At 38.3% G+C, this 144,179-nt stretch overlaps 1 protein-coding gene and 1 pseudogene across 2 annotated transcripts; both read right to left on the bottom strand.

Moving 5' to 3' along the window:
- Positions 1-50,750: 50,750 nt before the first annotated feature.
- LOC149184813 (CDPK-related kinase 3 pseudogene) lies at positions 50,751-51,697 on the bottom strand (annotated as a pseudogene).
- A 15,032-nt stretch (positions 51,698-66,729) lies between these two features.
- On the bottom strand, positions 66,730-116,299 carry LOC149184814 (EID1-like F-box protein 2). Of its 2 annotated transcripts, none has more exons than XM_089417724.1 (2): positions 116,180-116,299; positions 66,730-68,345 (listed from the first exon to the last, which is right to left on the bottom strand). In XM_089417724.1, the coding sequence occupies exon 2, from the start codon at positions 67,980-67,982 to the stop codon at positions 67,230-67,232; it is 753 nt and encodes a 250-aa protein (XP_089273850.1). In that variant the 5' UTR covers positions 67,983-68,345; positions 116,180-116,299; the 3' UTR covers positions 66,730-67,229. The 2 variants fall into 2 exon arrangements, with proteins under 2 accessions (XP_089273850.1, XP_089273849.1); XM_089417723.1 differs by lacking the exon at positions 116,180-116,299 and adding an exon at positions 101,363-101,698.
- Between the last annotated feature and the right edge of the window lie 27,880 nt (positions 116,300-144,179).

Raw genomic sequence — 144,179 nt, forward strand, 5'->3', positions numbered from 1 at the left:
AACACCGCAGTAATAGAAAAAAGTAGCTAAAACATATTTCAAGAAAAAGTTTCCAACTTCACCAATAGAAACCTACGTACGTCCACAATATTCACTTCTTTAACTTGCGGGTGTCCGCAGCTCCGATATGTCGAACCTACGGGTATCCGTACCTACCCTGTGTCAAACCTGTGGGTATCCGCACCTGCGCTGTGTCGAGCCTGTCGGTATCCGCGCCTTCGTTGTGTCAAGCCTGTGGGTATCCGCGCCCACGCTGTGTCAAACCTGCGGGTATCCGCGCCCGCGCTATGTCAAACCTGCGGGTATAGATAATTTATCATACTTTAATTATGCCCTAGATTATCAGATTTACAGATCTGATCATGCGCCAAAGAGATCTCGACCCATCAATAGATCCGTCTTGTAATGCTCAGGTTTCTCCTTAATTCAGGTCCAGCTATATCTCACCAACCAATCACCAGAATTTCAGATCTTGCTCTTCTCAAGATATTCAACACATCAGTCACTCCAAGCCAAATGATCTCTTTTCCTTTTTATAGTCTAGGCCTTACTCAAACCATGGTCCAAAACCATAGAGATCCAATACTAGGGACCCAAAACCTGGGTTCAATACTTTAGATGCAAAACCACGGACCAAAACCATAGGATCAAAAAAAGTTAGACTAAATACCATGGACCAACCATAAGATTTCCCACGTGCGCGCGTTTTTCTCTGCATGAAAGTGTGTGTACTTTACGTACGCACTTTTTGTTCAGAGCACCTGCGTATATGTCCGCACCTTTTGTTCAGCGCACCTGCGTATGTCCGTGGCTTTGTGAATAGGAACCTGCGGGTATCTCATTTTCTACTATTTTGAGAGCCTGAACTTGTGATCTGCTATTTGAGTGAGTTGCCATCAAGGACAACACTTATGTCATCGAGCCAAACCTGTGCCATAATGCCAAAAATCTCCCCCTTTGGACTTGATGGCAACCCAAAGTCACTCAAAGTCTTTTCTCCCCCTTTGACATCAAGGGCAAAGGGTTATGCTCCCCCTGAGTACATGCTGAAATCTCTGCTCTGCTGTGCTGTCCAAGCTCCCCCTAACATATAGGCAAGATCTGCAAGAAGATGTTCTACAAAAGAAATATGACTTTATACATCATAACTGACCTTCCTATCACCAAAGACTCATACATACGACTCCCAACCAAGTGGGGATACATGATATAATAAGCATATTACATTATCCATCCCAGGCATAGTGGGGAAACCAAGATAGGCCGTTACATGACCTTGACAAAAGAAATATAGAGACAAAATATCAGCAGCATCTGTCAATCATTATTCAGATTAGTATCCATGTTCTCCTTCTGCACTTGCTCCTCCTGAAATCAAAACAACTGAAGAATTGAACCAAGATCTTCTATGATAATGCCAACAATGCATTATTAGAAGAATATATGCTCCCCCTGAACCTGTGCCAGATGGTCTCTGACAGACCCATATCGGACTCTTCTCATCCTTGCTTTTCTTCAAGTCGACTGCACCCACATAAACCAGCGTATGTACGCATATACCCCATATGAAACTCGCGTACAGCCAACAATATCTTAAATAGACAAGATTCAACAGCAGGATGATGCATCAACTACCCCCAGCTTTTGTCTGAGGTATTCAAAGGTCTCCCTGGGCAGTGGTTTGGTGAGAATATCAGCAACTTGTTCCTTAGAGGGAACATACTCCAATTTGACCTTTTGTTCAAGCACTTGTTCTCGGAGAAAATGACACTTGATCGGTATGTGCTTAGTCTTTAAATGCATGATAGGATTTTTGAAATATTGATTGCACTTGTATTATCACAGAAAATGCAAATAGGTGGAGTACAAGTGAATTGAAGATCTTGCAATGTTTGCATCATCCAAAGGAGTTGTGTGCAGCAAGATGCAGCAGCTACATATTCTGCCTCAGCTGTAGATAATGCAATAGAGCTTTGTTTCTTGCTGAACCAAGATACTAATCTAGGACCCATGAAGAATGCACCACCACTAGTGCTTTTCCTGTCATCCACGCTTCCTGCCCAATCTGCATCAGTGTATGCATGAAGTGTGAGATCTGTACCTCTAGGATACCATAAGCCATAGTTTTGAGTTCCTTGAAGATACTTGAAGATTCTCTTAACTGCCTGTAGATGAGTTTCCTTTGGATTTGCCTGAAACCTTCCAACTATTCCCACTGCATGCATAATGTCTGGTCGGGTACCTATTAGAGAGAGCAGACTACCAATCATGGATCTATAGGTTTGTTGATGTACAACTGCCGATTTATCATTTGCGCTGAGGCTGCATCCTGTCACCAAAAGGGTTACATACTGGTTTCGAATCCTCCATCCCATATTTCTTCCAGATCTGCTTGAGATATTTGGTTTGTGATAGAAAAATGCCATCTTTGTTTTGTTGGACTTGTAAACCAAGAAAATATGTGAGCTCACCAAGCATGGACATTTCAAACTCTTTCTGCATCACCAAGGCAAAATTTTGACTCATGTATTCTTCGTTGCTACCAAAGATGATATCATCAACATACACAACCAATATCAGCAACTTATCATTGTCAGTTTTTATATATAGATTGCTATCAGTTGATCCTTTTATAAAACCTTGTTGATGGAGGTACTTATCCAGCCGATAATACCATGCCCTTGGGGCCTGTTTAAGGCCATAGAGAGCCTTTTTGAGTCTGCATACAAGTTTTGGATCATTTCCAAGAATAAACCCATCTGGTTGTTCAATATATACTTCTTCATTTAAGTCTCCATTCAAAAAGTTGGATTTTACATCCATCTGAAATACTTTGAACTTCTGAAAGCTAGAGAGAGCAAGGAACATTCTTATGGCCTCAAATCTGGCAACTGGAGTAAAAGTTTCTTCAAATTCTATTCCTTCTTGTTGCACATATCCTTTACAAATAGGTCTTGCCTTGTTTCTAACCACATCCCCATTTTCATTCAGCTTATTTTTGAAAATTAATTTTGTCCCTATGACATTCTTATCTTTTGGTCTAGGAACCAACTCCCAAGTGTTATTCTTTTCAATCTGCTCGAGTTCTTCTTCCATGGCCTTGACCCAGCATTCATCTTTGCAAGCCTCTCTTACATTTTGCAGTTCAGTGGAGGAGAGCAATGCTAGATAGCTTGAAGCTTCTGAAATGGTTCTTCTTGTTTGTACACCTGCCTCTTTCTGCCCCAAAATTTTAGATTCAGGATGATTCTTCTGAATGTATCTGGATGGGGTCTTTTCTTCTATCCTTATCTACTCTTCTGGTGCCTCATGGGTTTCTTCTTCGTCATGAATCTGATTTGATTTTGACGGGTAGTCTTCACCATCTTCGAGATCTTTAGATTTTACCTGCGTAAGAGTGTTTCCTTCTTCATCAACCACTACATCAATACTTTCAACAATTTTACCAAGTCTTTTATTGTAACATTTGTAAGCTTTGTTGTGGGGAGAGTAGCCAAGTAAAATGCCTTCATCTGCTCTAGGTTCAAACTTGCCAAGATTTTCATCAGTGCTTTTAATGTAGCATTTGCTTCCAAATATTTTGAAGTATTTTACCATGGGAGTCTTACCATACCAAAGTTCATGAGGATTCTGAGTGTTGTTTATATTCCCATGTGACCAACACAATTGAGAATAAGAGCCAGACGTAATGGAAGGCCTTACTCTCATATTGTGCTTCTCTACAGTTTGCAAGGAATTCCCCATAGAGGTAATGCACCTAATTAAATTGTACGCCCTCCATGCACGGGGCCGTTAATGACACAACAGGTGTAGACACTTCATCTGTGAAACACTTCCTCATGATTTTCCCAGCCAAAATTTGGGTGGAGACCTTAACCGCGAGGTCGGTTATGCTGGAAATTGAGTACTTGTGCAGTTTCTTGGTGAGCTTGAATTTGTCCTTCATTCTTACGATAAGGTCGAACTCACCCGTCTTTCTGCCAAATGCCATTGCCGGATTCAACCCTGAATGTGGTAACGACATGACCCTATGGATCAAAATATATGTGATGGGTATTGGTTCTCCTAACCACAGACACCCATTGTGCACTAATCATAGCAACTGCTTGATCACCATCAGGGTTATGGTTGTGCGATGGTAATGTGTCACCCATAGCAGGTTTAACAGTCCAGCCTTGTCCACCCCCTTTATCCAATGTTGCAGCTCCAACGTAGTGACACCATAATCCTTATAAAACACATGGGTCATAAAGGTTTCAGTTGCCATGTGGGGGAATCGCTCTATGTCTGCCATGTCCCAATCCTCCAACTTAAGACCGAGAATGCGTGCCAACCACGGCCCTTCAAACGTGATCTAGTCAGGCAGCAACGAGGTATTTAGCAAAAATTTCCCCGCATCCGAGTCCTTTAGGACCTTCACCTTAACCTAGCAGGGAGGGATGTACTCAGGCAGCTTTAAGATAGGGTCTACACCCTCTATTTCAATGTCTTCTGTGCCCATATCCACATCTTCGACACCCTCCTCAGATTCTAAATCTACCACCTTGCCTTTCTCCTCTGCGGTGAGTTTTTCCTTCTTCTGTTGTTTCCTTGGTGACTCACACACTAGCTGTGTTGCTTTATTCTTATCCTTCTTTGTCTTGGTACCCTCTTTGGGCGGCATAGGCCTCAGTCTAGGAAACCTCTATGATTTTGGCACTTCCGTAGGCATTTCTGCACTCACCCCGGGTAGCTCCCTCAGATGCCATTAATCCTCCAACACTTGTGGTTTCTGTTAGCTACCTATATCAATAGGTTTCATATTTCATGATTTGCAAAGAAAGGCCCAAATATGCTCTGCTTTGGTGATGCAAAGATCCCATATTTCCTAGAAAAAACAATGTATGTACATAAGTTCTTTGTTGACTCAATTTTGATGGGTGATCCAAAAGCCTAATCTGGATCATGCCATGTTTCAATTTTTTGTTGTAGAATAGAGGAATAAGTCTGTCCAAACTGTTTAATCTTGGCAGACCAGTAGCTTAGGTAGAGAATTAAGGTTCCCAACTGCTTAATCTGGGACCTTGGAAGCTATAAGGGCAGCATTAGATAGAGAATCAAAAAGAAAAAGCCAAGGAAAAGAAAAAGGCATATAAGGGTCTGCAAGTCTAAGTGCACCCTCCATGAAGAAATAAAAATGTTAGGCAAATAGATGGGTAGGTAGTTGGGGTTGCAGAAGTGTCAGTCCTTTCTAATTGAGTGTTTGATAACCTGTTTACAAAGGAAAATCAGTGGATTGAGAAGGTCCTCTTCTCCATTATGTTGCAGCAAAGCAAAGGAGCATGTCTAATTTCCCATTTTCCCCTTTCCCATTCATTACTAACATCCCTTCATCAGTTGAGATTCATGGAAGAATTTGTGGTTTTATGGTGGTTCTTACTTCTTTAAAAGCCACATTTCTTGTCTAAAATTCTTTTCATTTTGATCTACTCCCTAAACTAAGTGATTTTCAAACAAACTTAGTGATATCATTCCTCATTCACCCTTTCTTCCATACTAACCCCTAACTTCTATTATATAAATCCCCTGTGTTACCCTTTCCCTACTATTATAACACTATGGTGTATAAACCCCAAGCATTGTATAAATATCCCTCCCCTTGGCATTATAGCCATATGTTCACTATCAGGGATTAAAATTGACATCTGGTCAGCTTAAGAGCCCTAACCCTTGCCCCTCTTTCCCCTTCTGAAGTGATTTAACCCATTTAACCCTTCATTTGCTGAGAAATCTTGTAAAAACCCATTTCCACCCCTAACCCGCTTCGTTTGTAAAAAACATATAAAAACCCACTTTTTCCCGTTTTCCCAAAGTTTGGCGCAAAAGCGCATCTGCATAAAAAAACATTGGAAAAACCACATAATCCACAAAATTTCCAAAGGTCCCGCCGGGCGCAAATCTCAAAAGAAACATTATTTTATTCCTGCCCTCCGTCCGTATCGTTCGGCCACCTCAACGATCCGTCGACTGTCGGATCGGGCCCTTTTGATCCGACGGCCCTCGTGCATATCGGACCGGCCCCGACGTCCGAGAGTTACCTTCCAATATCTGTCAGAGGGTGATGTCAGGCCTCTGCCACGCGTCACCCCCACAGCGTATCAGAGGTACATCTGACATTCCTACTTCCGTATCAAAAGCGGTGCGATATGAAACCGCTAACCACTTCCGGTTTCGGTTGATCCGCCCTGCCAGCGTCACCGCCATGTCAGCGCCCCGTCCTCCAGTTGCCCCACCTGTCTACCACTTCACCATCCCCGTGGACCTCTAGTATGCCGCCACATCACCCGATGACATCATGCTGACGTCATCCGACTTTGACCCCACCTGATGACGTCATGCTGACATCATCCAAAAAGGCGCCAAAGCCCTGAAAAAACCATATTTTGGCCGAAATGTCGCGTTTTTTGCACTTTTTGCAAAAAACGTTGTTGTATCCTCTGCATGAATTTCACGTCCGAGCCTTCGCCAACCTGCTGAATTCAACCGGGAGACTGCTGGCACGCCATTTCACCTGCATTCTTGACCATTGTTGACTGTATATCAGGTACTTATCCATACAAATCCTTTATGCGCCCGGTTTTATCTGTAAATTGCCAAATTAACTTAAAGCAGTGAAAAAATATATAATTCACCGGCAAATCCCCTGTGCCTGGTCCCCATTTGCACCTAGAATGTCGAAATTCACCAGCTAAGCCTCGTTTACCTGAAATTTTATGAAAACTGCATTTTGTTCGCGCAATCGCGAACTGGTTACCCACACTGTACCAATTTGCTGTAAAAGAGAGAGCGAGGCCAGACATTTGCCTTATTCGTGTTCTAAGTAGTATTTCAATTGTTGCAACTCACCTTTTGTCCTCCGTTCCTGAGTAATTCACCTTCCTGTTCATAGAAAACTCTTTGGTGTTGTTCTGCACAGTAACACTAGTCCATAAACAACAGAATCCTAAAGGAAATCATGGATCCACCAGTAGCTCCTGTAGCATTGAACATTGCTCCACTGAATGCCCCTCAGAGAGAATTGGAATGGCAACCTCTAGCAGACATGGACTATCAAATCTCAGAGGAAATGCTAATGAGAACCAAGTTCCACATCCACCTGCTAAATGAATTAAAGGCTAAACATGAGAGTGGAACAGATGTGTTGGGCATATGGGACTCTTTTCTCCCTATCTTCAAGCTCCCTCAGGTCAACCAGTTCCCTGATTTGATCCACCTATGTGCTGAAAACTATGACCCTACTCAGAGGGTTGTGCTCGACCCTTCAGGCTCAGTTGTTTTCTACATCACCCCTGAAGCTATCAAAGAGATGCTCTGCTTCAAAACTGAGAAGAAATTGGTCCCTCTATCACTCAAAGACTTGATAAATCAAGGAGCCAGATTGACAGATGCTCAGGTCACCAAATTAAATCAGTTGTACATTGACTCTGACACTGTGAAATACCCTCCTTTGAACCAAGTATACCTCAACCAGTTGGGCAGAGATCTTGTGGACATGATTAGTCCCATTCTGGGCTATAATTCAATTGAATTTGTTGATGAAACTGTGCTGGTGATGATGCTCATGTTCACTCCTGGCAAGTCTCCAATCTGCTATGACTATGCCACCTACATCTCTGATAAAATACATGAGCAGTTGATGAACTTGGCCCGAGAAAAGGTGTTCAGATACACCTCCTACATTTATCATTTGATCTTATATTATCAACATGAGAAGTTTTCTTTTGCTATCAAAAGAGTGGATGCCCAAGGCAATCCAAGGTCAGTGGTCTATTGGTCCTCTGCCTTCCACTGCAGATCTCAATCTCCATACACTTACTGTGAGTTCATAGATCTCTTCATCCACCCAGCCATGTCTATGCTGATGAGCTCACCTCCTCCAAGGCTCACTGATGAGATGCAAAGGATCCTTCAGTTATCCAAAACATACAGCATTGGGGACTGGTACTTCTACCAGAACCACACGGTCATCAGGATATATGGGTGTGAATTGCCTCCCTACAGATTGCCCAGATATGTACCCATGAGATTGTTTGCCCTGGAATATTTCAGGCAGTTTGGGAATGCCGATGTGCTTCACTTTTCAGGCAGAGGTAAAAAAGCACAGCTGAAGGTCAGGAACCAACTTGGCCACTTTATCTACAACAAAAGGGAGGAAGGTTGGAAAGAGGCGGATAGCATGTTAGAATCCCTTGGCTTGCAAACTAGTTTCCTGTGGAAACCATATGACCCCAATCACTTCATAACTTTAAGAAGGGTCAAGTATAGGCTGTCAGGTTATGACCATGTAAGGATTCCTCACATAGAAAAATATGCAAATCAAGTAAAATGGAGGAGAGGAACCCTAGAGGAGCCTGTTACACAAGAAGAGTTGAATCAAAGAGCAGTGAGAAATCTGAAAAAGATGGCTGACCTTGAACTTTGTTCACAGGTACTCACTCTTCCAAGCACACAAGTGGGAGCAGTTGCCTCATCCTCAACTGCAAATCAGCAAGCAGCCAAAGCTAGTGAGCAAACCTCTAGCAAAGGCAAGGAAAAAGAGATGGAAACAGAACAGCCACCTCATGAGGAGGTGCAGCAGCAACAACAGCAGGAACAACAACAAGAAGAGGGGCAGCATGACAAAGAGCAGCCATTACAGCAAGAAAGGGCAGCTGAGGCCCCAATTTTCACTGAGCAGCAGGCTCAGAACACTGTGCCTCCTAGGCAAGAGACTACTACTGAAGCCTCGATCCTCCAAACTCCACAAAAGGAGGATATAAGTAGGAAAAGGGACAGAGAGACTCCCCTCACCTCATCCATAAATCAGGGAGAGAAAAGGCATAGAATGAATCCCCTCTCTGAGGAGGAAATGCCAATAGGGCAGTCTCTGGGCATGGGCCCACCTAGTAGAGAAGCATCCGCCAGTTCCTTCCAGCAGGGACAAGACAGAACAATGGGAGGAGAAGTCAGCTCCTCAAGCCACCAAAGAGAAGCTAAAGGAGGAATCAAACAGCAGTTTATTGATATTAAAAGGAAAAATGAGCCACTTAAAATACAGCTCTATAATCATCTGCTGAAAATGGCTCCTACCAACCAGCAAAGACTGATGTCTGCCTATGATGTTCATGAGGGCAAGATGATAATGAGTCATTTTATGCCAGCTGTAGTACAGCCACAATCCCCTGCAGATTATATAAGGACCAATCTTGAGGTCCTTGCCAAGGACATCCACCCAATGGATCAAATCGAATTGCACAAACAAACGGGCGAGATGGTGTATGCCTCCTTGGCAGATAAGACACTAGTGAATTAGAGGCTAGAAAATAGCCTAAATAACACAACTGCCTAGCTTGAGTTGGAAAGGGCATCCTCTCAAGCAAAGGATAACAAAATTAAAGCCTTGGAGGAAATAATTATAGAACTTGGGCATGATCCCAAGGATATTAAGGCTGTGCAGGCATTGTTGAAATTGAGGGATGCAGACATGGCAGCCCTTAGAAAGATGGTCAAAGTCCCAGCAACAATTCACCCACAAACTAAAGAAGTTGCTCAGCTGAGACATGATCAAGATGCCACAGCTTTGCTGGTATCCCTATACAAACAGCTAATCCAGACCCAAGAGAAGTTGGGAGAGTCAGAGGCTGCCCAGGCAGCATTGCAGCAAAAGGAAGGAGGTCAAACCTCTCAGCCTCCTCCTGAAATAATTAACCTTGAGGAAGCTCCTCAAACCACTGCTCCCCCTACTCAACAAACAGAACAGGCAGCACCATCCACCTCAGCACCAGCGCCAACAACAGACCAGGCTTCAAGCCTGGACATGCAGAAACTAAGGAATGAAATCCAAGCCCTGGAAGCCTAAATGTCAAAGTTAAAAGAGGCCAGGGAAAATTTGGTCAAGTTGAATGAAAGATATGACAAATCCAAGCAGACTGTAGCAGAAAAGGGCAGGGAAATAAAGGCCCTTAAAGACAGGATAAAGGAGCTGGAGAAGGAGCTCACATTGGATAAAGTGACAGCTGAGCTCAAGACAGTGCTATGGGCCAACATTGGCCAATCCATCACTGACCAATGGCAATATATTGAGACAATCCATGAGCAGTTGGAGCTCATTGCAAAAGCACAGAGGGAAATCCAGAGATCAAGGGCATCTCTAGGCAATATGCCTGAGGTTGCCAATAGAATGATCAATGTGCTTAACAACAGAACAAGTGCTCAGTTAGCTACTATGGGAATCTCCAACAGAACTGAAACCATCTAGCTAATAAAGAGGGTCCTAACACTGAGAAGCCTAGTGCAGACACTAGAGAGAAGGACCCAGGATATGCAGACCGAGGTCAATAGATTCATGGAAAAATTTGTGGCATTACAAAACAGAGGTCTTCCAAGCTTACTGAATAGCGCAGGAAGACTACTTTCCCATGAAAACTATGCCAAGAGGGTGAACACCTTTGCCACAAATCAGATCACAGAGAAGGCCAGCACCTCAGAGGAAACAGGGCCAGCAACAGGACAAAGTCTCTACAACAGAGTAGAGAACTTATTTTTTATCATGGATGAGATCAAACATCTGTTTGAAGTGCCTCCCAATTTCTATAAATATACAGAGGCAGATGAGACATTAGAGGCAATTCTGAGGCACCAATTGCCCACGCAGGAATACTGGACCAAAATGATACAGCTGATATTGTAAGCCAGAGCCTGTAAATCAAGTTTTGTTATTTATTATTCAAAATTACAAGTGATCATGCACAGGAAAACTTGAAAAGATCAGCATGCATGAAAAGGGAAGGGCTGAGCCAACTCAGCAGAACTATTCGGCCAACAAAGCACAATTGACAGCTAACAGGTAGCAGGGCCGAAAGTTACAGCACGACAACCATAAAGACGCATTTTCCAGCATTAAAGCAGAACGTTCAGACCGACTCAGTGGCCTCCAAAGGTCAAAATATCTCCTGACAGACATAAAGAGCATTTATGTTGTATTAAAAGCAGTAATAACTTCTTATCTGTTGTTCTGTACAAGTTGGTGAAAACATTTATTTCTCAGATGACTCAACGCCTTAGATATTTTGTATGACCGTTTGTATATATTTCCCCCTCGCATAAGCTTGCAGGGGTTGTTGTTGATTTCTCTTCAAGAGTTCTTTGCTGTAAATTTTCAGAGTTTAATACAAAGGCCGATGGAATTTCCAAAGTCTGTGTTGTCTGAGGGATTGTAATGCGATTGCTGAGTGCTACAGGATTCCTGCGTGTTGTCATGGCTCAATAAGTTTCCTTTAAACTTTCGTTATGTTTTTTCTGTTATTTTCTCATAACTCATCCATGTTCTAGATTTCACAATTAATGGCAGAGAAAAAGACTAATTCCAGGATTTATTCATAGAATACCCTGAATTCAATCTATGCTATTACAAATGTTTTCTTCAGTTATGGTTATAAAGGTGTGATTCTTAATTGCTGCACCTCTACACTGTATCTTTCACAGGAATTATTGTTTAGGAATTCAAGTCTGCTCCTTTACAATACATCTCTTTCTCACAACCGAGCTTAGTGGAAAATTCTTAATTGCTTTTCACTGGTTACACACATTTCATCATTATAATATCAAGTTTGTTTCATGAGATATTCAAAAGGCCCTGCAGTTTCAACAATCCTAATCTACCTCTCAAACAACCAGTAACCAAAGACTCCATTGCCCAATGGACTAGAATTATCTGAAGGTTTCCACCTTGGATACAGAAGACATCCCTCAACCAAAACATAAAACCAAACCCTGAACATCATAGCTAGCCTAAAATACTACCAAAACAGAAACAAATCATAAAGAGAGAGCCCTCTCTGATTACAGTTTGGCTAGAAGCTGTAATCCAAAGATTGGTTAGTGGTTACCCCGGCCGTATTCCCTTGGGAGTCATAGGGAACAACCTGGGTGTTAACAGTTTCTACGGGTGCAGACATGAATCTAGTAATAATCTCATGGGCTGCTTTAGGCAACTTGTCAAATACTAAACTAGCCACCAAAGCCTCGAAATAGTTAGGGTTCATGCGCGCCTGATATCTCAACACCTCAATTCTCAGAATGCAAAGTGTTTTTCGTTGGGCGACCATCTGTAATTTATAGGCAAATTCGAATTTGAATCCGACCGTTCCCCCCAAAATCTGCTCATAAATTCTAGATTGGTGGTATATTTTCACAGATCTCGCTCTTAAATTCTGACTTAAATGCTGCCCCCCCGCTCCATTTAGCCATTTTCCCACTGTCAACTCATGAACAGTGACCATAACAGTCACTTTCTAGCTGCCATGCATGGTCTCTCCTCCTTTAGCGTAGCTCCCTTCACACTTTTGTTGATACTGTGATATTCCTCCCTTCCGCGCAATTTCCCAGTCACACAACTCTACAACCTAGGCAGTGTCGTTTATAGTGTCGTGCCTCCTTTTAGCTACCTGGAGCACTAAGACTATGCTTCCACCATATAGTCATCTGGCCGGATCCCCAGTGTATGGCTTCAATCGGCTGCCATTCACTTTCCCTGGAAATGGCTATCCATTCAACTTCACCAAATGAACTGCTCCACCATCGGTAATCTCCTTGATGACATAAGGCAGGTCCCTTTGCGCTTATGTCGATACTGTGATATTCCTCCCCTCCACACAGTTCCCTAGTCACATAACTCTACAACCCAGGCAGTGTAGTTTATAGTCCCACACCTCCTTTCAGCCGCCTGGAGCACTAAGATTGTGCTTCCACCATATAGTCATCTAGACGGATCCCCAGTGTATGGCTTCAATCGACTGCCATTCACCTTCCTTAGAAATGGCTCTCAATTCAACTTCAACAACTAAATTACTCTACCATCGATAATCTCCTTGATGACATGGGGCCCCACCCAATGCATCCAAAATTTTCCTGGAAATTTATCAAACTTGTTTTCATATAATAACACGAAATCATTTACCTTGAAGGTGTGCAGTTTGATGTGCCGATCATGCCATGCCTTTTTGCGCTCGTTTTTAACTTGCTCATGGAATCCAACCAAAAACCTATCTTTTTCCATATCTATCAACCACATGAGCCTTTCTTCCAGGGCTTCGCGATCCGCCTGTGAATGTCGCTATGCGCAGACTAGGTACAATCTACTCCATTGGCATCACAATTTCCATGCCATAAACTAGCCTGAAATGCATTTGTCCAGTCAGCGTTTTGCAAGTCGGCTTGTAATCCCATAGCACCGCGGGTACGTGCACATCCCAGTCATTCCTTTGTGCATTGCAGACCTTCATCAGTGCATTCTCCAATATCTTATTAAACACTTCCACTGCCCCATTAGCCTATGGATGATATGGCATACTCTTTTGATGATAAACGTGGAACTCCTCCATCAATGCGTTGATTCTTTCATTAAGAAAATGCATACCACGATCGCTCATTAAAATCTTCAAGAAACCAAATCTAGTCAGTACATACTCAAAGATGAAATTTGTTGTTGTTTCCCCTGTACTGTCCTTTACAGGTTGCGCCTCCACCCATCTAGTCAAATACTCAGTCACGGTGATGATGTACCGTGCACCCATCTTCTTTCCTGGAGGTTGAATTGGTCCTACAAAGTCAATCGCCCACTTTTCGAATGGCTGTAATGACATATGTGGATTCAGAGGCAGCTCATCCCTTTGTGATGGCCTACCCATCCTCTGACATGCATCACATACCTTACAATAAGCCTTTGAATCCTTATGAAGCATCAGCCACCATAGCCCAGCGCATAAAATATTATGCGTTGTAGCTTTTCCTGCATAATTTCCTCCTACAACTCCTCCATGAGCTTCAGCAAGGATGTTGTTCTGTTCAAAGTCAGGCACATAACGTTGCAATTTCATCTGAGCCCATTTTATATAAATGCCTTGCAATGACAGAAAAGTCTGCCGCATGCACCACTAGCTCCTTCTTTTGTTGACTAGTATACCCTTCTGGATCCACCCCCCTCATCAGAAAGTGTATGATATCTGCAAAGTGATTTTCCACGACACACACAGCAAAGAGATGTGCGTTAGGCAATCCTTCCTCCAAATTAGTGGGATCCTCTCATGTTTCAATGCGTGATAGATGATCTAATCTGGCATTCAATCGTCCTGGCTTCAATATAACTTCAAAAACATATTCCTGAAACAGCAGCATCCATCTACATATCTTCCCCCACAACACGGGCTTGTTCACCAAGTACTTCAATGCAAAATGGTCTGTATACATCTTAAAGTGTCCACCTAGCAAGTAGTGTCTAAACTTCTAGAGCGCGTACACCATGGCCAACCCTTCGCACTTTGTTGTTGAATAATTCTTCTCGGATTTAGACAACTTCTGATCCAGGCGGATCCAGGGACACACATAGGACAAAGAGGGCTTATGGAAGCTCAAAAATCAAAGTGATCAGAATTCTTTCAAACCAGGACTAGAGCGTAGATCTCGTCGTCCTAATCATGGTGGTGTGAATGGTTCGTCAAACTGAGGTCATACGTGAAAGTTAGAGGCAGTCAAAGTTCAAGGTTGACTTGGGTGACTGAGCAGGTTTAAGGAGGGAACAATTTCTTCGAAACCTGGCCACCAGATTCTGGCCAACATGGGCCAGATTTTGGGCAAATTTGTGGCCTAGTTAATTTGTCTCCTTCAGCCATTTTTTGAATTTTTAAAAAATGACTATTAACATTTAAATCAAAAAAAAAAATATATATATATATATATATATATATAAATTAGTGGCAAGCCATGACCCCCACCACTGTTGTCGCACCCCAAACTAAAACATAACAAAAAATTTATTTAAATGGATCAGCGGCCATTACCCTGCCAAGACCTCCACCCTCCAACCAAACCGTTAACAACATTTAAATGGGGTGGACGTGGGCCACCTCCGTGGACCCGGCCCACACCCCCAATACTAACTATGCCATGTCGTATTAAAGTGGTGCCGGCAGAGATCGAACTCTCCCCGGCCCACGTGGGTCAGCCCCCACTGTGCGGCCCCATATATGGAGCATACCAACACCCTAAATAAAGCACTCCACCTAAACTTCATGCAACCAACACCGTGCCACTTAAAACATTTTAATGCGCCACTTTAATAAAACAGCATTGAATACTAATGCACCATTTCAAAAAGGAATACGGAGATTATGGGGGGTAGATTAGCCAATGCGGACCTGACCACCTCCCAACAATAATGCTTGCGGTTTAAAAAAAAAAAACATAATATAATAAAATGGGAGGGGCGGGGTTTGACCACCCGACCCCTCCTCAACAAATTTCCTTAATTACCAATGTGCCACAACCAACTCATTGGTTAATCCACCATAGAATTGATATAAACCTCATTTGCATAATGCGCCCAGGAAGCATGGAGGAACCAGGAGCAGGCATGGAAATCGAGACATAATATTTTTTTATGAGAGATTCTTCAGCGTAAATCACATAGAATATCATTTGTCGACGTGTTTCGAACCAACTAGTGTGGTTCATCGTCAGGACAAGTTGAAGAAACAGATCCAGCTTAGCATGTTAAATAGTCTGAGCAGAGTCTCCAACGGCTAATTTGACCAATTAGTCGTTGGTCGAATTAGCCGTTGGAGACTCTGCTCAGACTATTTAACATGCTAAGCTGGATCTGTTTCTTCAACTTGTCTTGACGATGAACCACACTAGTTGGTTCGAAACGCGTCGACAAATGATATTCTATGTGATTTACGCTGAAGAATCTCTCATAAATTGATATGGATCACAGAAGCCTCAATTCGACAATATTTTTTTAATTAATTTATTGTAGGTGGAACCATGATTGGGCAAAATTCTCATGATGGATGAAATTTTTGCAGTGTCCAAATTAGACAAACTTTATGTCGATCTTACACCTCTCGGCAACACGAACCCGATGGTGTAGTTAGTTTCTTGATCTGATCAGCAGATTTCTAGGGGACCCGCAGGAGGTAATCTTTTAGGAATCTAAGGGGAATCTAAAAGATTCCTTGAGCCCCAGATTCTCACTTTCTCATAATTCAGAAAATTGACAGTCGATTTTGCACTATTCGATGCCACAAATCTGATGGTGCGTTCAAATTTTCCATTTGCTCATTCTATTTTTTGGCCATTTTTCTAAGTGGAGTGCAGGTGTTAGCATTCATGTGCGAGCAGTCATTTCCATGTGATTCAATGCCGTGAGATCGATGGTCCAAACAGCTTCAGCAGTTTTACGTTATCCTCTTCAGATGGCCCCAGGATGTGAGGTATATTCAATGTGTTCATGTGCTTCTTTTTGTGATGCATTGTGCTCCCGGTTTGATGTTTGATGTGGGATCTTGTCTCTTACTTGCTTTCATGATTCCTGCTTGATGTGATGCGAAATCATTTGTGTGATGTACTTGTTGTCATGATTCGTCATGTTGTGTTTTGAGATCCCTTTATTGTATGTTGATGGGATACTCATGTGTCACCATGTATGTTTGCATTGAGATCCCTTTTATGCCATGTTGGCGAGATGTTCACTATCATCATGCATGAGTTTGTTTCATATTGATAGCATTCGTTTTGACTGAGAGTTCCTGTAGCGGAACATCTCTTGGAGCCACTCCTGTGTGAGGGCATTTCCCTTGTATGATAGTGACATCTCCTCTTATGTACATCATCACTATTGACAGCACTTAATGCAGCGGCCTACACCATCTTGACACTAGGGCCCGGAGACGTGTAGTCCCTCTTGGACAAACTCCGTTATCAACGGCTTGTGTTTTCATGTGTTGATGAATGTCATGTTCCTCTTCTTTACAACATGCAGATGTATTCATTTATGTTCTTTTAAAAAGGCAATCTAACACATCACGAAAGTAAAAGGTCTTGGAAGGGTCTTTTGTCACACCCGTACCTGGATCAAGTGGTACCAAAACGGTCTTTGCGTTGATGAGAATTGCAAGTGTGAACAATGGAATGTGCAATGAAGGAGGATGAAAAAGCGATGTACGAGACCATGCTCAAAATTTCAAAAGGGGTGGAAATAATGGATGAAACTCTACAGAAAGAGATAGAGGAAAAGGAGTGATTGTAGCTTCAGTTGCAAGCCATGGAAGAGGCCCTGGAAGAACTAAAGCACAAGAACCAGAATATTAAAACAGAGAACGATGAATTGAAGATGCTTCTACATGAAGAGAAAGAGGAGAAAAATAGTTTGATACGACAGCTACAAGCAAAGGACAAGGCCTTGGAAAATTTGCAGTGTGACCCATGTGAGGTAAAAAGTAATCCTCTAAATTCATGTATGTCTCCTGATGATGATTTCATTGTTTTTGAAAATCATACCACGGGAATTGGCTCCAAACTATTGAAGAGAATGGGGTATGAAGGAAGCGGCTTGGGCATTAATGGCCAAGGCATTTTCAACCCATCAAAGTAGAAGAATTGCCCCGTCAGGCAGGACTTGGGTATGTCAGAAAGGAAGTTGGGGAATGCGTCGAGATAGCTAGCGAACCATCAACAATAGACGATGAGAAGCCCTCATCAGTTCTTTCCACATCGACAGAGGAGGTAAAAGATGTTGATTTCCTTTCGGTTTCATCTTCACATAGTATGATTTCTGATGGAGAAGTGGAGATCCCAATTACAGGGACAAACATGAGGCTCCTTACCAGGAGGAGGCACGAGGAGGAAAAAGAACTTGTTGTTAATAACCAAGGCATAACTCAACCATTGGAAGTTATGCAAAGACCTCAATTTGCAGGCTTGAGATACACCAAGGGAGGATGCCCGAAGGTGTCGGATTCTTCCGAGACATCATCAAAATCATTGAGGAAAGAGAATGATGGGAACACGTCCCATCATCCCATGGAATTTTCCATTGTAGGGAAAGAGATGAGGCAAGCTCTCATCACCATACTTACATCAGAGACGGAAAGGAAAGGTATAACCACTTTCGACATTCGAATGTTCATTTCTATTATAATCATGTTTTTAATGATGAACGTAAAACATGGCATCGAAAAACATGTACCTTTTTTGGATTACATAACCATACATTTTCCAAGTGTTGGAAAATAATGGCCACACACAAAAGGATGAGGCATGAAAGACCCTCCCAACAATAGGTAAAGAAACATGTTAAGCAGATCTAGAGGAAGAATACCTATTGCAGTCACTGCGACAGAAGTGACCATCAAAGAGCCACTTGTTGGAGGCTCCATCCAGAGCAGTGCCTTAAAGACAAAGTGTCGATACATGAACCAGATGAATGATTGTTCAACAAGAAAAGCCACCACAGGGAGGCGACCCATTCACCTTGATAAGTGAAAAATGGTTTCTAGATATGTTAGCATCACATGGTCATGCTTTTGTAAATCGTTTGTTGCATTTTAAAATGTAAAAATGACGATGTGTTTTTCATCACTTGTTCAGCAACAATGATGTCTAGTATTATTTTGAGTAGCATGATAAACTATGAAAGTGATGTCGTGTTTCCATCACTTGTCAAAGCAGAATATTGTTTGGCCTTATTGTTGTAAATCATGTGTTCCAGTGATGATGCGTTTTCCATCACTTTTTGAAGCAACAATGATATGTTGGCCTTGCTTTCATAACTGGGGTATTGCGTTCATCTTGATGTAAACTTGACCATCGAGTATGTGTTATGAACTCGTGGCAAGTAAGGGATGCTTGGGTCATTAGTTGGTCATGAAAGTCAAGAATGTAATTTGCAAAACAATGTACTACAGGTTACAGAGGTTGCAGGTGTCATCTCATTGCTTAAGGCTCTGAAGAACAAAGGTGAGGAAGATGGAAGCGAGACCTTTCAAAACGCTTGTGATGCAGACAGGGTACAGAGAAGTTGCAGATTATTTTTTCATGATTTTGGGGGACCAAAAGCTCCTCAGTGGGTAGGATTGATCCAGGTGGCTCTAGAGACACACATAGGAAAAAGAGGGTTTATGGAAGCTCAAAAATCAAAGTGATCATAATGCTTTTGAACTAGGAACAAAGAGTAGATCTCGTCGTCCTGATCACGGTGGTGTGAACGGTTCATCAAACAGAGCTCGTATGTGAAAGTTAGAGGCAGTCAAAGTTTAGGCTTGACTTGGGTGACTAAGCAGGCTTAAGGAGGGAACAACTTCGCCAAAAGCCGACCACCGGATTCCAGCCAACCTGGGCCGAATTTCGGGAAAATTTGTGGCCTGGTTAATTTGTCTCCTTCTGTCATTTTTCGAATTTTTAAAAAATGACTATTAACTTTTAAATCGAAAAAAAATATATACATATAAAAATTGGTGGCGAGCCATCACCCCCGCCACTGTTGTCACACCCCAAACTAAAACATAACAAAAGATTTATTTAAATGCCTCAGCGGCCATTACCTCGCCCAGCCCTCCACCCTCCAACCAAACCGTTAACAACATTTAAATGGGGTGGGCGCGGGCCACCTTTGGTGGACCCAGCCCACACCCCCAAATATTAACTATTCCATGTTGTATTAAAGCGAGGCCAGTGAGGATCGAACCCACCCGGCCCATGTGGGCCAGCCCCCATTGGGCGACCCCATATATGGAGTGTACCAACACCTTGAATACGGCGCTCCACCTAAACTTCATGTAGACAACATCGCGCCACTTTAATAAAACAGCACTGAATACCAATGCGCCATTTCAAAAAGGAATACGTAGGTTATGGGGGTAGGCCACCCAATGCGGACCCGACCCCCCAACAATAATTTTTACGGTTTAAAAAAAAAAAAAAACATAATATATTAAAATGGGATGGGTGGGGTTTGACCACTGGACCCCTCCTCAACAAATTGCCTTACTTACCAATGTACCACAACCAACTCATTGGTTAATCCACCACAAAACTGATATAAACCTCATTTTCACAGTGTGCCCAGGAAGCATGGAGGAACCAAAAGTGGGCATGGAAATCGAGATGTAATATCTTTTTAATTAATTTATTGCAGGTGGAACCATGATTGGGCGAAATTCTCAGGAGGGTGAAATTTTTGCAGTGTCCAAATTGGACAAAATTTATGTCGCTATTACACCTCTCGGCGACATGAACCCGATGGCACAGTCAGTTTCCTAATCTGAGCAGCAGATTTTCAAAGGACCCAGAGGAGGGAACCTTTGAGGAATCTAGGGAGAATCTGAAAGATTCATTGAGCCCCAGATTCTCACTTTCTCAGAATTCAGAAAATTGACAGTCGATTTTGCACTATTCGACGCCACAAATCTGATGGTGTGTTCATATTTTCCATCTTCTCATTCTTTTTTTTGGCCACTTTTCTAAGTGGAGTGCAAGTGTTAGCATTCATGCGCGAATAGTCATTTCCGTGCGATTCGATGTCGTGAGATCAATGGTCCGAATAGCTTCAGCAGTTTGACATCCTATTCTTCAGTTGGCCCCAGGATGTGAGGTATATGCAGTGTGTTCATGTGCTTCTTTTTTCGATGCATTGTGCTACACAAATCCCTGTTTGATGTTTGATGTGGTATCTTGCCTCTTACTTGTTTTCATGATTCCTGCTTGATGTGATGCGGAATCATTTGTGTGATGTACTTGTTGTCATGATTCGTCATGTTGTGTCTTGAAATCCCTTTGTTGTATGTTGATGAGATACTCATGTGTCGCCATGTATGTTTGCATTGAGATCCCTTTTATGTCATGTTGGCAGGATGCTCATTATCATCATGCATGAGGTTGTGTCATACTGATTGGAGTCCTTTTCACTGAGAGTTCCTGTAGCGGAACATCTCTTGGAGCCACTCCTACGTGAGGGAATTTTCCCTGTATGATAGCGACATCGCCTCTTATGTACATCATCACTATTGATAGCACTTAATGCAGCGGCCTACACCATCTTGACACTGGGATACCGAGACATAGTCCCTCCTTGACAAACTCCATAATCAACGGCTTATGTTTTCATGTGTTGATGAATTTCATGTTCCTCTTCTTTACAACATGCAGATGTATTCATTTATGTTGTTTTAAAAATGCAATCTAACACATCACAAAAGTAAAAGGTCTTGGAAGGGTCCTTTTTCACACCCAGACCTGGATCAAATTCCTACTTGTGAACGGTATAGGATGATCCAATTCTCCTTCACCGACCTGTGTCAGTACTACCCCGAGCGCAATACATGGTGCGTCCACGTGCACGTGAAATTCCTTCTTCCAACCCGGGAAGACTAAGATCGGCGCGGTGACCATCTTTTCCTTCAACACATCTAAGCTTTGTTGACATTCTTCATTCCAACAGAACGTGGCATCCTTCTTTAGCAGCTTCTCCATCGGTGCAGTAATATGGGCATAGCTTTTGACGAACTTCCTATAGTACCATGTATGCCCCAACGTTGTGCGAAGTTGTTTCACACTTCATGGTGCCTCCAAATTGATTATAGCCATGATCTTAGCAAGGTCTACCATCAAACCTTCTCTGCATACCAGATGACTCAGCAAGATCCCGAAACGGACACAGAACACGCATTTCTTCAAATTGAGCGCGATCTGGTACTTTCGACATGTATCCAACATCAAGCGTAGACTAGCTACGTGGCACTTTACCAACCCAAACACCATCCAAATATCGAAGTATACCTCCCAAAACTTGTGAATGAAGTCCTTGAATGTCGTGATGACCACGCATGAAAAGATCGATGGTGTGTTCTTCAACCCAAAAGACATTACTATATATTGAAATCACCTCCACTCCGTGGTGAAGGTCATCTTACTTCTATCCTTCGGAATAATCTTGACCTAATGGTACCCCAAGAATCAATCTATGAATGAATATGCCTCCTGTCCTCCTACATTATCCAGCACCTCATCAGTGAACAAAGTTGGAAAGGGATCATGTACGCAGGTGTCATTCAACTTCCTAAGATCTACGCATATCCTTATTTCATCCTTCTTTTTCTTGTCTTGAACTACCAATGGGCTTACCAAATCAGACTCTTTTATTGTTTCAATGATGCCCACTGCAAGCATTTTATCCAACTCTAAGCGGACCCTTTCTTTATACTTCAGATTGAGGCGGTAAGGCCTCTACTTCATTGGCTTTGCATCTGGTTTCAGCATAATTTTCATCACCCCCAGGTCTCCTATTATCCCCTTTAGGTCTGAGAACTTCGTAGGGAACAAGTCCTGGTATTCACAGAGCAATTCAACAAACTTATATACTGTTGCGTCATCCCAGTAGTCCCCAATATTTGCAAACTTCATCTTTGCGGTCCTTCAACTTTGTGGTGACCTTCAGTCTTTGGGATTGTTACAATTCTATTTGGGCACATCATTCCCGACGATTAGATCAGTACAATTAGGGCTCATCAAATCCTAATTCAGTTGCTACATGCCCTACACAAGTCATCAAATTGAATGCTTTCATCCATGAAAGTTTCCTAGCTTGAAACCCTACTGAAATGCCTCCTTGGGACACCAGCATAGCCTTGGTCAGGGGCAACTGCGTTGTAGAGCAAGTAGGCCCATTCAGACCTACACTGCAATGATCTTAGGCCCACTTATACCTGTGTTGGGCGAGAATGAGCAAAATTGGCATAGGATTCTAGGAATATTCCTTGATTCTAGATCATTCTAGAAGGATGCCTAGCTCTTATCTCATCCTATGAGCTTGACTTTGGATAGGCTATGGATAAATTATCCCTCTATCCTATAATCCCTTTATCCATGGAAACTAACTCCAATTTTGGAAAACCATTCAATGCCCAATTTATGACAAAACCACTTGCATTTCCCTATAAATTGACCACTCATCATAGTGATCAGGGGCTGGAATTTGAAGATTGTAGAGAAATATTGTTGGTTTGAGACTTGAGATCATTGTCAAGTAATGTTATGCTACTGGATTGATGTGCTATTGGTGTGATGAGGGTTTGGACTAAGCTGGATGAGTGACATGGGATCAAACCACATTGGGTGTAACTCCTCCTATCAATCAATAAAGTTGTTTGTTCCTTTTCCCATATTCTTGTTTATATCTATGATGAATATATGTTCAAATGTTGTCGATTCCATTTGTTTATAGTAGATAGATCATATGCTTTGATTGTTGTCATCTTTTGTTTCTGTTGACAGGTACCAATTGAGCAAATTCAGTTCGAGCGGGAGCGACGAGAGAAATTCAAAGGAGATCAAAGGAAGTGAAAGATCACAAGTAGGTTCCTTCATCTCATCTATCTATTGTAGGAAAAGGTTAAACCACTTTCCTTCTATTGTTCTAAGTGTAACTACCCACTTAGGGAAGATGTACTTATCCGTAGGTATAAATTCCATATAAAAAATTGGCGACTCCACTGGGGAACGACCATCATTCCTGGTAGTTTACCCTTATCATATTACATCCTAGTAGACTTTACTTGACTTCATTGATCTCTTTTCAGTCATATTGAAGTGTTTTTTGGTCAAAAAGTGTGCTTAAATGTCTCTTGATTGGGCTCTCTAGCACCAGCGCAGTGTTGGTCTTGACACAATTCATTATAGAGCAGCCTTAGCTTAGAGACAGATCTTTGCAGCACACTATCTACCACTCAGGGCTGCGTTGATCCCTGTCAAGCCAAAAAAAACCCATATTTTGCTTGATTTTTTCCAAATTTGCTTCTGATGTTGTTTGTTGAAGATCAATGTTTTCTATGGCTCTGAAATGAATTTGCATTTCTTCTCCTAGCCGTACTCTAACTTTGATTGTTTAGTGTTTCTTAATAGATTTCTTTATCATTATCAATTCATTGTCAAATTTAGCTTACATGGATTAGTCTTTTCTAAAAATGAATTGTCGTAAAGCCTTCATTTCTTTGAAAAAGAAATTGTCATAAAGTCTTCGTTTCTTGTGAAAAGCATTGATTGATCGATTGTGCATTTAGTTTCCTTATGTTCATCTAAAAATTAAAGGAATGAAAAGAAAAACATGCATAATGCATTTAGAAGTTTTTGTGTCCTTGTAGGAATGGTATAGGGAAAGTTGCATTAGATGTGCTCTATGCTTTTTGTTTAAATATTTTGATTCCTCTATCCCTTTTAGTTACGGTTTTCATTGTTTAGATCAAATGAAAAGAATGTTTCTCATCATATTTGCATTCTAGGAGTTTCAGAAACATCACACAGTGAACCTAAAAGGAAAACTTTTAAACAATATCAACTAAAATTTATCTCAATTAACCTAATGGAGCATTGTAACTTAACACATAACATTTATAGGTCTAGGCTAGAGATGTGTTCTGGCGTTGTTAAACATAGCAGCTATCGCTAATCGTCTACGATACATTCCAAGTGTGATACCTCATTCCATGTACGTAAGTATATCATAGCTCGTCCACGTACTTTCAGGTATATAGGGCAGTGTTATAGTACGAAAAGTATAAGGGAATGATCTCATTGTGTGGCTTCGCATTAGACAACGCTAACACGGATTGGGCCTCCATGTACTTCTCGGTATATTGGGAGGACTACGTTAGGTTTCTATCCATCCATAGGTAACCGAGTCAGCCACCTTGTATACTGTGATACATTGAAAACAACATTCGGGGAGATTATTTGCACATATGTTAAGTCCTTAGCTTCTCTGAGGCAGTATATTGCAGTTCACAATTACTTGGTAATCATTTTTCCTAGATTATCGCTCTCTTTTTTTGTTATGTTATTTTGATCACAGATAACATCCTCCACATCACTCCTTAGTTGATCTTAGGTTGAGACATATGGCAACAACTCCAGAGCCCACCGATCAAGGAATTCCTTTTGATGGGAATCCTAATCCTTTTCCTCCTTTCGGAAATATTAGTGCTCCTTATATGGCTACATTGTCCCTTTCGGGACTTGCCATTGGCTTTCCAGTATGGTTGTTCTCAACCTCCTTTGCCCACAACTAGAAAAAATCAACCTCCAGTTGATCCTAAAGTTGACCCTTTACCTTCTTCGTCGGTTGTTTCTTCCTCCCCTTCTTCCTCTTCACCTGGTGAAAGTATTGACACTAGTAACCAGGTGGATAAGAAGAAGAAGATGAAAACGAAAATTCAAAAAGGGGGCAACCAAGCAACCATTGCTTCGAATGCAACTTCTGATGAGAAATCATCTAATAAGCCTCACAAACTTTGATATCTTTACAAACTTTGTACGGGAAACCATCTTCTTCGAAATTGTTCTCGTATTCCTCAAATCTTAGAAGAAAGGTCTTCTCATTCACATCATCCTATGCCATCAACTTCTGGAGATCAAGCTAGTGACACGCCATCAACTAATGGTAGTAACGTTCATGGAAAGAAGGTAAAGTTAAGTTTCCTTGTAGGTTATGTGAAGGGAATCACCCCATTCACCTTTGTCCCTATCCGGATGAAGCCCAAAAAGTGTTGGATAACCATCCTACTTCTCCGCAGTGACTTCCATCTAGTTACAGGAGACTCTCCCTTAATCCTTCACTAGTTGATGAAGTGACTGACCCAAATCAACCGTCGGTCAAACCCACTCTCTCTAAATATGAATCCCACGAGTCTATCCCTAACCAATCACAGGTCGAGGAAACAGTTGACCTGATTTCACCTTCAGTTAATCATACCTTTCCCGTAGAGAGTAAGTATGATACCACTCAAGTTCTTTTCGTTTCTTCAGATTCCAATGAGCTTGGAGGCAACCCTCCTATTCCATCAAGACAGGAGGAAAATCCTCCCATTCTCATAACTCAAGGGGGTAATTCTCCCATTCTTACGGTACCCCCTCCAAGTAGTCTGGTCACTTCCTTTGATTGGAATCGACTGACATGATGTCATCTTCCTTCTTATGTGTCTTTCCAAATCATAGTACAAGTTTATAATATGATTGTATATGGCACTATTATATATGAAGGTGCATCTATGAGTATCCTTTCCTCCACTGCTTGGCAGGCTCTCGGTTTGCCGCCACTTGTGCCTGTTACCCAGAATCTGTTAGCTTTTAATAGAGGAACCAGTCAACCATTAGGGATCCTTCCTCAGTTCCCTATTACTTTGGGAGGAAAAATTGTTTATCTCAATGTGATGGTAGTCCCGGGCCCTTTAGATTACAATTTACTTCTAGGGAGCGACTATGTTTATGACATGGGAGCTACTATTTCAACACTCTTTCAAGTGATGTGTTTCTCACATGAAGGCATAATTGTCACTGTTGACCAGCTTTCATTTGGGAATCCAAATATGGCTTCCATTCAACCATCTTCCCTAAATAGTCCTTTTTTCCCAATGGTATCTTCCCTGCCACGGATCAATTATGTGGCAACTTGTTCCACGCTTACATCAATTGACTATCAATTCCATGATGTTGTGCATTATGTATTGGGGGCATTGGAACCAGATCTCTCTAATGGATTCCTTGCTACATCTCCCTTCGAGAGCATTGTTCTCCCATTTGATGAGCACCTCTTGGAAGTCATGACCTCTTATGGTTCGTGATCAAGGAATCATGAGAATAGTTCCTGGTCTTGTGTCAACCTCGTTAGAAAATGAAACAAAGGGTATGAGCATAGTTCCTTGTCTTGTGTCAAGCTCGTTAAAAAATGAGACAAGGAATATGAGCATAGTTCCTTGTCTTGTGTCAAGCTCGTTAAAAAATGAAACAAGGAATATGACCATAGTTCCTTGTCTTGTGTCAAGCTCGTTAAAAAATGAGAATATGAGGATAGTTCTTTTACTGTGTCAACCTCATTAAAAAAATGAAACAAGTCCCAGAGCATAGTTCCTTGTCTTGTGTCAAGCTCGTTAAAAAATGAAACAAGGAATCTGGGCAAAATTCCTTGTCTTGTGTCAAGCTCATTAAAAAATGAAACAAGGTCCCCTCGAGCAAAGTTCCAATTTGAGTCTTTGATTATATCTCGTAAAATCTCAATCCATTATTTCACTTGATCTCGTAAATGAAACTTCATTCCATCCACCTGATAGCCATGAGTAGTCTACTTAGGTGAATGTAATGAAGCTTGGGGGGCATGCACCTAGAATCAAGTCATCATACTGGGGGCATGTAAACCAATCTCAAGCATAGTTTTTTCTTGTTTCAAGCTTGTGTAAAAATGAAACTGAATCCAAGCATATTTTTTCGTTTCAAGCTTGTGTAAAAATGAAACTGAATCCAAGCATAGTTTTTCATTTCAAACTTGTGTAAACATGAAACTAAATCCAAGCATAGCTTGTCATTTCCAGCTTGTGTAAAAATGAAACTGAATCCAAGCATAGCTTTTCGTTTCAAGATTGTGTAAACATGAAACTAAATCCAAGCATAGTTCCATATGGTTCAAGCTTGTGTAAAAATGAACCCATCTCCATTTTAACCCTCGTGATTTCCATTCTATCAGCATCTTCCGTCAGATGAGCCTTGGTTTTTCTCCTTCCATCGTCACTATTTGCTGGCCAATCATATGCTTTCACTTGGTTTTTTTACCCTTTTTGAATAACAGTTGCAATGAGTGGTCTTATTAGCCAGCCTCTTCACATAAATCAACATGTTTTGAGAAGTTCCAACATCTCCGAAACCAGTTTCTATCCTAGACACCACTCGTTCCTCTAAGTGGAGTCCTCTTTAAGCTCTTTTTAGACTCTTGAAACATGAAAAGATTGCCTAGCCCTTGTCCTTTTTAGCTTGTAAACGGATTGGAAACGACATCTACTCAGTATAAGTTTAACCATTTTTCAGACTAAGATAGATTACTTATGAAAAAGAATTACATTGATCGAACATATTCAATACATTCTCTCTTGTATTATTTTTCCTTTTTTCCCTTTTCAAACTCTCTAAACATGAAAAGGACTGAGTTCTCATTGTCGTTAAACTCGTTTAATCATCAAATAGATAAAAACTTGTCCATCATGAAAAGACCGAGTTTCACCTTCGCTAGACTTGTTAAAGCATCACATGGGGTGGAATTATACATCAAGCATATGTTATCCTCCTTAAGCTTGTTAAAAAATTAAGAGGTACTGGTTAGAAATGACTAGCGAAAATGGGAAAAGGGATAAATCACTTTATGGTAGAAAGTCGCTCTTGAACATGAAATTTTCACTTCATCTCTGTGACTATTTGGCTTGGGTTATCTGCTTGATGGTTATCATACCTATGGTCTATCACACCATCCATCACTTTGGTTTTGGGTCAATACTACCAATTCATTCAGTTTCACCAACATGTTCAAGAGAAGTCACTCAGTAAACTTCATCCTTTGCGATACTCATAAACCTTCATTTTCATGACTGCCATTCCTGAACATTGTGTCGTCAGTCACATTCTGTCTTCAAAATCATTACGCTCGTTTCGTGTCTTTGATGGGGGATACATCAACGCCCTCCTGCGATGAGTCCCTTCTTGTCGACATCATCACATTATCTAGGAAGTTGACTTAGAAACACCCTTCTAGTACCTTGAGGCTTGCATGCATCAATGGCAAGTTTCTCGCTTCCGGAGACAAGTTGACATCATAAGCCTTCGACCAAAAGACTTTGCATGGTGTTCGACATCAAAACATCTATTCACACCATGTAGAATGTATTGTACTACCTTGAGAATCATTATCATTATTGGTGATTTCTCTCGCTTCTGTTAACAACTTACATCATTGGCTAGTAATCAGATGGTGTCTTCCCATGTTTGACTTCAGATCACATTTTCACATGGTTAGAATCGTACTTGAGTGAACGATTGGACGAGATAGAAGACCCTAGATCTAGTTTCATCCATCCGGGCTGCAAATTTAGGAGAGTACTAAATCATCTGTATGATGGCTTTACACAGATGGTCATCCTATCATGGGTCTATATTTGTAGACGACTATCTGATTTATGTACATGTAATGAAAAGTTTATATGCTGAGCATGGGTATGCCTTCCCTTAGCAATTCATGAAAAATTCAAAGATATCATGATATTATGTATTGTAATTGATGCAGGTCACCGTTCGCTTCAGATCCTCCTCATCACATCATAAAGCATATCACTCAACATTATCATTTTCGACTTCATGCTTTAGGGGGCAGCTGTTATAGGTCTATTTGGGCACATCATTCCCGACGATCAGATCAGTACAATTAGGGCTCATCAAACCCTAATTCAGTTGCTACATGCCCTAGACAAGTCATCAAATTGAATGTTTTCATCCATGAAAGTTTCCTAGCTTGAAACCCTGCTGAAATGCCTCCTTGGGACACCAACGCAACCTTGGTCAGGGGAAACTACACTACAGAGTAGGTAGGCCCATTCAGACCTGCACTGCAGTGCACTTAGGCCCACTTATACTTGCGCTGGGCGAGAATGAGCGAAATTGGCATAGGATTCTGGGAATATTCCTTGATTCTAGAGAATTCTAGAAGGATGCCCAGCTCTTATCTCATCCTATGAGCTCGACTTTGGATAGGATATGGATCAATTATCCCTCTATCCTCTCATCCCTTTCTCCATGGAAACTAACTCCAATTTTGGAAAACCATTCAATGCCCAATTTATGACAAAACCACTTGCATTTCCCTATAAATTGACCACTCATCATAGTGATCAGGGGCTGGAATTTGAAGATTGTAGAGAAATATTGTTGGTTTGAGACTTGAGATCATTGTCAAGTAATGTTATGCTACTGGATTGCTGTGTTATTGGTGTGATGATGGTTTGGACAAACCTGGATGAGTAACACGGGATCGAACCACATTGGGTGTAACTCCTCCTATCAATCAATAAAGTTGTTTGTTCCTTTTCCCATATTCTTGTTTATATCTATGATGAATATATGTTCAAATGTTGTCGATTCCATTTGTTTATAGTATATAGATCATATGCTTTGATTTTTGTCATCTTCTATTTCTGTTGAAGGGTACCAATTGAGTGAATTCAGTTCGAGCGGGAGCGAGGAAAGCAATTCAAAGGAGATCAAAGGAAGCGAAAGATGACAAGTAGGTTCCTTCATCTCATCTATCTATCGTAGGAAAAGGTTAAACCAATTTCCTTATATTGTTCTAAGTGTAACTACCCACTTAGGGAAGATGTACTTATCCGTAGGTGTAAATTCCATATAACAGGGATTTTAATGTTACTCGAGTTCTCGTCCTCTTCTTCGGTAGTCACATTGTAGCACTCCAACGCGTGCCTCAGTTGGGTGGTCCAATCCGGTTGAATCAAGTCCAAGGGATCATGTGGTACTCTAAATATTGCTTCCTTAACTTCCTGTAATGCTTCATTAATACTCTCAAACCCATCCTCAAAGTTAAACGTCAGCAAGAATCCCTGTCGCAAAACATCCCATTCTTCAGGGTTGTGGCAGAGCTCTGTCTCCAAGTACCATTTCATCGGTATTACATCCAAAGTATTACAAAATAGGTGAACCCATTCAGTATGAGGCTCCGCTCCATAAACCTTCATCCATTTGGTCAGGTGATCGCGCGGGTTATTCCTTCCATCATACTTTTCTGTTAGCCGCACTTGTGGGTGACCAAACCGCACTCTCATCATCTTTTTGTACACGCGCCAATCATCAAAATTGTCCTTGTGTGTGCCCTACCATCTCCTAGGTGTAGCGCGCAGTGCCCAATCCAAGGCTTGGAAGTGATACTTCTCTCGCACTTTTCTCTCTAATGCATACAAAAAGTTATCAACATCAGTTAAACCATCATAGTAAGGTAGATTTATTACCTCTGACGATACACAGTGCAATGACTTGGTCATCATATTACAACGTAGCGTAGATACTTCATGCAATCAGTTATACCAGTGTTCCAACTCCTCATTTGAATCTGAAGTGAAGGAGCTTTCGCGATCCCATGCAATATGTCCATCTGCTATCAGATTCACCCAATCCTGATCTGGCGCTGTTATCTTATAAATCTGGTCCAAATCATCATCGCTCTCATAATCGCGAACCAGTTCAGTATAGCGTGAACCTTTTGTAGGGTCCAGGGGCACTACTACGCATAAGGCTTTCTTCTCAAATATCATCTTCCGCTTCTTCAAATTGATTACCCCATTCAATTCAGTGGCTTAATCGATTCCAAGGAGTGTGGGGTATGGATTGTTGTCATCCACAATCTCTATCACTTCGAAATCAGCCAATGCACTTGCACCTTCAATATCCATCGTCACTCCCTGCAATCTTGTAGGTTTTAACCCTATACAGAAATTACCTGCATACGAATTCTAAAACACAGAAAATAAATAATGCGAGAGCATAACACATAAAACACATATACATAGAGATTTTCCCCTGGATCCCAAAACAGGGACTACCAGCTTGAGTTTTCATTATGTTCCTTTCAATGTAATAATACATATTTATACATACCGAAGCATCCAATACCATGGACCGAAAACCATTGTGTCCAAAAAACATGTGCCAAAAATCATGCACAAAACCATAGGTGGGTCCGCCCAACCTAACATAGGGTCCAAAACCAAAATTTTCCGGGGCGCTGCCCTGGACCCCATAAAGTGGGGTTATGGGTACACCTCAAACCCCCCGTGACCCCCCCCCCCCCCCGCTACACAATCAGCGCAACGAAGGGGGTGCTCCGCCCCCCCCCTCCCTAACCCCCCCGGTTAACTACGTGGGCTAGTCGTGGAAAGAATATAACACAACCCAACATTCTCCCACTTCTTGTTTTCTTTCCACAGGGGGCCACAAGAGAGCTTAGTCATTTTTCCAGCCCTAAAATGCCCATTGTTTCTCTACACCAAGAGAACTTCTCAGAGCTCACAGATTTTGTCAATGCATCTGCAATATTCTTCAAAGTGTCCACCTTTACCAGCAAAACCTTTTTGTCTTCTATCATATCCCTCACAAAGTGATACTGAACATCAATGTGCTTTGTCTTTGAATGATATGTAGGGTTCTTTGCCAAGAAGATTGCACTTTGGCTATCACAATCTATCCTTATAGCTTCCCGTACTAACCCCATACTTGAACACAATCTCTACAACAAAATTGCTTCCTTTCTTGCATGAGTGGCTACCATGTATTCTCCCTTTGTAGTTGATAGTGCCACTACAAATTGTTTCTTACTCATCCAACTGACTACACCTCCAAATAGGTTAAACACATACCCACTTGTAGATCTTCTTTGATCCAAATCTTCAGCCCAATCTGCATCAACAAAGCCATGAATATCCAACACTCTATCCAATCCTAGTCTTCCTTGGTAGCACAAATCACTAGTGCCACGCAAATACCTGAAAACCCGCTTCATTGTTGTCCAGTGCTCCTTCCCTGGTTTTGACATAAACCTACTCAATACTCCCACTGCATGTGCAATGTCTGGTCTAGTACATACCATTGGATACATCAGGCTACCGACTGCACTTGCATATGGAACACGGGACATGTCATCTTCCTCTTCTTGTGTCTTGGGACACTGTTCAGCAGATAACCTCACACCTACAGGAATAGGAACCTTCACGGGTTTACTATCCTGCATATTAAACCTCTGTAGTATTGTCTTGACATACTTCCTCTAGTTTAACCAAAGCTTCCTCTTTGTACGATCTCTTTTAATTTCCATGCCGAAAATATAGTTTGCAGCACCAAGATCTTTCATGTCGAATTTGGAGGACAATTGGGTCTTCAAATCCTGGATAATTTCTTTGTCATTTCCAACCAGCAACATATCATCCACATACAAGACCAGATAAATAACACGGTCACCAATTAATTTAAAATACACACAGTGATCTGCTTTGCTTCTGGTGAAGCCAAGTCCCCGTATAAATGTATCAAATTTTTGATACCACATCCTTGATGACTATTTTAACCCATACAGAGACTTCTTTAACTTGCATACTAGTTCTTTCTTACCCTTCACCGCAAAGCCTTCAGGTTGCTTCATGTAGATATCCTCTTCTAGATCCCCATGAAGAAATGTTGTCTTCACATCCATCTGTTCTACCTCAAAATCAAAAGCAGCAGCTACAGATAAAAATAATCTAATAGAAGTTACCTTGGCAACGAGAGAAAAAATATCGCCAAAATCAATTCCTGACACCTGGGGATAACCTTTTGCTACCAACCAAGCTTTGTATTTCTCCACTTTTCCTTCTGCATTTGTCTTCTTCTTGAACACCCATTTGCTACCAATGGGTTTCCTTCCAGCCGGAAACTCCACCAGATCCCAAGCCTCATTTTTGTGCAAAGATGCCATTCCATCAACCATGGCCTCTTTCTAGAGTTTTCCATCCTCTGAATCCATTGCTTCCTTCACAATTCTGGGATCATCATCAGAAATAGACAAAGCAAAATTTGAACAGAAAGCAGATGGACTATACCTTTCTAGCTGCCTTCTTTCTCGAACTGATCTTCTCACTGCTGGAGTTTGTGGCTCTTCATCTTCTGATTCCTCCTCTGTTGTAGAGTCTCATTCTTCCTCCTTTAGCTCAAACTTTATCTTCTCAGGTTCCTTTGGTTGGACTTCATGTTTAACAACATCTTTCACCTCTCTGAACGCAATATCTCGGCTATACACAACCTTCCTTATTATTGGGTTCCAAAGCTTATAACCCTTTAAACCATCTTTATACCCAATAAAGATGCACTTTTCAGATTTATTATCCAACTTGGTTCTTTTCTCCTTTGGAACATGTACATATGCATCACATCCAAATACCCTTAGATGTGAAAGAGAGGGTTTATTACCAGTCCATACCTCTTGTGGAATCTTATCTTCCAATGTTGATGAAGGTGACCTATTGACCAGGTAACATGCAGTATCCACCGCCTCTGCCCAGAATTCCTATCCTAACCCAGCACCACTAAGCATGCTTCTTGCCCTTTCCATCAACGTCTTATTCATTCTTTTTGCAACTCCATTTTGCTGAGGTGTATATGGAGTAGTCTTCTACCATGATATACCACACTTCTTACAGAATTCTTCAAATTCCTTGCTACAAAACTCTCCACCATTATCTGTCCTCAACACCTTTATCTTCTTCTCTGTCTGGTTTTCCACCAGAGCCTTAAATTCTTTAAACCTGTCAAAGACATCAGATTTCTTCTTAAGGAAATATATCCATGTATTCCTTGAGAAGTCATCTATAAATGATACATAGTATACAGACTTACCCAGTGATGGAAACTTCACAAGTCCAAACACATCACTATGCACAAGCTCTAATATCTGTTTCGCCCTCTTATCACCATAGGCGAAACTCACCTGATTCTGCTTCCCATATACACAATTTTCACAGAAATCAAAATCCAGAGAGCTATTACTCATACCTTTACCATGAAGTATTCGAAGGCCCTTCTCTTCAGTATGTCCAAGCCTTTGATGCCACAGCATGCTCTTCTCTCCAGAGACAACTAGATTTTCTACTCCACTTTCAGGAACCATATAACTATTGCACCCATCAATAACAGTGCTACCTTGTAGCTTGTACAGAGTTCCAATCTGAACTCCCCTGATCAATACCAGTGCTCCCCAAACCATTTTGCAGGTGTCCTGCTTGAACACTGTTTTTACACCTGCATCATCTAGCTTGCTTACAGAAATCAGATTTCTGGCCAATTCAGGAATATGCATAACACCTGGAAGTGTTCTAACCCTTCCACCTTGCAACTTCAACTTTACTTTTCCGTGACCAATGATTCTAGCCTTCCTATCATCCCCCAAGAAGACATCACCACCATCATATTTCTCATACTCGCAGAACCACTCTCTATGGGAAGTGAAGTGAAAGGATGCACCTGAGTCAATCAACCATGCCTCATGATCTACATGTGTACTTGAAGAAGCCAAGTACACATCCCCACCTTCATCTGAGGTGGTTTTTGCCTCTACAGAAGGAGCATCATCATATCCCTTTCCTTTGTCAGGAGCTTTAGATTAACAGTCCCTTTTGAAGTGGCCTTCCTTTCCGCATTTCCAGCACACCACCTTTACAGGTTTTCCTAGAGATTTAGATCTCCCTCTAGATTTAGATCTCCCACTCGATGACTTATTTTTGTTTCTGTTCTGAGACCGTCCTCGTACAAACAAGGCATCACCATTCTGGCTCTCCATATTTTTCCGTCTCATCTCCTCCGTCAGCAAGGCTGAGACTATTTCATCAAACTGCAAGGCAGTTGCATTACTACCTATTGCAATAACCAAACTATCCCACGAATCTGGTAGAGAACACAACAAACTAATGCACTTATCTTCATCTAAAATTTTAACTTCAACAGATGATAACTGACTTACCACAGTGTTAAATGTATTCAGATGCTCTGTCACCGAGTCTCCATCTTTCATCCTTAGGTTATACAGCTTTTTCCACGGAACAGTTTATTCACGAGAGACTTAGATTGGTACAAAGTCCTTAACTTGTCCCACAAAGCCTTCGTCGTAGCTTCCCCTGATACATTCAGCAATACTGAATCTGAGACACATAATCATATTGTGCTCTTTGCCTTCCGATCCAACTTCTTCCATTATTCATCAGAAACTCCCATTGGTTTAGTACCCGGATCTACTGCGATCCACTAATCTTTATCCACCAACAGATACTCCATCTTGAGTTTCCACAACTCAAAACTCTGACCATTAAATTTCTCTATCTCTATCTTTCCACTGCTCACCATATTCTTTCACCACCAGAATCGATCTCGCAGATCTCCCACTGAACAGGGTCTACCACAGGCCTGAGCGCAATCCCTCAGCAACAAAGGCATCCCCTTGAAGCCAAAACTGTTGTGATACCGAAATGTAGGTTTTAACACCGTACAGAAATTACCTGCATACAAATTCTAAAACACAGAAAATAAATAATGCGAGAGCATAACACATAAAACACATATACACAGAGATTTTCCCCTGGATCCCAAAACTGGGACTACCAGCTTGATTTTTCATTATGTTCCTTTCAATGTAATAATACATATTTATACACGCCGAAGCATCCAATACCATGGACCGAAAACCATCACGTCCAATACCACAGACCGAAAACCATCGTGTCCAAAAAACATGTGCGAAAATCATGCACAAAACCATAGGTGGGTCTGCCCAACCTAACATAGGGTCCAAAACCAAAATTTTCCGGGGCGCTGCCTCGAACCCCATAAAGTGGGGTTACAAGTACATCTCAAACCCCCTGTGATCTCACCTGCTACACAATTGGCACAACAAAGGGGGTGCTCCGCCCTCCCCCCTCTAACCCCCCTAGTTAATTACGTAGGCTAGTCGTGGAAAGAATATAACACAACCTAAAAAATCTTCCCATAGGGATGATTTTCTATTGATTTTTCATCCTTAACTGAATCAGAGACCACTGCATCACAGGTCTCCCCATCCTTTTCCATGTCTATTTAGGAAGAACATTCGTGTTTGACCCCAGATCCAGGATTACTTAATCCATCTCATATTCTCGTATCTACGCTGTGAGTCTCATCTCACGCCCCATTCTTTCCCTATGCTTACCAATCTTCCTCACTACGCGCAGTCCATCAAGAGCGTTTTCTTTCCTAGCACACTTATTTATCAGTTCCTATAGTCCTTTCACAGCCTTGCTGTCGCGCAACAGCTTCATACAGGTCTCCAAGAAATTAGTAAGCATGGAAGGATCCATCTCTTCAGTTGGCTTATCCTGACTTCCTGAAGTAGAGGCCTCAACTAATCTTTTATTTTCTTCCATAAATGTTTCTTGTGCACGCTTCAGATCAAACTCAGCCTATTTATTGGGAGCTCAGCAGACCCATTCAGTTTCCTCAGGTTTCTTCCCCTTATCTTCGCCAGTGGTCATCCCACTCTGCAGCACAATATTTACCTTGGGATCCTCTTCGCGAGGCTCAACCCTCATCATCTGCAGGTTCTGAGTCAGTTGCAAAGGCTCCACCCCCTTTTCACGTATCTTAGCTAGCAACACCGAGAAATCTTCAATTGCATAGTCAAAATGCGTACAATATCGACATGACAGACACTTCGGATTCGAGCAGTGTTACGCGTAGTGTCCTGGTCCTCCACAGTTGTAACAAATGACCTATCCCCAACCTTGACCAGGTATTCCTCCACCTTAGCCTCGTCCACGCCCCTGATATTCACCTCGTGCTCCCCCAGCGCCTTGGTCCGAAGGCCAGGTTTTTTCCTACACCCTATATGTGGGTGTTCTATCCTTCATTAACTCGTAACTATGGCAATTATGCTCATCATGACCCACCGATTAACAAAAGTTGCAGAAGAGATATTGCGGTGTCTATACAAATTTCTGCAGCAAGTGGCAATTGTCTTTAGCATGTTTTCCAGCTACCTGACAGATAGCACACCATAGCGCGAGTCGTGTACTTGGCCATGCTGGAGCTTCCGGCTTTAGAGACATTGGTCCCCGTGTTGCAACATAATTTGCGAAGACTAGAGAGTGATCTTTGTCATGCCCCTGGCCTTTTCACTTCAGGCAACAAAATTCTTCATGCACCTTTGGCCAAGTTGTTCTATCTTTCTTCAGACTCTGCATTTCTAGGCAAAGGTTCTGCAACTATGCATGAATCTGTTGAACCCCTAGATTAACATCTTGCATAGGTGTCTCATGCATTCTCATTGCAATCTCCAGATCTTCTGCCTGGGTCCCAATCTTTTTCTGTGATAGCGCAACCCTTAGATGAGGTAAGAGCGAAGCCACAAACCATTCACGATGCTGCCTATCTGTTAGATTCATGTAAGCTTCATGGATTGTACACTTCAATCTCTTACTCAAATCCTAGGTTGTCTTGCCAGGCTTCATCTAGATCTCTTTAAATCCCACGATTAATTGTGCTTCAGACTTAGGTCTATTGAATTCCTTATTCAGCACGGTCTAGATATCTGCCAATGCAGACGTCGGGTTATAAGTGCAGTACTTAATGTACCACGTTAGCGCGTGTTCCTACAAAGCACTAACCAAAGTTTCTTTCTTCAGTTGATCATCTATGATACCCTGAGCTTCCCATACAGCCTTCGCGATGAACCAGAACTAGTCCGGATCCGCATTTCCCAAACCCTTAAACACAGGTAGCTTTACTGAGGTCGCCATACTGAATGGTGGCGGAGGTGGTGGTGGTGTAGGCGAAGTTGTATGCGACAGAGGTGAATATGGAGGTAGTGTGGGTGGATGGGGTATTCGCAGGAACCCTTGTTTTATCAATTGAACAACGCTCTACGGAGAAGCCTGTGTTGCTTCCTTGTTGTCACTAAGAGGAGGTTCAATCAGTGGGCTATATTCAGGGCCTATACTCCCTTTGTTTCTGAAATTCCTTCCACTTCGCATAGCCCAAAATATCAAGGTAGCTGCATAACCCACTTTTCACACAATAGCATCGTAATCCAACTATTTAAAGACCTTAAATACTTACCTCAAGGTCCCTTAAGAAGCGGTGCTCCACTTCACTGTAACTGACCGACGTATCGATCGCAAACTCTATTACGAACCCTCCTATGATAGGATCAAGCCAATGATCGACAGTGTGTACGATCTTATCTTCAGATGCTTCTAATCTTTGCACCAACTCTAGGGTCCAGACTATTGGACCATCAAGCCTCCACCTTCCTTGGCCATTTGCCAATTTCGCGATACAATCATATAACTCGACCGGGAAGGAACAGAAGAAGATCTCGTGTATCTCTGTGTACAAGTATCTGTCCAACCACTTTTCTTTCGTTAATCGCGGATTCTTGTTCTCTTGTGCCGCGAATTCATGGATATTTCTATCCAACCAGTCTTCAATCTCCTTCTTAGTTGGATTCTAGTGATGCGACATCACACATCTCATTATGAAAATCCCAGTCCTAGCAATGGAACCATTTGTTGGCTTCATGGGCCCTAACCCAGGTTCATCATTAATTAGCCAAGCAAATCCCTACACTACTATCCCTTTCGGCATCAATCCACGGAACACGGACTAAAGTCTCACCTGAAGTAGTACGGGGGGATGTAGGAACCAAGTTTCTTCACCCTGATATGACTGTGATGTCATTTTATACCCTAACCCTTTCTTCATGCAGACCGAAAAGCCCTTTAGCGCTTATCAATATACTTCTCTTATTTTGCTTCGAGACCTTTGCAAAGTTCTGTGATTATCCTTCGCGTACCCTAAATAGGAAATTCAAACACTTACATGCCTCTGTGACTACTCTTACTACTTTATTTACCTAGATTAGCTTAAGTGGTGGATAACTTCAACATGCATTATGATTATCTTCGCGTAAACAAATACTCTTACTTGCGTTCATATAACAAAGTAAAACACATAGATTCGTGCATCAATATAGCATTAAATCATAAACCCAGTATTCAACATAACATGATTTCATACATTCATAACAGAAGTAAAAGAGCTCATACACAGGTATTTCTAGAATAAATTCTCTTTCAAATCTCCTTTGCAAACTCTGACTACCTTGCGCACACAGCTACAGGGGTCCACACACTTAGTTGCGGACTTCTACCCTAGGCCCCTGTGCACTCAACCGCAAAGCCTCTTTCCCAGGCTAAGACTCTTTGCTCTTAGCTCTCATAGACCCATTACATTCATCAACATCAACATCAACTATCAACTAAGAACTTCCTTAGACTCTTCTAAGACTCTCCTTTTTATACATTCCCATGGTCTGCAGACCAAGGGTGGATCTCATAACGCTGACACAAGTTACCTAAACTAAGGGCGGAAACCCTTGATGAATCTTTACATCTTCACGCTCTACGACCACAAAATGCGAAGACTTTACATTCTTTATACAAAACTTGGGCCTTTAGCACCAAAACTTGGGCTTCTAACCCCACAATTGACCCTAGGGGACCCTTTCCCAACACCGCTTTGTGTCCGCCAAGTCCCAATCTTCAAGTTTTAGGTGGGGGACGTACGCCAAGTGCGGTCCTTCAAACGTGATCTTTTATGCCAGAAGGGGTGTATTAAGCAAAAACTTTCCCTCATCTGGGTCCTTTGGGATCTTCACCTCACCCCGACACAAAGGAATTTACTCTGGTAGCTTTGAGATAGGGTCTACACCCTCAATGTCAATGTCCTCTACACCCATACCAGTTTCTTCAGCGCCCTCATCAGATTCTAGGTTGACCACCTTCCCTTTCTCCTGCGCAGTGGGATTCTCTTTCTTTTGGTGCTTCCTTGGCGACTCACGCACCAGCTGTGTCACTTTCTATTTTTCCTTCTTCATCTTGGAAGCCTCTTGCCAGCGTAGGCTTCAACCTAGGTGACCTCGGTGATTTTGGCATGGCGGCAAGCATCTCCACACTTACGACCCCATGGGAAGCTCCCTTAGAGGCCATCGATCCTCCAGTACTTGCAGTTTCCACGGGTGTCAACAATGGGCCATTAAGGAGCTCCTGGGTTTCCTTAGGCAACCTGTCAAACATTGAACTAGCCACCAATGCCTCAAAACTTGTAGGGTTCATGCGCAACCGATAGCTCAACACCTCAACTCTTAGAATGCAAAGTGTTTTTCATTGGGCGTCCATCAGTAATTTATAGGCAAATTCAAATTCAAATCCGACTGTTCCCCCCAAAATCTATTCATAAATGCTAGATTGGCAGCATATTTTCAAAGATCTCGCATTTAAATTCTGTCTTAAATGTCGCCCCCCTGCTCCTCTTAGTCGTTATCTCACTGTCAAATCATGAACAATGACCGTAATGCTCACTTTCTAGCTGCCCTGTGCGATCTCTCCTCCTATAGTGCAACTCCCTTCACGCTTCTGCCGATGTTGTGACATTCTTCCATCCCGCGCAGTCCCCCAATCATGTAGCCCTACAACCCAGGCAGTGTAGTTTATAGTCTCGCGCCTCCTTTCAACTGCTTGGAGCACTAAGATTGTGCTTCCATCATATAGTCATCTGGTTGGATCCCCGGTGTATGGCTTCAATCGGCTTCCATTTACCTTTCTGGGAAATGGATCTCCATTCAATTTCACTAGTTGAACTGCTCCACCATCGGTAATCTCTTTGATGACATATGGCCCCAGCCAATGCATCTGAAATTTTCCTGGAAATTTATCAAACTTGCTGTCATATAATAAAACCAAATCGTTTACCTTGAAGGTGCACAGTTTTATGTGTCGATCATGCCATGCCTTTTCACGCTCCTTTTGAACTTGCTGATGGAATCCAGCCAAAAATCTATCTTCTTCAAGCTCTTTCAGCTGCACGAGCCTCTCTTCCAAGGAACCGCGATACTCCATTCCTGTGAATGCCGCTATGCGTAGACTAGGTACATTATACTCCATTCGCATCACAACTTCTACGCCATAACCTAGCCTCAAGGGTGTTTATCGAGTCAGTTTCTTGCAAGTCGTTCTGTAAGCCCATAGCACCGTGGGTACATGCACATCCCAATCACTCCTTTGTGCATTAAAAACTTTCGTTAGCGTGTTCTCCAATATCTTATTAAATGCTTCAATCATCCCATTAGCCTGAAGGTGATATGATGTGCTCTTTTGATGATAAACTTGGAATTCCTCCATCAGGGCACTGATCGTTTCATTAAGGAAATGTGTACCATGATCGCTCATCAAAATCTTCAGGCAACCAAACCTAGTCAACAAATATTCAAAGAGGAATTTCGCTGTTGTTTCCCTTGTATAGTCCTTCATGGGTTGCACCTCCGCCATCTGGTCAAATACTCTGTCGCGATGATGATATACTGCGCACTTGTCTTCTTTCCTAGAGGTTGAATCAGGCCTACAAAATCAATGTCCCATTTCTCAAATGGTCGTAATGACACTTCCAGATTTAGATTCAGCTCATCCCTCCACGATGGCCTACCCATCCTCTGACATTCATTGCATGCCTTACAGTAAGGCCTGGAATCCTTATGCAGTGTCGACCACCACAACCCAGCGCGTAAAATCTTCTACGCAATTGCTTTTCTTGCATAGTGTCCTCCCACAGCTCCTCCATGAGCTTTAGTGAGGTTGTTGTTCCACTCAAACTCAGGTACATAACGTTGCAGAATTTCATCCGAGCCCATTTTATATAAATGTCCTGCAATGACAGAAAAGTATGCCACGCGCACCACCAGCTCCTTCTTTTGTTGAGTAGTATACCCTTCTGGAGTTGTCCTCGTCGTCAGGAAGTGTATGATATCTACAAAATGATTGTCAACTACGCGCACCACAAAGAGCTACACATCAGGCAGTCCGTCATCCAAATTAGTAGGCTCCTCTCCTATTTCAATGTGCAACAGATGATCTCGTCCTGCATTCAATCGTCCTGGATTCACAATGACTTCGAAATCATATTCCTAAAACAGCAGCAGCCATCTGCATATCTTCCCCCCCAACACAGGCTTTTTAACGAAGTACTTCAATGCAGAATGGTCTGTATACATCTTAAAGTGTTCGCCTACCAATTAGTGTTTGAACTTCTGGAGCGCATACACCATAGCCAAACCTTCGCGCTCTGTCGTTGAATAGTTCTTCTCAACTTTAGACAACTTCCTACTTGCAAATGTTATAGGGTGATCCAACTCTCCCTCATCGGCCTGTGTCAGTACTGCTCTGAGTGTAATACATAACGCGTCCACATGCACATGAAACTCCTTCTTCCAATCCGGGAAGACTAGGATCGGCGCGATGACTTTCTTTTCCTATAACACATCTAAGCTTCACTGACATTATTCATTCCAACAGAATGTGGCATCCTTCTTTAGCAGCTTCTCCATCAGCATGGTAATCTAGGCATAACTCTAGATGAACTTTCTATAGTATCATGTATTCCCCAACGTTGCGCGCAGTTGTTTCACACTTCTTGGTGCCTCCAAATTAATTATAAATGTTATTTTAGTTGGGTCCACCATTAATCCTTGTCTGCACACCACATGGCCCAGCGAGATTCCAAAAGGAACACAGAACAAACATTTCTTCAAATTGAGCGCGATATGATACCTTCGACATGTATCTAGCATCAACCGTAGGTTGGCTACATGGTGTTTCACCAACCCAAACACCATCCAATCATCAAAGTATACCTCCAGAAACTTGTGAATGAAGTCCTTAAACACCGCGATGACTACATGCGAAAAGATTGTCGGCGCGTTCTTCAGTCCAAAAGGCATTACAGTGTACTGAAAGCATCCCCATTCAGTTACGAAGGTCTTATTACTTCTATCCTTCGGTGTGATCTTGATCTGATGGTACCCCGAGAACCCATCAGTGAGCTAATATGCTTCTTGTCCCCTTACATTATCCAACACTTCATTGGTGAACGAAGTCAGAAAAGGATCATGCACGCAAGCGTCATTCAGCTTCCTGAGATCTACGCATATCCTTATTTCATCCTTCTGCTTCTTTTCCTAAACTACTATTGGGCTCACCCAATCAGATTCTTCCACTGGTTCAATAATACCTGCTGCAAGCATTTTATCCAACTCTAAGTGGACCTTTTCTTTATACTTTAGATTGAGGCGGTAAGGCCTTTTCTTGATCAAATTCACATCCAATTTCAACATAATTTTCATAACTCCCAGGTCCCCTATTATCCCCTTTAAGTCTGAGAACTTCGTAGGGAACAAGTCTTGGTATTCGTAGAGAAACTCAACAACCTTATCCACTGCAACATCATCCCAGTAGTCCCCTATCTTCGCAAACTTCGGCTCCACCTCAGTCCCGATGTTCACTTGTCTTGTTTTCAACAATGTGGTGATATCTGGGTTTCTATCTGCGGCCCCTCAACTTCACAGTTTCCTTCTGTTTCCGGGATATTAATGTTCCTTATATCCTTATCTTCTTCTTCAACAGTCACATTGTAGCACTACAGCGCGTGGCGCAACTGGGTGGTCCAATCTAGTTGAATCAAATCCAAGGGATCTTGTGGTGATCTAAAGATCGTTTATTTGACCTCCTGGAGTGCTTCATCAATGCACTCAAATCCATCTTCAAATATGAATGTCATCAAGAATCCCTGTCTCAAAATATCACATTCATCTATGCCATGGTGGAGCTCTATCTCCAAGTACCAATTCATAGGTATCACATCCAAGGTGTGACAGAACAGATGCACCCACTATGGTTGCGCTTCTACTCCATAAGCATCGGTCCATTTGGCTAAGTGATCACATGAATCACTCATTCCATCGTATTTCTCTTTCAACCGTACCTTTGGGCGACCAAACTGCACCCTCATCATTCTTCTATATTCACGCCATCCGTCGAAGTTGTCTTTATGCATACCCCACCATCTTGCAAACGTAGCGCGCAACGCCAAGTCCAATTCTTGGAAGTGATGCTTCTCTGACACTTCCCTTCCAAATGCATCCAGAAATTTATCAACGTCAGTTAAACCATCATAGTAAGGCATACTTCTTACCTCTGATGATATGCAGCGCAGCGATTTGGTCATCATGTTACATTGTAGCGTAGATATTTCATGCAAACTATTCTATCAGTGTTCCAATTATTTGTTTGAGTCTGATGTGCAGGAGATTTTGAAGTCCCATGCAAGACGTCCATCAGCTGTCAGATTCACCCAATCTTGATCTTGTGTCGTTATCTTATAAATCTGGTCCAAATCTACATCACTTTTGTAATCACAAACTCATTCAGTGTAGCAAAGTCCTTTTGCAGGGTCTAATGGTACTACTACGCAAAGCAATTTTCTTTCAGATGACATTGTCTGCTTCTTCAAATTAATCACCCCCGTTCATGTCGATAGCCTAGTCGATCCCAAGGAGCCTAGGGTAGGGATTGTTGTCATCCACAATCTCTATCACTTAAAAATCAGCCAACGCGCTCGCGCCTTTGATATTGACTGTCACTCCCTATAATCTTCCCATGGGGTAATCTTTTGTTGATTCACCATCCTCAATTGAATAGGAGACCACTACAGCATAGGTCTCCCCATTCTCTCCCATGTCTTCTTAGGAAAAACATTCGTGTCGGACCCTAGATCCAGAATAACCTAGTCCATTTCATATTCTCTTATCTGCGCAGTGAGTTTCATCTCCCGCCTTGTTCTTGCCTTGTGCTTACCAATCTTCTTGACCATGTGCGGGCCATCAGGAGTATTACCAGCACATTTATTGATCAACTCCTGTAATCCCTTTACAGCCTTTCTATCTCAAAGCATCTTCATACAGGTCTCCAAAAATGTAGTAAGCATGGATGGGTTCATTTCTTTAGACTTCTTATACTGACTTCCTGAGGTAGAAACCTCAGCGAAGCTTTTCTTTGCTTCCATGAAGGTTTCCTTCGCGCGCTCTAAACATATCCAACCTCATTTTCTGGAACTTTACGAACCCATTCACCTTCTTCAGGCTTCTTTCCCTTGTCTGCGCCTCTTCGTGGGGTTCAACCCTCATCATCTGCAGATTCTGGGTAGGTTGTTGAGGTTGTTCCTCTTTTTCGCGTATCTTAGCAAGTAATACAGGGCAGTCTTCTGTCATGTGGTCAAATTGAGTGCAATATCTACCTGACAGGCATGTCGGGTTCATGCATTCTCGCACATAGTGTCCTGGTCCCCCATAGTTGTAGCAATTCACCTGTCCTTGACCTCTACCAGGTCCTCCTCCACCTCGACCTCGCCCGTGCTCCTGAAATCCTCCTTGCACTCCCCTAGTGCCTTGATCTGGAGGCTGAGTTTCTTCCTGCACTCTATATGCAGGAATTCTATCCATCATTAGCTCATAGCTGCAATAGTTACACTCATCATGACCCAATGATTGATAGAAGTTGTAAAAGATTGTTGCGGTGTTTGTACAAATTTCTGCAGCAGGTGACAATTGTTTGTCACATTTTTTCCACCCCCCTGAAAGATAGCACACCATAGCGTAGGCCATGTACTTGGCCCTGCTTGAGCTTCCGACCTCAGAGGCATCAACCCTCCTACTACAACATAATTCGTGAAGACTGGGCAGTGATCTTTTTCATGCCCCTGGCTTTTGCATTTCAGGCACCAAACTTCTTCGTGCACCTCTGGCCGAACTGCTCTATCCTTCTTTAGACTTTGAAACTCTAGGCAAAGGTTCTGCAACTACACGTGAATCTGCTGAACTCCCAAATTAGCATCTTGCATCAACATCTCATGCAATCTCATTTCAATCTCCAGGGCTTCCGCCTGGGTCCCAATCTTTTGTTGCGATAAAGCAACCCTCAGATGAGGCAAGAGTGAAGCCACAAACCATTCGCGGTGCTGCCCATCCATAAGATTCATGTTGGCTTCGCAGATTGTGCACTTCAATCTCTAATCCAGTTCCAAGGGTGTCTCAGCAGGCTTCATCATGATCTCCTTGAATCCCACAATTGATTGAGCTTCAAACTTAGGCCAATTGAACTCCTTATTCAACGCGGTCTGAATTTCCTCTAACGAAGCCATTGGGTTACCAGTGTAGTACTTAATGTACCGTGTCAGCATGCGTTCTTGTAAAGAAGTGACCAATGTTTCTTTCTTCATTTGATCATCCATTATACCTTGAGCCTCCCATACGGCCTTTGCGACGAACCAAAACTAGTTCAGGTCCTTAGTTCTCGAACCCTTGAAAATGGGAAACTTTACTGCATTTGCCATATTGATCGATGGTGGCAAAGTGGGTGAAGGTGTATGCTATGGAGGTGAATGCGGAGGTGGGGTAGGTGGATGGGGTATTCGTGGAAACACTCGTTTTATTAACTGAACAGTGCTTTGCAGTGAAGCCTGTGTTGTTTCCTCATCGTCACTCAGAGGAGGTTTGATCAGTGGGCTATATTTAGGGCATGTTCTTCCTCTATCCCTAAAGATCTTTCCACTTCACGTAGCTCCAAACATCAAGGTAACTGCATAACCCACTTTTCACACAAGATCATCTTAATCCAAGTATTTAAAGACCTTAAATACTTACCTCACAACCCCTTGAAGAAGCGGCGCTCTGCTTCGCTATAACTGACCGAAGTATCGACCGTGAACTCTGTCACGAATCCTCCTATGATACGATCGAGCCAGTGATTGAAAGCGCATGCGATCTTAGCTTTCGAGGCTTCCAATCTCCGCACTAACTCTAGGGTCCACACTATTGGACTGTCAAGCCTCCACCTTCCTTGGTCGTCTGCCAATTTAGCGATCCACTCGTATAATTCAAATGGGAAGGAATAGAAGAAGATTTCGTGTATCTCTGTGTACAGATATCCATCCAACCACTGTTCTTTCGTCAATTGCGGATTCTTGTTTTCTTGTGCTGCGAATTCGTGGATCTTCCTATCCAACCAGTCTTCAATTTCCTTCTTAATCAGATTCCAGTGATGCAACATCACACATCTCTTTATGCAGATCTCGGTCCCGACAACGGAACCATTTGTTGGCTTAGTGGGCCCTGACCTAGGTTCAGCTTTAGTTTAGCCAAACAAATCCCTACACTACTGGCCCTTTCAACATCAACCCATGGAGCGCAGACTGATGTCTCACCCGAAGCAATATGGGGGGACGTTGGAACCAAGTTTCCACACCCAGAGATGGTAGTGATGTCATTTTGTGCCCTAGCTTTGCCTTCGCGTAGATCAATAAGTCTTTTAGGGCTTATCGATATAGTTCCCTTAATCGGCCTTTAGACCTTCACGAAGCTCTATGACTATCGTTCGCGGACCCTAACCAGGCAAATCAACTACTTACGTGCTTCTGTAACTACTCTTACTTCCGTAATTACCCAGATCAGCATAAGTATATGATAACTTCAATATGCATTAATATGTTCTTCGCGTAAAAAGATATTATTATTTGCGGACAGATAACAATGTAAACCTATAGATTCGTGCATCAATAGCATTAAATCATAAACCCATTTTTCAGCATAACGTAATCGTTCATTCACAACAGAAGTAAATATATCAAACACAAATAATTCCAGAGTAATCTTCTTTATTAATGTTTCAGATCTTCTTACAGACTCTAACTACCCTGCGCACTCAGCTACAGGGGTTCGCGCACTCAGCTGCAGAGTTCTACCCTCGGCCTCTGCGCACACAACTGCAAAGCCTCCCTTCTACTCTAAGACTCTTCGTTCTTTTCGCTAGTGACCCATTCCATTCATCATTGATTACCAAAATCTCCCTTAGACTCTTCTAAGACTCTCATTTTTATATAAAACCCTGGTCCGCGGACCATGAGCAGATCTTTTAAAGCCAACACAACATACATAAAAGAAGGGCGGAAACCCTTTATGACACTTCACATCTACACGCTATGCGACCACAAATTGTGGAGACTTTACACTTTACATGCAAAAACTTGGGCTTGCTGCCCCAAAAATTGGGCTTTTAACCCCAAAATCGACCCTAGGGGACCTTGTCCCAACACCTTAAATTCAAGTCTACATGATTGAGTTATGTTTTCTTTATTTGGTGAAATTAAAACAATTCCTACTACTCCTCCTTCTTTTGAGCAAGAGCCATCAAAATAAAGTTTCCACATATCTAATCCTACAACTTTAGGTTTAGAAACTATATTTTCAATGGAAAGTTGAGTGTTTGATGAATTTTGTGAAGATAACTGAAAGCAACCAAAATCCTTATCTACTGCATAGATAGGGTGGTTTTTTACTTGATTGTACCTACAAATAGTATGAAGGAATTTGACTTCCCTATATAACCTTAAATGTTCGCCTCCATAGACTGGAATAGTAGCAAAAGACATGTCCATCTGAAGTGATCCTCCAAGTTTAGCACAACATGATCTAGATAGGAGCATGTCAAACTTGGCAGGAATATCAGTGACAACTACGTCTAAAACTATACTCTTGATAGATATTTGAGCTAAGGTCACAACTAGGTCTTTGATCAATCCTAGGCATGGTACTTTCTTTGAATCAAAGGTGTAAAGATCATGATAAGAATAGGTAACCTGTAACTGAAGCTGGTCCATAATTACCTTTTTCATAAGGTTATGAGAATCTCCAGAATCCAGCATGCAGTTAATACAAAAGAAAGTCATGAGCCTTTAAAGTTACATAAAATGGTGGAACATTTTCATCAATCATATCAGAACTAGGGCCAAACACTACTTAGGGATTTTCATCTTTCAAACTAATAACATATCCCTTAGCATCTACACTAGAGGATTGTATCCATTTAGACACTTGATTTTTATAACCATGGTTTTTGCAAAGTTCAACTAAAGGTATAGGAATCTTGACCCTTTCCAATTCCTTTTCAACATTAAAATTTGTCAAAATAGTCTTGTCAGATGAAAAGGTTTTAGTGGATGACTCCATAGTCTGAGGTGTTGGAGTTTGTGTTTGAATGGATTTTATTGTAGGTTCAATTATAGTGGTAGATTTTGAAGGTCTACTAAGCCCTGATCTTGGTCTTAAATCATACCTCTTATTCAATTCTGCAATCAGAAATTTATAAATGCTAGGTATTTTGAAAGTTGAGCATCTCCTTGTTCTTGTTCAAAAGACTGAGGTTAAGATGAAGGAACTTTTTCCATTTGTAGTATTGAAGAATCAATATTATTGATATCTTCAGTGATTAAAGAGCCTGTATCCTATGGTTTTTTATCATCAATCATCAAAGGTGGTTAAACGTTTTGATCAGAACCTGGTCTCTGAAGAATCTGCATTTGAGGAGTTCTTCGGAATTGAGTTTGAGCTTGAGGTCTGACAGCAGTTTGTTGAGAAGTTCTAGGTTGTGTTTCAATTTTAGAAATCCTATTAGAAAGGTTTCTAAGTAAAGATGTAATTTCATCAATTTTCTGATCTTCAAGTTTAGATTTGGAAGAAGATGAGTCATCAACCCTAGATTTTAGTTTTCTTTCTTCTTTCTCTGCTTTAGCTTTAAGTTTGCCAGAAGCTGACCTATTAGCTTCTACCTCTATAGCATTGTTCTGCATGTCTTCTCATGTATTAGAAACCCTTTCTCTTAGCATGACTACTGTTAATGCTCGAATCTGCCTCAGGCTGAAGGAAGGCGAGGTTCGAGGCAACATCAAACCAAGCTCAGCCTCGTATCTAGCCCTACGAGGACACGAGAGGGCTCTCTCCGGGTCTATCTTGATAAAATGATCAATAGATTCCTAGATGACTTAAATGATAACTGATTTTAGGCTAGTAAATGAATCTGAATGAGCGATATTTGATTGAATTACTAAGTTGCTGGGTTGTATGGGACGAGGACAACATGAACAGAAATTTAACCAAAGGCATAGGATATTTCATAAGGCGAGATAAGCATGAGATTTTAGCAATCGGATTGAAATTAAATGGGGTGAAAATACTGTTTAAGAAAGCTGAAGAGGGCATTAATGTATGAATCCTTTCCAGGGAGAAGAAAACACATAAACACTGAACACTTCCTCAAGGCAGAGCAATGACTGAATTCTACCTTTCTCACTTGAAAGTATTCCGCTGGAAACAATCATGAATGGACGGCAAAACAACACATGATACATATGAAACAGAGAGAAAAACACATTACCAAAACTCATACCACAAGGATCTTATAAATCAGAGCTGCACCATTTAATTTTTTCTCTGTCAAAACTGTATAGTGATAGTGCTGGGTTTTTTCTTCCCACACTTTTTCTCAGAACTCAGCACCCTTTTCAAAAATTTTCTATACAATAAATAGAATCACTCTATCAAAAAATGAATCGATTCAGAATATGGGATGATTTAATCATTACTAACTGAAGATGAAAGCCATCCATCGCTAAAGGAGCAGCGTTACATTTTGCTCGTATCTAAAAAAGTGACATTTGTAGGTGTGAATCCCTTGAAATTGTAACTGAATTCAGAAATAGACCATCGTTTCCGATTTTTCGGCTGCCGCAGGTATTCTTCATTTAATTGGGTTTTTGACCTTTCACCTTCTCTTTTGCCGTTTGAAACCAATTTTTGTAATTAGCGACAGATCCATCAAATTTAGTATATCTGGAACCTTGGATTCTTTCATGGCCTTTGTCGAATTTCTCATTAGAGCTTATTTAAAATTTTCTAGAGAAATCCTGGCATCGTTATCAGGTTGTAGGAGCTTAAACTGAGCTCTGAGGTACACCAATTCGTCCTCTCTTAATGATTTCACCAGTGTCGGAACCATTTGGTCACATCAACTCGTTATTCTTGAGAGCTGCACGTTTGAACGGTAAGCAGCAGAGATAAGCTTTAACATGTTTGTACACCGAAATATCTAATGGAATTACATGTTTCCCACAAAGCCATGGATGAGAAAGGGCCTGAGCTGCACTCATTCTTTTGCGTATATCTTTGTTAAGAAGCCTTTTCACAAAATCCTTAGCCTCAGGAGAGATAGAAGGCCATGGTGCATCATCAAAATTAGGTTCAGTGCTCAAAACTTCACGAAAAATTCTTGATTCAGAGTGTGCCCAGAAAGGTCGACTACCATATAGTAAGATGTACATTATCACACCAATACTCCATACATCTGCTTCCATACTATATGATTGGTGAAGGACTTCTGGTGCTACATAATATGCACTACCTACAATATCGTTCAGTCTTTCATCTCTGGTTTTAAATCACGATGCAACACCCCCTGAAGGTGACAAAAGGCAACTACGCTCAAAATCTGCACAACAATACCCTTGGCATCTTCCTCTGAGAACCTTCCACCATTGGACAATATTCTGTCCAACAGTTCCCCACCTTCGCAGAATTCCATGATAATGTAGACATTGTTGTCGTCCTCGCATACATCGTGAAATATGACCAAATTATGATGCCCTGACAATGCTTTCAAAATCTTAACTTCTCTCCGCACATCTTCGATCGCAATCGCTGTCGTCATCTTTCAAATGAAATCCCCGATGAAAATCCTTGCCATAGTTTCATCCAACTTCCAAATATCCAAAATCCTAAACCTTCTGCTCCTCAACATTGATCATCCATTGCACATTCATTGCATGGTGATTCAGATATTTCTCATCCATCTCCATTCTCCGTTCAAACAGATTACAATATTTGTCATGACGTTTCATCCACCCCTCCTCAGCCATCTTAAGGTTTGACATGATCATCTATTGTTCTCAAACAAGATTTCCTTAATGCCAGTTGTTTTTTGATGATGATTTTCGCTTTTCCTTGGATATTATTTATCTCTATCGGTAGAGGTATCACCAGGGCTCTGAAGTGGGGTCTCAGGCATTGTATTTTCATGCATTATCACATTCTTTGCAGGTGTAAGGTAATCTTCAAGTGTTTCCATGATCTGATGCGGATATATCAATAATCATATCTCCCACATCATTTCCTTTCTGGCCTAAATGTTTATTCATTGCATCACATAGTTCCTTGGTATAATTAGTTGGTAGTCTCTCGTCCATCTGTTTCAGACCCTTTTATACTCTCAATCCCCTCATTAGTTAAGCTATCTTTCTTAGATGCATCACTCTTCTTAATCACGCTAACAATATCTTTGTCCTTCAAAATACATGTAGGTTGAGAGGATTGGCAAGGTGAATCCCTCCATCGAAAGCAAAATGCCATGAGGGCAACTGCGATGAGGCTGCAATGTAAAAGAAATATCAACTGCAATGTCAGCTGTAGTCTTCAAGTACGGGTTTACAATCATCCAGCATTGCTCCAATCCCTCTGATCTCTGCCTCCTGCTTATCATATTTTGATCTTCGAATATCAAACGGATCCTCCGAACTGCGGCGGCATCATCCATTGCTGCTCTTTTGGTTCAGTAATGCCGAGTGTGAGATTAAACAAAACCCTTCATATAAATTCTCGTACAAACACTTCGCATCTCGGAATGAATTCTGGGCACATGAATGAATTCTGTAGCTTTGCGTCCCAACCGTCTATAGTTTCCAGGAATTTTTATTGCCACGGTTTCCTCAAACTTATGGTTATGAAAAACAAGCTCATGAATTGATTTTGTGGGCGTCCAAGGCATAGTAAAGAAGATCTGCAAAGGCGCACTGCTTGGGGCTGTTTAAGAACGCCCTATAGCTAGCAAATCCACGCTAAGTCTGAGCTGGGGGAATTTCGTGCAAATTCAGGCCTTTGGGCTGTATGCGCCGCACCCTTGCAATTCTGCCCTGTGGAAAATGTCCCGATGCGCCGCGTGCGCCCAGTGCATCGCGACACTTAGCTTATGCACCGCGCATCCAAATTTACTCATGGATGCCTTCAATTTGGTTGTGTTGCTCCTCCACGTTACCACCTTGGCTCCTTGATGTCTTTAGTATGCAAAGGAATTGACAATTGTGGAAACATCTTAGTATCACAAGGATTTTAATTCTTGCTTCCACTTGATTTTTTTGACTGAAGTAATGACTCCTTTGTTGATTTCTTACAGGTATGGTTTTCAAGCACTATACATCCTGCTTCACCCCAAATCACAATTACACACTTGAGGCTAGGCAATCTCAGAGCCATACCAAGAAGTGCACTTGCAATAGATGGTGCCTCTATTCAGGCCTATTTTACAATTGCACGCACGTATAGCAGAAGCATGACAACAATATGCAGTACCCCATCTCTCTGGCTGAGGAAACTTTGCTGAGCACACAACATAATCTGTCATTGTGAGGAATTCACCCAGACCTTCCCTTTTTCTCTTGGCATCTGCTAAGATTGGCAACTCCCTTCTTATAGCATTTGTGCATCAACAGTAATGTATGGGAAGTGTTGGCCGCTTAACCTCTATGGTTCCCTCATCAATGTGGCCATAATATCTTGAAATTCTGAGCATAAATAAATCTGGAACAAGTTCCTTACTTACATGTCCTTGGATCTGAAAATGACAACCACCATATATTTAATCTCAGCTACTGCAAGCCCTCAACTCTAGACATTATGACTTCGATATTAACTGGTGGTGGTAGCAAATCTTCTTGGAACTGGTCCCCTGAATGACAAATAACTCGACTCTCCTAGTGTTGGTGGAAAACAATATATTCAGCCCTCCTATAAGCTAATTAGACTCCTTCCGTTTCTGCACTTGCAAGTGATGGGTCTTCCCATGTTTGTGGAGGCCATTCATAGTTTCAATTTATGTCATATGGGTAATATCGAAGTTTTCTCTTTTTAGTGTCCTGCTTGATTAAAATGATGACCTTTCTGTCGATTCTTTGCACGGATAGGAGCTGCTGAACCTAGCAAGATGGGCAGGGCTTCCTGAAGAACTTGTAAAATCTTATCAATCATGTATTAAGCAAACTTAATAATTTCTTCTTCAAAATAGGGTTTTGAAGAAGAAATGTCCTTCAGCATTATTAATAATGTGAATCTTGAAGTGAAACCTTATTGAAGCTCTCTTTGGCCTGCAGGCATTAGTGAACACTTCTGGAGACAAAACCCTGGACTCAAGAATTAAAATGACTCTTTTTGACCAAAATGGCATTTGATCACTGCAAATGACGAGAAATGAACCTTGGTGAATTTGACTCTGACAGAGGACTGACAAGACTGAGTCTAACAACTACAAAGTCATCTTCAAATTCTTTGGAAAATCTGACCTTTGCAGCTGCTATTTGTGGTTTAAAATCAGCAGGAATTTTATGATAGAGTTTGTTAAATATTTTTATGAATTCAGCGACTGGTTCACCAGGGTTTCTCTTTAATTCTTCAAATTCAGTGAGAAAGTAAACAAGATCTTTCTTTACCCCCCATTAGTTTTTAAATATAGTTATTAGCTTATTCCATGTTCTAATAGTGTCATCTCTAAGTTGCCTAAACCATATCCTAACATTTCCTTCTAAAAATTGTACAAATAATCTTATATAAACATCTTCATGTTCTACGTTCCTATTGTTAGCAAAATCTAGGAAATTTGATACATGATCCTCTGCTGACGACCCTATTTCTCCATTAAATCTTGGTAGATGTTTTAGATATCCATCAGGAAAATTTTCCATGTTTGCAGGGAGAACTGGAGAAACATACCTTACTTGCACAATGGTTCGAAAACCCATAACAACAGGAGCAGTATGGGGTGACTAAGTGGATGATGATGAAGAAGAGGAGGATGATGAAGATGAAGATGAAGGAGATGAAGATGAATCGGTAGGGGTATTAGTATGTGGAGGAGAGAAAGAGGGAAGAGACCTCTTTGAGGATTTCAAAGGGGTTTTAATAACCAAGTTCTAAACTCCTGGTGGAAAGTCTTCCTTATTATCAAACAAAGGATTCGAATAGACAGAAAATGTCTCTTCAAGATTAGTAGAGGTTGATGGAATAGAATAAGGAGTTGGAGTAATGAAATCTTGAGGCTTGAATTCAGGTAAGTGTAAACCCAATTCTTCCTCAGATGAAGGTGATTTGATAGGAATGGATGGGACTTGATATGACTCAAGTGATTGTATTAAAAAGGTTGATGGAAGATCTAATCCTCTAGAATGGAGTTCAGAAACCCTAGGAGGTAGTTCAATCCAATCAGGATGGGATGTCACAGATGAAAAAGGATCTACAAATGATATGTCTTTAGGATGTAAAGTTGAAGAAGAAGAAGGGGTTCTATGTATTCTCCTTGAAGAGGCTCCTCTAATAAGTCTTTCTGGATCTGGTAGAGGGTTAACAATCTCAGAATCAGAACGTGATCTAGTGTGCTTAAAAGGAGCCAGCTTGGACCAGTGGAATTTCCAGGTGAAATATTTTGACCTATATCCTTATCCTTTATTCACCTCAAAGGAAAGGGAGAATCGTTGCCCCAGGGAACATTTAGCTTTCAATCCTTCGCTCCCCAGCGACGATGCCAATTTGATGTTGTCCTTTGAGATAACATAAGGTCAATTAGTTATGCCAAATAATCTATAATGTTTTGTTGTTTTAAATGATTGGATAGTGAACTGTTTATAAACAGGTGCTTTAAACTTAGATTCTTAATAAAATAAAAGGTTGTTCTTTAACTGCACATTTTTATTTTTATTTTAGTGCAATGGATAAGTAGAATATGGAGAGGTATAATTGATTTAATATTCAAACTGAGTATTTAACCATTTATAAGCAGAAATTAAGAAAACAATATTTCCTTAATCAAAAAAATATAAACAGACTATCACATAGATCTAGTGCAATTTATGTTCAAAGAGGAATTTACAATAACAAATAGTTCTATAAATTTATCTCTTATTTAAATTACAACTTCACAGAGGATTCAAAATGAAACTGAAATTCAATTAAATTTTAAATCAGATAACTACAAAAAACATGACTTATATGAAGAAGACATAACGAATAAACAAGATGAAATACAACTCACTGAGAGACAAACCATATGATGCAAATACAAAATCTTTTATTATCTCAAAAATGCTCCAGCTTAGTACAAATCTGCTTGATAACTTTTTCAAGGGTTCAACCCTGAATACTTCGACAGAATGAAGTATTTAAACAAAATTTACAAAAATATTACAATTAATCCCTGAGTGACACGACATTCTATTATTAACTTAGAACTAACAAAAAAGAAATAATGCGATCAAAAGGAATGAATCTAGTGAATTGATCTGAACATTTAGACCTGCTTTGGAGGATAACAGTTGCTAAGTGGCCACTATTCAAGTGTTGCACTGGTAAAGCTGACCTATCTTTTTAATCTTGGAATTCACACAATGTTTCCCACTACTCTTCATCTGGAATAGAAATCTTTGTTACCTTGTAGTAGATCTCATCTACCTCAGTATACCAAGAAAAAGTGGGTTTTACTGCAAAAATGTGTTTTATCTCGTGTTGGATAAAACTTATGTTGTTGATAGCTTCGTAAAAGGCTCTCCCTGTCATAGAACCTTTGATGTTGGAAGACTTAGTTGTATCCTTGGCAATGTCTTGAAGCTTCTTCATGTAGTCTTCCTTGGTCATTAATTTGTCATTGATCACAAATAAGGAAGGCAGACCTTTCTTGTTCAATGCATCTATTCTAGTGAAAAACCTGTTAACTGCTACCTCCAAAGTGTGACACTTCTCTATCAGCTGTACAACCAAGTTATTCTTTGTTAGAACTTTCTTTACTTCCAGGATGGTTTTTGTTCTGTCATCTACTCCTAGATCATCCAGCTCATATCTGTTTTTGGAATTGAGGAACTTTATGATGTTATTGGTTGTAGCAGGGATTTCTCCCAATTGAGCATTGATAGTAGAAATAGTTTGCTTGGATTTCTCCATCAATTCCTTCTACTCGAATATAATCTGGATACATGGCCATATTTCATCTATTTCTTCAATGATATTGTTCCATATGATTTCTTTAACATGAGCTAGTGTGTAGCCAATAGAAGACTCTAACGCTGACTTCTTACATGCCTCTATCTGATTTTGAGCTCTTTGTAGCTCTGCTGCATGAAAAGTCTCAATCTTCATTTGATGATCATGTAGAAGTTTGACTTGAGCCTGCAACCTTTTAATCTCTTCAGTCTGGAGAGACATGTTTTGTACTACATTTTCCAACTGATCTGCAACATCCCCTGTACTTGTTCTGGAAGATATGATTATAGGAATGGTTGTCATAGGGAGTGCTTCCAAATGGACAACAACCATTTTGGCATTTTTCTCCTTTTATTTAATCATCTTTTCCATCTCTATCTCCATTTACTTCAATTATGCACTCTTCTCCATGATGAGCTTCATCATATCTACCTTTTGTGTCTCTGTTTCTTCAATATCCTTGGCCAAAGGATCTTCTATACCTGGAAATTTTAACTCCTTCCTTAATGCTTCTATGTATAAATTCTTTTTCTTTATAAGCTCTTCTACAGCATTGATGTTTGAAGGGTCATAACCCACTTTGATCACCAAGTCCTCCAGATTTTTGATCCTGGTGTCTTTGGCAAGTGCAAAGACCTTCTCCATCTTCAGTTGTGATTGGACATTTGCTAATGTAACCTGCATTTTAAACAAACTCATAACAATGCTGGTGAAGTGGAAAAAATCATTTCCCCGGTGTGCTTATGCAACTCCATTTGGCCAATGGGATGTATATCTTTTACATCAAACTCAAATGATGTCTTCTTGTAGTCTGATGTTGCCTTGGGTTGTGGAACTTGTGCCTAGAGGAATGCCATTTGCATTTTACTTTTTTTTTAATCAAAGGCTGACAGCAGCTTGCCTTGAGAACCAAAATTCTACTCCCATAACTAATTGTAGGTGTTAATTTTTAAGGCCTCATTCCTTACTTTTATCTCCTTAAAAATGTCCATTATACTTTTATCTGTCTCCCCTGTAGTAGATGTGCTAGTCTACATAATTTTTTGTTGCTCTTGTGAAGCCATGGAGGTAGTGGGAGACAATGTGGCTTGATCACCCACTAATGTGGAAACAAGTGGCTCATTAGTGGTGATAATGTTCCCCTGCTCTGAATCCTTGCTGAGGCTTAGTTTGGAACTAAGCTTGGCCTTCTTCCTATACATAATTTTAAATCCTTCACTAAAAATTTTAGTCCCTGAAGGGGACTCCTCTTCTCTACTTCTCTTAGCTCTTTGCTCCTACATGGGAGGAGTTTGTACTATAGAGGATGATACTAGCTACTCTTTTGCCTCTTGTAGCGTATTCTCAACCCATTCTACCTGGTTTTTGTACTTCTCTATCTCTGGTTTGGCTGTGTGAAAATAAGCAGTAGATTTGGTTTCTACTCTTAATTTAGAAATAATCCCTAATGGATCATATGACCTGGTGAAGCTAAGGCTGAACTACATTTATTTTAATAGTTTCTTTGCTTCTTCCCCTGTTGCCCTGCTGTTGCAAATGAAAGGCCCAATCTGTGTTTTGATTTTGAACTGGGACTTCTTCTTGGCAGTTAGAAAGTGGATCTCACCCATATTAAGCATCTGCCTTATGTACTCTCGAGAAAAAAAATCCTCATTGGGAGGAATTTGGGTAGTTTATAAGGTGCAAGCTCACACCCAAATATTCTCAATTTTGTATAGTTTTGGTGGAGGTACCAATCCCCTGTCTGAACTTGGTCTGATAGTTGTAACACCTTTCTAATTTCCTCATTGATCCTTGGTTCTATCCTGGCACCTAGGAGACTGATTGTTGGATGCACAAATATCTCTATGAACTGTTTATATGAATATTCATTTTGTTCCTTCATCACCAATGTAGTCCAGAAGATGACTCACTGTTGGTTCCCTTCTGCGTCCAGCTTTTGCAAAGTAAGGTTGATGTTGCCTCACTGAAATTATAAGAACATATAAACTAACACATAAGCATACTTGAATACCTCCTCAGTTGGGAATTTGACAAGCTGCTAATGAATTGAGCCTGCAAGAAATTGGCTAAAGTTAAACATGATGGAGGGCTTAGAATCAGTAGAGAAAATGGACAAAAATCCTATGATGGCCTCATCTACCCACTGATCTGAGTAGTAGCCAAGGAGGTAAGAGTTGACTGTGATAATTTTCTTGGCTCTCTCAGGGAAAATTGAGGAGGGATAGGGAGGATTTTTCTTTGGCAATGAGGAATCTTCTGTCAAGAAAAGTTCAAGGGTTTTGGCCTTCTTGGAAAAATCCAGTTTCTAGTATAACTCAACAAGTGCTTCATAGGAAAAGCGGGTGGCATTCTTTACTATGGGGGCTTGCATCATCTGGTCTATGGCTTGAGTGATAGTAAATAAAATTTCTCTAGTAGGGGTAATGATGGACCTTTGGCTTGGAAAATAAGATGCATGACACTTCCTAACAAATTCTGGGGTGTTGTGGGTACGAGGAAAAATATAGTGGGGTAAATTGAACTCTCACAGCTGAATGTCATCAGATTTGTCAATGTATTTTTCTTCGAGCCAGAAATACATCTCAAAGAGGTCAAATTCGCAGAGATTTTCATGGATTTTATGGTCTCTGTCAACCAAAGGGATGTGGTTAAAATAAATGGGAGGATAGATCAAAGGATTGACTGGTTCTTCTGGTCCCTTCTCCTTTAGAGGCATCGTCGAATAAGGCTAAGGACAATAGTGAAAAATTGGATTGGAGGTTTCAATGCACAGAGAGGAGTCAGGTTTTGGGGGAAAGAACAAAGGCAATACGCTGAAAATGATTGAGTAGATAATGTCACTAGCGGGAGAAAATGTCGAAGTTTAGTCCAACAAAGCAATAACAGTGACAGTGTATGAATTCAGTAACCAATTAATGAGTGAAAGGGGGGTTTATATAACAGTGTGGTTTTTCCGTTGAAGGTGGCGCGGGTCCATTGGATTAATGGCTAAACCATTTACTGCTTAACGACTTAATTTTGGAGGGAGCGGATGTAATTGGTGGAGTTAACGGGAAAATGGTGTGGCAGAAGGTGAGTGGCGAGAGCACAACAGGTAGGAGTGGTATCGGGAGTCGAAGAAACAGTTTTTCGGGGGGGAGCGGTTAGTGGTTTCGCCCTGAGGGGGGTCCGAAAAGCTATGGTGTTGACACGTAGGGGCAGGCGTGGTTTCGAATACCACCCATTTCAAACCCCCCCTCCCCATCCGCCCTCCTCCCTGCCCCACAATGGTAAAGTTCGGATGGTGAGGGGGGGCCGAAATGTCGTGCGGGACATCAAATCTTGGGATATGGGCAGAGATGAGGTGAGAGGTGGCGAAGAGTTAATCGTGAGGTGACGGGATACCCCGTGAGGCCAACAGGGATTAATTTACTGCATGTGGGGAATATTTGCAATGTATGAGGGGGGTTGGTGGCCTCCTCACTTCTTTAGGATGCCAACGGCCCTCCCAGCGACGCAAACTTGAGAATACTTACCATGTTGGATCTCCATCTAGTTCGCGCCCCTGAGGCCCCCCTATTTCCAGAAACAAAGGACAGAATGACAAATGGTTGCCCCGAGAGAAGGGAACTATTAAGCTCAATTACGATGGTGCGGCCAAAGGTAACCCAAGCTTGGCAGGATTCGAAGGTGTCTTCAGAAATGCTCAAGGGGAAATACTATGGATATACGAGGGCAACATTGGTTCATCAACCAATAATGCAGTAGAATTACATGCATTGGAACACGGAATCACCATCGTGAAAAGCCGCAAGCTAAGCCCTTTGATCATTGAAGGTGATTCAACTCTAGCTACACAGGTCAGCAGGAAACTCCAGTAGGGGATGGAAGCAGCCAAGGTTTCGGATAATTGGCGCCTAAATAAAATCCTGCAGAGAATTAAAAATAACATTGAAAGCATGGAAGGGTTACATTTCCAGGAAATCAGAAGAGAAGGGAACAAGTTGGTGAACAGGTTGGCCAATGAGGGGACAACAGGGAGCCTACAGCTGAGATCCAGGTCATGGCATGATCTGGAAGAAGGAGATCTACGTCAGCACTGTGAAGCTATCAATGCCAAGGACAACTAGAAAAATGAACAATAATTGTTCAAGAATCCCAAGTCACATCAATGATGGCTCAAGGAATTGGGAGGACTGTGGTTCTGACGTTTATATGCCCAAGGTCGTCCTCTATTTGATAGTCATGCTTGATAACCCACCCACGGCCCCTCTCACCAGCGGGGACGCCGCCCTCCTTTCCAATCATCTCGGTGAGGTACCCTCTCCACCACCTAACTCTCATACCTCCCACGTGCCATCTTCACTCCCCTTTCCTCAGCTCCTCGCCCCCCGAGGTCCACCTGCCCCTATGAATATCACCCCTCGCTCTCTTCTTCCCGTCATTCCCTCTGTTCCTGTTCTCTGGTCTTTCCATATTTCCCCTACTCTCAGTCTGTTGTCCACCCCCCCTCCCCTCCTCTCCCATGGCCCCTAAGCGCAGCTCCAACTCGACTCCCAGTCAGGGGCACGGGCGAGGCAAAGCAACTTCTTGATGGAATTCCTTAGGTTCACCTCCCATCACCCATGTTGAGTCCTCCACGAGGCGAGCAGCTCTAAATTACGTTATGGCGGTGAACCCTAAAACCCAAGAGAGAATTGCTAGCCTAGAGGCTCAAGCCAGAGCTCTTCGCAGAGGTGTTCCCTCAGAGGAAGTGGATGTCGACTTTGCTTGGATACCCGACCCCACTCTCACCAGAGCTAGAGAAAATCTTTATGCTCGCTCCATTGATATCTGGTGGCAGATGAAGACCATACTGGGCCTAGCTCTGCAGGAGCAGGCTGAACGCTCCAAGGTGGTTGAAAATAAAATCGACAGCCTTACTAAAAAATTTGTGATTTTCATCGAAGCAGTTCACCACTGTCGCTTCATAACCCTAGAACAGTGTTGCGGGGGAGCGCCCCCCCCCCCCCCCCCAATCCCGCTCCCAATCGGCGCTCCGCGTTGCAGCGACTTGGGAGCGGGTCAGGAGTGCGCTCCCTAAAAAAAATCGCTCCCTGCCTTTTCGGGAGCATTTTGCCTTTTTTACAATTTTTTTCGCAGTAATGTTCGAAATGCAATTTTTTTTGAAAGAAACAAATAATTTTTGAGTGGAATGATCATGTCTATGCCCTAGTATTGATATGCTATTCATGGTAATGTTAAATTATTAAGGTAAAAGTGACATTCTCCTTAATCTTCATTTTCATCCTTTTACTTAAATTTTTAACATTACCATGAAATGACTCAGGATGTTTGAGAGTGGTTCCGGCGGATTTCATTTGAAGAAAGTAGAATTTTAGATTTCATTCAAAATCCAGCAAACTTATCAGTTTTTCAGGATTTCAGGATTTCAGGATTGCAATGTTTCCATTGAATTTTGTCACGTATTAGGGTATGGAATTCGTATTTAATCAACAACATCAATCCCTCTATGTACCTTGATGTTAGTGACAATGGTTGTCAAACTCCTCTATCATGACCCTCCTAAAAATGTACGCATCACTCAAACAAAATCTTGACTCAACATGCTATGTTTTTTCTATCTTATGTTAATGCTTAGAGGGTGATATTAATGACAAAGATCCCTCTACAGATACAGAGGTAATGACAAAGATACCTCTGGATATTAATGCTTAGAGGGTAATATTAATGACAAAGATCCTGATTTTCCAACAAGACTAAAAAATCAAACATTTCTCATGGTGGCAAGAGGCCCAAGCATAAGAAATAGATAATAGATATACTTCTCTTTTCTAGTTTCTAGTAGCTTTTATAACTATTGACTCTTCAATATTTATTATGATATTTTTTTAAACAATATATGACAATTTAAGTTTGAAGTTGGTAATTATAACTCATTAGTAATGAATTATGAATATGATGCTTCATGAAAGTTGAAAGTTGTTTCATTTCATTTCATTTTATAACATTTCACTTCATGTTAGATATTATTTGTTGTAATGGTTACACTTGGCTTACAAGTACAACTTTGGTGATCAATGATGATAAATGTTATATATTGAATTTTGAAAGCTTGAAACTTTAAGATTGATAAACCATGAGACTCAAAATGTTGTATGTTACTATGTTACTAACTTGTTGACGTGGTTGATGAAGATTATAACTTCTAGATGATTGTTGTTATATGGTTCAATCTATGTTTTTTATATCTAATTCATTATTCTACATGTTTTTGTTGACATATGTATCAAAATATATATATATATATATATATATATGAAAAACGCTCCGGGATTCGCTCCCAAACCGGGAGCTTCTAAAAATGTCGCTCCTGCTCCCATTTTTGCTCCTGCTCCCCGCTTTCGCTCCTGCTCCCAAGTAACACTGCCCTAGAATCACAGTATTAAAGAAGAAGTCCACGGCCAAGGTCCATTCGCCTGTCGACTGTTCTCCAAGTATCAAGAAAGAAATGGCAGGTGCCTCCTCCAGCCACCCGTCCGCCTTAGCGTCGCAGGAGGGGAGCACGCAGGAACGCCCAATTAGTTTGGACGACGACCAAGTTACTGCAAATCTGGAATGACTGCTACAAGTACCTTTTTGTTCAACATCCCCCGCGGATGCAAGGCTACAGCAGAAAATGTGGCTACGAAACTGACGCAAAGAATAAAGGCCCTCGGCATTGTCTGTGCAAGCGTGACTTTGTCCTCTGGTCTCTTTTTGGAGTCTACTACAAATCGGGTTTCTATTGGTTTTCCATGTACTGATCTCTATAATTCTCAAAGTAAACAGAACCCAAATTTTGTAAAGTCGCAATGTATCTCGGTCAAGTTAATGGTTAGAACAGACAGTGTAGATGGCTCTTGTGCTAGAGACATTGTCTCGCACAATCCAACCATTGGAAATACTTCCTTTTTACAATAATATATCTCATCTTATTAACAAAAAGCACAAAAAAAAAAATCAATGGGAAAAAAGGTACCAAGAGTGGGCATACAAGAGCTTTTTGGATTCTCCATAAGCCATTGTGGATGATGTGGGTGTGGGATGGGTAATCCCCCCAACTTTAATACCTTTCCTTCTATGGAGTCGATTGGAATCCCCCTCTTTGCACAACCTAACCAAATTGTCTTGGGGTCAAAAATTGAACAATGACCTCACTCTCCCTCTATCGCAATTCCATATTTCTTTCTAGGTACATGACACCATTGTTCACAATATTGTAAATAAGAGGATTAAGATCTCACTTGACATGATAAAAAGAGTCTCTATTGTTGATGGACCTAAAGGATTGTGCATCATATGATTCTTGTTATCCTTTGTGAGGAAGAAATGCTCCTAAAATTCATGGCTTCTATGATAATCATGTAATCTCTAATAAGCGTTATAGTACATAATTTTCAAGCTCATGCCAATCTGAAACCTTGGTAGTTGGCCAATGCTCACATTGTTATTCATCACAATCCCAATACCCCAAGCAAATGCTACCCACAAAAAATCCTTTGAGATCGAGGATGATCCCCACACACTTGTAACCCTTGTTTTGACAACTATTAAATTAAGTTATTGGTCTCATGCTAAGTTACATTGCATCTAGGTGTGGTGTGTTCAAATGCAAGTGAAACAAGGAACACAAATTTAGGAAACAAGAGTGTCAATATGGTGAGTGTTTCAGAGTGTGTATATCTCTGTAATGATCAATGCATACATTAAAACATAATCATTGATCAATTATCATTCATCATTTATTTTAAACCTTCCAAAAAAAAATACTAAGTACATATATTTAAAAATTATAAAGGAAAATGAGACAAACATTTTATTGTTTGTTTTTTTAGAATCCATAATTTAAAGTGTTTTCCCTTACTGAAAATGCACTCAATGAGTGCTTTCCAAATCAAATCCATTTCAAAAACACAAAACAAACATATTTTAAAAAGCACTCCTAAGCTCACAATACCACTAGTTCCTCCAGTAAATATTTCATCTATAATGTCATAATTTAAAGTGCTTCCCCTTACTGAAAATGCACTCGGTGAGTGCTTTCCAAATCAAATCCATTTCAAAAACACAAAACAAACATATTTTAAAAAACACTCCTATACCTTGCAATACAACTAGTTCCTCTAGTAAATATTCATTTATGGTGTCATATCATAGAAAACATTATCCATTTTATATAATTTCATCATAGTTTCAAGCTGTGCTTTCCTGAAGATGTGATTTTATATATTATAAAATAATAGTTATTTTACATAATAACACTAAAATTCAAGATTTCTCCTTTTATTCCTTTAATCATATTGCCGTGAAGCATAAGTTAGATGTATAGGTTTATAAGTTATTTTAACAATATAGTTATCAATTTCTCAAGGTGTACTAGTTATCAATTTCTCAAGGTGTACTTTAGGAAAAATGACCTGGTCTTACCCAGTGGTCATCAAGCCCTTGAAAATAGGTTCCCGAGATTTAATGTCATCAAGCCCATTGACATACTTATTCTTAAAAAATTTAGACAAAATGACCTAGTCTATATCCCAGCTGTCATAAAGTCCTTGAATATAAGTTCCCTAAATTTACATGTCACCAAGTCCATAATTAATTTTAATTTTCATGTATACCTCTTAGACAACCACTTTTGAACTACAACTTGGAAGGTTCGCACTAACAGGTTACAAATAAATACACCAATATATTACAAATAAACCAGAACAGTTCACATAAGGACCTGTTCGTTGAAAAAAAACGTGGAAAGTCAAAACACGAGGGTGACCCTCTTGTAATCAACCAGTTATGACCTGGAGCTTGGAAAGTTCGCACTGATAGCTGACAAATAAACAACGAGTACGAGGACCTGTTCATAGAAAGAACGTGGAACGTCATAACAGAAGAGGGTGACCCTCCCTCCAGTAATGGAGAAAAGAATTGTATTCTGCCTATTTTACAAAGAAAACTCTCATTGGGGGGTAATTATCATCATGAAATTTATAATTTACATCGTTTATGAGCATAACGGATAACCGTGTCCAATTCCGTTTTCTTAAATTTGAATAGATAAAGCAATCTCTTTTTCAATTAAAAAACTGTTATGATATATTTTACATACAGAGATCTACAGTACGTCCTCAACAGCCGTGTGGTCAATGAAATTAGCTTTGAAATCCCACAAACCAAGGATGTGAATGAGACAAACAGAATTGTATTCACCTCACCACTGCGACAGGTAATCCAAAAAATTAAGATGCAACCGTTAAACAATAACTCCAATAAACTGAAAATGGGGTTGCTAACTGATTTGAGTTGTTACCTTTGGCAGAATAATACACGCCCACTTTGAAGAGTCTTCCTGATTGGAGATCATGTTGGAATATTCATGTCAAGTAAGCTTGCATATTTTTTTTTCCAAGTAACCTGCTTCGTGTTGTTCTTTTAATTCCAAGACACAAAAATTCAGGAAAGAATGACACCAGTACAAAAAAATGATAAAATTCGCCATTTAGTTCAGCAAAGAGAATTAGGGTATGCAATTACGTATCAGATTAGATGCTACAGACCAATTGCTTTTTATCACACGGGCCATAACATATTCCAGATCTGCAGAACCAAGCATAATTCTGTCCAGCATTCATAAATTAGAAAATATTCCGATGAACATCACATAAAATCTTTTTTGAAAATATTATTGAATTGAAAAAGGAGTCACGAAGCTAATTATTAGTACAGTTATGTCCACAAATCCAAAGATCTAGATGAGACCATAGGCCTTAAATGCCCTCTGCTAAATACTACCTCAATTATTTATAAACTGGTGGGCTGCAGGCCACATCAATATATGGGTCGACATAAGATGTCCGATGCCATTCATCCCTTCAAGCCAACCATCTTACATCCATACAAGAATAGATGAGTATGTTCAGTTTAGTTTTCTTCTGTTCTGGAGGCCTCCTCTCAATTCCACAATGCCTTGTGAGTTGCTTCTTCGCTATGTGATGATGACAGACAAATTTTAGATCCCTCATATCAGAATACAATGATGTGAAGGATGCCTATGGAGAAACAAATAGAGCGGGAACTGTCATATGTTGAAAATGTCCAATAGAGAAATTCAACTACCAGCAAAAGGCAAAAGTTTGGAGAGAATCTGTTTCAGACATTAATCTTCTTCTGATGCAGTCTCAGAATCTGAGAGTGGTAAAAGTGTGCAGACACCAAGCAAGTGCCCATTAAGGCATACAAAATACTCAATCTGGTCTTCATAAGATCCCAATCTTCTGTGCGCACTTTTAGGGATCATTTTGGCTTGAAGCATGCTCCATACCTTGGCACGACAATATGGGCAAATTTCTTTTGGATGCAATTCTACATGTTTTTCAATCAGCATTTTCCTTACCTTTGATTTCCCAAAAGCTTTAAATACTCCTCGAAATAATCCCACGTCACCGTCCTCTCCTTGGTCTAGATGCTCACAAGGATCTGTCGCATACAGAGTATCGCTTCTGCACTGTGGTACAAGAAAACTCCTGCCAGATGTCCGTGAAAATCTTGTTCTATATACAAAGTGTCCTGTTATAGGCTTCAACTGGAAAACATTGCTACTATCAGAGCATCCTGAACAATAGATCATAAGCTTTCCGAGAGCACTCCAATTCCCATCAATGGTGCCATGACTACCTCCATCAAGGAGATCAGCTACCATTTTTGGTGCCCGGGACTTACAAAACTCCTTCCAGAGAACCCGTTTGGCTATGTCTTCAAACCATTTGCAAACACAAGCTATAGAACAAAGGACCCTAGGGTTCCAATTAAGAGATTTAAATACAAGCAGCAACACTGTTTCGCTAAGGTGGCCATTGGCACTGCAAATACAAGAGCCTGAGTGTATGCAATGAAATCTCTTTACCGTCATTGTTTAGGATATGTCCCTGCTAGCAATTAACTATCTAGACACCAAAGTGGAGCCGTAATGCTTATCTCAAAATGTGTGAAATAAACAATGGTGAAAAGCAAGTACTCTGGATAACAGCTTAGCTATTGATGTGTTGCACTTCCCAAATAATCCAATTCTGTGTCTCTCTAAAGTTTTAGACACCCCTTCAATCGGTTAATAGTTCCAAACGAGCATCCCATTGGCTCATCTTCAAACTGTTTACAAAGAGACTGTCTGCTAGAAAGCATGACGCTGAACTTATGAACCTTGCATTTGGACATCATAGGAGTAGAAAAGCGATGAACCCTTATTCCATACAAATGATTTAGCTCAGCTAGAAACCTGAAACATGAACATCAATCGGTATATAAATCAATACAACTGATGGCCATAGATTTCAGTTTGTATTTCCTTCAAATACAAAAGTTTAGTTTCCTTTTTATGCTATATTTATATCTTCAGATACAAACTACCACAAATTGAAAGAACCCACATGAAAAGTGTAACACATGGTACTGCTCTATATTTTATGCTATATGGTAATGGAAACAAAATTGAAAAGAAACACCAGAACAACCCAAATCCACTTAAAAATTCTTTTGCTGGAATTTGAATTGTAAGTACCCTAGTTTCAGATAGAAATATGAAGGCTATAGACCACTTTTAGGTAAACAATGTTTTCCAACTAGATGATGAGACGCATTGTCACTATTATACGTTTTGGAGTTTTGGGCCGGAATCCGATGAAACAATTTTTGGTCAGATCATGTTTTTTGTTGTTTAAAATTCATTTTTGATTGCATAAATGGATTCAGCACCCTGACGAACCCCTGGGATACTCAGATTATGCAGAGTTCACAGATCAAACTTGTGATTCCAAGAAATTCTTGACAGATTCTGATCAAATTTGACCAGAGAAATGTGCCTGAAAAACCTCCTTAGAACAGTTAGAATATGGTGATGATGGCATTCTCTATTGGGAAAGGATGTTACATCAGTGACAACCAAAAGAAGAATCATGGTCATTCAAAAATAATTGGAATCTTCATGGTAAGGAAAGGCCTCCAATTAGTTCAAAGTTATCTTTAATCGCACCAATCTTCCTAAATCTTTCAAATTAATGGTTGCTTCATTTCAATCAAAATACCATCAGAGAATGTAGTGACAAACAAAATGGAAGTAAACAAAAATTTCATTTACATTGAGTAGGTTAGTGTTTACATTGAGTAGCTTAGTGTTTAATAAAATGCCTAAATAGGTAGAACAGTAGACAACATCTACTGTAGACTTTTACAAGTTTGCAGGACCTGTAACCTTTAGAACAAATGGCCCTGGGCTCTAATAAGATGCCATTTAAGAATGCTTGTCATTTTAAGCTTGGTCAGCTATCAAGTTTTTTTTAATCAAGGCAGTCAACCAACGAATGATTCACTCTTCCTCTGTCTACTGAATTTGGCCTCTGTCATTTGTCTGACCAACACAAGATGTAAGTTGCCTTCTACAGCCTATGAAAGATGTAGCCTTGTTGCATTGTGCATCATCACTTCAACTTGTACACCAATCACCATTTTTTGATGCAAACCCAGTTTGCTGTTACAGTTGTATACTAAGTCACCTCAGATGATGACACAATGACAAGAGACACAGAAATACAAGCGTCCCACACAAGACACGGTGACCCCAAAAACAGGGCATAGAGAACACATTATATAAATATAACAAATTAGTAAGTTACACCTAAGTTACCAGGATACCAGGATGCAGATGAGGCCAGATGCAAATATCGATCTGTCAGATTTTTTAAAAGCTAGGATACAGCAAGGAAACGACAAGAAAAACCCATGGGAAAAAACCTTAATACCAGGGACTATTAGCCTAACCTCTATTCATACAATCTCAAGACCTCAAGATGTTGCTGCATCATTATTTCTAGACAAAACCTGGCCACCTAAAATAACCCACTAAAGGTACTTAAAGGGGTAGATTTCCACTCTTGCCAGATGTAACACACCCAAATTAGGGCTGTGGGGCATAATTAAACCCAACCTTCAAGGTACATTATGAAGATGGGGTCATCTAAAAATCCTTTTCTTCCATCACCTCATATCACGATTTTTGACACCACCATCATCTTCTGCTCATTAAGAGCTTTCCAACAATATAAATTTCATCTCATTCTAATCTATGGGCACAAATTTATGCCCATTTTAAGGCCAATCATCATCTCTACGCCCATGAGGCAACTTTAGGCCACGTGGCACCTCCGCACTAGTCCATGTCTCTAAGCCCCCATGTCATATCGCTGTGCCATATTGGCAAACTCCATAATTTGCAGGGTTAAATCTCCTAAGGTTCCAATAGCCAATATGGCCCCTCACGAGTATAGCTGACATGGCCGAAAAGCCGATGACTGGGACCATCAATATGTTGATACAGGTAACCCTTCGAGTTCATCAATATACCAATATGGCATTCAACAAACATAGATTACCAAGGCTCGACGAAAGCACACCCAGCCTACCACCTCATCACTCTACCAACCAAACACAGCCCACCACATGGCGAAGGCTAACATGTTTGCCACATGGCCCCACTGACATTCATTAGAGGAAACTTTTGTCTAAGTGCACATGAAATTTTCATGTAATTTCCATGTCGAAATATGTAAACCAATCAAAATACTTTAAATTTAAAAAGAGGTACATGTAAATATTTGGAGGCAAAAGAAGAAAAACTACATGTTTTTTTAATGTATCTTCAATTTTTATCAATGAGGTCTTCTCAAAAGTATGCATAATGGGTACTTGTTGGATGTGGAATTTAATTCGGCATCCAACGATTGTCTACACTTGAAATTCTAGTAAACCTATGATGATATAAGCCAAAAATACAATTAAAAAAAGTAGTTTTCTTTTTTTCCCTCCAAAATTCATAACTCTTATTTTATTGTTTTAACTATTATTTTATTATTTTTCCTTAGGAGGCCACTTTTAGGCTGAAATTTCCACTCTAATGTATATTGGGATATCGGCACGTTTTCCCAAACATGGTACTCGTGAACCCCGATATGCCAATATGACAACCTGGCATGCCACAACAATCATGAATAGCCACCTAATCGTTGCACGTGCTAACATGTCCACTGCGACATGGCACTCCTAACATATGCCACATGTCACTCATCCTATACCAATGGCATCTCCAAAAAGAGTATTATTGGATGACATGTGTCACCCACATGGTGTTTCCAGGTCAGTACTTGTGACGTCATTCTCCAAAATCCTCGAGTGCCTGATACTCCAGTTTCACCAATATCCAAGGGCATTAGCTAACATCAGTAGATGGGAATTTAGGGTTGTTACATGACAGTGCATCGCTCAGGTCTCAACGTATCAAAGATTTCTTCACACACCAATATTTGTATTCACTCAAGGGTCGATATAATGGTAAGCCCCCACTTATGGCTAGCTCCTAGTCCTGACTCCCCTCGGCCCATGTGATCAGCGCTAAGGTCGGGCCCTCCTCAAACCCCAATTTTACAAAAAACTCAAGGCTTTGGCCCAAATTCTTTCCTGGGCTCTTCATTTTCACCCAAAGCTAAGATGAGTTTTTTTTTGCCTTCGACCAGGCAGGTTGCCCACGTCCACCACATATGAGTACACTCCACTATAGCCTATGTGTCATATCAGTATGGCCACATTCCCAAAATACTTAAGTGTGAAGCCATCTTGACTAAGATTAATCTCTCCATTCAAGAATATACAACATACAAACTCAGAAAAGGAATGTAAATCAACATTTAAGCAAGTTAGGTTAAATTCTCAACTCTTTAGTCAAAGTCATTTCAACATAACATTCAATATGCATATACATAACATCTTTCAACCATGATTATACACACACACACACACACATATACAATCCCCAGGGGTTAGCTCAAGTGGTCTAGAGCCAAATGTGAAGTTCTTTGATAGTGTTGCTAGTTGTTGTTGATCATGAGTCCGACTCTCTTCGATTCCCTTGGGGTGAGGCCCCATAATCAAGGCCGAAATTTTACTCTGTTTACATCCACGAAATGTGGGGAAGTACTCCAGCGTTTCCCGTACTCTCATTCCAAAAAAAAAAAAAAAAAATTGAAGTAAAACCTAAATAATAAAAATAATATATATCTATATCTATATATAGAGTAAATTCAGCATGGCATTAACATAGAAGCAATGAACAGCAATTACATTTCATATACAGGGAAGATGCACTTATTTGTTCCACTTAGTTCTACTGGAAACAAAGGAAGGAACTGCCACTCTCCACCCAACCTTAGGCACAACTACACTATAAATTTCTTGCAACTAGCCACTCAAGCTTGATTTGATGTCTGAAGAATGCTTCACTCGGGGTATTACACCAAAGGTTGAAGGCTAATCTCCTTCAATGGTTGGGAAACAAAGATGTCACCTCACAAGTTCTAAGTCAGGGCTTAATACACACAAGTATGACCACAGATGCCTACACAACACAAAAGGAAACCCCTTCTCCACTCTTACGGTCCCTCAATGGTCCTCCCTCTCTAGTGCTTCATGTGCAGAACACATTCACACGAGCATTTGCTTCACGCCAGGGGTCCAAGGAGTCTATCTCGGGATGTGAAGTCAAGCTAGCTGCCATGAGATATGCATCCCAAGCTTGAACGACTCTCGTACCTCTTTCCCCATTCCTCGTAACTGCCTAGGCAATTGGTAGTTAAACCAACACATCAGGGGGGTTCTGATCATTAAATTCAAGGAAGACTAGAAAACTTCTCAATCTCCCTCGCAAGCTTCCTAAGTAAGCTACCCTTTCAAACAATGGGATCTGTATAAGTGTTAAATTTAGGTATGTTCTATGCTAGAGCAATTTATTTAAATTTTCACAGTTAGCAATCACATCAGCATTAAAATAAACTGCAGATAGAACACAATTATAAATCGCAGAAGACAAGCCAAGACAAGAGGACACAAGATGTGGCGCGAGCCAGGGACAAACCCCACAATGTGTGGGGAAACCCTTTGATCAAATCTTCTTTTATCTTCAAAGTTCAGCAGAGAAAGAGAGAGAGAGAGAGATAGTACAATTACAACAGAAGTCAACACTTTGACTTGTCTAGATCTAAGCATAGATCATCTCCTATAACGATGAGATCAGTTGAAGACATTCTACTTCAACTGATACCTATCATCGTGCTGCATCTGGTCCTCTAGTTGCACCACTGCATACTGCACCATGCTGCTCTAATCATGATTATCATCATGTTGCCCATGTCCATGATCTTATCCATCATAATGCTACTCAAACTAATGTGCATCATCATCATGCTGCAGCCCCTGCTAATGTATCATTACACTGCCCAGGCACATGATCTCATAGTGCTGCCCACCATGCTGCTGCCTCTGCCTTCTTGTTGCTTCATCATGTTGCAACAATGCATCATCATGCTGCTCATGATCACATACATCATGTTGTCATCACAGTTGCGTCATTGTTGCACTTCTACCTTTGTCATTGCTGCATCTTCCAATGATGAGATCCATTGAGATCTTCATTGTGCTCTTTTCTTCTTTCATATAATCATGGTTTCATCATATAAACACTAGGATCAGCTAGTAGGAGCACAGATCAACACACATATATATATACTGATATATATGTTAATACACATACCTTTTTCATTCATCCATCACTGCTTCATTGAGATCTTGACCTTGCTAATATATAATGAGGCTGCTAGAAGTCAGGTCTGGATATTTTCACTAGGATAACCATTATGCCGAGACTGTGTCACTTCATTCCCAGATATGCCGAGACTGCGTCCTCTTATCATGCGTATGTCTAACCTTTATAATCTGTAGTCAGACTAACCCACGTTGTAATATATTTTGTTGCGTTAATTTCCAGCGTATATGATGATATGCCATGACCTGTGTCTAAGATCATTAAGTACAGCGTGTCTGATCTATTATTATGACCTGCGGCTAGGGTTGAGTGTCACCATAGATTGCGTATGACTGTCCCATGATTGAGTCTCCATGCCTGCGTATTAATCTCTATGCCCAGCGTATTCATTTGCCAGCATATATAAGTCATTAGAGTGTTGCTGCCATGACTGCGTTATATTAACAGTGAACTATATATACAGCGTATTGTTGTTTCATATACCTTGCTGCGTAGGTTATCTCAATGATCAGCGTATATATATTTACTGTGGCTAGCAATGCATATATATACAACGAGCAGCGTATATGTATTTACTGTGGCAAGGTCTTCCAACGAGTAGCGTATATATATTTCATTTCAGTGTGCATCTCAACGTATGGTTGCGTGGATAAGGTCACCATTACAGCGTGGATGGCTTTTATTATAGCGTATGGACTGCTGCTCTTTCTACTGCAGCTAGGGCATCCAACGTATTCTCTTTTGTGTCTTCTCCTTCTCCAAAAACCCAAGACGTGGAGAGGAGGAGTTCACATGGAGAATGTGTTGTGCTAATGACTCCAAATCCTCATCTATTTATACTACAACGAGGATGATGAATAGACACGTCGGTTGGGCTTCTAGAGCCTACATAAGAGCTGGTCGGCTTGATAATAATTACATAAACAAAATAAATTCATATCTCCATAAATACTTATCGGAATCGGATGATCTTTGGATCAATCCTACACCTCTCGACGAGAGGGATCCAATAAAAATATCAGCTGCCATAAATAAGCTAACCCACATGGAGTTTGGCCCTAGTTGCCAATTTAACACTCCCTCTCAACTAGGGAGAACTCCATCCATTGATCCATAAGTCCGACTGTACTATCTCTGCCATCAGTGCCCTGCACTGTTCTGCCCAACTCTGCTCAGCTCTGCTGGCTCTGCTCTACTCTGCTCAGCTCTGTTGGCTTTGCTCTGCTCTGCTCTGCTGGCTCTGCTCTGCTCTGCTCAGCGCTGTTGGCTCTGCTAGCTCTGCTCAGCGCTGCTAGCTCTGCTCTGCTCAACTCTGCTGAACTATGAAGAAGAAGAATTGATCGAGAATGTCTCATACCATTCTCCACTGACCCGAAGTCAGACTCAGAGTGCGTACCACTGGTCCCAGACCAGTCTCAACCGACCCAAAGTCAGCGTCATAGTAGGTACCACTCCTACTACTAGTCCCAGACCAGTATCACAGTCTCAGAGAGTGTACCACTGGTCCCAGACCAGTCTCAGCAGACCCGAAGTCAGCGTCATAGAATGTACCACTCTCACTGGTCCTAGACCAGTACTGCACTGACACGAAGTCAGTCTCGGAGTATGTACCACTGGTCCCAGACCAGTCTCAGCTGACTCGAAGTCAGCGTCATAGTATGTACAACTCTTACCACTGGTCCCAGACCAGTATCGCAAGCTTAGAGAGTGTACTACTGGTCCCAGACCAGTCTCAACCGACCCGAAGTCAGCGTCATAATATGTACGACTCTCACTGGTCCCAGACCAGTCCTGCACTGACACGAAGTCAATCTCGGAGTATGTACCACTGGTCCCAAACCAGTCTCAGTCGACCCGAAGTCAGCATCATAGTATGTACAACTCCTACCACTGGTCCCAGACCAGTATCATTGATCCCAGATCAATGGAGGACATCCTAGCATAGGGAGTACGGTAGATACAACGATGCGTCCATCGGTACTACTATGGTCCCTAACTTCATTTCCTTCCTCATTGATCAGATGAGAGGTACTTCCCATGAGTCCCAGACTGCATGGGTAGGATGCCTCGACAGGAGAACTTAATCAATCCTGTCCTCACAAGATAACACATCAATCCTGCTACAATCACCATGGAGAACACATCAATCCAGGCCGCCATGGAGAACACATCAATCCTGCTACACAGGAGAGCAAATCATCCTATTCCATAAGAGAGCAAATCATCTTGTCCCACAAGAGAGCGAATCATCTTGTTCCAGTGCGCACCACTAGGGGAGGGTGAGTCACCCTGTGGTCGTATGTTGCTCTAGTAGAACTGCAAGCCCCCCAGAACTCCCAGAGCTCAATGTATGCAGCATGCAGGACCCTTTTACAAAGGTCTCTTGATGACTCCAAGTCGTTCAGGAAAATCACAAATTTGATCTTTCCTCGGGGCTCTGTCCTGTACATCATCTCAGTGCGATGGAGCCTCCTTGATCATCGACTTACCATATCCCAGATAAGGCAGTATTTGATGTCTATCTGCTGGAGCAATTGTCAAATACGGGATTCCTCAATAATTGAATCCCATCTCTGGTTGTCATAGAGAATCACAGTGGTATTCATCATGTGTACAAACAACCCACTGAAGAGCTTCAGCAACCAGACTGCCTCACAGAAGGCCATACTATCAGCAATGTATTCTGCCTTGGTGGTGCTCAGAGTCACCGACTTCTGCTTCCTACTCATCCAGGATATCGAGGCAGATTCCAAAGCGAAACAACACTCAGAAGTGCTCTAGTGATCATATTGCCTGCCCACTCATCATTCGAATAATCATGTGGGTTCATATTTCCGACAGTGTATCTCAATTCATGAGAGATTGTGCCCTGAAGATATCTCAAAAGATTCTTGGCACCAATCCAGTGAGGCTCAACCAAATATGAGCTCACCATGCTAACTGCAACACAGATGTCCGGACGGAGGTTCTCCAAGAACATCAACGCGAATGAGTTTATGAAACTCAGAGGCATTTCCCAAATCAGGTCCGACATCACTACCATATAACTTCTGAAAGTTAAGATCCTTGAGGTAGTCACAGGCTTGCAGCTTATCTTTCCACATTCAGAATCCAACTCCCTCTGTCTCCTATAAATGAGAGGGTCTGCACCTGTCAAACATAGGTGTCGGTACGAGAGGTTTATCATCCACAACCTTCGAGTAATGGTTTGGATCGGTTTGACTCCTAGTGAATCTCAGCTGCATTAGACAGCTATCAATCCTCTCATACTACGCCCGAGGTGTTTTACTTCAAGCCATAGAGGACTTTCTTCCACCTGTATACATGAGATTCCCGACCATGAGTCTCAAACTCCTCGGGTTGTTCCAAGCCTATGGACCTGCTGCATGAGGGGAATGATCCCCTTATAATATTTTCCTACGGTACATTTCAGACATGTACCTTCATGCTCCTTTTTGAATTCAGGCATCCTAGTCACCGTCTGACTCACAGACCTCCGGTGCTAAGTCAATGGACATGGTCCCCAGTGGACTTCCTACAACTTGATACAACCTTGAACTCAAAAACATATTTGAAAAATCTATTTTCAAACACGTACCTTTCCATCGATAAGTGCCACCCTGTAACCTTTGACTTCCATTTCCGAGATGGACATCAGGTTCTTCTTGCAATCAGGTACATAGAAGAGATTCAGGGGTTCCTTGCTTTTGTGGAAGAGTCGACCATTTCCTTGATGACCTGCATTACCAGTCATTCCTTTGATCATTGAAAATGTCCCAGGAATGATTGTTATCTTCATCAAGAGATGTGTCTCTGCCATTCGGACACTCCTTCGCATAACGGCTGAACTTATTTCAATAAGGCATCCGCCTTTCCTTCCACCCTTAGATCTGAACTTCCCAATGAAGTGATCTTTAGATGGGTCATCAGAAACTTCCGCTACGCCACCATTCTGATAACATTCTCTGCTTCAACTTCACCCTAGGTGAATTATGAGGAACCCATTGATCCTTCTGTCTTGTCCCAACTGTCTTCGGTGATTGCTCTTTCACTCTTGCTTGGGCATTGTCTTCACCTCAACTCCGATACCATGTTAAATTTAGGTATGTTCTATGCTAGAGCAATTTATTTAAATTTTCACAGTTAGCAATCACATCAGCATTAAAATAAACTGCAGATAGAACACAATTATAAATCGCAGAAGACAAGCCAAGACAAGAGGACACAAGATGTGGCGCGAGCCAGGGACAAACCCCACAATGTGTGGGGAAACCCTTTGATCAAATCTTCTTTTATCTTCAAAGTTCAGCAGAGAAAGAGAGAGAGAGAGATAGTACAATTACAACAGAAGTCAACACTTTGACTTGTCTAGATCTAAGCATAGATAATTTCCTATAACGATGAGATCAGTTGAAGACATTCTACTTCCACTGATACCTATCATCGTGCTGCATCTGGTCCTCTAGTTGCACCACTGCATACTGCACCGTGCTGCTCTAATCATGATTATCATCATGCTGCCCATGTCCATGATCTTATCCATCATAATGCTGCTCAAACTAATGTGCATCATCATCATGCTGCAGCCCCTGCTAATGTATCATTACACTGCCCAGGCACATGATCTCATAGTGCTGCCCACCATGCTGCTGCCTCTGCCTTCTTGTTGCTTCATCATGTTGCAACAATGCATCATCATGCTGCTCATGATCACATACATCATGTTGTCATCACAGTTGCATCATTGTTGCACTTCTACCTTTATCACTGCTGCATCTTCCAATGATGAGATCCATAGAGATCTTCATTGTGCTCTTTTCTTCTTTAATATAATCATGGTTTCATCATATAAACACTAGGATCAGCTAGTAGGAGCACAGATCAACACACACACATATATATATATACTGATATATATGTTAATACACATACCTTTTTCATTCATCCATCACTGCTTCATTGAGATCTTGACCTTGCTAATATATAATGAGGCTGCTAGAAGTCAGGTCTGGATATTTTCACTAGGATAACCATTATGCCGAGACTGTGTCACTTCATTCCCAGATATGCCGAGACTGCATCCTCTTATCATGCGTATGTCTAACCTTTATAATCTGTAGTCAGACTAACCCACGTTGTAATATATTTTGTTGCGTTAATTTCCAGCGTATATGATGATATGCCATGACCTGTGTCTAAGATCATTAAGTACAGCGTGTCTGATCTGTTATTATGACCTGCGGCTAGGGTTGAGTGTCACCATAGATTGCATATGACTGTCCCATGATTGAGTCTCCATGCCTGCGTATTAATCTCTATGCCCAGCGTATTCATTTGCCAGCGTATATAAGTCATTAGAGTGTTGCTGCCATGACTGCGTTATATTAACAGTGAACTATATATACAGCGTATTACTGTTTCATATACCTTGCTGCGTAGGTTATCTCAATGATCAGCGTATATATATTTACTGTGGCTAGCAATGCATATATATACAACGAGCAACGTATATGTATTTACTGTGGCAAGGTCTTCCAACGAGCAGCGTATATATATTTCATTTCAGCGTGCATCTCAACGTATGGTTGCGTGGATAAGGTCACCATTACAACGTGGATGGCTTTTATTATAGCGTATGGACTGCTGCTCTTTCTACTGCAGCTAGGGCATCCAACGTATTCTCTTTTGTGTCTTCTCCTTCTCCAAAAACCCAAGACGTGGAGAGGAGGAGTTCACATGGAGAATGTGTTGTGCTAATGACTCCAAATCCTCATCTATTTATACTACAACGAGGATGATGAATAGACACGATGGTTGGGCTTCTAGAGCCTTCATAAGAGCTGGTCGGCTTGATAATAATTACATAAACAAAATAAATTCATATCTCCATAAATACTTATCGGAATCGGATGATCTTTGGATCAATCCTACACCTCTCGACGAGAGGGATCCAATAAAAATATCAGCTGCCATAAATAAGCCGACCCACATGGAGTTTGGCCCTAGTTGCCAATTTAACAATAAGAATGTCCTCATCTTCAACTTTAGCAACTTTAATTTAAATCAATAAACTTATTTACATCAAATAGTTTGGCCATTTAGCCAAGTTGGTTCTCTAGCATTATTATTCTTTAATTACATTATAAAACTTGACAAACTAGAAAAAGGGATATTACATTCCCCTACCCCTTAAAGGAACATCGTCCTTGTTGTTCGACTATTCGTAAAACAAAAATTTTATACAGAGAACAAAAATCAGCATGCATTTTTCATGGCATCCTCCAGCTCCCATGTTGCTTCATCTAGTCCAAAGTGCTTCCATTGCACCTTGACATGCTCAGTGGCTTAGTTCTGGAGTGTGGTCTTCCTCCGGTCTAGTATGCACTATGGTTCTGGTTGGAATTCTCCCTTGGATTCTACTTGTATCACAATCCAATCAATAATGTGATTAGCATCATGTATATATCTCTTAAGCAATGAGATATGAAACACATCATGTGCCTTCACTAAGAGAGGCAGGGCAAGCCTGTATGCTATTAGTCCCACTCTCTCCAAGATATGGAAGTGTCCACAAAATCTTGGTACTAACTTGGCACATGGTCCCACTCTCAAGGAACTTCTCTTTGCCTTGATTCGGAGATATACATGCTCTCCTACTCGAAATTCCTTATGTTTTCAATTCTATTCTACATAACTCTTCTTCTTGTCTTGGGCTATATTCAATTGTTGCCATATGCTAATTACCTCCTATTCCATTTCCTTTAACATTTATGGGCCAACTATGACTCTTTCCACTAGATTGCCCAACTGATTTGGATATTGCACTTTCTGCCATACAGAGCTTCAAAAGGGCTCACCTTCAGTGACTCTTGATAGCCATTATTGTGTGCAAATTCCACTAGAGGCGAAATTCTTCCCATTTCTTGGGTTGGTGCATGACATATGCATGTACATCCTATGCATGTCTTTCAAATTTCTATATACTCTTTCTACCTATCCCTCAATCTAAGGGTGGTATGTTATGCTAAAGGCTAGCTCGGTTCCAAATCCTGTAATTATAGTCTTACAAAAATTAGAAGTAAACTTGGCATCCCAATCATATATGATATTGTTGGGCATGCCATGCAATATGAAAATTCCTTTCACAAAAATCTAGGCAATATCAATTACTTTATACGTAGACTTTATAGGTATAAATTGAGTTGTGTTCCTCAACTTATCTACTACCAGCATAATTGCATCATGTTGCTTGGGGGTTCTTGGTAATCTAGTGATGAAGTCCATTGATATGACTTCCCACTTCCATTCTGCAATTAGTATTGGCTACAACAATCCTATTGGATGCTTGCATTCCACTTTAACTTGTTGGCATTCCAAACATTTGGCAATATACTCAACAATTTCTCTTCATTCTCAGCCAATAATACAATTTCCGAGTGGTTGTTAGCATCTTTTGGTATCAAGTGTGACCCGCATGCGGTCTTTTGTAACACTCATCTATTATGAGCTTTTTTAATTCATCCATGTTGGGGATGTGTACGTAACGACCAAAAGTCGTATACTCAACGGAAAAATTAAAATACTTTGAAGACTAAGACATCCATTGTAGGATAGTAATAGTAAATTGTATATTGTATAAAAGAATTGATGTAGGATGGTTACAAATGAAAATGAGGGCCCGCTTATATACCCTAGGCAGATGCCCTTTCATGAATGGCCATGTCTCTACGACATGCCTCTTCATTACTAACTAACTAATCATTAGTTAATTGATTATCATTTATTATTATTATATTTACATTTACATTTATTATTTTACTATGAATTATATTCATAACATAGCCTTCTCCTTCAAAAAGCTTTGTCATCAAAGCTTACTGATGAAAGACTTGACCTCTTTTTTCTATTTTGAATGTCTTCTCGTCTCAGCATTGTCATCTTCGTTGATACTAGTTGATATGGGCCTCTAAGTGACGAACAAAATTGTTGCACTAAGAAGGGATCAGACCACCCTAGATTGATCTTCTGTGGAATCAAATTTTGTGTTGAATAGTTATCATAGGGCTGCATTCTGCAAACTTTGGTGTCCTTGGGAACATAATTTTGTCGTTCATTTTCTGAGCGATATTGGTACATAGCTTGATTGGAAAGTCTGCTCTTATGATTTGGATGTCGATACATAGCTCCTTTGGTTTGGCTTTTCTCTATCATATTAGTGGTTGATTCCTGATTTTCTTCAGGCGTTGTTGTTGTTAAGTTGGCAACTAAATCATCATTTGGAATGTCCATTGTTTGGATTGCGGCTTTTGCATATGTTTTAACTTCTCTAGATTCCTCTTCTTCCTTACTTGTAATATTGACTGGATCAGTGTTTATTCCCTTATCTTCAACTTGGACTGAAACAACTAACGACTTCAATACTTCACCTTGAAGTTGTTCTAGCTTGTCATTCGGTGATTTCTTATCATTTTAAAGTATTTGTAATTGCGTAAGTAGGGTTTGGTTATGATTCCTTAAACGTACAATTTCATCATTTTCTGAATTGTTGACTTTATTCTTAGTAGCTTCATCATCTTTTAAACTTTTGATTTGTTCTAATAATGTCTAATTAAGGCTCTTAAAATGTAAATTTTCTTCTTCTTGTTCTAATAAACGCTTCTTGAGTTCCTTCTTTGTGGCTTTGGCTTTCTTGATTTGTTCGAGTAGAATTTTATTGCGATCTCTGAGGCGCAAAATCTCTGTCTTTACTACAGATGGCTTCTTCAAGCTCTTTTTGCTTCTTTTTTTGGTTATCTTGAAACATCAAGTCTGAGACATCCTTGAAGTCTTCTATTGAAGATGTTATTGCTTTTGATTTACTTGTTATGTCTGAAATGTGACCATCTTCCCCTTATAAGGAAATGTCAAAACTTGTTTCTCTATGTTTAACATGAATGTACCCAAATTCTTAAACCAAGGTTGACCGAGTATGATGTCAATATCCATATTTACAACATGAAATTGAGATATGTACTCATAATGACCTACTGTCACTTGTAAATCACTAATGTTATATTCTTTTTGGTCGAAAATATTTTTCCTTACACCAACGCTTGGCTCTAGAACTAATAGCTGATTTTTCAAGTTAATGTCGATCTAATTTTTATCGTTGTTTGTGTTGATAGCGATATTAATTTCTCTTCCTTGGATACTTCCTTTTGATGTAATTACTCTGTGATCCGTAACTGAAAAACCTTTATAGGAAAATCGTCCTTCCTTCATCATTTTTGAATTAGGCTCCATTTTGTTTATCAATAATTTTTTTCGACAGCGACACTGATATGTTCTTCAAAAATGGACTTCTTTTGTGTTCATTAAAGAGATTAGGGTTTAACAATAACCCTTATATATATATATATATATATATATATATAATTTTTTTCTTTTTTAAATATTTAATTATATATTTATAAAATATATAATTATAAATTATATAATTAAATAATTATAAAACTTTATAGTTATAAAATTATATAATATAACTATATAAGTATAATTATATAATAGTTAACTATATAAAAATAAATGTTATGGCCAATGTAATAAAATGAATTAGTGAAGTGAATTGGTACGACGGTCTGAATGACTGATCGATGGTCGGTAGTCAGCGACGTTGAAAGGCGGACGATCTAATGTGGCGGGATCAACAATTGTGGATCGCTTTCCGGGGTGTCGGATGGTAACGATGCGATGCGAGGGGTAGTGATTGGATCGCTGCAGAGCACATGTTGTGGTGTCCAAAGTCGTCTGCTAGCGAACCACAGTCAACACAGCGAACGATGGATTCAAGGAGTCAGGGTTGGGGGCAGTGGGGATGGACACAGTGCAGATGTGGTCGGGCGACGCAGACGGGGGAGGCACGATGGATGACAGCAACGGGAGACATGACCATCAACAGGCAGAAGACCGCGTGGGTGACAGGTCGTGATTGGTGCAGTGATGGGAGTCTGCAGCAGATGGGAGGTGAAAGCGACAGACGTCTGCAAGGTCGATGGTATCGGTTCCCAGTAGAAGGGGCTGGTCGGGAAGCAGAGTGGAAGAACATAACGCAACTCAGCGTGGGACAGTGTATTCAGGTGCCACCAGTGGTGGCGGTTAGGACCTAAACAATCCAACTGCAGTTCAATGGGTTGCAAGATGGTTGTGTGCCAGATGTGGGCAGATGCTTAGTATGCAACGGACAGCGAACAGCAACAACATTGTCGAGGGGCGGGTGGCCTGACTGTTCACGTTTTGGTGGCTCTACGGTGTGTTGAACAACGGCTGGAGGAGGATGATGGTAATGCCGTCCACGGGGTCTGTTGACAGGTATTTTTAATTTATAATTTTATTATTTATTTTTTTTGCTTTGTTTTTTTTATATACTCACCTTTTCTTTTCTTTTTTAAATATATATGTTTTTTTATGTTTTCTTTTTACATTTTTTTTTATATGAAATTTTTTTGAATTATTATTTTTTTAATTTCTTTCTTTTTTTTTAATGACCAAGGGCCTTTGACGAATCAGGAACGGAGTTACTCCAAGGTTGTGTAGCGAGGTGCTTCAACATTAACGGCAACAATGTTGACGGGAGGTTGATGGCCAAAGGCTTGGTGATCAGCCAACGTGGCTCTAATACCAATGTAACAACTAAAAGTCGTATACGATGCAGAAATATTTAAAATACTTCGAAGACTAAGACATCCATTGTAGGATAGTAATAGTAAATTGTATATTGTATAAAAGAATTGATGTAGGATGATTACAAATGAGAATGAGGGCCCGCTTATATACCCTAGGCAGGTGCCCTTTCACGAATGGCCATGTCTCTAAGACATGCCTCTTCATTACTAACTAACTAATCATTAGTTAATTAATTATCGTTTATTATTATTATATTTATATTTACATTTATTATTTTATTATGAATTATATTCATAACAATGTACAACCTCTTTCTAAACAACATTAATCCATCTCTAGTTAGCTAGTAATTTTCTCCAATTGGCCCCTTGGGTTGTTGCAAGCACTTATTTACATGCTAGAAGTGTTCATCTCACCACAATGTTTTTATGACATTTTCTTTAATGTCTAGCTCACATGTGCTTATGGCTTCCATGTATATTACGTGCATGCTTTTGTTGAATGCATCAATCACTTGATTCTTGCCTTTAATGTGCTTGATTTCAAAATCAAACTCACTAATAAGGACCATCCATCTAGCTTTCCTGGCATTCAATCGGGCTAATCAAATAAATACCTCAGTCCACTATGCTCTATCATTAATATAAACTTTCTCCCAAGCAAGTAGTGCCTCCACATTTTTAAAGCATCCATAATGGTTGCAAGCTCTAAGTCATGTGTCACGTAGTTACTCTCACGCTCATTTAATTTCCTAGACTCAGATGATCACGTATCCATCTTGCATGAGAGGGCTTTGTATATGGTATGTTGCTCCTACATAGAGAATTATGCCCTTGTCCATTGAAGAAGTACCTTTACTTAACTTTGATCCATATCACCTTGAGCCCTATGTTACAGGAAATGCCTAAAAAGGTGGTGTACCAGTATCAGGGATGGCCTAAAACACCGAAACTGCCTTGAAATGGGGCCGACACGCCACCAGTCATACTGTATGACGTTTCGCCATAATTGTCTTTAGCTCATGTTTTATTTCAGTGTTAGCACATATAGCCTCACATTTAAAGATTGATTTTGGAGCCTTGGATGTAAAGCCTCGTCTACAAAGGCTAATTTTGGATATTTGCATCATGTAATCATTTGTTGGAGCTAATATAAACTTGGATTTCCTTCTAAAATGTCATTTATATGTCTCATTCTTTCTTTTCTTGGAAAATAATGTGTTATTTAATATTGACTATATATATATGTAAAGTTTTGGCCCCGTTTCCACTTTCCTGGGGTCACATTTCAAGTTGTCCTTGTTTTGGAAACTTCTAGACGTTTCAACGTTTCATGCAACTTAGCTTGAGCCATATAACTTAGAATATCCTGTAGGTGAAAATCAAGAAGCCTCTCGTGTGGTATAATTCCACTAAAGAGCAAGAGGAGGAATATCAAGGTGATACTGGAAATCCACCTCATTGTTACAACAAGGTTTGGCCTTTTCCTTGTGAGGCCTCTCAAAAGGCCTACTAGATTTTGAGGCAGCATTTGTGTTGTTGTTGCCAAAGAGGAATTGAGTCAACCTCCTCGTAATCTGAAGTCTAAGCTTCATTCCCTTGATTAAGCTTATATCCCATAGACAAGGATAAATATGCTCATTTGGCGACTCCATTAAAATAATGAAGTCCTTGTTTCTTTTGAATATTTTAAAGATTTGATGCTTGCAAGGTGAGGCAAGCACCACTGTGAAGGCATTTGAAGCTCACCTTGGAAACTCCATCATGAAAAGGTGTAGCATTACACTTATTTTCAGTTTTGAAGCATTTTTATTAATATGGCTATAAGCAACCTGCAAGAAATATGTGAAGCTTGCCACGACGAGGATATCCATAAATATTCAGACCTATAGCCACTAGATTGGTGGGAAGATGGTCCAAGATTTCACAAGTATACAAATGCCCTAAATCAAGCTTAGCAAGGAAATGCTCATTTAGGCTCTTCAAAAGTAAGCCTAGATGAAGCCACAAAATGCAGCCCAACAAAAAGAAGCCATAGTTGATCTTCCTCATAAAGACCAAGGATTAATGAGGCCTTCATTTAAGAAAACTTCCAAGCACTTCAAGAAAATGTGAATGAGTACAGGAAGTTTTGCACGCAACTAATTGAGGAGTGCCTTGATGTAAAATTCCCATTGAACACATTAATTGAGCGAATGAAAGAATTTGATGTGGTGTCACATGAGTATCAAGAAAATCCTACATATACCCTCCTCCTAGAAATTATTTACAAGTACTGTGCAGTGAACACTTTATGTGATGCTATGCAAGAAAGGCATTGCCACCCTCAGCAGGGCAACGAACAATTTTACTCCATTCCCAAAGAAATTCTAGAGCTTCATATACCATAAGAGAAATGGGGTGATCCTAAAAAAACCACAAATGTGGAAGATCATCGTCCTTTAGATGGCCAAGCAAATGATGAATCTATGAAGGAGTTTTGGGCTACATATTGAGGGATTGACTATGAATCTGAAGTCCCCTGTGGTAGCAAAGAAGAAAGTACCACAAAATTTTGAAATGATGATAAGCATGTAGTTGAAAATCAACATGAGGCAATCCTACTCACATTAAATCATGAATGTTATCCTAATGAATGAAGGGCCTCTTCTACATGTTTCATAATGATGCTTTTTAGAGTATTAGAAAAGGTCTCACTAACACCCAAGAGGAGCATGACAATGAAAATGATGCCCATCCAGACAAGTATGTTGAAGATCAAAGCACCGAGGATAAGACATATAATGATGCCCTTGAGGCAGATCTTTGAAAGTATAATGGCAACCATGACATAGCATGAATTGGAAAATATTCTCAACCCCTTGGTTTCTTTGAAAAGGGGCTTTTCTTCATGTTTGACCAAGGTAGCTCTAGATGTAACGTTGAGGAAGGTCTGTCTAATCCCATTGAGGACAGTAACCAAAGAAGGGAATTTTACATTCTTCTGGATTTTGATAATGCATCCACTATCCTAGGAGGACACTTGTATGACTACAATGTTAAAGAAAAAGAGGCATGTACTTTCGTTGCTTATTCGGAAGATAGCCACCAGCCTGATTTGAATTTTTAAGGAAAAGCCAATTCTCCCAATTGAAGGCAAAGGATTATGGCTCTCCCCAAAATACGAAGACTTTATCTTGCCTTGCACCTCATATAACAATCAGTGAGATATGATTGTTGATGTGTTTGAGCCATCTTTAGATCTTCCTATTGTCATCCCTCAATCGAATTCAAGTCACATAAATTTAAAATGTGATGAGAACATTTTGGTTGACCCTTTTGAATTTGACTGTTGTTATGAGCGAATGGGTTGTCAAGTTCTTGTTCTTCAACCATCTTTCTCCTCATACCAATTGCAGCATGTCCCTAGGGACATCAATGAGCATTTTATGCATGAGATAGCTATTAGGCAAGAGCTCCTAAAATTGATCATTATTTACTCCATATTCAAGTTGCAAGAAAGGATTAGTGAGTGTAGGATTTTCCCTTTTCATCCTATGTCCCTTCTCATTGTAGCAAAACCGGTCCATGGTTCATTTATTTTCCCAACTCCCACCTTTATGATCCAGCATGTGAGTATTATGATATAAATGATTGTGATGCTTCCTTGTTTTATCTCAAGATTAATCATAGGGTAAGAGTTATATATTGATCTAATGATATACTAGCTACATTGGTTATATGAATCTACTTAGGTGATGTAATAGTATGCTTGCACAGGTTAGGTTAGGTCGTTGCATTTTATTATTGTGTGTGCATCCGACTCATTCTTTATTCATGTTGATGTGTTGCATTCTAAATTAGATTGCATGTAGCTAACCTTTTCCTTTCAGTATGGTTTTATATTGTTGTATTTGTAACATTAGATGGGTGTTCTAGTCCAAACTTTGTGGAGAGGCTAAAACACAAGAGTTCTCCAAAACCCAGAAATCGTTTCTGGAAATTCCACTTAAAGATAGCTCAATTAAATTAATTAGTTGATAATTAAAAAATGTCCAAGTCTAACTTAGGGAAATCGATTAATTCACAGGAATTAATTGAGAAAGGTGAGAATTCTCTAGAAACTCGCATGGATCGACTTAGAGATGATCTCAAACATCGATTAAGATTTAATCGTGGTCGTTGAAGTCCCAACTGGAGATTATAAGAGGAGGTCGATGGGGTTGATGGAGAGCACATAGTTGTAGATACTCAGTGATCTAGGCAAATCAATTTTCCCGTCGCAGATGATTCAACAGTGAGATTGAGCCAGTGATCGAGTAGCAGGTGGTAGAGGGGCGAAGTTGTACATTTCCAGAGGAGTTTCAAGTTCTGGAAGAGTGAGGAAAGGAGGTCGTATTATTTCTCAAGAAGGAAGTGCAGGGGCATGTGCAGAGCCTCTAGAAGGCAACTCGATTTCGCTGAAGAGCAATGTGTTTCAGGTGCTGGAGGCCGAGAATATTTCTAGAGGGCCTAGCCAATGACTTCCACCAGTTCTCCCACATTGGGTTTTTCCGTGGACAATTTTCCAAAAATAACGGTGTCAATTTGTGTGTGTGATTGCTCTAAATTTCTCAATTCCGCATATTTTATTTCCACAATGTAAATTTTATTTGTGAAGAATTGCAGTGTGAATTATTCGTTGTTTGTCGTAGCAAATAAACCGCTTAATAAACAACCAATTAGAAAAATAGTTTCCACTTGCTACATTTCAAGGAATTTTCACACCGTATCAGAGCAATTTTAAACGGATCAGAATCTCAAAGACGAAGAGGGAGAAATTTGTTGTTCAAAGGGAACAAAAGCACAATTTCTCCAAAGTCTACACAGGGCGTAGCCAGGTAGTGCGAGTGGCAAGGCAGAAGTTTGATTTCCAGTTGCAAGGTGGTGGGAAAAGTTTGATTTTCTCATAGTAGAGCTCTAGCAGGCAGAGGTAAAGCTGGAAATTAATTTCGGAGAGCAGCGCAACAAAATCGTTGAGCAGATTCAAGCGGAAGTGGAAGAGAAATTGCACACACAGAGGGAGTTTCTCTCAGAGCATTTCTAGTTTCAGAAAACCATAATTTCCAGTTGCAGTAGGCAGTAGCAATAGGAAGACTTTCTCACTCCAGAAAGAAGTGCGAGTAGCAGTGCTAGAAAACGAGCAAGTGAAAAGGGAGATTTTCGTCCCAGGTCAACTTTTTGCAATGATGGCTTCAGCAGGACTCCAAGAACAGGTCAGATAAGAAGGTGCATAGAACTATTGTATCTGGAAGGCCAGGATGGCATTCCTGCTAGACGAATATGGTCTAAAGCAGTACGCAGAAAACGTTGTTGTCGTACCTACAGATCCAAATCAGCTAGCGAATTACAATAAGGAGATGGCCAAGGCAAAGCAGTTGATTCTTGATGGAGTTCGAGATCATATAGTCTCACACATTGCAACCAAGAATACGACCAAAGAAATGTGGGGATGTTAATGCCACACTATATTAGAATCCTTTCAAGCAGCGGAAGATGTTCTTGAAGGAAAAGCTGAGGAATATTCGAATGTAGAAGGGTGAAGGCATCAACCCCTATCTCACCAGAATTCAGGATATCTGGGATGAGCTTGCAGTTGTAGGAGAGTCGCCTCCATCTACAGAACTTGTGCGTTTGGCCCTCAACAGTGTCACAGAGGAGTGGGAGACCTTTGTCCAGGGCATTCTAGGACGAGATCAGTTGCCTGGGTGGGACCGAATGTGGGCAGATCTCACACAAGAGGAGATGAGGCAAGCTCTAGTAAAGAGCTCCATCAGCAGAAGTAGCAACAAAGGGTCAAAGGGTGTAACAAAGGAAGAAAATGTGGCCCTTGCATCGAAAGGGAAAGCAAAAGGTCTCAGGCAAGCACAACGCTCGCAGGGAGAGAAGAAGAAGAAGGATTTGTCCAAGATCAAGTGCTTCAGGTGTGGCGAGTTTGGCCACTACAGTACCCAGTGTCCTCAAAGGAAGAAGAACAAGGAGAAACAAGATCAGGCAACAGCATCTGCAGAGATCGATTATCTTTCCTCTAGGCTAGAGGAATATTTCACCATGTATGCAGCTATACCTCCAAGAGAGAGGTGGGGCAATGTACAACTTTAGTCTCAAAGTTGCAGAGATTCGATCAGGGTCCAGCGCAGATTGTTGCAGCAAGACCATACCCTTGCTATAGGGGCCCACAGTATTCAGTAGCAAGAGGATCAGTGTCAGTTGGTGCAGTCAGTTCTAGAGTGACAGTTGCAGACAAGTTGTAGTCAGATGTTGAGAGGCACAGAGCAGTGTTAATAGTAGTGTAGGAGGCACAATGCAGAGTCAACAGTAGCACAGATTTCCCAGTGCACAGTGCAGAGGGTAGTAGCAATCAGAGACTCGAGAGACAGTTGCAGCACAAATACATAGTAGATTCAGATACTTCTCAGTTGCAGTGGTTGCAGCAGCAGCAGCAATAGTGAGAAGGAGTGTTAGTTGGGTCGCAATGAAGATGCAGAGTTGGCAGTTGTACAATGCAGTGTCAGTTGCAGCACAGATGCAGCATCTTTCAGCGACAACTAGTAGCAAATGAATCAAAGCTAGCGCAGTGGTTAATGGACAGTGGCAGGCAGCTACAGTTCCCAAACATCAGCAGCGTGTATGGGAGGATGATGCAGAGACAGGGTATTGTAGCAGTGCAGCACTAGAACACCTTCCTCGCTAAGAGGGAGTGTTAGTATTGTAGCATCAAATGGTGTTCTAGTCTCAAACTATGTGGAAAGGCTAAAACACAAGAGTTCTCCAAAACCTAGTAATCATTTCTGAAAATTCCACCTAGAGATAGCTCAATTAAATTAATTAGTCGATAATTAAAATGCCTAGGTTTAACTTAGGGAAATCGATTAATTTATAGGAATTAACTGCAAAAGGTGAGAATTCTCTAGAAACTCACATGGATTGACTTAGAGATGATCTCAACCATCGATTAAGATTTAATCGTGGTCGTTGAAATCTCAACTAGAGATTATAAGATGAGGTCGATGGGGTTGATGGAGAGCACACAGTTGTAGATACTCAATGATCTAGGTAGATCGATTTTCTTGTAGCAGGTGATTCAGTAGTGAGATCGAACCAGTGATTGAGTAGCAGGTGGCAGAGGGGCAAAGTAGCAGATTTTCGAAGGAGTTTCCAATTTCGGAAGAGTCGGGAGAGGAGGTCGTATTATTTCTCCAAAAGGTTGTGTAGGGGCTTGCGCAAAGCCTCAAGAAGGCAATTTGATTTGGCTGAAGAGCAGTGTGTTTGAAGTGCCAGAGGCCGGGAATATTTCCAGAGGGCCTAGCCAATGACTTCCAGCAATAGCTACAGATAGAACGACTGATTCAGAAGCAGGGTCTGCACAGAAGGTTGACGCAAGGATTTGTCGAAGCAGTTTTTTGTGGCAATTGACGCCGGGATTGTTTGAGGGTAAATTCCCTCAGATATTTTTGCCAATATTTCTCTCAAAGAGGATCGCCAGTTTGGCGTCCATTTTATTGTACTCATAATTTTTGCTGTTGCATAACAATAAAACCCTCATCTACTACACCGGTTTTCTCACATTGGGTTTTTCCAGGGACAATTGTCCAAAAATAGCGGTGTCAATTTATGTGTGTGATTGCTCTAAATTTCTCAGTTTCACATATTTTATTCCCGCAGCATAACTTTTATTTGTGAAGAATTGTAGTGTGAATTATTCGTTGTTTTTCGTAGCAAATAAACTACTTAATAATTAACCAGTTACAAGAATAATTTCCAGTTGTTGCATTTCAAGGAATTTTCACATATATACCATATAAAGTTAAACACAAGGGTGACGATCAGCATGCCGTACACATGCTAGCAAACACATTGATTTGAGCGTGCGGGTAACAGGTTTGCAAGCCCAGGGATTGCAGGGGTTCTCATGAACTTCCTCGTTCAAGCATATGGATCATATGCTCTATGATGAGCACATGTCCCCAAGTTGGAGCAAGATGTTGTTACCCACCAAAAGTGGGTAACCCCATAGGAAAAATTTTCTCCTATCTTGGACAATGAACCACCTAGCAGCCCTATACATCGCTCAATTATAATGATATGCCACATTTCTCTGCCATTTGCATAAGTCATACACCTCTCACCATTTGACATTCTTCTTGAATGAAGGTGGGCTACCACTCAACAAGTACTTTAACCATTTTCCAATCAAGTGCTTTTACTTAATGTTTTGGGCATTCTAACATAGATAAAGGGGTGATCTATATGATTGACCAATCTTGACTGTAAACTTATTCTCTCACCATACTAAGGGGGTAGGTCTTTAGCCATAATAAGGGACCTCCTTTGAGGCCTTAGGGTGATAGGAGGCACACTACTTGGAAAACTTGGATTGAAGTAGTGTGTCCGTAACCATTCCATAATTATCACTTTTCACCATCCCCTTGATCTCACATCAATCCTTCGAGTTTGTTGTCATTGGTTCATTAGGATTTGGCACCCATACATCCACATCCTTGAGTTAGGGTCGGGAAAATTTGCCCTGGAGGTTAATGCAGCTACAAAAGAAAAAGAAAAGTTAAAATGCAACCGAAGGTGGGGACATAATTAGCGTGTGGGCAAAAGCTTAGCATGAGCTTTACTTCCCTCATTAGCCATCACTCGAAACCTGAGCACTAGATGCTCCATCATGTCACAAGGAACCCTTGCATGTCCAGAACTTGATGAGCGAGAAACCAACTCATCCTTGAGGGGTAGATAAATGTTATATTATTAGAAGTAAACTTGGACACCTAAGAAGGCACACCAGAGGGGTGGAAAAAGCAAGCTGAAGAAAGGGGTATTCCTCCACAATTGCTTCCTTCATATCTCTATACACTCAAGTTGTGGACCTCCATAAGCTAGTCTTATGGCCATGGCACCTAGCCATGAAATCTTTCCCTTTCATTGCCATTATTATCACTAACACCTATGAATTGAAGGGTTAACCTTAGACATGTCACCTCCCCTCATGAGTTGGAACTGGAAGCACCTAATAGGGTTGATTACCTCACCACCTCTAACAAGGGTAGGGAACACTTTTACGAGACTTGGTCTAATTAGATATTTGAAGGTGATCCCGGTTTGAAGTCATACTATGCCCTTAATAATTAAGTGCAATCCACTATGATGCATTTATGGTCATTGTTTCTAATGAGTGATTTCTTTCACTTGAGTTTGAGATGGTTTTGCCAAGTGGTTCTTCATAATAGAGCAACAAAGGCCTAGAGGGCATACTCATTCCATGCCTACTCCACATGATGCCCAGGTCTTACTACGCTTCCGAAGGGTAGTGACAACCTTGCAAATGCAGCACTGCCCCTCCAAAGTAGAGCATTGGACACTTTGATGATTCCTATAGTTGATTGACATCTTTGAGCACCCCCTAGATACTAAAACGATGAGCTCACTTTATCTAGTGTTGGAGATGCTTGATTATGTACCTAGTAGACCCAACATGCCCCTAGGCTTGCCTTGACATAGTTTGATGGGCATGCCTTGATCCGGAGTCCAAACGATGATGATCATCCCAGGGTGATCAGGGAGGGCTTGTGCCACCTCATGGAGCCCCAACAATAGAGAGAGATTACACCACGTTGACTTGATGGCACCCATGGAGATGATGCAGGGCACCTAGAGCTGGCCTTTGGGCACATGGAGATGTTTTAAGGCTTGATTTGATGACTCACCCTCAATTCATGATTGATTATGATGGTTGGAGATGCATCTAGCTCTTGTTTTGTATTTTTGGAGCATTATTACCCCTAAAAGGGCATAACATCATGCTTGGGAAGAGTTTCAACCCATGCATGCGAGCATTAGTGGCTTATTTTGTTGTATTGAACTATTGAGTTGGCTTGTAGCCCAATTACTTCAAGCCCACTCAAAATTAAGTTTCTTATAGGGCTTTTAGGAAAATTAATGGAAGTGATTGACCTCATATAAATAGAGGATCACTCCCTTGTTTATCATCATCACTTAGTGGATTTCAACCTCTTTTATAAAGCTCTACTTAGCCTAGATGCAACTCGCTACTTGTGGAGATGTGATATTTTTGGACCCATTGCTATTGGAGAATGATTTGTGTCTTGGAGATGTCTTTTTGGGATTGAAAGAAGGCTATTTCTTGGAAGAATTGTAAGTGTAATTGCAGATTTTTATTGTTTTTCATGTGATAAAATTATGCTAGGGTTTTTCTTATTCCATCTCTACATGCATATCTTATATGGAAAATCTTGCTTGATTATTGCACGCTAAACCTTGAATACCATAAAGGACCTCCTAGAGAGCTTTCATTTATTTAATTTCCCCCCCATAAAAAGATAGCTAGGGTTTATCAAGTGAAAACTAGGGTTTTCCCTCTTACTCCAAGCATAAATTTAATTTATCTTAAATTTAGCCCTAAAGACTCCATCACCCAGGTAGGAAAAGGCACTAGGAATCCTTTTGGTGATCAAAAATCATAAAAACTTTCATCTTATCTCCTCTTCTATTCTTCGAAGTCCTTTAAGGCAAGCCGCTAGGGCTAGGGCACAGGGTCAAATTCAACAAGGGTCTCCTATTGGATAGACATTGAGGCTTTAGTAGCTTGAGTTCAACTTGATTGATCCTTGGCACTCAAAATCTAGCTCTCTTCATCCTTGAATTTTCCCCAACAGTCTACCCTAGGCAATTTGTGCCCTAGCTAAATCCTAACTTTGGCTAAGGCTTCAACTTGGGTCTTAAATTGAAGGTTTGCCTTTTCCTTTTGTTGATAACGTTATTTGCAAACCTTTCTTGGTATTTGTATACCTAGGCATCCCTTTGTTGATCTACACGATGTAACCCTAGGTCACAAGTACCTCTCTAGGGCTTTGTATATGGTACACTGCTCCTACACATAGACAATTGTGCCCTTGTCCATTGAAAGTACCTTTACTTAGCTTTGATTCATCTGATATATCACCTTGAGCCATATAACTTAGAATATCATTTAGGTGAAAATTGGGAAGCCTCCTGTGTGGTATAATTCCACTAAAAAGCAGAAGGAGGATTGCTGAGGTGACAATGGAAATGCACCTCATTGTTCTATTAAGGTCTGGCCTTTGCCTTGTGAGAGCTTGCTAGATTTTGAAGAAACAGGCCTGATATCATTAAATGACAGTCATGGTAGTTGGACAGTGATTATAATCCTTCCTGGAACCAACATTGCACTGAAGGCAGGGCACACTTCAAAATTGTTGAAAAAAATGTATATACCATGATAGAAAATGACAATAAAAAAGATGTATGTGGTAGATTGAGCAAGGTAATAACCATTCCTGGAAAGTATCAACTTGTAGCTATTATAGTAAATGTTGTATTCATTTTTCAGATAGTTTTTGGGGACAATCCTTCAAGGATGTATCAATGCCCTACTCAAGAATTCATGCTTGAAGATGCCCTGAGAATGACATTGGTGCCATTCTTTAGCATACTTTAGAAAATAAAATTGATTCTCTTGTAAGGCAGAAGAACACACCAATTGGTCATATGGATCACCACATTGTTGAAATTTGTTCCAGGAATGCCTTGCAAAAGAACAGTGATTTGTGTCCAAAGGGAACAGAAGAGTGCAGAACTGATAATATGGCCTTGACAAGCAAACTGTTGAATCTGTGCAAGACTCAAAAATACAACAGTCTTGTACTTTTTCATATAGTCTTAAAACCAGAATCCAAAAACATGCAGTAAAGGGGGATATTGTTTTCTCGGAAGAGATGCTCAAGAGCCAAGAAAACACCTTATGGTTTGACAACAATTATAACAGTCCTTTGCAGGGATGGGTAGATATATCATGTAGCAGAACATGTCCAAAGTTACAGCCCCTTCATGACATACTTCATTTGCAGGCATCCAAATTCATTCCCAGAGAGGCATTGACAGAGATTCCAACTTGTAACCATTCAGAGTTTGATGTCTCCCTGTTTTCCATGATGACTAAGCACTGAGGGAAGGGGCATTGTGCTTCCAAGATGTTAAGGTGGCTGCATTGGATCACTGACTTCACCTAGTAGCTGCATTTTGTACATGCTACAGTAGGGTAGGAAAATGAATAAGTTCACTTGAGCAGTAGTGTAACAAAAATAAGCTCCCTTGAGCATTTTATTTGGTTTTATTGTCAATGATGTGTTTGTTGATGAGGAGGTCAATCTCATGTGTACATGACAAGATTCTGAGGTTCTCATGCACTTCTGAGAAGAGCACATGTCCCCAAGTAGGAGCCAGCTGTTACCCATTATTTTGCACAGGGGTACCCCTATTGAATTTACTTACTAACCTAGTGTTTTTCATCACTAAGAACCTCAAGGACTTGGCTTGTTGGTTTTATGGACATTGACAGAGGATTTGATGACATGGTGGTTAATCAGTGATGTAGTATTTGATGATGTACAGCCCCTTTGTTGGAGCACATAGGGTTCAAGCATGGCATGTTCTTCAGTCAGAATTTTGAGCATCTTCATGTTTCCCTAGGCAATTCACAGATCTCAAGGTAGTTCATGCATTTCAAGGCACAGGTCACATCCTCCAAGGCACACATGGGCTAGTTTCACTCACATGGACCTCTTCTTGACATGCCATGTGAAAATTCCTAGAGCACTCTCATGTTTTGAGCCTCTTTTTACTAAATTTGTGGGGCGACCCACTAACTTGGACATCCATATGGCTGTTGACGATTTTACAACTTATTTTATGACATGGAGAATCATTTTCATGCTTCATGGAGGTGTCTTTAATTGAGATATGGACATGGTCATGCCTTGGAGGCACCTTTGGAGGGATTATGAGCGCTATTTGAGGAGTCACCCACTTCTAGAGGGTTTATTCCACTTATTTAGAAGGTTGTTACACACTTGAGAACTAGACGCCGTACTCTTGCTTGCATGGGATATCACTTCACCATGTTTTGAGGATTGGACCACACTTTCTTAAGGGAACATTGAGCATCCACAACTTTTGGGGAACCTTTGGAGGCTAGATGTGCCACCTTAGAGCCTCATTCGTCATTCTTTAAAGGATACATCCCTCTCCTTGGGGGTTACTTCATGTTGATCATTGTACATGTGGCTTGACCACTTTATTTTATTGTTGATTAGAGTAACGAGTTGTAGGAGAAGTGCATTTTATTTTTCTTAGGCCAAGATCTAAAGAATCACATGAGATAATATTATTTTATTATAAAGGAAGTCTAGCATCACTCTATGTAAAGAGATGCACTTCCTCAATTTCACTCATGGTTGGATTTTTGTAGCTCTCACTCCTTGGAACTTAATTGACATATCTTTCTTGGAGCATTTATGGTGTAAGGGATTCTTTTTTTGTGGATGATTGTTTTCAATTCTTGAAGCTTCTCTTTCTTGGTTATTATTTGAATTTTGGTGCATAAAGATTAATGATGAAATGCTTGTCTTCTACAAGACTTCAAGATCAATCCATTTAGGGGATAAGTTACCACTTGGAAGGGAGATGTTTTAGGGTTTTTCTTCTGCATTTTTGCTTTGTTGATTTGGTGATTATTTGGCACCTTGCTATGTTTTTCCTTTGGTTCCCTAGTAAGATGTATTAAGTACATTTATCAAAACATATTTGATCTTGTTGGTGAAGGTTTTCCATTGAAAGTTCCCTTCTTGTAGACCTTGATATTCATTTTTATTCTTCATTGAGTGAGGGATCACTCTTTCCTTTTGGTTCTAGACTCTAGTCTCAAACCCCTAATCCTTGAAGGAAATAAGCCACTTCTCCGAAGAGTTTCTTCTTGACCTCATAAGCCATTTGATTCTCCTTCCATCACTTATTCTAAAACCCTAAAAACTCCAAAACTCTATTTTACTAAGGCTTCTCTCAACTTCACCTTGTGCCTCATTTCTTTGTCTTATTAATAGTATTAGGTATATTCCCTTGAGCCAAAGGAGAGCCAGCCTAAAGTGAAGAGGATAGGTTGTTGAGGTGAAGGTTGTGACCATCCTAACAGTTCCCTGAAGTTGTACATTGTGGATTAGGGCTCTTATCATTACATACAATTTGAGAGGTAACAAGGAAAATGCACCCTTACGCACAGAAGCAGCGAATGATTGGAGATGAATTGAATTCTTAAAGGAGGTGGGAGTATTTTGTGGACTCCAAGCAACTAACTATGACAAGGAGCAAGCAACAGCATTGTCTTGTGGGGGAATCTTATGGAGTTAATTTGCTAATTTTGCAGCAGTTTCTTAATTGTATTTCAAGAAAACCTGCTAGCTCATTTGCATGTGAGAGAGATTGCAAGACAGTACATTTCATTGTCCCCAATAAGAGAAACAAGTTGAAATTAAAGAAATTATGATACCTGGTTTTGGTGAATAGCAGTTTATGGTTACCGAATAACAATATGTTAAAGAAGGCCTCCAAGCATGACATTCTACTTTCTGATGCTGACTACCATTCTAAGAAAACTAAATTGATTGCTTAGCTCAGGAAATATGCATCTTGGAAAATGATTATGGAGAAACACTACGATCTATTCATGCTTTTTTGCATGAAAAAATTATTATTTAAAACGCGTAGGTTGAGACCTGCTTTCTGTATAAAAAGTACTGTTCATGAGAAATGTGTGTATGTGATATGTATGTTTACAGCTAAGAAACAAGACACGTCCAACCTGGGGCTCGTGTGCCTTTCCCACATATCAGACATAGACACACTAGGACACATGTTTGACACATGTCCTGCCTCCTAAAACAATACTTGTACCAAACACGTGTTCGACACATGCCTTAGATGTGTCCTACATGTTCAACTCTAAAAAAATGTTTTTCATTGCTATTTAGTATTTTCTTACTTTTAGCTGTGGGGAAAGAGCTCTCACGGTCTCTCATTTTGCAGGTGAAGGATAAAATCAAGATTTGAAGGGATTCCAAATGTTTTGAAAATGTTATTGTTTCTAAAAACTTTGGATCTTTACGTCAATAATTCATTTTTGTATTTGTTTCTTCAGTTGTCTTTCTATGTATATGTCTATTGTCAAAGGGGCAATGGTTCAATGGTTAACAAGTGTTAGTGTTATTCCCCTCACCAAGGTTAAAATCCCCAAAGTAACATGTTTCACCCCTCATGGGCCAGTTTCTATGTGCAAACAGGCTGGTGTGTGCTTCACCCTGCATGGGCTGATCACCCAGTCAATGAGTCATTCCATCCACTTGAGGCCAAGAGCTAGTCCTGTGCGACTTTGGTGGACCTGTTGTTTCTTAAGCAAAGAATTCTCATTTGAGTGTAATAAAGTCAGTTACAATCATTATAGCGTTCCTGGATTGGGGGAGAGCATGCTTGCAGCATTGTGGTAAGAGGAAGGCAGTGAAAAGAAAAGTAGATGCCTACTTTTGGCATTCAAGTTGTTTATTTTTGCAAGGTATTACATATTTTTTAATATTAATCTGGAACAAAGAATTGACTAGTCAGCTGGACAAAAGTGTTGGTGCTGACGGTTGGGGCACTTGAATATAATTCATCCTTGAAACTAGTATGTTATGTTGTAAAGAACTCCAGTAGTAGTGTTGTCATATTCTTTTTAGCGCTAGTTGACTCCTGTGCTTGACTGTGCTTTTTGAAGAAGCAGAGTTAAGTCTACTCCTTCAAGTTTGACTCGTGAGTTTGACTATACTCGAGTCAAGTGTAAGTCAGACTGACTCTACAAGTTTGGCAAGTTTGTCTATAAAGGATCATCCTATTAACATCCACTTCGACCCCATGACTATACTTGAATCAAGCGTAAGTTAGACTGACCCAACAAGTTTGGTAAGTTTGTCTATAAAGGGTCATCCCCTTAGACCCATTGACTATACTTGAGTCAAGTGTAAGTGTAAGTGAGACTGACTCAACAAATTTGGCAAGTTTGTGTATAAAAGATCATCCTATTAACGTCCACTTCGACCCCATAACTATATTTGAGTCAAGAGTAAGTCCGATTGACTCAACAAATTTGGCAAGTTTGTCTATAAAGGATCATCCTATTAACATCCACTTAGACCATGCGTTAATCTTATTCGATGATGAAGGAAAACCAACTCCAAGTGGTCAAACGCCGTCCCTCCAACACGCAACGACTCTACACCCACTAGGGTTTGAACCTGGGCTCTTTGCATAACATCCCCCAATCCCAACTACTAAACCACAGCCCTCACAGATAAAGGGCACAAAAAGAAGCAACACGCATTTTTTGTTTTTCCTGAGCTGATTTCACAACAAACTACTATCAGACCTGTCAATTGTCCAAATTCCGTGGCAATTTGTAGTATACAGTATCATCTATGTGATTTGAAATGAATTATTATTGAAAATTTGAAGTAAGTAGACATTGTAAACTTTACTCTTCAGCCATTCAGAGTCATTCTCCAATTCAGAGTCAGATAAATTAGTCCGGCAAGCTCTCAATCCAGTCGCAAGAAATGAAACTCGGGTGTGTTTTGCAACCTTCTGTCTGACTAGCTGTTGTTTTCCATGCAACCCTTCATGGTAAAGGCATCATGTCGCCTAAGTTTTCACACAACTGAGTAATTATAGCAACGCGAATGCAAAAAGTGAAAAAAAAAAAAGAAAATAACACATGGCCTGAAATGATCCCAAGGAATTGAACCAACGACTTCTGTGAACGACATTACAGCATAAACTGACACAAAGCTATATCCGAACACTTAAATTTAACTTATAAACACACTGACACAAAGCTAAATCCGAACATTTATATTTAACTTATAAACATACTGACACTAAAATTACACCAGAAATTAAAGATCAAAGAAATTGCCATGGAAATGCAAGGAGACCGTCATATTGAGCCCCGTAAAGCGAGATTCTGAGAATTTAGCATAGGCCTTGAAGTGCGAAACCCCCAAACACGTATATAATAACATTTATAGATAATCTTTGAGACAATGCGTTGAAATGCGACCGTACCTTTCTATTTTCCTGATCAGAAATGAGAGCTCCAGCAACCTGATCTACCACAGGTCGCTGGTCGCCATTAATTGTCCGCGCTCTGGTCAAATGGCAGAAGAGGAAGACGATGTAAAACAAAGTGAGGAAGATACAAAGCTTTGTTATATTTTGCAGCAGCTTCAACAGATAAGCCGGCTTTTTTTTGTCACTTAGAAACCGGCAACCAGCGGTCATACCCCCACGGGATACGTACTTGGTCGAAGTTCTTTTAGCTCAGGTTCACTGCATCAGGGTGAATTGGTCCCGACTCCGGAGAATATATTCTAAATTGAGGTGGAGAGTATTCAGTCGAAGGTCGAAAGTTCTGGTCTGCTCGCTTGGTTAATATTTGGCCTCCAAAAAAGATATTCTATAATAAGGTGGTGATCCCTTTTATAGGTCCCCACCTTGTCGCTTTCAATCTTATAATAAGATTGTTTTTCTTGTATCTAAACTTTGAGAATTTCAAGTAAGTGGGGGAGTTGAACTTGAATGACTCACATCAATGGTTGGGTTGTGTGGTGGTTATATAATTAGTAGCTTGTGGAGTAAAAAAAAAATTAAATTAACCAGATTTATAAATCAATGACATTTGGAATTAAATGATGCAAAGGATACCTTAAACGCTTTAGTAGATGAAAAACATTACATTATTTATATAGAAAAGGAATCATTGTCTTTATTACATTTAGAAGAGGAAAGGTGTTGAAAGTCAACCAAACCTTTACATCCAAGACAAAGTTATTTACTGAATGAAAATGAAATCAAAAGAAAGTGACAAAAAAAAATAAAAGTCTAATTTACTTTTTTATAGTATAATGTGTATCTTTAATAAGTATTTAAGTTAACAACCACTACTAAATATGTAATTGTATACGTGGAGTTTTATATAATATAATTTTTTTAAACGGTAAAGTAGTTAAGCTGGTAATCATTAATATGGACTAAATAAAGTATCTAATGGTATATTAGAGGCTGGAATGCTAAAGAGAGTATACAGTTGTATGTTTGGAGGTTGAATTCCAAAATAATATAATGTAAAACGTATTTGCAGAAATCCACTAACGTTTAACTATAAAGCATGCAAGTGATTTGGAGGATATAAAAAAATATGGGTAAACATTTTATTAAAGAAACGTAAAATAAAAAGTATGTAAGAGAAGTTTTTTTTTCACTCAGGATTATAGTTTTCAAGTAGAGATGGGTTTTTGGGAAGGGTTACTTGAAATTTTTGTTCTCAATGTGTTTTTAGTTGGGATCAATGTGTTTTTAGTTGGGATGTGATTGGATTCAAGTATATGTTGATTCTTTTTAGGTTAACTAGGTCAATAATGATGAGGTCAATAATCGTTATTAGTGTCAAAAAAATTGCTCATGTTTGTGCTTTAAGATATTCTAAGGATGAAAAGATCTTTTACTTACTTTTTATGTGCTCATATCTACAAGGAAAAAACCAGAGAGTGGATGGATTGCCTTTCTAAAAAGGGTTTGGTCATGGATCGATCAAGGCCCCTGGCACATCACAAAATACATAGAACCTAATCACTACTAGTTTTTCCACAATTCTTTCATGGACAAGGCAAAATAGAATCCCACAGTTGAAAGATAAGACAACATCATAGAATATGCTCTATATTTTATTTTTGCTCTATATCTATCCATATTAGATACGTTATATATTTGTTGTTATTACAGTTGGTACTCAGGAATATTGAAATATTCCTAAACTATTGCACGAATCTTTATCACTTTTTGTCACTTTTTTTTGTTTAACTCGGAGATCTAAAATTTCATTCTAGTTTAAAATCATATTTTTATATGTTTTTAAGCATATACTAGAGACTTTTTTATGTTTGTATGCTTTTGTGAAGTTTTATATAAATCTCCAAAAATACGCTCTTGAAATGTATAAACAAAATGTAATTTTGATTTAAATTACTTTAAAAAAAAATTAAAATATGTATAAAACATAATTATAGAGATTTAGTAAATGAAATTAGTTAATTGAGTCGGATGGAAAACCGAATGGATAAAGTGAAACATGTGAGTAGGTGACCGAGTATAAGGGGATGGTTATAATAAAAATAAATTTGACTAGAAAAACTTTAGCCATGGGACACAAGTTATAAGGAGTGGTGAATGACGTGGAATGTACATTAAGAATGAGTGTGATTAAACAAATTTTTATTATGAAATAGAATTTTTAATAATCCTTTGTGTGATTAAACAAATTTTTAATAATCGTTAGTTACAAAATTTTGAAATAGTATGTGTTATATTTGGAATATTGTAAAATATTAAATTTATATTTATATTTAGGGTAATTTAATTTTTTAATTTTGTCTTCACACTGCTTTAATATATAAATAAAGTATTTGATTAATTAAATTAAATATATTGAACAAATAATATTGAAGAGTAGAAATAGAAAACAAAACAAATTGATTACCCATGTTAATTTGTATAGTTATAACCCGGATGCGGGTGACACGAATGAGAAGGAGGGTACGCCACCTGGTAACCATGGGCGGCCTCAAGTATGGAAGGGTTATTAACTGCACTCCGCCGCCCTGGATGGCAAGCGTGAGAGCAGAGGCGCGAGAGGACGGCAATTCATTGCCGGGTCTGAGCTCCATTAACTGTTTCAGAGGGGAGTTATGGCATACCAGGATCGAGGCAGACCAGCGCAGCATAAATATGATAAGAATATGGAATGTTATGCATCGGATCAAGTTCGAATTCTGGAATTGGGTTTCTGGACGTCAGTTCTCCGAGCTCAGGCTCAAGAGCTCCCTTCGGCAATTGGAGGTGGACACAGGGCTGCAAGGGTGGGTGAAGGCGGTTTCACACCCTCCATATCCTTCTCCCCTGCTCTGTTACGCTCATCGGACATTAAGGAAAGCATGGTTCGGCCAAGACAGCGGCTCATTAGCCGTCGAGGCTCTGGAAGAGGTGGAACTTCACGCCCCCCGGTTGCCAATCCACCCTCAAGCTGCTGCCGTTGTCTGTGCCACCAAGTGGCTGAAGCACACCCCATTCAGTCGAACCAGTTTATGGACGCCAGGACTCCAGATTCGAGCTCTGCCCCGCTACCTGCGTTTGGAACAGCGGTATTCTCCTTCAGCAGCGCCCAGGGCAATTCTAACATTAATGCTCATGTCTCGGTCCTATTCCTGGAGGAACCGAAAGAGGAGGTTGGGGAGCAACCCCGCGCCCAAGTTCATCTTGCTGAAAGCTCCAGGGCTGCTGAGGGAAGGGCAGAGGTACAACCTGAGCCGGAGGTCGTTCCACCATCGACTCAACCGGCATCTGCTTCAGGCAAGGCCAAGGTTGATTGGGGACCTCCCCCGGAAGGCGAGTACTGGATTTATGAAGAAGAGTCGGACGAATAGGCGTCCGCTCAATCAAGCTCCTGCCCTCAGACAATGCTCAGGTTTTTTTGTGAACTGTTACTCTTATCACAAGTGCTCAATGTATGTCGTGAATGTCTTTGTTTGGCTTGATAATTACGTAGTTCTGTGTTTGACTACGCCCTCGCGAGGGATATCGATGAAGAACTTCCTTTTCTCTCTTTTGCCCCTGCGTGGGATAGATAATTTTGCTTTTTCTGTTCCCCAAAGGTCTAAGGCCCCTGCGTGGGTAACCCGTCTCAGTCATGGTGCCCTTGCATGGGTATTTGGTCTCAATGGTGTTGCCCCTGCGTGGGCGTTCAGTGTCGATGAGGTTGCCCCTGCGCGGGTAGTTTTTTGTGAGCACTATCAATCCAGAATGCCATCCTTGGCCTCTGGCGACATGAACTCTTGGTTGTAACTGTTTTCTCTTGTTAATGTAAATAATAGAAATAGCATAGTATTAACGATAAAAAAAAAAAATTGTATAGTTATAGGTATCAATCCATAATAAGCATCAAAACATTTACTACGTGATAAGTGAGTGATACATTTCATCGGTTAAAATTTTTAAAATTATAAAAATAAATAAATTGTAACTTTATTTTAAATTTTATTATTATTAATAAATAATGAAAATGTTCTTTGCGCTCGGCTACTCTAATGCGGTGACTAGGGTTCGGCCCTAGCCAGTCACCCCTCCTCTCGAGCTTAAGTTTTCCAGATGCCCTTTGATGTAGTCTCGAATCACCTCACCTTCTCAGTTGTAGTTTTTTTTCTCAACCAAAGAAATCTCGTCAGGAGCAGTTCTCAGGTGTACAAAGTCCTGCATGGGATTGGACCGTGGGACTTGTCGAGACCAAACCTCCACACGTAGCCATTGGACCACAGCCTCAGAACTACCTTCTCGGTTGCAGTCATGGATTTTGCATCCTCTATTATGGATAAACCATCTTACTCTGCTCCATCCTCTGTGGTAGCCTCTCATCTTGTCATGGATTCCTCAGTCGTTGGATCCAAATGTGAGTCTTTGGATTTAAAGTCATCCTTGTCTCCCTTGGTGGCGAGCTCATTCTTGGCTTCTGGATCTCTTACCTCCACTTCCACTCAGTTTCCACCCTCAACTTCCTTAGCGGCGAGCTCGAAAATGGTCCCTGGTTCTGGTAACACCTCAACGAGAGTTAACAAGTATGTGGTTCCTCCTTCCTTCAGTGATAAAAGTTAAATATGTTCATGGACCCTCTTTCTCTATGTTGACTATTCATGAAGACCCCTCAATTAAGGTCCCTTTGGGGGTCGATGCTCTAAGTGAAGCGAAAACAAATCAGAAGTTGGCTTGATTGATAGGTTCAATGGCCTCTCGTCAAGGCTTGGCGAGCTACATTCTTGGATTTTTAAGCATTGGAAGCCCTTAATCTTTGACGATTTGAACATTTACCCTCTCGAAAGAGCATTCTCTATTGTTGTCTTTGACAAAGTTGAAAAGAAGGTGTTGATTTCTAAATCTAGTTTGTGGTTTTGGGGCAACCTTGGGCTTTATTTGCAACCCTAGTTCCCCTCATTTAGCCCTTTCTCGACTTCAATCTTTATTGCCTTGGTTTGGGTAAGGCTCCCCAACCTCCCATTGCATATGTGGAATCAACAACAATTGGTAATGCTTTAGGCAGATTCTACTATAGGTGTAATGACATTAAATACTACCTGAAGTCTACATATGCCCGCATTTGCATGAAAATGGATTTTAGCTAAGGATTTCTCACTAAAGTCAAGTTAACAGACTCTGACTATTTATGGGTGTGAAATTGGATTATGAAAAAAATTCTTATCGTTGCAGAGCTTGTTATGAATCCAAGCATTCTCTCAAAAATTGTCCCAAAGCTGGGCAAAACAAAGTAAAGAAAAATAGTCAAAAACCAAGATGGTGGGATGGCACCAAATCATATCACTACAGAATTTATAATGAGGTTGTTAACCATGTTTCTCATAATGATGTCATTCTGCAAAAGGATTAAAAACCTTTAAACATCATGATAGATTCTTCTAAAGAAAAGGAATTTTCAACAACAAATCAAGTGAAGAAGGGTAGCGCTATGGAGGTTTCAGGAAACTCAGTGAATGTTGGTTCCCCAAGCGCTTCTTCATATAATTCTCTTGGAAAAAAGGCTTTTGAAGTTGAGCATCCAATTATGGACAGGGGAAAGAATATGTCTAAGCCCATTTCCTTTGAGGACGTTCCTCCAAGAAATAAGTTCGAAAAAAACTCCTCCTTGGGTGGATCGAGTAGATGCGGATGAGCCTTGATTGGTTCAAAAGAATGAAATTGATAGTAGAGATTAATCAATGAACATTGAAAAGACAGATTCTCTAGAAAACTTGGGTTTGTTCCAAGTTGGAAAAAAGATAAAAAGAAACTCTCCAAGGATAACAAGAAGCCAATCAAAGCTAAAATGAAACTAAGTTGAGAATGGGATGCAAATACATTTGGATTTTAGGGGTCTTTTGGAAAGTTTTTAGTTGGAATGGGAACAATTTTTTTGTATTGTGGAGTTCTCAAGTAAGGATTTGGGTTGATCCTGCATGTTCAAGCCCAAACCTTCAAGGAACCTTAGTAGCTCTTGTTCTTAAGATAATCGTAACGGTTTTGGGATGGATCTTAACTTTACTAATATAATTTCAATACTCGTCTCTTTAAAAAATTATATATATATATATATATATATATATATATATATATATATATAACAAGATTATGATATTCTTAATTTGTAAATAAGTTTTTTTTTACAACACTATAGGCCAATACCTGTATATACATATCATGGAACAAGATTATGATATTCCTAATTTGTAAATAGGTTGTTACAATACTATGGGTCAATACCACAATTTATCAATACCACATGCCAAAAAACCATAATTTCCTCCATATGACACTTGTTGATAAAAAAAATATAAAATATAAAATATAAATATATAAAAAATAATAATAATAATAATAAAATAATTAATTAATTTAATTAAAAAGTCAAAAATGGCATAACTACTTGCAAAATAAATATCAAATTTTGATTGTATATACTATTATAAATAATCTAGAATATTTTATTAAAATTAAATCATTTTGAAAATCTTTTTTCAAAATAAACACTCTTATAAATATAATTAGATTTAAAATACAATATAACCTAATATGTCATTCAAGAAAGATTAATTCAAATAATTCAAATTATGATGTACTAGATGACCTCTAAATGATATTGTATTTTATAAATTCAAATTAAAGAAAATAAAATAAAATATTTTATTAATTTGAATAATTAGATTTTTATATAAAAAAATTAATTTATAAACGAGTTGTCTTTAGTGAGACATTTTGGAAGCTTTTTAGATGGGCTTTTTCAGTCTAATTTCTCTAAAATCCAGTTGGAATTTATTGAAATCACAAGTTTATGGTAACCCGGTCTAATTTCTCTAATTTCTCTAAAATCCTGCATGAATTTATTGAAATCACAAGCATGATGGATAACACCTGCAAAATCAAAGTGCCTATACATTCACATTCAAAAAACCAGTTTAAATAACACAAACCAAGATTTCACTTCAATTTAAGGGGTTGAATCCACATATACATTTAAAAAACCAGTGTAAATAACACAAACCAAGATTTCACTTCAATTTAGGGCGTTGAATCCACATATACATTCAAAAAACCAATTTAAATAACACAAATCAAGATTTCACCTCAATATTTTTTTTCTATAGGGCACAAGTCATAATAAAGACAACTCCATTTATAAATGAAAAAATTAGATTTTAATTAAATAATTAGTATAGTTTATTTTAATTATTTATTTATTGATGGTTGATATTTATTTTAAGATGTAAATTAATTAATTTATTTTTATAATTTAAAATTAAAAGAAAAATTTAGCTTTAAATTTTGATTTTTTTCAACATTTAATTTGAAGGTAAGATAGATCTATGTTAATTTTTTCAATACCTTTATAATATTTATATATAAACTTCATATCTTTATGTATTAAGATGAAGAGGTAGACCACGGCAAAGACTTAAATAAAGAGCAATGTAGTGAAGAGGCAGACAATGGCAAAGACTTAAATAGAGAGCAATGTAGTGAAAAGGCAGACCATGGCAAAGACTTAAATAGAGAGCAATGTAGAGACCATAATATCATGTAAGGGCTATATTAAACGACTAGATTTGAAAAATAATATTTAATTTATGATATTAAATTATTAAAATCAAATAATATTAAATAATTTATAAAAAAAATGATTTTAATTTAATTTAAATCTTTATTACTAAGAGAGGTGCTCTCCACCCTAGTATGGTAGATATGTTGTAATGTTTAAAATTTTGAATTCATGGTTTTTTCCTATGGTATTCTTAAGCTATGGTTTTTCCCCATGGTATTCTTCTCTAATGCGACCTATTTAAAGGCTAATAATTAAACCAACCTAGATCCATCTTAACTAGGATCTACCAAAAGTCAAGAGAGATCAAGTCTCTCTCTTGAGGTGCAAACCTCTTTTAGAGTGAAAGAAATTTGATTCCTCTTGGTACATCCAGACTTAAGATGGATCTAGGTTGGTAATACATATAGTGATATACATATGAGAATGATGATTTTCTTTGACGTGTTTTATAATTTTTATAATTTAATTTTTTTGTTATATATATATATATATATATATTCAAATTTTAAGGTCATGGTCAAGTCACACACCAAGTTGGTGTATATATATATATATATTCAAATTTTAAGGTCATGGCCAAGTCACACACCAAGTTGGTGTATGAGATCCCCTTGTTTGAGAATTAAAGGACTCCTCTCTCCCTCTCTCTCTCTCTCTCTCTCTCTCTCTCTCTATATATATATATAAGGTCATGGCAAAGTCAAACACTAAGTTGGTGTATAAGACCTCCTTCTTTATGAAATAAGGGACTCGCCTTCACGCAAGGATTTGACCTAAATGGTGGTTGTCCCACATTGAAAAACGAAAAGAGCTTACTAACAAATATTGGGGCCCCACCCATATTTGAAACTTGATTAACCTGCTGAGTGTGCTTGTGGGTGGTTATGTTAAGCTCGGGAGTATAGGGGCAGTCCCTCCAACTCGACTCTAAGACTCCTCCGTGACAGGGGGCAAATCTATTGATTCTCTTGATACCAAAAAGAGTCTATACAAGTGTATATCCTCTATCTCCCTCCAGTTTTGAATTTGTAACCTCTCAAAAGAAAGCATGTGTTCTTAATCATGATAGCCACTCAAACCCTTAAAAAAAAAGTTTATAATAAATATTGAGTTTTTATATGTTTATCAACTTAATTTAAATATGAAATTCTAAAATATCATGATTACTATGATTATTAATATAATTCCTCATAAAATAAATCTATAGGTTACAATACAATAAATTAAATTGAATAAACTTGTTTTTTTATTATTTTTTAATTAAAATTAATGTTTTTTATTATTATATTTTTACTTAATACTTTATTAAAACATTTATTACAACACGTCCTTCTCATAATAGATAAAAGATATCTCGAAACCATAAAATAATAATAAAATACTTCATTATAACATCTCTCACTATTAAACTATAAAATACATTTCTCCATATAATACTAAATAATTATATATTATTATTAACATATTCTTTAATCATTTTAAATATATATTATTATATAATACCAATTAAAAATATTTAAAAAATAAATAAATAATAACCAAAGCATAAACCTTCTTTCAAGGTGGCATATATGCAACTTTATAAACACTTTCAGGTTGATAAAGGACAAACGCACATTTCTTTCTTTTACAAAGATGTCTGATATGACCAATTCATAACATTTTAAATGATCCCACTAGCAATTACCTTTTTCAATGTGTGGTTCATTTAATTAAATCCATTTTAATATTGAAGATTTTTAAATATGGTTGGAATTTTGTATTCGGAATAATATTATTATATCGTTGTCTTTTTCTATTGATATTGTGATACACCAGAGGTATTTATGTGATGATAATTTTAAATATTAGTTATTGCTCTTAAAGTGGACATTAAAAGAATAGAAGATTTGGAAGATCATTGGGCTAGTATCCACTATTAAATAAGGTTTACCAAATTTTCTACTGAAATTAATAATTAAAGAAGAAAATGTTAGTTATTAAAAATTATATATTATTGTGATTATTTTTTTTTGGGTTTGAATAAGATTAGTCACAATTAAACAATATGACTCTAATTGTCAACCACTTAAATTAAAATTAAATTTTAAAATATCATTTTTCATATGGAAAATTAAAATAATTCGTTAAATTATTACAATGAAAATTCACTAGTTTGATATCTTTACAATAATAAAATTGGTTATTATGTGATTTTGCCGAAGACTTTCTTAACAATGTTATGGATCACAGAAGTCTAAATTCCTTAATAATAAAATTAATAAAATTTTCTTTCCAATTTATTAAAGTTTACATTTAGATATTTCTTTTACATAAATATAAATTTTAACTTTGACTTTCTCATTTTAATATTCAAGTGGGTTAATTGTTATGTGTTTTTGATGAAAATGATGCTTTAGTCTATAATGGTTTAACCAAAAATTCTTGTAGGATCTATTTCACAATCCCAAAGTCACTAATAACTACCTATGAGAAGCAACAACTAGTAACTTCTCCATTGTTAACAATATATAAGACCAACCAAGACTTATTTTTTGGATGCATCATATCATATTGAATTTCATAAAAACTTTTGTTTTGTTATTTTTAATTGATAGTAATTGAATTGTTACAATTTGCTTCCCCTACTTAAAAGGACCTTAAGGGCAAATTGAAGAAGTTGATAATTTAATTCATTTACACCTAACATTTTTCCTACTTTTACATTTTGACCTATGCAAAGCCATACAAATAGTGTCGCCAACCTTGTCATTTCTTGTTTGATCAATAGTTCCACAATTTTCTAACACATTTCTCTAAGGCTCATGGCATGCATTCTAGATGTAACAATAACACTAAATTAAACATGTCATTTCGTGTTTGATCAATAGTTCCACAATTTTCTAACACATTTCTCTAAGTCTCATGGCATGCATTTTGGATGTAACAATAACACTAAATTAAACATTATGTTACACTTGACCCAAGAATCCATAAGTAGAGGAAAATAGGATTGATCTTAAAGTTGACCTACTACAGTCCCTTCCCTATGACCGACCTACTACAGTCCCTTCCCTATGACCACGCATTGTCTGTCAACTATATCAAATATAAATGAGAATTTAAAAAAAAATCTCGCCATAAGTGTCAGAGAGATTCACCTCTACCACCAATCATTTTAATTTTTAGTTCAAAGTAGTTTGCTAAATTAACTCAGAGTGAGTCATCGCTCTACCTAGCCACTGTTGTTTCCCTCAATTGTACCATTTTTCTATGGTACAATTATCAAATAGATTGGTTTAATTAAAATAGTGTATACATCATCATAAGAAATATGGTATAATATCTATCAATTGTACCATTTTTCTATGGTACAATTATCAAATAGGTTGGTTTAATTAAAACATAGTATACATCATCATAAGAAATATGGCATGATATCTATCAACGGATCAAGGTTTGAGCATTGGCTTAAGGTGGTACTTGTCCACGGTTAGTATCTCAATCTTTGTAAATAGTGTCTAAAACATTGCATAAAGAGAATTTATGCCTATGTTGAGGTTAGAAGCACCAAAGGCAGAAAAGCATGTCCTCAACTTGTTGGTGACTTGTTTTACCACTGTTAGGGTTCAAGAGAAATAAATATAACAATCAAGAAACACACATTCAAACCATGTACACCATGATTATCTGGAAAACCCCAATTGGGGAAAAAACCAACCAACAATAGATCTATTATTGTCCTTGGCTAAAACACAACCAAGCTGGCCAACAACCTAAGCTTTCACCGCTCAACCATGGCTACCTATAATGGAGAATACGCAAGCCTTTTAAGGGCTTCAACTACATGTAATACCATGATTCACCAATACTAGGTGCCCAAAACTACAACTGTTACCCATAACTGTTGACATAACCTCAACTCCACCATAGGGTCAAGTTTATCTAACAAACCCCCCTTTAAACTTGACTTTGGGTTTTCCTTGGCCAAATCTAGCCAAATCTGCCAAGTGAGCCAGCCACCACTCACCTCCAGGCCCTACCAAGCCAATGTCAAGGTGTTTAAGAATTTCACATGTTGTCCTAGCTCAACATGCTTCCACATGCTCCCCTATATCACCTAGGTCTATATCCAAACTTTACCAATGATTATTTACCGAGGTACACATGCCATATCAGGTCTTACAGTCGTATGCCCATTTACATGAAAAAAAAAAAAATACAATATTTTTTCAAGTTACTATCCTAGCCTTAAGTCACTATTCTCTTAGCAACTTGCTTCCACACAACTTGAACCATTTGCATCTCACCTTGTGAGACCGCTATCTCACTATCTCAAGCCTGCTCTTATAACTAATGCTCTTACCAAACCTCTTCATAACCCTTGCGATTATTGGATTTCACTAGCATAAGGCTCTTCAATTTATTAATTATATCACCTAGAATCTTGGAGACACATTCAATCATATATTACACCATCCTCGGTATATGAAGTTCGTAGTTTTTAATCTAGAAACCATATGGACGCCAACACATTCACAACACTGAATTTCTCCAGTTTCAACGATCAGGTACGAGCTTCACCTCTTCCCTCACATCATCATCATCATCGTTTCTAGCTTCCCTCACATCTCTACTCAAAAGAAAATATGTGACAGCAAAAAACAAGAAAAGAACGCCATGTTGGTTAGTCCCATGCCTGTGAATTTTTACATTTACCATTATTCATCTTCTTGGGAGAAGCACAACTATCAATTGAAGCTTCCATCTTCTAGTCATCAAACCGCCGTAGAACAACCATGACGTTCAAAAGCAAAGTTGTGAACCATATATCGTCGTGGTTGGAGTGTGCAAGCATTTCCTATCCAGGCAATCTCAGGCCTCGGTGGATTTATAAATCTTGAAACTGCAGTGAGCAAAATAAACCAACCGTTGATATTTGCAAGGTTCCGACTCTGCCCCCACTCAGAGGCATCACGAGACGACTTTTCCTTGCCCTTAACTCGAATAACATTGTTGCAAAACCCTTTTTTCTGCATGCGGCCTATGGAAACCCTGTCGTCGACATTTCCAGTAGGGCATTTTAGTCCAGCGTGCGCACCTCCAGCACGACCCCATAATCTAATTTAAATTTTCAAAAAATATTCTCTATGCCCAGGCCTTGGCAAAGCTTTCAGGCTTCATTTTCTTCTTGCTCCTCATCGAGCCATTGCTCAACTGGCACTGCTGGTTTGTGCAACGAGCTATTGCTTCAACCAGCGCCACTATTTCGTCGATGGGAACATTTCGAACAGCTAGCCAGGGCCCTTGCCAACCAGAGCTCTGATACCACTTGTTAGGGTTCAAGAGAAATAAATATAACAATCAAGAAACACACATTCAAACCATGTACACCATGATTATCTGGAAAACCCCAATTGGGGAAAAAACCAACCAACAATAGATCTATTATTGTCTTTGGCTAAAACACAGCCAAGCTGGCCAACAACCTGAGCTTTCACCGCTCAACCATGGCTACCTATAATGGAGAATACACAAGCCTTTTAAGGGCTTCAACTACATGTAATACCATGAGTCACCAATACTAAGTGCCCAAAACTACAACTGTTAACCATAACTGTTGACATAACTTCAACTCCACCATAGGATCAAGTTTATCTAACAACCACATTCTTCTTTTTCCAAAAAGAGGCATAAGACAATAGATTAAGGAACAATATAACAAAGAAAAATGTGTGAAAGCTCAAGAAAAATCTAAAAATTTAACAAAGTAATATTGGAAAACATATAAAATCTAAACAATGAAATTTGCTCAAGGGAAAAAAATGAAAATGGCACCAATAATTCTATGTTCAAGAACCAAGATATGAAACAAATTTGGCAAATTTGTCTATAAAAAAATCATCCCATTAACATCCACTTCAACCCATAACTATACTTTAATCAAGCTTAAGTTAGACTGACCCAACAAGCTTAAGTTAGACTAACCCAACAAGTTTGGCAAGTTTGTATATAAAGGGTCATCCCCTTAGACCCATGACTATACTTGTAAGTGTAAGTGAGAGTAACTCAACAAATTCGGTAAGTTTGTGTATAAAAGATCATCCTATTAACATCCACTTAGACGCTTGACTATAACTATATTTGAGTAAGTGTAAGTCAGACTGACTCAACAAATTTGGCAAGTTTGTCTATAAAGTATCATCCTATTAATATCCACTTAGACCATAAGTTAATCTTATTCGATGATGAAGGAAAACCAACTCCCAATGGTCAAACGCCTTCCCTCCAACAGGCAACGACTCTACCGCCACTAGGGTTTGAACCTGGGGTTCTTTGCATAACAGCGCCCAATCCCAACTACTAAACCACAGCCCTCCCGTAAAAGGCACAAAAAGAAGCAACACGCATTTTTTGTTTTTCCTGAGATGATTTCACAACAAACTACTATCAGACCTGTCAATTGGCTAAATTCTGTGGCAATTTGTAGTATACAGTATCATCTTTCTTTCTCTTTTTTTCAGAAGAGTATACAGTATCATCTATGTGATTTGAAATGAGTTATTATTGAAAATTTAAAGTAGATATTGTAAACTTTACTCTTCAGCCATTCAGAGTCAGATAAATTAGTCCGGCAAGCTCTCAATCCAGTCGCAAGAAATGAAACTCGGGTGTGTTTTGCAGCCTTCCGTCTGACTAGCTGTTGTTTTCCATGCAATCCTTTCTGGTAAAGGCATCATGTCGCCTAAGTTTTCACACAACTGAGTAAATATAGCAACGCGAATGTAAAACTGAAAAAAAGAAAATAACACATGGCCTGAAATGATCCCAGGGAATTGAACCAGCGACTTCTGTGAACGACATTACAGCATAAACTGACACAAAGCTAAATCCGAACACTTAAATTTAACTTATAAACACTGCCAAAGCTAAATCCAAACATTTATATTTAACTTATAAACATACTGACACTAAAATTAGCTAAATCCAAACATTTATATTTAACTTATAAACATACTGACACTAAAATTACACCAGAAATTAAAGATCAAAGAAATTGCAATGGAAATGCAAGGAGACCGTCATATTGAGCCCCGTAAAGCGAAGATTCTGAGAATTTAACAGAGGCTTTGAAGTGCGAAACCCCCAAACACGTATATAATAACATTTATAGATAATCCGTGAGACAATGCGTTGAAATGCGACCGTACCTTTCTATTTTCCTGATCAGAAATGAGAGCTCCAGCAACCTGATCTACCACAGGTCGTTGGTCGCTATTGATTGTCCGCGCTCTGGTCAAAATGGCAGAAGAGGAAGACGATGTAAAACAAAGTGAGGAAGATACAAAGCTTTATTATATTTTGCAGCAGCTTCAACAGATAAGGCGGCTCTTTTTTCACTTAGAAACCGGCAACCAGCGGTCATACCGCCATGGGATACGTACTTGGTCGAAGTTCTTTTAGCTCAGGTTCACGGCATCAGAGCGAATTGGTCCCGACTCCGGAGAATATATTCTAAATCGAGGTGGAGCGTAATCAGTCGAAGGTCGAAAGTTCTGGTCTGCTCGTTTGGTTAATATTTGGCCTCGAAAAAAGATATTCTATAATAAGGTGGTGTTCCCTTTTACAGGTCCCCACCTTGTCGCTTTCAATCTTAAAATAACATTGTTTGTGTTGTATCTAAACTTTGAGAATCTCAAGTAAGTGGGGGAGTTGAACTTCAATGACTCCTATCAATGCTTGGGTCGTGTGGTGGGGTGGTTATATAATTATTTTTGTTTTTTTATGCAGGTATTAGGTTGGTGTGTCTAGTAGTGTGTGGAGGTTAAAAAATATATATATATTTAATTAACCGAATTATAAATCAATGACATTTGGAATTAAATGATGCAAAGGTTTTAGATAACTTAAACCCTTTAATAGATGGAAAACATGACATTTTTTATATAGAAAACAAATATTGTCTCTATTCCATTTAGAAGATGAAAGGTGGTGAAAGTCAACCAAACCTTTACCTCCAAGACAAAGTTATTCACTCAATGAATATGAAATCAAAAAGAAAGTGACAAAAGATGAGAAAATTCTAATTTATTCTTTAGTTACATATTATAATGTGTATCTTTAATAAGTATTTGTTGTATACGTGGAGTTTTATATAATATATATTTTTTTAAATGGTGAAGTAGTTAAGTTGGTAATCTTTAATATGGGCTAAATAAAGTATGTACTGGTATATTAGAGGTTGGAATGTTAAAGAGAGTATGTAATTGTATATTATTGGGCTGAATTTCAAAATAATATAATGTAAAAAGTACTTGTTGACATTCACTAAACTAAATAAAGTATATAAGTGATTTGGAAGACATATTTTTGATTTAATATATATATGAATGAGAAAGATGAAATAAAAATATTTAAGAGAAAGAAGGGTTTTGTTTTTTGGTGGATTATAGCTTTTAGGTCTAGATGGGTTTTGGAAGGGGTTAGTTGAAATTCTTGTCTTCAAGGTTTTTCTAGTTTTTTATTTTGGATAAGGGATGCGATTGGATTCAAATAAATAGCTATTCTCTACTTACTGTTAATCCGTTCAATAATTGTTATTAGTGTTAAAAAATTTGCTCATGCTTGTGCTTCAAGATATGCTAAGGATGAAGAGATCTTTTACTTATTTTTTATGTGCTCATATCTATAGGGAAAGGAACCAAAGAGCGGATTGCTTTTCTAAACAGGGTTTGGTCATAGATCGGGGCTGCTAGTACAACACAGAATACATAAGACCTAATCACTGCGAGTTTTTCCACAGTCCTTTCATGGACAAGACAGAACAGGATGTGATAGTTGAAAGATAAGACAACATCATAGGATATGCTCCACATTTTATTTTTGCTCTATATATGTCCATATCGGATACCGTATATATTTGTTGTTATTACAGTTGGTACTGAGGAATATTCAAAATTTTGAACTTTTGCACGGATCTTTGTCAATTTTTTTGTTTGACTCGTATATTTTTATATGGTTTTGAGGCATATATTAGAGACTTTTTGATATTTGCATGCTTTTGTGAGGCTTTATATAAATCTCAAAGAATTCGCTCTTGAAGTGTATAAACATAATGTAATTTTGATCCAAAGGAATGAAACTACTTCTTTTTTCGCAGGAAAATTATATATATATATATATATAAAATCCATGTATAAAAAAAATTATAAAGATTTAGTAAATGAAATTAGTTATTTGAGTAGGATGGAGATTGAAATGGATAAAGTGAGACATGTGAGTAGGTGACAAAGTATAAGGAGGTAATGGATATATTAAAATAAATTTGATTAAAAAAACTGACAAAGCATATGGGGGTAATAGATATATTTAAAATAAATTTCATTAAAAAAACTTTAACCATGGGAGACAAGTTATAAGGGGGTGATGGATGATGTGGAACATACATTAAGAATGAGTTTGATTAAACAAAATTTTAATATAAAATAGAATTTTTAATAATGGTTAGTTACAGAATTTTGAAATAATATGTGTTATATTTGGAATTTTGCAAAATATTAAATTTTTATTTTTATTTATGGTGAATTTAATCTTTAAATTTTGTCTTCACACTGCGTTAACATATAAATTAAGTATTTAATAAATTAAATGAAATACATTGAACAAATAATATAATAAAAGAGTAGAGATAGAAAACAAAACAAATTGATTACACATATTAATTAATATATTTATAGGTATCAATCCATAATAAACATCAAAACATTTACTACATGATAGGTTTCACTTGTTAAAATTTAAAAAATTATAAAAATAAATAAATTATAGCTTTATTTTAAATTTTATTATTAATAATAAATAATAATAAAAATAATGAAAATGTTCTTTGCGCTTGATTGCTCTAAGGTGGCGACTAGGATCCAGCCCTAGCTGGGTGCCCGTCCTCCCGAGCTCAAGTTTTCCAGATGCCTTTTGATGTAGTCTTGAATCACCTCACCTTCTCAGTGGCAGTTTTTTTTTCAACCAAAGAAATCTCATCGGGAGCAAGTCTCTGGATTGCGGGACTTGTCGAGACAAAACCTCCACACATAGCCATTGGACCACAACCTCAGAACTACCTTCTCGGTTGCAATTATGTATTTTGCATCCTCTATTATGGGTAAACCATCTTACTCTGCTCCATCCTCTATGGTAGTCTCTCATGTTGTCATGGCTTCCTTGGTGGCTGGATCCAAATGTGAGTCTTCGGATTTAAAGTAATCTTTGTCTCCCTTGGTGACGAGCTCATTTTTGGCTTCTGGATCTCTTACCTCCAAATGTGCAACTTCCACTCAGCTTCCACCCTCAACTTCCTTAGCGGCGAGCTCGAAAATGATCCCTGGTTCTGGAAACACCTCAACGGGAGTTAACAAATCAGTGGTTCCTCCTTCCTTTAGTGAAATAGTTAAATATGTTCATGGACCCTCTTTCTCTAGGTTGACTATTCATGAAGCCCCCTCAATTAATTAATTAATTAAAAAAATAAAATAAAAATTAAAAAATCAGAAGTTGGCTTGATTTACAGGTTCAATGGCCTCTGGCCAAGGCTTATTGACCTACATTCTTGGATTTCTAAGCATTGGAAGCCCTTAATCTCTGGTGATTTGAACATTTACCCTCTGGAAAGAGCAAGGCTTGTCAACCTACATTCTTGGATTTCTAAGCATTAGAAGCCCTTAATCTCTAATGATTTGAACATTTACCCTCTGGAAAGAGCATTCTCTATTGTTGTCTTTGATAAAGTTGAAAACAAGGTGTTGATTTCTAAATCTAGTCTGTGGTTTTAGGGTAGTCTTGGGCTATCTTTGCAAGCCTGTTCCCCTCCTTTGGCCCTTTCTCTGCTTCAATCTTTACTGCTTTGGTTTGGGTAAGGCTCCCCAACCTCCCATTTCATATGTGGAATCTCTCTTCTTTGACAACAATTGGTAATGCTTTAGGTGGATTCTACTATAGGTGTAATGAAATTAAATACTACTTGAAGTCTACATATCCCCACATTTGCATGAAAATGGATTTTAGCAAAGGATTTCCCACTAAAGTCAAGTTAATAGGCTCTGACTATTTTTGGGTGTGAAAATTGGATTATGAAAATTTTTATTTTCGCTATAGAGCTTGTTATGAATGCGAGTATTCTCTCAAAAATTGTCCCAAAGCTAGGCAAAACAAAGTAAAGAAAAATAGTCAAAAACCAAGATGGATGGATGGCGCCAAATCATATCTCTACACAATTTATAATGAGGTTGTTATCCCTATTTCTCATAACGATGTCATTCTGCAAAAGGATTAAAAACCTTCAAAGATCATGATAGATTCTTTTAAAGAAAAGGGATTTTCAACAGCAAATCAAGTGAAGAAGGGTAGTAGCGTGGAGGTTTCGAGAAGCTTAGTGAATGTTGGTTCCCCAAGCGCTTCTTCTTAGAATTCTCTTGTAAACAAGGCTTTTGAAGATAAGCATCCAATTATGGACAGGGGAAAGAATATGTCTAAGCTCATTTCCTTTGAGGACGTTCCTCCAAGAAATAAGTTCGAAAAAAGCTCCTCCTTGGGTGGATCGGGGAGATGCGGATGAGCCTTGATTGGTTCAAAAGAATGAAATTGATAGTAGGCATTAATCAATGAACAGTGAAAAGACATTCTCTAGAAAACTTGGGTTTGATCCAAGTTGGAAAAAAGATAAAAAGCAATTCTCCAAAGATAACAAGAAGCCAATCAAAGCTAAAAGGAAACTAAGTTGAGAATGGGATTCAAATACGATTGGATTGTAGTGGTGTTTTGGAGATTTTTTAGATGGAATGGGAACAAATTTTTTTGTATTGTGGAGTTTTCAAGTAAGGAATTGAGTTGATCTTGCATGTTCAATCCCAAACCTTCAAGGAACCTTAGTAGCTCTTGTTCTTAGGATAATCATAACGATTTTGGGTTGGATCCTAACTTTATTAATATAATTTCAATACCCGTCTCTTTATATATATAAAACAAGATTATGATATTCTTAATTTGCAAATAAGTTTTTTTACAACACTATGGGCCAATACCTAGATATACATATCATGGAACAAGATTATGATATTCTTAACTTGTAAATAGGTTGTTACAATACTATGGGCCAATACCACAATTTATCAATGTCACGTGCCAAAAAACCATAATTTCCTCCATATGGCACTTGTTCATATAGCATTTTTTTAGTTAATCAATTTAATTAAAAAATAAAAATTGGCATAACTACTTCATAAATAAATATCAAATTTTGATTTGTACATACTATTATAAATATTCTAGAATATTTTATTGAAATTAATTAAAATAATTCAAATTATGATGTATTAGATGACTTCAAAATATTGAAGATATTGTATTTTATAAATTCAAATTCAAATTAAAGAAAATAAAATATGCATATTTTATTAATTTGAATAATTAGATTTTTATATATAAAAAATAAATTATAAACACGTTGTAGGGGTTTTTCATGGTGTTGAATCCACATATACATTCAAAAAACCAGTTTAAATAACAAAAGTCAAGATTCCACCTCAATTTTTACCTCCGGCACAAGTCGCACTAAAGACAACTCCATTTATAATTGAAAAAAATAGATTTTAATTAAATAATTAATATAGTTTATTTTAATTTTTGATTTATTAAGTGTTGAGATTTATTTTAAGATGTAAATTAATTTATTTTTTATAATTTAAAATTAAAAGAAAAAATTAGCTTTAAAATTTTTATTTTTATTTTCAACACTTTATTAATTTGAAGGTAAGATAGATCTATTTTATTGAGAAGGTTTTCGGTGATAATCACATCAAAATTCATTTGTCGAGGCTATAAACCACACTTGTTCATTCGAGTCGACAAATGAAACAAATGAATTTTGTTGTGATTATTGTCGAAAACATTCTCAATAAACTTGATATGGACCATAGAAGTCTAAATTCAATAAGATAGATTTATGTTAATTTTTTAATACCTTTATATATTTATATATAAACTTCACATCTTTATGTATTAAGAAAAGTCTTTTGGTAGAAATCACATGGGAGAAATTTTGGTTGACGCCTTTAGAACCAACCAATGTGGTTCATCATCATGACCACATGAAGAGGCAAACCATGGCAAAGACTTAAATAGAGAGCAATGTAGAGACCATAATATCATGTAACAACTATATTAAACAACTAGTTTTGAATAATATTTAATTTATGATATTAATTTATTAAAATCAAATAATATTAAATGAATTCTATTAAATAATTTATGTATAAAAATATTTTTGTTTTTAATTTAATTAAAACCTTTATTACTAGGAGATGCTTTCCACCCTAGTATGATAGATATGTTGTAATGTTTAACATTTTGACTTAGTCAAAATAAAACATAATTAAATTAAATTAATAATAATAATAATAATAACAATAATAAAATAAAAAACATAAAATTCTCCAATTTGTGGTTTTTTCCTATGGTATTCTTAAGCTATGGTTTTTCCCCATGGTATTCTTCTCTAATGTGACCTATTTAAAGGCTAATAATTAAACCAACCTAGATCCATCTTAACTCGGATCTACCAAAAGTCAAGAGAGATCAAATCTCTCTTGAGGTGCACACCTCTTTTAGAGTGAAAAGAAATTTGATTCCTCTCGACACTTGGTACATCCAGAGTGAATATGGATCTAGGTTGGTAATACATATAGTGATATACATATGAGAATGATGATTTTCTTTGAAATGTTTTATAACTTAAAAAAAATAAAAATAAAAATAAAAATAAAAATAAAATAAAATAAAATAAAATGATATATATATATATATATATATATATATATATATATATATATTAAGGTCATGGCCAAGTCACACACCAAGTTGGTGTATGAGACCCCCTTGTTTGAGAAATAAAAGATCTCTCTCTCTCTCTATATATATATATCATGGCAAAGTCAAATACTAAGTTGGTGTATAAGACCTCCTTCTTTATGAAATAAGGGGCTCGCCTTCACACAAGGATTTGACCTAAATGGTGATTGTCCCACATTGAAAAGCGCTTACTAACAAATATTGGGGCCCCACCCAGATTTGAAACTCAGTTAACCTACTTAGAGTACTTGTGAGTGGTTGTGTTAGGCTCAGGAGTATAGGGACAGTCCCTCCAACTCGACTCTAAGCCTCCTCCATGACAGGGGCAAGTCTATTGATTCTCTTGATACCAAAAAGTCTATACAAGTGTATATACTCTATCTCCCTCGAGTTTTGAATTTGTAACCTCTCAAAAGAAAACATGTGTTCTTAATCATGATAGCCACGCAAACCCTTAAAAAATAGTTTATTATAAATATTGAGTTTTTATATGTTTATCAACTTAATTTAAATATGAAATTCTAAAATATCATGATTACTATAATTATTAATGTGGTTTCTGGTAAAGTTAATCTATAATTTACAATACAATAAATTGAATTGAATGGACTTATTTTTTATCATTTTTCAATTAGATTGATATTATATTTTTTTATTCTTATTATTTTATTTAATACTTTATTACAACACTTTCTAGAATAAATTGAGCATATCTCGAAACCATAAAATAATAATAAAATACTTCATTATAACCTCTCTCAGTATTAAACTATAAAATACATTTCTCAATATAATACTAAATAATTATAAAATATTATTAACATATTCTTTCATAATTTTAAAGATATATTATTATATAATACCGATTAAAAATATCAGCAAAAATATTTTAAAAATAAATAAATAATAACCAAAGCATAAACCTTCTTTCAAGGTGGCATACATGCAACTTTATAAACACTTTGAGGTTGATTCTTTCTTTTACAAAGATGTCTGATATGACCAATTCATAACATTTTAAATGATCCCACTAACAATTACCTTTTTAATGTGTGGCTCATTTAATTAAACCATTTTAATATTGAAGATTTTTAAATATGGTTGGAATTTTGTATTTAGAATAATATTATTATATTGTTGTTCTTTTTCCATGGATATTGTGATATACAAAGAGACATTTTTATAATGGTAATTTTAAATATTAGTGATTGTCTTTAAAAGGATAAAGTACACCAAAATAATAGAAGATTTGGGAGATCATCTTGCCATGAATAGTGCTCACTACTAAATGTATTCTTATAATATTTACCAAACTTTCCAATGAAATTGATAATTAAAGAAGAAAATGTTAGTTATTAAAAATCATATATTATTGTGATTACCTTTTTTTGGGTTTGAGTAAGGTTAGTCACAATTAAACAATATCACTCTAATTTTCAACCACTTAAATTAAAATTACATTTTAAAATATCATTTTTCATATAGAAAGTTAAAATAATTCGTTAAATTATTACAATGAAAATTCAATAGTTTGATATCTTTACAATAATAAAATTTTAAAAAATAACAAAATTTTAAATTTTAAAAAATAACAAAATTTTCTTTCCAATTTATTAAAGTTTCCATCTAGATAGTTCTTTTACATAAATATAAATTTTAACTTTGACTTTGTCATATGAAAAGGAGGCTTTAGTCTATAATTGTTTAACAAAAAATTCTTGTAGGATCTATTTCACAATCCCAAAGCTACTAATCACAGCCTATGAGAAGCAACCACTAGTAACTTCTCCATTGTTAACAATATATAAGACGAACCAAGACTTAATTTTTGGATGCATCATATCATATTGAATTTCATAAAAACTTTTGTTTTGTTATGTTTAATTGATAGTAATTGATTTTGTTATGAAACCAGCTCAAGAAAAGATAGAAAAGATAGATCAACACCTTAGAATTCAACCTCTTCGACGGGGCAACCTCCTTTACATTACATAAATGAGCAATTCTTTGATGATACAAATGAAAAGACCTCCTTTCTATATATAGGAGTCTAAGGGGTCATAACATAATCAGAGCCGACATAACAATAATAATGTATGGGCACAATAATAACAATAGTGGGCTTCTATGTGGCACAATAGTAACAATATGGGCACTACATGGGTACATCAATATAATAAGTGGGTTGTACTAATAACAATAAGGGGTTACACTAGTAGTATAGGGGCCTAACATGCCCCTCTCCTTCAAAAAGCGTTGTCCTCAACGCTTGAGTAGTTCTTGATGCTTCTGTATAAAATTCTTGTCCTCCCATGTGGAATCTTCAGTGGGTAAGTTCTTCCACTTGATAAGATACTCTGAAATTGATCGATTTCGTAGCTGTCGGGTTCTTGTTTCTGTGACTGCTCCAGGTTCCAATATGATTTTTCCTTCCTCTTCAATTTCTGACAATATTGTTTGAATTGGGATCTTTTGCAACTTTTAAATAAGTGGCCATTCTTCTTCATCCTTCTTCCATTCATCCCTTGCTTCATTTATCCAATCTGGTTGGATAATAGAAATAGCACAAAGCAATGCTTCCACATCCTCATCCTTGAAGAGTCTTCCCATTCGGTAAGGTCACCATTTTTTAAGTGCATGTAGTATTGCCAACATTTCCTTCTCATAAATAGCTTGCTTGAGATGTAGCAGTAAAAATACCCAATCACCTACATCAAAACATTTTTCACTATGATGTTGATCTACCTGTTGTTTCATTTGATTTTCCTTCTATCTCTAGAGTTTGAGGAATGGTAATTTCTTCCAATCCTTTACAAGATATGGTCGGATTCATTTCTTGATGCTCGATGTGATCTTTCACTTCTTGAACTTTTTCTTCTTGATATGTCCTTCTATCTTGATAGTTTGAGGAGTGGTAATTTCGACCAATGAATTACAAGATATGGTTGGATTCATTTCTTCTTTCTCGATGTGATCTTTCACTTCTTGCACCATTTTCTTCTTGATATGTCCTTCTATCTTAAGATTTTGAGGAGTGGTAATTCTTGCCAATGCTTTACAAGATATGGTCTGATTCATTTCTTCTTTCTCTGGCGTGGGGTCTTGGAGTATATCTTCTTCTTTTGATGTTTCTTGATCATTTTCTTCCTCCTCTTCATATTCTATGTAAAATAATTTCTTCTCAACACACTTATGACCTTTAGTGCATTTGCTATCACAATTGTAACAAAGCCCTTTTTCTTTTTCTTCTTCCAATTGTTGTGGTGTAACCCTTGTAGGTTGTGGACGGCTAGGAGAAACAACACTTCCATCTTTATAGTTGTGAGGGGTATGCTTCCTGGTTTCCATAATTTTTCTTTCCACTATGTCACAAAGCCCTTTTACTCTTTCCAATTGTTGTGGTGTTGTGCTAAAGAAGGAGTTGCTCTTTCTATCCTCATAATGTGCTATCATTTCCTCTGTGAAAATTGACCACGTAACAAGTTGTTTACGAGAACAAAACCCTTCATACCATAAAAATTGATCCGGTTCTAAATATGAAGATGCAATACATACCTTTTGTAACAGTGGTACACCATGTAGATCAAAATATTGGTCCATTTGAAGTATCCAATTTACCGGATCCTTGCCATCAAACTTCCTCATCTTGCTTTTTCTTGATTTTAGGAGCTCGATCTTGAAACGATTGTAACTCTGTACTTTCATATCTTTAAGTTCTGAAATTGCGACCTGTAGTAGCCCTCTGTGTCCTCTTTCCAATGCCACCAGTATGATCCAAATTGGATTCTCCAAGGTAGAGTTATGCGAAATCTCCCATAGTGACCTGATTATAGACCTTTCCAGATGAGCGAACTTGTATGAAGTGCCACATGTCACTGTTTCGACCTTTGGCACTGAAAAATATATACAAGAAACTACAGTCCATCCTCTTTCTATACCTTTTCACAAAATTTCAGTCCGATGCTCAGAGAGAAAGTTATGACGATTTTCCCCAGGTCACCTGTTTGGAATTTAATTCAGGAGTCTTCAAAAAGACCAACTTCCTCAGATCATATCTCCGCAAATATAGCGCGAAAAGCTCTAAAATTCGGACCCAAGATTTAGCACGATTTCTTCTCAAATGGGTTTTTTTTTAGCTTTTGAAATGTCACAGAAAAAAAGTTATAGCGAAAATGCCACGATGACCTGTTTGGAGCAGCGAAACCCTAGAATCCAAAGCTCCGATACCAAATATTATGAAACCAGCTCAAGAAAAGATAGAAAAGATAGATCAACGCCTTAGAATTCAGCCTCTTCAAGGGGGAAACCTCCTTTACATTACATAAATGAACAATTATTCGATGATACAAATGAAAAAACCTCCTTTCTATATATAGGAGTCTAAGGGGTCATAACATAATCAGAGCCAACATAACAATAATAATGTAAGGGCACAATAATAACAATAGTGGGCTTCTATGTGGCACAATAGTAACAATATGGGCACTACATGGGTACATCAATATAATAAGTGGGTTGTACTAATAACAATAAGGGGTTACACTAATAGTATAGGGGCCTAACAGAATTGTTACAATTTGCTTCCCCAAATTAAAAGGACCTTAAGGGAAAATTGAAGAAGTTGATAATTTAATTCATTTACACCTAACCTTTTTCCTACTTTTACATTTTGATCTATGCAAAGCCATACAAATAGTGTGGCCAACCTTGTCATTTCATGTTTGAACAATAGTTCCACAATTTTCTAACACATTTCTCTAAGGCTCATGGCATGCATTTTGGATGTAACAATAACACTAAATTAAACATTCTGTTACACTTGACCCAAGAATTCATAAGTACAAGAAAATAGGGTTGATCTTAAAGTTGACCTACTACAATCCCTTCCCTATGACCTCGCATTGTCTGTCAACTATATCAAATATAAATGACTGCAATTGTAGAATTTAAAAATAAATCTTGCCATAAGTGTCAGAGATATTCACCTCTACCACCAATCATTTTAATTTTTAGTCCAAAGTAGTTTTCTAAATTAGCTTAGAGTGAGTCATCACTCTACCTAGCCACCGTCGTTTCCCTCAATTGCACCATGTTTCTATGGTACAATTATCAAACAGGTTGGTTTAATTAAAACAATGTATACATCATCATAAGAAATATGGCATGATATCTATCAACTGATCAAGTTTTGAGCATTGGCTTAAGGTGGTACTTTTCCACAATTAGTATCTCAATTTTTGTAAATAATGTCTAAAACATTGCATAAAGAGCATTTGTGCCTATGTTGAGGATAGAAGCACCAAAGACAGAAAAGCATGTCCTCAACTTGTTGGTGACTTATTTTACTGCATTCTTCTTTTTCCAAAAAGAGGCATAGGGAAATAGATTAATGAACAATATAATAGAGAAGAATGTGTGAAAGCTCAAGAAGAATCTAGAAATTTAACACGGTAATATTGGAAAGCTTATAGAATCTAAACAATGGAATTTTCTCAAGGGAAAAAAATGGAAATTACACCAATGATTCTATGTTCAAGAACCAAGATATGAAATGTTGATGATCTAAAGCCGATTACTAAAAAAGGCTTCAATTAGGAACAAGAGCATGACACTCTGAGTATTTGTAATTAAATATGAATCAGCAAAACCTAGATGGTCTTTTTGCAAGTGGAAAAGAAAATTCTGGGTTTATGAATAAAAATTAGAATCCTTGGAAATTTCAAGCAACAAAAAGTAAAAATCTAAATTATCCCAAATTTACTAAGAAGTATGGCATGCTATCAAATGGGTAAAGTTTTGAGCATTGGTTTAAGTTGGTACTTGCTCACGGTTAGTATTTCAATCTATGTAAATAGTGTCTAAAACATTGCATAAACAACATAACTTTTTGTTCCTATGATGAGTTTGGATGCACCAAAGACAAGAAAAACATGTCCTCAACTTGTTAGTAGCTCAATTTACTACATTCTTCCTTTTGACAAAGAGGCTTAGGATAATTAATTATAACAATATAACAGAAAAGGAATTGTGAAGGGACAATAACAGTACAAAAATTTAATGAGGAAATATTAGAAAACTTATACAATCTAAACTATGGGATTTGTTCAAGTGAAAACAAAATAAATAAATAAAACCAGAAAATGACACCAATGGTTCATTTTATGTTCAAGAGCCCAAATATGAAATGCTAATGATCTAAAGTTGATTACTGTAAAAGACCAATTAGGTACAAGACCATGAAACTCTGAAAATTTGTAATTAAATATAAGATGAACAAAACCCACATGGTTTCTTTGCAAGTAGAAAATAACATCTAGGTTTATTAAGAAATCAACTAAATGAATATTGAGAGTCTTTGGAAACTTAAAGCAACAAAAATAAAATCCTCTCCTTTTCATTACTTGCCAAACCCCAAAGACATATTCATTATCGTCAAACGAAGAGAATGTTTGCTTGCTCTAACAAGAAGAGAATGTTTGTTTGCTCTAACATTTTAGATTTGTAGAGAGTGCTTGCTTGCTCCAACATTTTTTATTTTTCTTACAAATAAAAGCTAAAGAAAATGTATGCTTCAATATTTACCATGAGAATTCAATTAATATTTCTGAAAGATGCACCTAAAAACATAAATTCTATTAACATCCTGAGTAGGTGTGTCTAATGTATATCAATCATCAAAACATTATTAATACTAGAAGTTGCTTTACCCTGTTATCTTCTTAACCCTTATCTTCTTATCTTCTTGAAACTAAGCAAGTTCACATCTTAGCTAACCCAAGTATGACATGACCTAGTGTACTTGCCAAACTGCACTGCTATCGCCCTCTATAAATTCTCAAGTCAAGGAAATATTTTATTTGTTGAGTTTATGATCCAATGAACCAATATAAATTGAGTAGCCAAATAACAGTTAAACAAGTAGTAGAAACTTTACAACAACGTAATCAAGTATTACAAAAGATACAAGAGATCTCTAAGTAGATTTTAAAAGGAAGCTATAACATTCTCGAACATCTCCTTACATAACATGTAAAATGTTTTAGCAATTTGATGAGATATGATTAGTAAAAAAGCATATCATAAAAACCATGACTTATTGTAGGCATGTTAGCCAACTTAAATAAAACAACTCCAAATCCTTGATTTTTTTTTTCAATGATTGAAATTGCACATTTGCACAAACTCCATATCGTAGTCTACATACTTGGTCCAGATGTCTTAATATTGGTTCATGCCAATATCAAGTCATGGTTTCATATTTCCATTGAAGTGAACAACAACTGCATTGTGTATTTCGTCCATACTAATATTGGGTTATATCCAAGACCAAGAACATGCCAAGATTTATCTAGAGGCTTTGTTGTTTTATAATAAGTGATTAGGTCGGGTGGCAATGTCCCAACTTCCACATTGTACGATTCTCACTCTACATAGTTATGCAAGACAATAATACCCACTGGTAATTTAACATCTTTGTAAGATCCACAAAAATAAGAACAATTAATAGTTAACAAGAAGCTAGCATAATGGAAATAATCGATGTTGACTCTCTATAAAAATAAATGTTGGTTTGAATATAGATTCTTATGAAAATAATTAAGCAAATGCACAAAACACCAAGGGAATGCAACACCTTATAAATATATTTGTCTCTGGGCAAATGAATGTATTCCAGCGATTAGAAATACAAGTGTCTTTTTTCAAAAATGCATTTTAATTTCGCTTTATTTTGCAAAAGATTGTCCTAAAACCTATGATCAAAGCAAGTGAAAAGTTAACACAACATAGAACATAAAATTTAATTGCATTAGACCATCAATGTTTTCAGTGTAACATTTACCAGGTTTTGTGAATAGTGATATTCTTCAGTACACTTCTCCTTCTCCATGTGTTTGATGATGTGTTTTTCAAAAATTGTAATATGTGTTATTTTAATAAACAAAATACTTGTTATTTCAAAACCAAAAACAAAGAGCATGTCCATGTGTGAGTCACCGAGGAAAATGGTAGACGTATCAATAAATGGATACGTGTTATTTCAAAAACAAACAACATGTCCATGCGTGAGTCACCAAGGAGAATGGAAGACAAATGGATACATCAATAGATAAATCTCCTCCAGCTTCCACATTAGAAAATTATGGGAGAAAATATGGGATTCTTTGGCTCCTTCTAAGGCCAAAACTCTTTACTACTCTGATGCAAAACCCATTGTTGCTCGGATGGTCTTTTCAGCTTCGACAATTGCAAGTACCTTGTCGATGGAGAAAGACAACTTGCAGAGGTCTAGTGTTTGGGTTGCGGCCAGATTTATCAGCATTCTAGAACTCTACAGTGTGGGTTGGGGGCCCTTATGAGTATTTGGATTAGCAAAGGCATGGCGAGAGAAATGACGAGGAAAATGATGAGCGTGGGTATGGAAGCCATGGATGGACGTGAAATGAAACTCCAGCAAAATCGAAAAGAGATCCACCAAGTGCAGCAGCAAAGGCATTCTTTGGACCACCCGCGTGTTGTTCATTGATTAAATTATTTGTATAAGGGTGTTTTTTTCTGGATTGCTTCTCATCCACTTTTGTTTTTCTGTTATTTTTCCTTCTCACTTTTTCTAGATTTCAAGAATAGTTGTTGAGCACTGCAACAATAGGAAGGTATAACGTTTTCATTCTTTAGACCACTTGTTTTCAAGATTTTACATGGCATTTTCCTTTCCTGTTAGAACAAGGTAACTGAAAATTAATGGACAGACATTCACCGTGTGGTTGATCCGGATTTAAATAGGAACGCAATAAAATATAGAGATAACCATAAAGACAGATATGCAGCGGAAATAATACTTCATTTCATTAATGGAAAATACTGAAATATGCTTACAAATAGAAGTAGAAATAACCCAGCTAGGGCGATGGTAACTTATCTCTGAGAAGAGATGTGTCGGCTACATGCCTCTGAACTGTTCCGAACTGTGTTTACAATGAGGCTCGAAGGCCTATTTATTATTGAGAAACAATGGAAAACCCTTCACATTCCCAAACCTAACCCTAGAAGATGAAACGCCAAATTGTGGGCCCCGTTTTGGGGTGAGTTGGACAGCCAACTTCCCGGGGTCGCGAATTGGTCGTATTATCTCCGTTTGACGCGCATGATAGCCCATTGGAAAGATCTCTCCGAGGACTACGACGGAAAAGACGATTTTTACCACAAAAATCGATGGCGGTATATTTCCCAAAAAACGTCGTTTAGGGCCTCAAAATGGCTCTGGAAGTTCAGGACCCGAAAAACTGCTAAAAATAGTAAGTTGTGCTACAATTAAGGAAACTGAAAATGCTGAGAGAAACAATGGTGGGGGTCCAGGTGGACTTGGCAGGTGGCCACCAAGATCCACCTGGATCAGTGGTCCATGAGACAGAAGGTGGAGATGTTAAGGTGAAACTCTTTATGTTTTTGAAGTGGACAAGACATATTTAATACTCCTTGAATGCATAACGCTAGCAAATTGGGTTGAACCAAATTCTATCCTACAACAAGATACTTTGAATCTTGCAAGACAATTTGATATGCTCGAGTTTGAGCTGGCGGAAGGTCTAGCTTCACTTACTGGGTGACAATTTAGTGGGTATAACCCTTTGGCAGATTCATGTCGAACAACTAATAGCTAAAGAAAGGTTTAGTGGGAGAAAGACTTATGTGCCGGAAATAGATAGAACATAATGCCAGTCCATAAAGTTTATGTTTGAATCAAGATGGAGCACTTTGCCTGTGCCTCTATTACTAGAGCAAGAATCAAACCATAAAGATTATTACGAGAGTAAGCATCCAACCACAAAGAATGCATAGAAGATGAACCGTTGAAATCGCTATCCATCTGCGGTCAAGCACGCTTGCCATCCACAGTCAAGCAAACAACGACAAGGTGACAAGGGAAAAATGGAGTCTGCATGGCCTCCAAAGCTTAAAGGCTACCACATTGACCAGATATGCTACCACATTGATTGGATAGTGGATTCTGGATACCACATTGATCGGATTTCGTAGTCTGCACACGTCAGGCAACCACAATAATCTGTCATTGATCGGATTTCGAAGTCTGCACGTGTCAGGAAACCATAGTAATTTGTCATTGATCAGATTTCGAAGTCTGCACGCATCAGACAACCACAGTAATTGACAGGTGACAGGTGTAAAGACAAATTACAAATTCATGAGCCACGTGCTCATTTTTAATTGGTTAGAGGACAATGAAAATAAAAGGTTGTTATTGGCTAGGACAATTGGCTAGAGGACAACGAAAATAAAAGGTTTATATTGGCTGGGACGACAAAAATAAAAGGTTGTTATTGGTTGGGGTGAACAATGTTTGCTCACCTCGAGCTCGCAAACACCTTCGGTGTAAAAATAATAATTTGACTTTAAAAAACGAAATTTTGTACTTGAAATAATCTCTTATAACTAATATTTGATTCTATACTATGACATATAGAAGTACTTATTTGTTAGAATAATTTTAAATCAAAATATTATAATACAAAATAATATTATGATATTAATAAATTTATTATCTAAATAATATTAAATTTAATAATAATAAGTTAATTTTAAAGGTCATTGGTAAATATATGAATTGTTAAGGCACTTCTTGTGAAAAGGTCACCTATTCAAATCTCCTCATGGGTTAGCAAACCAAAAAAATAATTAATTTTAAGGTCATTGTGAAGCCATACACTAAACTGGGGGGACAAAGGACTCACCACTGCAAATGATTTGACTATTGAAGTCTACAAAGGCATATATATTTTGTCCCTTTGAGATTTAAAACTAGCATACATACTCTGTCCCTTTTAGATTTAAACCTATAACCTCTTAAGAGGAAACATATACTCTTAACCATTAAGCCCACCCAATTAAAAGAAATTAAAACAAAGGCATTCGTACGTTGCCCCTTTTAGATTTAAACCTGGCATACATACTTTGTCCCTTTTAGATTTAAACCTATAACCTCTTAGGAGGAAACACATATTCTTAACCATTAATTCCACCCAATTAAAAGAAATTAAAATAAAGTGATTATTATATTTTTAACACGTGATTTACAAACTACATAGAAGCGAGTACACGCCACCTAGTTTAAATATAGCTAGATTAAAGTAAAAAAATATGAAGATTTGGCAAATGGAAGCCCATATAAGTGTATGTGAAAACCCAAAACCAAAACTAGAAGAAAAAGAGGTAAAATTGGAAAACAAGAAATTAGAAAAAAATGGGGCTATAATTAATTATCCAAAGTCAAAATCTACAATGATGTCTTATATTTTTTTTAGATTAGAAATAAATATTTAGGAATATTACACTGGAGTTCCATCATTTGTTAGGCTCTCCTTAACCAATCTACAATGATGTCTTATAATTTTTTAATATTAGAAATAAATATTTAGGAATATTACCCTAGAGTGTCATCATTTGTTAAGATCTCCTTAACCTCCAACTCCTTGTGAATCATGTTGCATCACCCTCCCCTATTTTCTTGTTTGGATTTTCTTCACCTCTAGAAGAAAAGTTCGTTACAGCCTACAAACTTACTCAATTGCTATCATATAGTTTATTGTCTTCTGTTCCTAAGCTGCTATGCACATGAACAAAAGAATTACTAGTATTGGTAGAGAGGTTAATTGAGATCGAATATATATATATTAAAACTGAGGGTTAGATTTTAGGGGGGTAGAGATAACAGAAATTACTTGTGTTGGAGATATCAAATATTAAGTTTGAATTGTACAACGGTACAATAAAGTAGGAATTTTGGCTAAGAAGGTGATCTCAGAATATTTATATCTTAGATAGGCCTCTTCAAATTATTATTGGAATATTTACATAAATGTTATCTAATGTTACACTCTGGTTACCTTTGATAGAATATGAGTTAATTTAAAAAACATGCTACACTTCAAAAAAAAAGAGATTATATTATGGTGACTTTTTTTTTTTTAAGTAATAGTAATATGTTAACCTCATTCAAGTCCACAAATGAAATATTCTTACATTAGACCCTAATTGTAATTCTCTTGGTAAGGAAACATGGAATATCCATGTTAATCCTAATTTGTAAAAAAATAAAACTTATGTTGGTAAATTTAGCTAGAAGGGAATTAGAATACCACGCATTATTATATGTATATTATATGAAGCTTAAAGTATATCAAATGTAATTTTGCTCTTTCTGACTATTAATAGAAATTAGGAGACAACTATGACAAAAAAAATAGAATACCATGCATTATTATATGTTTGTATACATGTAAATATATTCCCCACAATTTACATTGTGTGAATCAAGACTTTGATAGTCTCTTAGTGTTAATAATTAAAAGAAAATAGATGCGAGAAGGAATTATGCAGGAGTAAGAACACATGCTATTATTAAGTGATTGAGAGGAAAGTGGGTTATTATAAGAAGGTGCAAAAAATCCATTAACAAGATAAACCAAGCCTCGCTAGACTAACCCTATAGGAAAAAATAAAACATTCAACATAAAATAACAATACATTACAAATTAGTAAACTTGCCATATATATATGAAAGAGTAGTTAGCTTGTATTTGATTGGACAATAATGCAATCTATCGCTTTTATCTTTTGTCATAATGATACAAGGTTAAAAAAAACTAAATCGGTTGAATTTGGTAGCATAACTATCACCAAAAGAGTCCCAAATCTATAGATTGGTTATTAAAAGAGATACATAGTAACCTACTATTATGAAAGGGGTCAACTCAGAATAGGAAAAAAAAAGGAATCTCATAATATAAATTGCTTGTATTCATAGGACAATTGTGTATGCCATTAGAAAGTAGAACCACAAAATATGAGGCCAGTCATAAAAAGTAAATCCAAAAGTGACATAATAACCAATCTTTAATTTAAGAAAGAAATTTATACATGAGTCCAACCATACTTTACACCAACGATTTTCATATATTCAAAAAGGACTTAGACGTAAAAATTGGATGCTTATACTATGTATCAATCCAAAAGAGTAATACAATCTATTACATTCAAGGTCAGGGGTCGAAATGTGGTTATGACAACCCAAGCCCATGACCATAATTTTGCATCAAACAAGACAAAATTAAGAAACTCAATATTGGGTTGGAAACCCTAGTTGAATGTGTACATCATGTTCCCTTGGTAGCCACACAGAAAAGAGGAATTTCCAGAGAAGGCCAACCTATAGGCTAAAGAAAAGATTAAGTCCATCTTTGTGACTAGTGAAAACCTCCAAAATGTAGAAATTAGGTTTTAGATTTGCAACTGCTCATGAATTTTTAATCAAAATCACAAGACACAAGTCTACTTTACTGCTTTGTGGACATTAATTCATAATTTAGAGCAAAAGTATCACACATGCAAGAGGAAATAACACACATGCAACACATATTTTTATATGGGGAAAGAAATATTCTAAAAACCCCAATGTCTACTTGCATTAATAAAATGAATAGAAATGTATTATAATTTCTTTTCTCATATGAGCTCGCCCTGCAAGTGCACAACCTATCTCTCTGCTCACTAAAGGCCTCTGACCCAGTCTTAGTCAAATTTTTCCTCTACTTGAGCTCCTATTTCCTTGCGTTATTCCTTGAGGAATTATCCCCTATTATTTAGGAAATTCCTCTAATTGAATTACATAATTCCTTAGGTTTATCATCTGACTACATGCAACACCTGTACACTCAAGACTAGTCTATAACTGATGTTACACTACCTTGGAATCTCCACCTCAATTGGGTAACTCGAATTCTCTGCATGCACTAGCTATTTTAGGTTGATTTATCAATTAACTAGATGATCATTGAGTTTGACTGAAGTTCCACTGCTTAACTGACCTTCCACTAGTTCCTCCAAAAGTAGGAACTAGTTTAACTGAAAAAAACCTGAGATAATTGACCTTGATTGCTACAAGTAAGTAACCACACATGCAGAACTCAACTCTAACTGCTCCAAATCGAATTTATTGAGTAGATTGGGTGACACAAGCCATGTCACACAAGTAAACATCATCCAAGTTGTTTGCTGATGTCAAAATTCAAATTTTATCAATTTAATTAAGGGAAAATCAAATTGAGAATTTCCTGCTGCATTTTTCAACACTCCCTCTTAGCAAGAAAGGGATTATCAACCACCCCAATCCTGCACATGTGGAACTTGAACTTCCCTCTTGACAAGGTCTTTATCAAAATGTTAGCATATTATTCCTCTGTCAGAATGTATTGCAACAACATTATCTGCCTCTGCACAAAATCTCGTAAATGGTGATACCAGATATCTATATGCTTGAATCGATTGTGAAAAACAAGATTTTCAGAGAGCTTGATGCAACTTTGATTATCGTTGTAGATCACAGTTGGATCCATCATCTGACCAAACAATCCAACAAGTATCTTTCTCATATAGATGACCTCGCATGCTACTTGACTAGCAGCCATGAATTCTGCTTCTATCGAGCTGAGTGCCAAAGATATTTGCTTCCTCCTATACCAAGAAACTGTTGCAGACCCAACACTAAAAATTCCACTTGGTGTACTCTTTCAGTCTGATGGACCCCCACCCAATCTGCATGTGTGAAGCCACATAACTTCACTCCCTATGACCGTTTGTACCATAGTCCAAACTAGATAGTGCCTCTAAGGTACCATAGAATATGCTTAGTTGCCCTCCAAAATAATTTGGTTGGCCTAACCATAGCTTGGCTCAACTAGTTGACTGCATATCACATATATGGTCATGTGTTCACAAGATACATTAGTGAACCCACCAACTGTTGGTAAATAGTAGCATCCACTTCCTCACCTGAAGTGGCATCCTCTTTCCTCCAATTGGTCGCTAGAGGTGTCTCCATGGGTTTACAACTGTCCATGCGGAACCTCTGAAGTATCTCGTTAGCATACTTTCCCTAAGAGACAAACAGTTCCCCATCACCTTTCCATATTTACAATCTGAGGAAGTAGTGCATGAGACCCATGTCCTTCATTTCAAACTCTCTTGCAAGGTCCTCCTTGTAAGATCTGATTAGTTGCTCATCACCAGTTAAAATCAAATCATCAACATATAAGACAATAATCAACAATTTACCTTCTACCAAGATATGATAGAGGTTTGTATCCGCTTCATTTTTGGTGAAGAAAAAATCGATGAGATAGCTATCGATCCTGGTGTACCAAGCTCGGGATGCTTTCTTGAGATCGTATAACGCTCACTTGAGTCTACACACATGAGACTCTCGATTAAAAGTATCGAAGCCTTTTGGTTGCTCGATGTACACCTCCTCCTCAATAACTCCATTGATGAATGCTCTTTTACATCCATCTGGTGGATCTTCCACCCCATCTGTGCAAGCAAAGCAACAATTGATCTAATGGATGAGTACCTTGCTACAGGAGAAAAGTTCTCCTCATAGTCAGTCCCCTCAACTTGAGAGTACCCCTTGGCGAAAATTATGGCCTTGTACTTTTCTATGCTTCCATCTGCTGCATGATTTACTTTGAAGATCCATCTCAAACCCACAACTGATTTATCTGCTGGTCTTGGGACCACTTCCCAAACACTGTTCTTTACAATGGATTCGTATTCCTCCACCATTGCATCAACCCATACAGGTTTCTCTACTTCTTCCTCGAAAGAGGATGGCTCAGTCTCTATAAGCTCAGTCATTAGAGCCATGTAGCCAGTGTACTGATCTGGTGACCTTCTCTGCCTGCGCTGATTTGAAGGAGCACCCACATTCTCCCTCACATCCTGCACAAGTCTCTCAACTTCCCTAGTCCTTTTCCTACCTTCTATGGATGGTTCTACTTGAGTGGTTAAACTTCACATCTTTATGTATTAAGAAAAGTCTTTCAGCAGAAATCACATGGGAGAAATTTTGGCTGGCGCCTTTAGAACCAACCAGTGTGGTTCATCATCATGACCACATGAAGAGGTAGACCATGGCAAAGACTTAAATGGAGAGCAATCTAGACACCATAATATCATGTAATGACTATATTAAACGACTAGTTTTGAAAAATAATATTTAATTTATGATATTAATTTATTAAAATCAAATAATATTAAATAAATTCTATTAAATAATTTATGTATAAAATTATTTTTGTTTTTAATTTAATTAAAACCTTTATTATTAGGAGAGGTGTTTTCCACCCTAGTATGATAGATATGCTATAATGTTTAACATTTTGACTTAGTCAAAATAAAACATAATTAAATTAAATTAAAAAATAATAATAATAACAATAATAAAATAAAAAACATAAAATTCTCCAACTTGTGGTTTTTTCCTATGGTATTCTTAAGCTATGGTTTTTCCCCATGGTATTCTTCTCTAATGTGACCTATTTAAAGGCTAATAATTAAACCAACCTAGATCCATCTTAACTCGGATCTACCAAAAGTCAAGAGAGATCAAATCTCTCTTGAGGTGCACACCTCTTTTAGAGTGAAAAGAAATTTGATTCCTCTCAACACTTGGTACATCCAGAGTTAATATGGATCTAGGTTGGTAATACATATAGTGATATACATATGAGAATGATGATTTTCTTTGAAATGTTTTATAATTTTTATTAAAAAAAATTGATATATATATATATATATATCTATATATATATATATAGATATATATATATATATATATATATATATATATATATATATATATATATATATATATATATATATATATATATATAGATTCAAATTTTAAGGTCATGGCCAAGTCACACACCAAGTTGGTGTATGAGACCCCCTTGTTTGAGAAATAAAAGATCTCTCTCTCTCTCTCTCTATATATATATATATATATCATGGCAAAGTCAAACACTAAGTTGGTGTATAAGACCTCCTTCTTTATGAAATAAGGGGCTCGCCTTCACACAAGGATTTGACCTAAATGGTGATTGTCCCACATTGAAAAGCGCTTACTAACAAATATTAGGGCCCCACCCAGATTTGAAACTCAGTTAACCTACTTAGAGTGCTTGTGAGTGGTTGTGCTAGGCTCAGGAGTATAGGGATAGTCCCTCCAACTCGACTCTAAGCCTCCTCTATGATAGGGGCAAGTCTATTGATTCTCTTGATACCAAAAAGTCTATACAAGTGTATATACTCTATCTCCCTCGAGTTTTGAATTTGTAACCTCTCAAAAGAAAACATGTGTTCTTAATCATGATAGCCACTCAAACCCTTAAAAAAGAGTTTATTATAAATATTGAGTTTTTATATGTTTATCAACTTAATTTAAATATGAAATTCTAAAATATCATGATTACTATGATTATTAATATGGTTTCTGGTAAAGTAAATCTATAATTTACAATACAATAAATTGAATTGAATGGACTTATTTTTTATTATTTTTCAATTAAGTTGATGTTATATTTTTTATTCTTATTTAATACTTTATTACAACACTTCCTAGAATAAATTTTTGAGCATATCTCGAAACCACAAAATAATAATAAAATACTTCATTATAGCATCTCTCAATATTAAACTATAAAATACATTTCTCAATATAATACTAAATAATTTTAAAATATTATTAACATATTCTTTAATAATTTTAAATATATATTATTATATAATACAGATAAAAAATATCAGCAAAAATATTTTAAAAATAAATAAATAATAACCAAAGCATATTGCAAAGCATAAACGTTCTTTCAAGGTGGCATACATGCAACTTTATAAACACTTTCAGGTTGATTATTTCTTTTACAAAGATATCTGATATGACCAATCCATAACATTTTAAATGACCCCACTAACAATTACATTTTTAATGTGTGGCTCATTTAATTAAATCATTTTAATATTGAAGATTTTTAAATATCGTTGGAATTTTGTATTTAGAATAATATTATTATATTGTTGTTTTTTTCCATGGATATTGTGATATACAAAGAGGCGTTTTTGTAATGGTAATTTTAAATACTAGTGATTATCTCTAAAAGATAAAGTACACTGAACGAATAGAAGATTTGATCTTGCCATGAATAGTGCTCACTATTAAATGTATGCCTATAACATTTATCAAACTCTCCAATGAAATTGATAATTAAATAAGAAAATGTTAGTTATTAAAAATCATATATTATAGTGATTACCTTTTTTTGGGCTTGAGTAAGGTTAGTCACAATTAAACAATATCACTCTAATTTTCAACCACTTAAATTAAAATTAAATTTTAAAATATCATTTTTCATATAGAAAATTAAAATAATTCATTAAATTATTACAACGAAAATTCAATAGTTTGATATCTTTACAATAATAAAATTTAAAAAAATAACATAATTTTCTTTCCAATTTATTAAAGTTTCCATCTAGATATTTCTTTTACATAATTATAAATTTAAACTTTGACTTTGTCATTTTAATAATTCCAGTGGGTTAATTGTTATGTGTTTTTTATGAAAAGGAGGCTTTAGTCTATAATTGTTTAACAAAAAATTCTTGGAGGATCTATTTCACAATCCCAAAGCCACTAATCACAACCTATGAGAAGCAATCGCTAGTAACTTCTTCATTGTTAACAATATATAAGACGAACCAAGACTTATTTTTTGGATGCATCATATCATATTGAATTTCATAAAAACTTTTGTTTTGTTATTTTTAATTGATGGTAATTGAATTGTTACAATTTTCTTCCCCTAATTAAAACACAGGGGCTTCACTAGTGGAGCAATACCATACCATGTGGGTTCATATTGGGGATATATAATAAGGGAAAAAAGACTTAACATATTGGGGGATATATAGGGGGTAAAGGGTTTTTATATTATATAAGAAGTATAAAAAATGGAGCTCAAAGTTAATGAAAAAATATAAAGGGGTATAAAAAATGTTAATGAAAAAATGGATACCTACAATATCTAGTGAAAATAGGGGTTCTTTAAATTGGGGAGGTGTATTGGGTTTATGTTGGTAGGGGGTTAAATAATATGATTTTTAGAGTTATTTTCCAATATGTAGTCCAATTAGGGGTATTGTTTGGTATGCCATGAACGCACGCGATATGTCATAGGTTCATTGAGTGAAGCCCCCGTGAATTAAAAGGACCTTAAGGGAAAATTGAAGAAGTTGATAATTTAATTCATTTACACCTAACATTTTTCCTACTTTTACATTTTGATCTATGCAAAGCCATACAAATAGCGTCACCAACCTTGTCATTTCATGTTTGAACAATAGTTCCACAATTTTATAACACATTTCTCTAAGGCTCATGGCATGCATTCTGGATATAACAATAACACTAAATTAAACATTCTGTTACATTTGACCCAAGAATTCATAAGTACAGGAAAATAGGGTTGATCTTAAAGTTGACCTACTACAGTCCCTTCCCTATGACCTCGCATTGTCTATCAACTATATCAAATATAAATGACTACAATTGTAGAATTTAAAAATAAATCTTGCCATAAGTGTCATAGATATTCACCTCTACCACCAATCATTTTAATTTTTAGTCCAAAGTAGTTTTCTAAATTAGCTTAGAGTGAGTCATCGCTCTACCTAGCCACTGTCGTTTCCCTCAATTGTACCATTTTTCTATTGTACAATTATCAAACAGGTTGGTTTAATTAAAACAGTGTATACATCATCATAAGAAATATGGCATGATATCTATCAATTGATCAAGTTTTGAGCATTGGCTTAAGGTGGTACTTTTCCACAATTAGTATCTCAATTTTTGTAAATAATGTCTAAAACATTGCATAAAGAGCATTTGTGCCTATGTTGAGGTTAGAAGCACCAAAGACAGAAAAGCATGTCCTCAACTTGTTGGTGGCTTGTTTTACTGCATTCTTCTTTTTCCACAAAGAGGCATAGGGCAATAGATTAGAACAATATAACAGAGAAGAATGTGTGAAAGCTCAAGAAGAATCTAGAAATTTAACAAGGTAATATTGGAAAGCTTATAGAATCTAAACAATGGAATTTGTTCAAGGGAAAAAAAGGAAATGACACCAATGATTCTATGTTCAAGAACCAAGATATGAAATGTTGATGATCTAAAGCTAATTACTATAAAAGACTTCAATTAGGTACAAGAGCATGAGACTCTAAGTATTTGTAATTAAATATGAATGAGCAAAACCTAGATGGTCTTTTTGCAAGTGGAAAAGAAAATTCTGGGTTTATGAATAAAAATTAGAATCCTTGGAAATTTCAAGCAACAAAAAGTAAAAATCTAAATTATCTCAAATTTACTAAGAAATATGGCATGCTATCAAATGGGTAAAGTTTTGAGCATTGGTTTAAGGTGGTACTTGCTCACAGTTGGTATTTCAATTTATGTAAATAGTGTCTAAAACATTGCATAAGCAACATAACTTTTTGTTCCTATGCCGAATTTGGATGCACCAAAGACAAAAAAACATGTCCTTAACTTGTTAGTAGCTAAATTTACTGCAGTCTTCCATTTGACAAACAGGCTTAGGCTAATTAATTAGAACAATATAACAGAAAATGAATTGTGAAGGGACAATAATAGTACAAAAATTTAATGAGGTAATATTAGAAAACTTATACAATCTAAACTATGGGATTTCTTCAGGTGAAAACAAAATAAGTAAATAAAACCAGAAAATGACATCAATGGTTCATTTTATGTTCAAGAGCCCGAATATGAAATGCTAATGATCTAAAGTTGATTACTGTAAAAGACCAATTAGGTACAAGACCATGAAACTCTGAAAATTTGTAATTAAATATAAGATGATCAAAACCCACATGGTCTCTTTGCAAGTAGAAAAGAACATCTAGGTTTATTAAGAAATCAACTAAATGAATATTGAGAATCTTTGGAAACTTAAAGCAACAAAAAATAAAATCCTCTCCTTTTCATTACTTGCCAAAACCCAAAGACATATTCCTTATCATCAAAAGAAGAGAATGTTTGCTTGCTCTAAAAATAAGAGAATGTTTGTTTGCTCTAACATTTTAGATTTGTAGAGAGTGCTTGCTTGCTCCAACATTTTTTATTTTTCTTACAAATAAAAGCAAAAGAAAAAGTATGCTTCAATATTTACCATGGGAATTCAATTAATATTCCTGAAAGATGCACCTAAAAACATAAATTCTATTAACATCCTGGGCAAGTGTGTCTAATGTATATCAATAATCAAAACATTATTAATACTAGAAGATGCTCTACCCTGTTATCTTCTTAACCCTTACCTTCTTATCTTCTTGAAACTAAGCAAGTTTACATCTCAGCTAGCCCAAGTATGACATGACCCAGTC

The sequence above is a fragment of the Pinus tabuliformis genome, chromosome 3_2 (genome assembly GCF_031772625.1).
Source record: "Pinus tabuliformis cultivar Carrire ecotype Pingquan chromosome 3_2, CPIR1, whole genome shotgun sequence".
Classification (NCBI taxonomy): Eukaryota; Viridiplantae; Streptophyta; class Pinopsida; order Pinales; family Pinaceae; genus Pinus; species Pinus tabuliformis.

Excerpts from the sequence above, each read along its gene's own strand:
- LOC149184814 (XM_089417724.1), bottom strand. The coding sequence starts at position 67,982 with ATGACGGTAAAGAGATTTCATTGCATACACTCAGGCTCTTGTATTTGC.